Source organism: Carassius gibelio, chromosome A21 (assembly GCF_023724105.1).
Source record: "Carassius gibelio isolate Cgi1373 ecotype wild population from Czech Republic chromosome A21, carGib1.2-hapl.c, whole genome shotgun sequence".
Lineage (NCBI taxonomy): Eukaryota > Metazoa > Chordata > Actinopteri > Cypriniformes > Cyprinidae > Carassius > Carassius gibelio.
In genome coordinates, this window is record NC_068391.1 from 13,156,629 (window position 1) to 13,264,095 (window position 107,467).

At 36.6% G+C, this 107,467-nt stretch overlaps 7 protein-coding genes and 1 non-coding gene across 14 annotated transcripts; 4 read left to right on the top strand and 4 right to left on the bottom strand.

The window, feature by feature from the left end:
- The first annotated feature begins 19,830 nt into the window (after positions 1–19,830).
- caln2 (calneuron 2) lies at positions 19,831–56,381 on the top strand. Of its 2 annotated transcripts, none has more exons than XM_052537050.1 (6): positions 19,831–20,454; positions 30,321–30,442; positions 35,000–35,143; positions 36,586–36,698; positions 53,152–53,308; positions 54,288–56,381. In XM_052537050.1, the coding sequence occupies exons 2-6, from the start codon at positions 30,328–30,330 to the stop codon at positions 54,413–54,415; spliced, it is 657 nt and encodes a 218-aa protein (XP_052393010.1). In that variant the 5' UTR covers positions 19,831–20,454; positions 30,321–30,327; the 3' UTR covers positions 54,416–56,381. The 2 variants fall into 2 exon arrangements, with proteins under 2 accessions (XP_052393010.1, XP_052393009.1); XM_052537049.1 differs by lacking the exon at positions 19,831–20,454 and adding an exon at positions 21,240–21,493.
- A 1,946-nt stretch (positions 56,382–58,327) lies between these two features.
- Positions 58,328–60,576, bottom strand: LOC127941704 (stromal cell-derived factor 2). The gene is made up of 3 exons (XM_052537059.1): positions 60,349–60,576; positions 59,480–59,676; positions 58,328–59,384 (listed from the first exon to the last, which is right to left on the bottom strand). Exons 1-3 carry the CDS (start codon positions 60,521–60,523, stop codon positions 59,094–59,096), a joined length of 663 nt encoding a protein of 220 aa, XP_052393019.1. The 5' UTR covers positions 60,524–60,576; the 3' UTR covers positions 58,328–59,093.
- A 3-nt stretch (positions 60,577–60,579) lies between these two features.
- On the top strand, positions 60,580–74,135 carry LOC127941680 (transcription elongation factor SPT6). Of its 4 annotated transcripts, none has more exons than XM_052537023.1 (29): positions 60,580–60,643; positions 61,697–61,786; positions 61,907–62,154; positions 62,258–62,342; positions 62,483–62,738; positions 62,884–62,985; positions 63,081–63,194; positions 63,280–63,369; positions 63,472–63,614; positions 63,694–63,842; positions 63,925–64,035; positions 64,370–64,499; positions 64,615–64,765; positions 65,116–65,270; positions 65,376–65,571; positions 65,689–65,828; positions 66,621–66,738; positions 66,825–66,901; positions 67,003–67,138; positions 67,248–67,385; positions 67,760–67,927; positions 68,120–68,247; positions 69,309–69,516; positions 69,639–69,786; positions 69,958–70,100; positions 70,196–70,336; positions 70,420–70,615; positions 70,707–70,932; positions 71,034–74,135. In XM_052537023.1, exons 3-27 carry the CDS (start codon positions 62,001–62,003, stop codon positions 70,606–70,608), a joined length of 3,570 nt encoding a protein of 1,189 aa, XP_052392983.1. In that variant the 5' UTR covers positions 60,580–60,643; positions 61,697–61,786; positions 61,907–62,000; the 3' UTR covers positions 70,609–70,615; positions 70,707–70,932; positions 71,034–74,135. The 4 variants fall into 4 exon arrangements, with proteins under 4 accessions (XP_052392983.1, XP_052392982.1, XP_052392984.1 ...); XM_052537022.1 differs by lacking the exon at positions 60,580–60,643 and adding an exon at positions 60,897–61,047; XM_052537024.1 differs by lacking the exons at positions 60,580–60,643; positions 70,707–70,932; positions 71,034–74,135 and adding an exon at positions 60,897–61,047 and having other exon boundaries at positions 69,958–70,095; positions 70,420–70,569.
- Positions 74,136–74,406: 271 nt separating this feature from the next.
- Positions 74,407–78,317, bottom strand: rab34b (RAB34, member RAS oncogene family b). Of its 2 annotated transcripts, none has more exons than XM_052537053.1 (11): positions 77,557–78,317; positions 77,262–77,364; positions 76,964–77,046; positions 76,718–76,783; positions 76,521–76,622; positions 76,370–76,434; positions 76,237–76,288; positions 76,066–76,147; positions 75,812–75,902; positions 75,426–75,529; positions 74,407–75,321 (listed from the first exon to the last, which is right to left on the bottom strand). In XM_052537053.1, exons 2-11 carry the CDS (start codon positions 77,316–77,318, stop codon positions 75,259–75,261), a joined length of 765 nt encoding a protein of 254 aa, XP_052393013.1. In that variant the 5' UTR covers positions 77,319–77,364; positions 77,557–78,317; the 3' UTR covers positions 74,407–75,258. The 2 variants fall into 2 exon arrangements, with proteins under 2 accessions (XP_052393013.1, XP_052393011.1); XM_052537051.1 differs by having other exon boundaries at positions 75,422–75,529.
- Positions 77,808–79,917, top strand: rpl23a (ribosomal protein L23a). The gene is made up of 5 exons (XM_052537063.1): positions 77,808–77,948; positions 78,626–78,806; positions 79,052–79,228; positions 79,615–79,684; positions 79,857–79,917. Exons 1-5 carry the CDS (start codon positions 77,924–77,926, stop codon positions 79,869–79,871), a joined length of 468 nt encoding a protein of 155 aa, XP_052393023.1. The 5' UTR covers positions 77,808–77,923; the 3' UTR covers positions 79,872–79,917.
- LOC127942383 (small nucleolar RNA Z17) lies at positions 78,893–78,962 on the top strand. Its single transcript, XR_008149306.1, has one exon. It is a non-coding gene; the product is annotated as a small nucleolar RNA Z17 (small nucleolar RNA).
- A 4,079-nt stretch (positions 79,918–83,996) lies between the features above and the next one.
- On the bottom strand, positions 83,997–92,643 carry LOC127941699 (TLC domain-containing protein 1). The gene is made up of 4 exons (XM_052537054.1): positions 92,038–92,643; positions 88,382–88,464; positions 87,382–87,464; positions 83,997–84,561 (listed from the first exon to the last, which is right to left on the bottom strand). Exons 1-4 carry the CDS (start codon positions 92,241–92,243, stop codon positions 84,178–84,180), a joined length of 756 nt encoding a protein of 251 aa, XP_052393014.1. The 5' UTR covers positions 92,244–92,643; the 3' UTR covers positions 83,997–84,177.
- Positions 92,644–99,278: 6,635 nt separating this feature from the next.
- On the bottom strand, positions 99,279–102,790 carry LOC127941689 (magnesium transporter NIPA4-like). 2 transcript variants are annotated; one of them, XM_052537040.1, is made up of 6 exons: positions 102,513–102,790; positions 101,709–101,966; positions 101,360–101,416; positions 101,186–101,276; positions 100,410–100,570; positions 99,279–100,328 (listed from the first exon to the last, which is right to left on the bottom strand). In XM_052537040.1, exons 1-6 carry the CDS (start codon positions 102,550–102,552, stop codon positions 99,727–99,729), a joined length of 1,209 nt encoding a protein of 402 aa, XP_052393000.1. In that variant the 5' UTR covers positions 102,553–102,790; the 3' UTR covers positions 99,279–99,726. The 2 variants fall into 2 exon arrangements, with proteins under 2 accessions (XP_052393000.1, XP_052393002.1); XM_052537042.1 differs by having other exon boundaries at positions 102,591–102,789.
- Positions 102,791–107,467: the final 4,677 nt, after the last annotated feature.

A 107,467-nucleotide genomic window follows, 5' to 3' on the forward strand; every position in this document is an offset into this window, starting at 1 on the left:
CTTGTGCAGCCCCAGAGCTTTTGGCTGACTGCCTTTAGTCTGTGTTTCAGACTCTTGATTAAACAAAGGGCTTCTCGGTTTCATTATATTGGAAGAACATGACAGGTTTTAGAGCAGATTGTTGTGCAACCCCAAAGCACTGCTCTCAGGAGCTTCCAAACAACATAATTACACTCTTTACAGATGAAATGCTTTGCCAAACATTTTCCAAAAATGTAATGAGGAAAAAAGGCAGTCAGCATCATGGACCCGAATCAGAAAGATCTTTATTGCCAGGTTTTGTTACACATACAAGGATTTGTTTTGGTGACGAAAGCTTCTACAGCACAGACAGAATGACAGTGACAAGACAAGACAGATAATAAAAAGAATACAAAAATTAGAAATATTGTGGTGTATTATTACACATTTATTGCCAAGTAAACTGTTTATGAGATTGATTGGCTGAGGGAAGAAACTGTTCTTATGCCTGGCTGTTGTCCTGCTCAGTACTCTGTGGCGCCGACCAGATGGCAACAGTTCAAAGAGGAACTGGGCTGGGTGTGAGGGGTCCAGAATGATTTTGCCAAGTCTTTTACTCCCTCTGGATGAGTGCAGAGGGCTGTACCAGTGATTTGATCAGCAGTCCCGACTATCTGCTGCAACTTTGGTGCCCAGGAATCTGAATGACACCACTGTTGTTACAGTACTGTCCATGATGGTGAGTGGTGGGATGGTAGAGGGGTTTCTCCTGAAGTCCACTATCATCTCCTCTGTTTTGAGCTTGTTCAGTTCCAAGAATAACTGCACCAGACAGTCTGCTCTTTAATGGCCTCTATGGAAGCAGACTCTTCTGTGTCCTGTATGAGGTCAATAAGTGTGGTGTCAACTGTGAACATTAGGAACTTGATAGAGGTGTCTTTAGAGGTTCACAGGTTTCCCAGCCTTAGTAGCTGATGTCTGTCTGTCTGTCAGGAAGATGCTGATCTACTGGCAGATGAAGGGGGGCATAGAGAGCTGAGTTAATTTGGACAGGAAGAGGATTGAGATGATATTGAAGGCCGAGCTGAAGTTCACAAACAGGATCTCACATAAGTCCTGTTTATATGGCCTGTTTATACTAGACTCCCCATTTCTGTAGGCATCTTCTTTGGCCTGAAAGAGCTGTCTGAGTTTCGCAGTGGACCGTTTTTAGAAGCACTATTGCATTAACAGTAAAGGCATGTTATTTAATAATAAAATAAAATGTTTTGAGAAAAGGTGGTCTTTTCTTAAACTATAAATGTTTGGAGGGAAAATCCATTGTTTTGACCTTGCAAAAACTATCACGAGCAAGTAAAAAGAAAAAAAGGAGGAAACAGGAAAGAAGTTTTGAGCTACATATTAAAAGCTAATAGTTGTTTCCGGCAAGGTTTCATTGACATTGCTTTGTATTGTATCCGTTTAGAAGGAAAAAGACCTATTGAAAAGCCAATACATCTCTCTGTAAGGCTCTCTGGGATGCAGCTGAGGATTTCAAGACTTAGATAATTCATCATGGCAAATTCAGGGATCTCATGAAGCCTGTGTCAATGTATAGGATTCTCACCTAGCTGACTGCAAACTAATCTCCATTTCAGGATCTGGTTGGAGGAACTGTGGCATAAAAAAAGCCATCCAACAGTTACAACTCCCAGATGGAACACCCCATGAAGCAGTAATAACACTGAATGATCTTCATGCTCGGGTTTATTATATGTTTCCAGCACATTATTATTATCTTTGTGCACTATATTGTGATATGAACTGCCATACTATCTGCAAGTTGAAGGTTAAGTCTCAGGGGGTTTTGTTTTTAAAATTGCTGGCTTTTTTTACACTTTGCACTATTTTTGGGGTTGAGCCAGGCCAAGCCCTAGCCCTATCTGATGTTAAAGTGCCCTTTCGGTCTGATTTAGGTGCCCCCGGACTGTGATTGGTTGTCCAACATCTTCAATAAACAAGCTACAGGTAGACCAAAATGTCACAAAATGTTGGACCTTTGGTAGTTCCTAGGATAGCAAAGATGATACTAACCCTAAAACAACATTCAAAACTAACAAATATTGCTACTTACTATGCAATCACATAATAACTGCTGTTGACTGTGTCTTGTATTATTTTTTCTGAAAATTCCTGTCATATGCACATAAACTGACAGACACCACTTATAAGCTACGACTCAATATTGTAGAAACGTAATTTTCTGTAAAGTTGCTTTGCAATGATTTGTATCGTAAAACGCACTATACAAATAAACTTGAATTGAATTGAATTGAATTGATTTTTACCCCTGGACTGCAATTGTGTCTTCATAACGCCACTACTCCCCGCCCCTCCGGAGGTCTGTACACACGACTGGTTGTGAATATGGATGCACCAATATTACAAGTCTGGCAGATAAATGAACAGATAACAATAAATAAATTTGCTAAAAAATAACCAGTGTTAATAAATAATTTAACTGAGCAATGGATGATGGCAAAGGTAATCTAATCATGAAAATAGGGCAAATGGGCAGCCACAATTAAATCCAATATTGACCACTACCAGTTAAAAATAACTAAATCTCAAATGCAAAAAAAAAAAAAAAAAAAGAAAGAAAAAAGAGCCATTTTACTACCTCGTTAAAATTTCTTTATGTTTTGTTCTATTTTTAAATATATAAAAATATTGATTATATATATTTGTGAGCATTTTCTGAGATGGGTAGATTTTGTAATGGGTAGATTTTTGTCAGTTCTGGTGAACAGATCATAGAAAGCTGTGCAGAATGTGGCAATAAAGGAGCAGAGATCCATCAAGCAATTGGAAGAGCGGATGCTCTTTAATGAGACTGTGAGAGTAAGCATGGCTGCTGAATCACTCTAACAAACACCCACACAGCTGATCCCGTCACTGACTCATTCACAAAACAAGCTTTCCCATTAGCAATTAATCCCACCTGATCCCATGATATACTTAGCAGTTGCTAAATAATAAGAACTGAAGAAGATCTCCACAAAGGATAATCAGTTCACAAGCTCATAAGAAGCAAATGCACCATTATGGATTATGCAACACTAAAGTTATAGTGGAGCAAGGACTCTGGTGTTATGTTTATGAGATTTTGTGTCAAAGAATGGAAACCCATTCCTGACACATAAAAGAAAATGCCTTGATTAACCATACTTTATGACATATGAAGTCCTTATTATGACACGGAAAGTTAAAATATGAGCTATTTAGTCTTAATAATGAGATACAATCATTAAAAAATATGAGATATGATAAAATGACATGATGAGATAATTATTAGATGAACAATTGAATTGAAATCATCTCTTTAATGGTGCATCGAGGTGGAAGAATTTCTATCATGGACAGATATGATGTAGTGGGCATTAGGGAAATAAGCACACACAAAGCATCATGTAACTATGAACATCACCCTTTCCAGAGCATGATGAAATCTCCCAATGTCATCTCAGTGTTGTGAGAACGGAGCCAGTGGATGTGCTCGCGGAGCTGAAAGAACAGTATTACCCCACTGTTGTGAGCTGATAAGTCCTGCTGAACTTCCAGAGGCCCCTCTGGCTGTTTGCTGGAAACTCTATCAGCATGCAGCAGTGACTTTGTCTAGAGCCAATGAGATTAGACCATTTTGTTTTTCTACCGTCATGCCTTTTATTTAGAGGGAAAGCACATTGTGACTTTGCTTGATTTTTTAAACAACACCCATATTATTTGGTGTCGTATGTACATTTGCCACACGATTGTGCCAAGCAAAGGAACTGATCTGTCAATACCAAGGACGCATTTGCTCTGGATAGTACAGTAAATGCTTGACAAATGCTGAGATGTTCCCGTAAGGCATTATAAACAAGAGGCAGTTTGGCAGCAACTTATCTGCCATTGTAATGCAAATTGAGATCTCTCTCAAAAGGGCTGACTTGGAAAATCACTGTAAGAAGTTACAGTTTTCATCCAAAAGGATTTTTGATTCAGTCGCACATTAATTTCCAAATGTCATGACTGAAATTTCTTTGCATTTCGGTAGAAATTTTCTTTTTGCAATCATTGTGTAAACATGCATTTATATGTGCATTTTAACTCCTCTGAAATAATGCATTAGGAGAGCGATAACTGAAAAAAAAAAAGCATTACCTTGCAATCCATTATTATGAACAGTACAAGTATTATTTCAGGTTAAATTAGACTGGCTGGCACTTGACCCAAGAAGCTCATTCTGGGTCCTAACAATTTAAGCGTGAATAATACATGCTTTTTATATTAGTCTGATAGATACATATCAATGATTAATGGATCTTTAATATATTAGAGTTAATATATTCGAGTTGCAGAGATTTCAAATAGTCTTCTGGGCTATAATTAGGACTTGAATGGCATTTAATTGAATACAATTGTCAAAAAATGAGTTATGATATTTATTTTTTGGTACCATTTAGCCTAACATATCCTAATATTCCACTCCATTATTTTTAAAGCAAGTTCCAATCTAATTTTTTACAGTGATCCTTGCCAATTCGAACTTCTACTGCGAGCAGTAATAATTTTATTGGCACACTCTGTGATTGAAAAAGGCCAGGGAAGTCTAGGTCAATCTGGCCAGACAAGTTCAATTAAGGTCTTCCTAAAAAATCTCTCTCTGCATTTAAGATTGTGTTTTTGAATTATTCATGCTTTTTATCTTTTATTTCATCAGACAGCTGCATGCAGTCTAAAATGAGTCACGAATCCCACTTTAGAAACACACTTCCTCTGCATGACCTCACTTCAAACTTTGTTGTTCAGTCACAAGACAACATTACAATGGCATGTCCTTCACGAAAAGAAGTCAGAATGTTTTCTGGCACATGCCAATAGCTAAATCAATAAACTTTTGTGTCTTTCCTTGCAGAATGCTGTCCTTTCCTTTATGTTTTACAGTACATTTCATGACTGGGTATGAAAAAACTGATGTGTACAAATGTTTCAAACATGCAATAGCTATCCTCAGTTGTTTTTCATTGTCTAATGGCCTTCAAGTTTGTGCTTCCAGCTTTTATTTCAGATCCTAAACCCTCTAAATAAGGGCATTCATTCTTATCATTAACTTCCAGGAAAATGCATTCTGTGATACTGTCAGCTTTGTCAGATTTGCAGTCTATGCTTGTGTGACTGTGGGCAGTTATTGACCTTATAAAGATGATAAAACACTTTGTTATCTTGCGTGCAAGGACATGCGACCCTGTTTTTACTTAGCTGCTGCTGTCAGTTGTGTTTTTCACTTGCTAGATGTGCATTATGTCAAAACAAACAATTGTTGGAAACATTTTCTTTAGTTGCAGAGAGCCAAAAGGTTTATGCTGTCAGAAGTTTACATGTGTAAAACGTTCAAATAACAGCATCAAATGTTCATTTCCCTAATTGATCCTTGTTAAATACTTGTGTACAACTTGGAAATCCAGATTTAGAGTGCAACTGACATCCTGGGGCCAGTAGGTCCCTCCCTGCTCCTGATAGATATTAGCCTCCATCAGCAAGAGGACATCCATCATGCACAGGCCTCCTGACACAAGAGATTCACCCCAGGAACCTCTAGTGTCAGTCAGACTGAGCAGTGCTGAGGCTTCTGCTGGGAGAGTCTACAGATACCGTGGTATATATCTTGGTATAGGAGCAGGGGTCTGTCAGTGATGAATGTAACCTGCAAGAGTAACAGTATGCAGGGGTTTTGATGGTTTTTGGATTGTCAGGAGATGGAGATTCTCCATCACAGAAATAAAGTCACCTGAAAGTGTGAAAAATATCAGGAACTAGAGATATGTTGTTGTTGTTCTTGTTGGAGGTATAGTTTATGCAAAAATGACAATTTTATCATCATTTACTCACCACGTGAGTCGTTCCAAACCTCTATGACTTTCTTTCTTTTGTGTATCCTTTTATAGCTTTATGAGCTACTTTATATTGCTTTTTTATTGCGCTTTTTACTGTTTTTTTATTTATATGCACATATCTTAACAGTATCATAAAAGAGTATCAAAATATAGCTACTTATGAAAGGCTAGCTCAAAAGAATAATAAAAGTAACCTATATGACTCTATATTACAAGTCTTAAATTAAAACAAATGTGGACCTGTTCTATAAGCAAAAGTATTGTATGGCTTATAACAAATACAGTATAGCCTAGTGCAAGTTATAGGCTTTAGTTACTTAAAAAAATAAGTGGTTTAAGTATTCTTCAACATTTCTCCTCATTGTCCACTGAAGAAATAATATCGTTTGGGATTCGAAGCAAAGTTTTGTTTGACCTTTGTGTCTGCCTGAGAGAAAAAAGGACTGAATTAAGTGAGAGGATGCCATTGTGGTGCCTCAGCACGGATTGTGACAGGAGTAATGTATTGTTGTAAGTGGTGGGTCAAATGAGAAGTGTCTGGGTTTGCCCTTGGTTCCAAGCACATCCCAATGGGTCCTCAGCTCAGAATACAGTTCAGTCTCCCTAAACTACATGTATATGTATCTTTGCACATCTGTTAGACCTTGAATCTGATTGGTCGAGCAGCGTTCAAATGGTCCTGATATACGCTCACTGTGACTTCACTGTTTGTATCACTCCGATTATCTCTGTTTATGCGTTCCAGACAGACTGCAAGTTTGTGCATATTTTACAGTAACTCCCTTTGCAGGTTACATCAGTATGCCAAAATATGGCAACGAGTGACTGTTTCCATGATTAAGTCACAGAGTCATTCGACCAATTAATTCAAAAACACTGAGTCATTCAGGAAAGGATGTTTGGAATGATCCTGTTGGAGGAACAAATGATCACTAGCCTATCCTCTCTCCTGTCTGGAGCTTCAGGGACACTTATAATGACTCCTCATTAGTTGCTCTATACCTGGAAGAGTCCTGCTAAAGTCTTTTTCTTGATGATTTCCAAATTTAAGCCAAGAAGAAAGTGTAGTGTATGTTCAGTAGAATAGTTACTCAGCCAGAAATATTGACTTTATTTTGAAATAAACTATTCAGTCACTGCTATTTTGATTATAAAACATGCAAAACATTAAGAATATACAAAATATAATGGGCAATTCAGCCCTCGGATAAAACTTTCTTATGTAAAATGCATGCAGATTACAAACCTGGAGGAACCTAGATCATAAATGAGAGATATGCATAAATTTCCAGTCAGGTTGGATTTATGAATGATTTTATGATGTAAATGACATAAGTTCAGCCAAAGGTTAAATCCAATGACTTAAAGTTTAAAAAAATTAAGTTTCTCTTAATGTGAAAACATTTTTAACATTCACTCGAAATTGCAAACTGTTCAACAAAATTAGTGTTAAAAGTGACTCCAACTGAGCTGAAAAATAGGATTTAAATTTCCATATTCAAAGCATTGGGACTTTTACTTTGTTCAAATTTATGAAACCTTGTGTGTATCCATATTGTAGATGAATGTTTATTTCTCAGTCTAATTTACTCACAACATATTCCAGTGCCTCAAACATGTTTTATTATTTCAACCTTGAAATGTGAAACATTCCACTGAAAGACATTCATTGACATGTGCCCTTTCAATTTCCCTCCCAAAGCTTGTTGCATGTGACAACCTTGATGAAGAGGCCGTTTATTGAATTAAATATTGATCTTAATTGCCAGGTCATGGCCTTGTCACTGCAGGGCTGTAGACCTCAGGTCTCTAATGACCAATTATCTTGAAGTTTTGTCAGTTTTCATGCAGTTATGAATCCTTTAGGGACCAAAAAAGACTGTATACTGGGGGTGTATAATTCAAGCTTGGAAAGCAGTGAATTTAAAAATTAATAAATAAATAAATAAATAAAAAATTTCTGAAATACTATATTATTACACAACTCTGTTGAAAAGGGATTTAACCCGAAAATATGATGATGATGGCACGAAGGTTCTTGTTCTTAAAAATATAAAGACAGCAATATCATTTTAAGTTATAGAAATCCAATTATATCATGCATGAAAAATATTAAATTAACTATACAGATGATATCATAAATCTTTACCTTGGCCTCCTTCATATTGCTCCTCCGATTCCACACTTCAGTGTTTTACGTGTCGTTCCATGTCATACTGTCCTATGTAACCTCTGTGGGAAACCACTTCATGTTCATTGAAACTGTAAAACAACCTGTAAAGAACAAAATCAATCAGAATTCAGCTTGCACTGTCCACAAGACCAGAGTGGTAGAGAGCCAGAAACTTTCCACACATGCACCAGAAACAAATGAACTCACAAAACAAATGTTATAAAAGGCCACCCATTATAATTTGTGGGCCCACCCCTTTATGATCATAGTCTCACAATTTTTCACTCAGTTGCTGTATTTCGAGCTGAACCCTGAGGTGCCCTTTTCTACCCGTGGCCTATTTCCAAATGGACCACGTGGGCAGCGAACGGCAGCATTGTGATTAAATCTGGAGACCCACAGGTTTCTCAAAGCCCAGAGGCATCTCTGTTTTCCTCTTCGTATTGGGTCTCAGTTCTCTTTAATTAGTGAACATAGCTGGGGGTAGTACGTAGGTGTGCATGTGCAGGTCTAGTGCACAAAGGGGACAGAATGGGAAAGGTTTTGATGATCTCCATATTACAAACATCAGCATTTACTTCAGGAATCCAAGATAAACAACTGAAAAGGTAGCCAAGACTGAGAAATATCAATCCATCATCCAGATGTAGCTTGTGTACTGTAGTGTAGGTGTTTAAGTATATTAATTAACACTTGCTGCTACTGTAGTGAATGAACTTTCTATTCTTCTGTTTAGAGTCATGTAAAAGGGAGTCTCTCCTCCATATTAAGCACATCCTTGGTTTCACTCCTCCACTAATGCTGTAATGAATCAAATTCTGCCCTTAGCAACAATATTAGTCTCTCTCTCTCTCTCTCTCTCTCTCTAATTCTCACTTTGTCTGTCTTTAACTCCCCTTTTATACTCCATCATGCAGTTTACCGGTCTTGCATCGCTCTTTTCTAATGTACAGATACATTATCTAGCCATCATGTTTTTCATCTGTTCCCTCCCATGTTGTGTTTTCTTGAGTGTCTTCTTCTTATTATATTAATAATGACATGAAGTGTCTTTATTTTAAACTTTCTCTTACACAACTAAGTGAGCCAATAAGATGACAATCTTTCTCCTCTTCATTCAGAAGTATTTGTATATGCTGATGATTTCCCTCTATTTGATTATTATTGTATTATTATATTATAGATTTTTGTTATTATTTTTTGGCTCTATAAACTGACCTTGAGTTTTAAAGGTCACTATGTATTTAAATAATATTAATTAATATTACATTTTTTTCTCATTATCCTAGATTTAGATTAGTAATCATACAACATTACAGATATTTAGGGGATTGGCTCAGATTTAGATGTTTAGGGTGGGGCTGTTTTCTCAGCCAATGGTAGATGAAGGTAGAGATCAGGAAACCTGTTTGAAAACAGTCATTATTTTTGCAATTCTGTGACACTAAGTCACTGATCCTCTCATATATCATCATATATACCATATCCTCTCCTCTCTTGCAGTACACAGGTTTTGATCACCCAGTCTTCGTCTGCAGCTCTGAATCAAAGCCACCACCCTGCTCTCTTTTCCTTCAATGAACAGCATGAAAGGAATAATGGACAGATGAAGAGGTGAAGCATGCACACTAACTACCTACATTAACGAGAGATTAATTTCAGTATCGGCATGGGCTCTACACAGATTCACCACTCACTTCGTCAATACCGTCCTCGGCCTGATTTATGCAATCTATATTAGATGTTCAACAGAGAAGCTGCCATGATTCAAACTGATTGCAGATGGCTCTCTGTCCTTGTAATTAAGGTGATGGTAAATTGAGGAGCCATGTTTTTTTTAGGCACTTATTGAATTATGTGTAAGGAGCAGTCTAGGGTGAAGACTCTAGATACTAAATATTCCAGTTCTATTATAGTTTGTCCATTAATTGACCATTCAGTGTTACTAATGGAGTGTTAAATATTGATGCCTAAACAAACAACTTGGAATAGATAACCATGTAATCCGATATGACATTTACAGATCACAATTGTGAATATATCTAAAATAAATGTGACTTTACATCTAACAATTACAAATTATTTTTCACAATTACAACTTTGTCATAATTGTGACTTTACATCTCACAATTCATTTCTTCCCTTAAGACATGTCATTTCGGCCCTAAAGACAGAACCGGCTGTGTCCTTTCTCGCCCTCTCCTTGACCTGCATGCTGAAATTCTGGGGGGAAGAGGGCTTTTCAAATTTGTCCGATCAGTACTTCAGTTAATGGATGTGTTGTGTGCTCTGTTGCGGGGCTCACATCAATGATTCATAACAGGTGTTCTACCTCAACAGACAGCAGATGCAGAATTGCGTTAGGATGGTTTGTGGTCGGTAATATGTATTTAAGTGGATGTGTGTGTGTGTGCATGAAGTGTTATCCATCTTGTTCCCATATGTGTGTTTGGTTGAGGCCCTGCTGTGTATTGCTCTGAATACTCTCTCTCATGAGACTGGTGCTGCACAGTGTCGCAGTGATATAACATGCTTATGTATGATTGATTTAGGCGGGTGGAGGTTCAGAAGGATTGTATTTGTTTTTGGATTTCATGAAAACTCTGTGAGAAGAGAATGCCAGTATAATCTAACCAACTGCAGAGCTATATTGCATATATGGCAGTTTGTCAGATCAATCTCCCAGCAGCCCACCTCCAATCTAACTGCTTATTTCTCTCAACAATATATCCTGTATGTGTTGGGGTCAGGATTGAGTGTTTCTGTGGACATGTAGCACACTGGCCACTTCACAGCCCGTATCTTAAAGCATAATAATACTTCTTTTCCTATCAGGATTCCAATAGAATAAAACATACCCTAGAGAGTTTTCATAGAAAATGCTCAGTAGTGTAACAGATTGTTTTTACTAACGCCACACACACAGCAAGATCTCCCAAATGTATTATTTCTACTCTATACTGTAATTCCGCTATATTTGTCATTCACCGTGGCAGGAGATTTATTTTTGATTTACAATCGACCAAGCAATGCATTTATCTGCATCTGCTCTGATATGGCGTGTGGAGCATATGTTCATCACAGCATCCACCATCAATTAAACACAGACCGAGAGTACCATAAGGACGGAAAGAGACATGGAGCCATCACTCCATGACTGAGATATTGTAAGACAGGGGTTTTTGAACTTTTTAATGTCATGGACAATTCAAAATGATAATGTTTTAGAAATGATCCCTTAATGGTGCAAATTCTCATCTATATATAAATTTATATAGTTTGTACTGAGTATATAAACAGGGTTTTTGTTGGTCTTAATTCACCCTTCTACAAAACGAGGCCTAAAAGGTCTTAGATCAGAGCAGAAGGTCTTAAATTCATAGAGGCATGGCATTAAAGGTTGCATGTACTGAAACAAAAGAATATCTTCCTTAATATTTTGATTTTCCATTTCAGTATGTCCATTTCCAATTTTGCAGTGCGATCTGTAGGTACAGTAAAATTTATTTCCACATTTGTAGTGGTTTGGAGGAGACAGCTATTAAAGACTTAAGGACTATTAAAGACTTTTTTTGTTTTGTAATTTTTTTTTTTAAATGAATGGAGGTCTGTTGAAGCATATCTAAAAACAAATAGTATATTAGTATATTAGCAAAAAAAAAAAAAAAATAGAACTATTAGAAAATTTTTTTATGATTGTATATGCATTTCATGGACTGAAAGAAAACACTGGTTAAATTGATTGAATGTTGTACCATGACTTTATCAAACCATGTTTAATGTATATAGATAGTAAGTTCATGTTCCCTTTTTGTGACACTTCTGTTAGCTTTTCCTTTTTAATTCTCATGTTTTTCTGTTTGTTTCCTACTCCATATTTGACCTGTGCCTCCATTCTCTTTCTCAAACTCAAAGAGGAGAACACTGGTAGAGTGCCTCAATTGGAAAGATGAGCTGGTACGCAGGATGCATCATATTTTTGACTCCTCATACCATGTGCACACAATCAGAGAGCTCTGCCTCTGCCTAGTCAACACTGATTTATCAGGGAACCTTTGAGGGTGATCATTATTCTGCAGGGTTCCTCCGGCTGCTGATAAGGACCATCAGGACCATCAATCCCAAAGGCTCATATGCTTGTAGATTAGAGAACAATCATGAAGACAGGTTTGGCCCCATTTTTGCTGCTCCGGATGTGCAAGTGGAGTCTCGTTCCTCATGGGACCACAGACATCTACCACCGTGACCTTACATCCCTACAGCAGAAGCTATTGTTTAAACCTGCCAGATCGGGTGCAGGAAAAGCTCTTGGTGGTCACTGGTGGATACTGTACACAAAGATTGTGGTTGTTTAAAGTAATATTCTGGGTGCTGTATAAATTAATTCAATCTTCTGGCATAATGTTGATTCACTATAAAAAGAATATCAACATTTCTCCCCTTTTATGGTTTACAGTGAGGTACTTACAATTAAAGTGAATCTGTGGATGTTAAATGTTAATGTTAATTGACAAAATGAAATGCAGCACTGTCGGCTCAATCTCAGCATTTCTAAAAAAGATAATAGTTCTACAAAACACTTCTTTGAGATTTTTCTTTTATAATTTTTTTTATTAAAAAAATGATTAGCTGCATCCAGTGCACTGTAATGTGAGCGAATTATCAGTTGATTCGTCTTTTTCAACAAGTGATTGCTATTCAATCATAGGATTCGAACTGCTCTGGTGGCTCTGTCTTTGATTTGCTTAACCTTTCAAATTAGTCATTTGTTTGTGAATCAAACTACACTGAGCAGGCTGTTGTTGCATTAGACCTCCAAAGACAAAGTAATATGTGCAATCCGAATGAAAAAATATTATTTATTTTGTTGTTACACTGCCGTGGGGAGCTCTGAAAACACTGTACATAAGAGAAAGCCGTAAAATGTATGCTTACATTAATATCGTAGTGCTTAGTCTGACTTCAAAAGTTTCTTAAACAAATATTCTGAACAAGCCTACTGCATGAACTCTACAATATCATGTATGTGTTGATTCTAGGTCTGGACCATAAAGAGCTCCAAGAGCTCTTCCCATAATTGTGAATTGTTAAATTTTTTTTTTTTTTTATCTTTGGGGAATAGGCGTTACACATCACACTGTTCCTTTAACAATGCAATGGCGCAAAAACACACACCTTTTAGACCAGTTGCGCATCATGATTTCTCAACTGCCACGAAAGCCTCCTTAATAAAATATTGATTTTGTGCAATTTTTTACTTGTACTAATATTTTACATCAAGCCTTTGACCTTAGCTCTATTACATAGCAATAAATAAATAAATAAATAAAAAATACAAATAAAAGTAGTTGTCTTAGAATTGGCCTTAACTTTTTTCTTTTTCTTTTTTATCCTTTTCTTTTTCTTTTTCTTTTTCTTTTTTCAAGTGACAGGCTGAAATTTTTTTTTTGTGGTAATCCACATTGTGCCACATGTCCTGCTGACTTGAACTGAACCCAGAATATTCCTTTAAGACCTTAAGATGGACAACTGAGCCTCTGTAGTCTTACCACTATATTACCACTGACTTTTGAAGAAGAAAAAAGAAGAAAACAAAAAGCATGATAGAATATTACCGAACATATTTTCTCATGATCAGATGGTCAGTCCCAAGATGATCCCTTGCAATTATAACCTCTACGAGGCCACATGTCTTGTATTCAGTGCACTAATTTGTCATCTTCCTCATTTCTGTATAGGAGGCTTGACACAGGACAGTTCAATGGGATTTAAAAATGTTTGCCTGACAAACAAAGCCATTTTTTTAATCAACATTTGCCTTCATTTGCCACCTCAAAGTGAACAAATAGTGAGAGAGGGCCATTATTTATTCTGAAGGCTTGAGGTGTAAAACTAGCTTGAGCTGTTTTATATTTAAAGACATGCTGCTTTGATTTCTTAAAGCTGGAAATCTTGTGTCTGCCACGACTGATGGCTCAGTGCAGGATTATACAACAAATTTTACAACCTTACAAAAGTAATTTTACAACAAGATTTTTCCTGAGAGTATTTCATGTTTTCTTGCACTAAACAGCGTTGAATCATTTTCATCCCCATCACTTTGTGGTCACAGACAGTTCATTTAATTTGGACAAATACAGATATTTATTACCCAAAGTTATGCAATCATAACATTTATATTGTAGAAAGAATCATGAAACTGTATTTGTGTGGGATCTCTTTTTCAATTGTGTAGCCCTCAGCTTCTGTCTATCATTTAGCTTTTTGAATTCTTTATCTTATGTGTTTAAACTTCCATAATAATTCATTGCACACATAATCAAATACATATTGGTGAGAAAGTGTGATGACGAGACATGTTTTGTGAGCAATGAAAAATGTTTTGAGGTATGGGCTATGAGTATAAATGTGCATTAGATAATTAGTTCAGTTTTCCAATTAAAGTCCTCTGTGGGAGTTTTTCCCCTCAGGGATTTACAAGCTTTAAATGAAGCAGGTAGTCAAGTGTAACTACATCTGATGGAAAGGATGAAGTATTTTACAAGTGAGAGCGCTGACAAATATCTGATTACATTTTATTAGCAATGCCACAAAACCTTAAGTAAATTGCTTAAAGACAAAAAAAACATTTAGTTAAGATTGAGGAAATGTAAACATTTTTAAAGGCTGTTCTTACTGCATTTGCATTTGAAATAATGGAAATGATGATTATGATGCTGGTGATGAATTCTTTGATTGTTTTTTCGGTATTTCCAGTTTAAGTCATTTTAAACGCTTCCTTTTTCACTTCACTTGCAATGCATATCCCTTTCTCTTCAGTCCCTAAAATGCATCGCATTTACATTCTGGAGGCCTAGAAAGAGTGCCCCACTTTTCTAGGTCATGCAGCATCTTAATACTGACTCTCATGTGGTGTCTGTAATACTGTGTCACTTGAAGTTCGCAGCATTATGACCTGAAATGTTTCGGATGTGAATTGTGAGGCTGATTCATTCTTTTAAACCCAGTGGGGCCTATTTTGAATTTAATGAAGCAGACCATAACATGGTCTTTTATATTCACTTTAATGTTTAATGCTTTAGGGGGGACATCCGTGGCTAGATTTTATATTTGATTAGCCAAAAAAAAAAAAAAAAATATGACTTGAGATTTTAAAGTAAGGTAAAAGGTAAAATAAGAGTTCATATTTTCATAATCATTGAGTGAGATAGAGGTAAACATTTTTGTCCTGCTGTCCATGATGGACAGCCCTAAAAGTCTGCCTTGATTTATGAAGATAATACAGTTAAGCAAAGCAGTGTGCTTTTATTCAACAGTTCAATAAACAATATTAACATGAATATTTACACATAATATTAACAGTTACTTTATCTATTTTTGCCTCTGTGCAACACACAGTATTGGTGTTTAATTCCTGAATGAATCAGTTTTTGAACATATCAACAAATGGTTGAGTAAATTATCCACTGACTCACTCTTTAAGTGAGTCACACATTTTTCTGATTGAAATAGTGTTTCGAACAAATTGGATGAGTTCTGGGCCAGATCCATGATTTAATGACTCACTCATAAAGACTGTTGCTGTGCAACAGCTGAACGCATGAAATGAAGAACACTGAAAAGGAGAACGTTAGCTCACCAAGCTACCGGTAAAGTAGAGACTCACCCGCTGACTCTCTGTTCCTCTGCACCCTATTCCTGTTGCTAATAAACCTCGTTTTCACTTATACCAGTTATTCCATTTGTGGTCTCCTTCTGTTCGGTGACAATGACGTAACCAGTGTTGCCACCCACTCATACAACCATTTAACCTCTAAATTTCCTCACCGCTAATGCACAGACTAGTCTGTTTGGAAGTTTATTTCAGATATGTTATAAAAATAATTATTGTCTTGCAATTCTGAGGAATAAATAAATAATAAATGATTTGTAAAATGTTTTATATTCCATGTTTTTTTTTTCAAGCTTTTCTTAATTGTGAGTTTACATCGAGTGATACAATCAATGACAAGTCCCAGTGGTATTGTTATTTAAGCCCTTTTGGGAGAAATTAGAAAAAAATGTGGTGGTGGTGGATTACAGTATACTGTCACGGGATTGAAGTAAGCAGTTGTTTATATTCTCTTTCGTTGTGATTGACATGATCAGATGGACAAACATGATCCTCCCAAATGTTTTCTTAGAGCTACATTATGTTACCTATGGTTTTATTTCATCTTTATCCCTAGAAAGTTGCTTGTGTCAGGATAAATGTTTCGTTAGATAACTTTCATCTTAGAATTATTCATTTCCCTTATGATTTAGCTATTTGTTGGTTTGTTTGTTGTTGTTTTTTTTACCCTCAATCAATAATGCTGCACTTTGTTAGTCATTTGATACATAATTCATGTATGCAACGTATATGTGTTGAAGCAAGTCAATTGAATTTTCTGGCTCAAGGGCAAAGGCAGACTTTCTTCTGTGTTGAATCCAGGCGAATTAATTTCAGCGATGGCAGAAAAAGTAAATAAACAGATGGATGCTGGTGGTGATCGTGATTGGAGTTGTAACAAGGGGAGAGGGGCCTTTAGCAAGTGAAGAGAATTTGTCAAGAGTGTTGTAGGGCTCTCATGTGCAATGACTTTCTGTATATTTGACCAAAAATTTAAGCCAACGTTAATGCCCCCAAGAGGAAATTTTTGGACCCTGTCCAAGTTTCAAAAATACAAACAAAGTAAAAATAAATAAATAGGGTTGCATGTAGTTCAAGTATGCTGGAATGCTGTGCAGTCAGGATTACATGCACTTGAGAATTGTATTCATTTTTGTGACTGCTGTGTAAAAAGCATCTTACCCCGACCGCAATTTGCATTCAAATAAGTGCTCAGCTCCTCAGTGTATGAAATTCACAATCAACATCATGCTTCATTCACTCTCCCGTCAGGGGGATTGTATGGGGAATGAAAGCTGTGCAAGGTATGGAATGAACATGTCTGTATCCATGCTGTCAGCTTATAAACTCTGCTAGGCCTCCTATCGAGAGGTTCATAGGTCATGTAACATTTCTCTTTTTACTTTTACAACACTGGACATGTTACATCATGTTTATTTGGTTTAGTGTAGTGGTCAGGCAATCCTAGAAGTGGCAGTTCATGAAATGTAGAGATGCTGACCTCTCATAATAGCCTTATGCAAGTAACAATGAAATGCTTTAGATCTGCTAAATTACAAATATCTTATTACAGTAATCAATACAAAGTGAAGAGGTATTCAAAAATGTTGTTGATATTATTATTAATTAAAAAAATATTTAATTATCAATTTATTATAATGAATTAAAAGTATTGCCTTTGAATACATACTTATAATACTTAATTGTAATCAAATAGGCATGTATTTTTGAATAATAATTTGACTCTTTGTTTTAATCATGTAATATGAAATGGCAATAGAAACAGAAAACAGTTTGATATTAGTCAACAAATACAAAATGATGATCTCAGGATTTGTTGGAGGAAAAATAGTTTCACTTCCTTTTGTTATTCCTCCACATTTCCCATGAAAATCTCTGGAAATCTCTTAAATGTTGTCAGTTTATCTTTTGCAGTGAGCTTGTCTCATTTTTATCAGGCGACAGTAACAAGAACCACTTTCACAAGATTAAAAGGGCTCCATAGCAAATATTGTTTTTATGCACTGTATAATTTTTGGTGTTTGACTTGCAAATATGGATAAAGAAAGATAAATAGTACATTTGTTAAGATAATTGTCTTCGTGTTTTAAAATGATCTTATCTTTTCATTTTAAAACAGACTTTATGATTAACATTTCTGTTGCATTCATTTGTAATATCTGGCTTCATGTGAAATCTTCCATTCATCTGTTTTTACTGATAGGATCTCATCCTAAACTAATTAAACAGAAATACACATTAGACACTGTGACATTTGTATAATTTGTACTATATTGCTCCTCAGAAATAGAAGACTGAGTGTATATGTTAATAGAAATAATGCAAAAATAAGAACTGAATATATGACTTGACGATTTAGCACATTTTTGGGATGGGGTGATTTCCATCCCAAAGGCCTTGAAGCATTTTAATAAATTCAGTATGAATTGAATTAAACCCTATGACCCTATGATTTATGATGTATGACAGCATCCATATGATACTTCTTGTTTTGTTATGAAACGGGACGGAATTGCCTAGGTCAAACCAACCATGACTTTTCATTCACATGGAGTTGTTCAATATAAAAATCTTAAAATGATCTCATGAAATATGCACTATAGATTCTCTATTGAAATTTGAAACTCCAGGATGGTGGCTTGACCTATGTTATAAATAATACATGTGGTGAATCAATAAATATGTGGTCAATTTATGAAACATATATTGTTTCATTTATCTTAATATAGTCAATATTATTATTTTATATATATATATATATATATATATATATATATATATATATATATATATATATAGTGAGGAGCATTCTAATAATCTAAAGAAACTTTTTCCTCTCTAAAGAAACTTTAGTGCAATTTAAAAGTTCCATGAACGATCAATGCTAATGCCAATAAAAGGCCTTTAATTTTAAGAGGGTTTGTTTTAAGAGTCTGTGTGAAGACTGCGGCATAGGATGATCATTTCCCATCTGCAGAGGAAGAAACAATCCAATGCCATCTCAAGGTCATTTGTGAAACTGCTGTTGAACTGATTTGTTCATGCCAACACAGCTTCAGTTGTTAATTAATCAGATAAAAGCTATTTAATGCATTTGTGTTGCTTCCTTCATAGGTTCTCAGAGGACCAAATACATTTCAAATAAACTTCAAATGCAAAAACAACTAAAGTAATTATCATTGACATTCATTCACACTTCTGTTATCTTTTATTTTTTGTCACAAACTATTAGGCAGTGCATATTTACCCTTTGAGACTGTTAATGATCTTATTTTTAATTAGTAACAATACAACATAATTGAAAATTCATGAACATTACATCTCTGGGCAATGCAACCACAGCAACACTGAGAATAAAAGAGGGCTCATGATGTAATTCTGCTACGTTTGAAAGAAAGAAAATGCAGTATAAAATTCTGAAATACTGAATCAATCATTCAGTATGAAAAATTAGGTGGTTTGTGTCTGACAGGCACCCATGTCATCTGGACCTTGCAATGTTCAACACGTAAACACAAGTTTCCCAGAGTCCCAGCATACCTTAATGAAATGCACAATGGTTAACATCATCCTTTTGACATTTTTGCCTCTGTACTTCTGCCATTTAGCAGAAGCACTGCCATTTTTTCAACCAAAGCAGCTTATTACACGTAATTGTAGGGAGTTGGCTGCCCTGTCCTTTTCATTTCAAACAGTTATGCACCCCGTGTTCTGAACTCTGAATAATTATTGTGAAAACTGGATGCTATGAGTAGAGAATAGTCCAACTGTCCATGTTATTTAAGCATACCAGGTGCCAGAACATGTTGAACAATTCCCTCCATCGTCCACATGGTAGTCTATAGATTTAGGAGGAAAGTAACATGAGTTATAACTTTGAAGTAAAAATTAATATCTGGCATATCATATTTTGATGGATGTGCAATGACAGAACTGGTAACAAAATGCTATCAGCATGTCAATTGCTGAGACTTATATCCAATAAATATTGGAATAGTAGTAGGTAATAAACCTTAGTAGATATGAACCTCAGAAATGTCTTCATTTTGTCTCTGTCTGCTAATAGTGATGCATTACTGATCTATTTTTAACTCCACCCTACAGCACTCTCTCTGACACACCTGCTAGATCTCTGAAGGAGGGAAACGTTCAGGAGCAGATCGGCTGAACCACTCCAGCCGTTCAGTGGCTGCAGGGCAGCGCGCCCATCTCAGACGTTATCAACGCAACAGATTTATTGCGACAGAAAAGATATTTGTTTCCCCCCCTGTGTGTTTCGGCAAGAGACACGGGTGAAGGGGGACTCCTTATTTAAGACGCTATAAATCTGTCCGGGTGCGTTCGGCAAGGAATTTAAATGCAACACACCCTTGGGCGCGCGGCGGAGAACGCCTGTTACGCACGAGGCGAGCGCGAGACGGGGGCATTTCCGAACAAATCTGTTAAATGTTTGAACTTTAAAAAATACGACAGTGGCTTTTGGAACGAGCATTTCACCTGATGGATCTTCAGAAACTCTTCTGCGGCGGGAATGGGGCTGTCACATGCCAACGGGACCGAGAGGGGAAAACTGGGGCAACTGAAAATGTCGTTGTTTTTCTTCTGAATTAGTCTGTTCAGCATACTACATATGAGACCAGCGACAACGACTACTCCAAAAGAGAAGATTTCACAACATTGGCATTATAAACGCCCTGAGACTTTGCGAAATTGAGAACAGTGTATTTGAGGAGGTGAGTGGATTTCATATGCCTTTGCCTATAGATTCAGGTATGGGGTCTTCAGAAGACGAATTGGGTTATGGCACCTGTTGTGAAGGGAATAGGGTGCAATAATCAGATGGATATTGACGACACTTTACCGAATGGCATTTTTCCAGGGAACTTTACATAAAAACAAAAGTTAGGTTGGTAGTAATGAGTCTAATGTTTGGACGATTGACTTCCATCTTAATTGGCCTTTCTGGCCATAATTCTAAAACTTTACACGTCTTTGCGGAATACGTGTTTTATATTGGTCAATCACAGCATAAAACGATACAATATTTACTAATGAAGCCGGAATAACTGAACGCTCGATCAGAAAACTGTTTGTTTTCGGTCACTTTGTATTCGGTCACTTCAGGTTAACAAATAAAAGCTCAACACAAATCCATTTTAAGTAGGCTAGTCATATAATAACCAGGATGTTCAGTATAAGATTCATCTTGATAAATAAAGTCGTTCAGGAGTTAGGGTCGATTTTGCGATAACAATGATAACAATACATTATACAAATGCTTGTAGATTAAACCTAATTTAATTAAACTGCCATTTTACGCTACATTAAAATTTTGACCAAATGTTTACAGCGATGCTCAATGTGTTTAAATAGTATTGGTGGCTCGGGGTGTTCATTCACAGTAAGAGCAAGGTGATATTTGAAGGACTAGTGGTGTATGGCCCGTGTGAGTTATGGCTTGTCACTCCAGTCTCCAGAGGAGAGGGGACGGAGGGCTACAAGCCCACACTCCGAGCTGTTCGTCGGGGCTGTCCGTGGAAACGCAAGCGGCAGGGATTTCGCTCGAATTTTGCTGGGACGTCAGCGTAAAATGCCTTTAGATATTTTATTCTAAATGGGTCTCGAAAAAGTATGGTTTAGAATTGCCTTTGCGCACTGTGGAATGGATGTGTCCGGTCCGTGTCCAGCTAACGGAGAGGAAGGAAAGGAGCTGTGCGTACAGAGTCCCTCAGAAGACTCGCTTGTGATGCCCGCTGAGCGCGATCCGTGGAGGTAACAGCGAGGCGTCTAGGGTTCACTGCATGATGTTCATCCGAGGCACTTTTGGTATTGAGTTGAGTCAAGTTTTCTAGGCAGATGGGGAAGTGGCACTGTGATGAAAGCTCGTTCATCATGGTGTATTTGAATCATAATCGAGTCTCAGGACCGAAGCTTGTTTTTTGTTTTGCTTTTTGTTTTTTAGATTTCACATCTATTGAAGGATTTTGATTGAGTGGATAATGTTTTTTTTTTTTTTTTTTTTTTTTTTTTTTTGAGTTGGACACTGAATCAACTCAGTTTATTTATTGATTGATTTATTGTTCTCATATAAAAAAAAAGTTTTAAGTAACATTGGTAGCAATTTATTTAGTGAATTTATTCAGAGCAAACATATATTATACGACTGAATCAACCGGACTACATCCGGTTTCATTAATGGATGATATTTTTAATGCGCTGACCATACAGAAAGATTTAACATTTAACGGTAACAATTGCACATTTTCACTTTTTAACAGTGCCATAATCGGGAACTTGTATCATGCAATTGTCATTCTAAAGATATTTCACAAGTGTCATGGTTTGCTTTAGTCTATCTTCATTATCTCTCGAAGCTGATATTTCAGCCTTTAATTTCCCATGCATGTTTTATGTTGAGGAAAGGTGATATTTAAACCATGGCAGAAGGGTTTTACTGTATTTTTTATCTGACTCTTATGAACACTCAGTGTTAAGTGCTTCACAGCATGCAAAGGGTCTCTGGAGCAGCTTTGACATTTCTCTCATGCAACTTCATTCACAATGACAGATCTTTTGCTTCTGTGTCTCTTTCCTCATCTTTTTAAAGACCATGGATTAACATTTTAAGTCTGTAATTTTTCTGTGGACTAAACATTTCATTTTTGCATTTCAGCTTTGGCCTGCTTTCTCAGTCACCTTGTGAAGGTCATATAATTGTGTTTTAGATGCCGTTTGACTCCCTGAACAGAGATGTCCTATTTTGTACCCTTTGTTAGTCTGAATCTTTTTGCTTTGAGGGCGAGTACAACATTTGACCTTGTGAATGTGCATTCATGTTATTGTGGCTCATTATCAGCATTGTCCCATGTGTTTCTGTTTTGTGGTCATTTAATGAACTGGCTAACATGTAGGTGCAGTGTCTGTAAGGTGTCCTGGATCAGAGCCAGGAGCAGATGTGCAAAACCAAAAAGCCAAGATAGCAGCTGCTACTCACAACATCCGAAAACCTCACACCTTTTCCGGTACTGGCCGATGTGTTGGTCCCATGAGATCCCATGAATCAGACCGGCTAAAAGATGTCTTGGAAAAATCCATTAATATAGCATCATATGTTATTTATCTTGCCAACAGTGAATGCCACTTCCTTTCAATCCCTCGCTCTTTCTCTATCTCATTTCTATTTTTAACTATTAAATAAATGTTCCCTGCTGCACTAAGGGTTTAATGTGGCAATTTTGCTCAATATCTATTCACAACAGCTTTCACGCACTGCCTGTGAATTAGATATGGGCCAGATTAGGATGTACAGGCTTTGGAACAGAATGTTTGTCAAGGTTACTCTGGCAACCTCAGTATTATGTACTTCAGAATCCGTTACCAAAGCAACAACATACAGTACAATTTGGCCTTGGTTATTTGTCATTTGCATGTCTTTTAGCATGTGAATGCCAAGAAATGTAACTGTTTGAAATGTTCCAAATGACCCTGTGTTGGCTTTTTTAAAACGCATTGTGTAAATTATAACATTTTCTTCCACTGTGCATTTAATAAGCTTCATGTACCATTCAAAATATTTTTGAAAACTGTTTCTGCTCTTATGCTCAAAAAGCACAAATGGATCTATTTATATATCAAATAACTTTTAAAATGGAATTAATTCCTGTGGTGGCAAAGCTACATTTACAAAATATTCAAAAGTTAATATATTTTAAAATATTTTATATATATATTGCAACAATGCTAATGCTGTTACTGTCAGCATTACTGATCCCAAACTTTTGAATTTTATAGTGTATGTACATCCGGCACACAGGTCAAGTTTCAAAAGTGAACCAATCGACTCATCAATGGTTCTTTAAAATATTCATGTGTAGCATCCCTAGCAGCTTAGCTGGTATCAATCGAACTCCACCCGAAGATGCCTTCAGCTAAAGCCTGTTAATATCTATGGTAATTACAGTAGCACAGAGCCCTATTGAACAGCTAGGGTTCATCCTTAGTGAGCATTCCCACAAATTAGCTGCTTTGCTCCCTCTGTCCCCTCTTTACTAAACTTGTAATGTTTCCCATCAATATATTAGCAAAGTATGTTCTTCTATGTAGCTTACCCTTTAAAATATCTTGATTTAGTTTGACATATTTTGGTATTCATGTTACACATAAATATGCAGATCTGTTTAAAGCAAATTGGACTCCTTTGTTGTTCCGAACTAGGGAGGATTATGAACGAGGGTCACTTCTGAATCTCTTCAGCTCTTTAGCTGCTCTTATTAATGCTGCGAAGATGTTTGTTGTCCCATGATTTTTATATTTGTTTCAATGCATTCCCATCTTTCGCCCCAATAATTTATTCATTTATTTTTAGTCTCCAAGATTCTGGACTTTATCTAGGATAAAAAGGTCCCCAGGTTACATAAAGTATATAACAGAGACCCAAGTCATTGGGGGTTTGCCATTACCTAACCAGAGGTTCTATCATTGGGCCACCAATATTAGAATTTAAAAAAAAATGGCTCCAAAATAAAAATGTAGAGTTTCTTCCCTCTTGGCTTATGATGGAAGCTAATTCTACTAAGCCCAGCTCACTGAATGCTTTTCTCCCATTCCATCTTTCTCACCTTTTACTAAGAATTTGATAGTTGAGATCACTCTTAATATTTGGGCCCAATTTACGTGCTTTTTAGGATTACAGTCATACTCAATCCATGCTCCGATAGCCACTATCCATATTTTTTTTCTCACTGTCTGTTGTACAGACTGTCTGTTTTTTATTTTGGTCTAGTTGTGGCATTAATACATTTCATGATTTATATATTGATGTCACGTTTGCTTCTTTTCAACACATTAGGGACACATTTTCACAAAGCATAATTTTTTCAGATGCTTACAAGTTTGTCGTTTCGCTCAGGCTGCATTTCCAGATTTTCCTGTCCTGCCAAATGATACTCTTTTGAATAGGTTTTTTTTTCACTCCAGTTTGCACAATAAATCCACAACCTTTATCCTGCATCAATATGTATCAGACACTCACTAATTCTGTGCAAAGTTGATTTCTGTGTCAATTTTACAAAAGCTACATTGGCAAAAGTTTCTCCAGTATGTGACAGATGCTGTCAAAATCCAGCAAACCTGATTCAGTTGTTTTGGATTTCCCCTTCACTATATAATATTTGGACAAATATATATATTTTTTTATTACAGGGGATTAAGAACTGAAATGAATGCTCTCACTGCTTTGTTTGGAATTTGCCATTCACATTGGGGCCCATAGATCTAAGACCATAAAATTACATTTGGTACAAATGTTTTCATAAAAAATCATTAACATAATATTTGAAGTGTAAAAAATAATATTTATATAAATATTGATGTAAATCAGGGCTCAACATTTTTTATAATCAAAATATACACTCTCAGAAAAGAAGGTACATAATTGTACCCTTAGGGGTACAATGGCTTGTCACTGGGGCTGTACCCTCAAGGGTACAGTTTTTGTACCCTTGTGATTTGTACCTTAAGAGACCATTTTTGTACCTGTGGTGGCAATTTTGTACCTTTATTTAACGGTACAAAAATGGACCCTTCAAAAAGGGTACAAAATTGGCTTCGACGGGGTACAATCCTTGATATGACATACACACACATATATATATATATATATAATTTACACACACACGCTGAATTTATTCAATCCTTTTCATTCTCACATTTCATTTTAAACGATGTCTAACTGTGACATATAAACGATCATCTACTGAGTAAGTGTATTTAACACCCCTGAGGTTGTTTTAAGTGTAATTAATCCTTTTTTTTTTTTAGTGCAAACTAAAAAAAGTTAATTTTTATGTTAAAAATAAAGTTAATGTACTAGATTAGACATAAAATCAAGAGTCTTCAGACAGATGTATAAATTTCAACATTTATTGAACAAATGGGCAAAGTGGCAACTTTAAAGCATATATCAGATGTGTAGAGGTTAATTAGTTACATTCATTAAGTGTGGTACAGAAACATAAAATAGTTAATAAAACACAACATCATCAAAGTTACCTAGACATGAACAAATATGACGTGTAGATCTGAGTTGTGTAGCATCCATGAATGATGTTGCTCGTTGTCCCATCAGCGAGCAGGTATGTCTGTGTGGTCTCTTCTCTGCAATCAAGCTGTTCTTGTTAGTGCCTGCAGATAAAAGAGAAAAGTAACAGTCAAGGTCAGCTCTCCAACTGATTTTATTTATATTAATTGTATTTTTCATATACCACCCATATGGCAATATTTTGAGGCAGACAATAGGTAGTGACAGAAATGTCCAAATGTACCTTTTTGAAGATGTTTTTTCAGCTTGACAGGATGACATTCCAGGTCCCTTGCAGCCTTGTGATGATGTGGGAATCAAATGAAGTAGGAGACCAATGGATGCAATATCGCTGTCCATTCTAGATAACAGATATGACAAAATCAACAAAAAAATAAAATAAATGCAAGAACACAGACTTCAGTTACAGCAAAATACAGCAAAACTATAGATATTCTTATTCTGAAATATAGTCTCACCTTAGACAATCGGTTTCTTCCTCCTTTACAGCTGACTCAGGGGTCAATTTGGTCCTTGAAGGTCTTGGGAGAAGCTTCTTGAAAAGAAAGAAAAAAAAAAAACAACAACAAAACAACAATTAATGACTACATCTCTCTCAGGAACCATTCAGCTTAGTTGATTGTGTAGACACACTATCGCTCTGTTCACAACCTGACTTTAGCACACATCTTGAGTGACACATATGGCCATATACTTTTATTACAGGGTTCGTTAAAAATGAACATTTCATCAGTTTACTCAGCCTTTTGTTATCTTTGTAACACAACTGAAAATAGTTTAATAGAATATAAGATTGCTGTCCCTTAACTACCACTTTAATACTTAATAAAGAGATCTAATCCATAAAGAGAAGTAATTTATATGTATCATGTGGTTTAGTCCAAATTTTCTGTTAATGTTCCCTGATCAATGTTTAAAAAAAAAAAAAAAAAGTAATTCTGTTCATTGTAAAGTGACCAAATCTCTTCAGAAAATTTGGTCTAAACTGCTCAATTCATTTGGACTTGTTTTATGATCTCTTTATGAACTTCTTGAAGTATTAAAGTGGTAGTTGTGTAGACTGTCGATGGAGAAAGTATCTCATTCAAAATATATTCATTTGTGTTTGGAAAATGAATGCAAGTCTTGCAGGTTTGGAATCACAGAGAGTGAGAAATAAAAAATTAAAAAAATCAATTTTTGGGTCAATTTACCATTTATCTTTTTGCAGTTTGATATCTTAAATTAGTAATTAGTAAATTCCAGGTGTGAACAAACTAAAATTGTGTGCCTGCCTAGTTAAACTTTAATTTTTCATATTCATTTATGCATTTTAAATTTGTACTGCACACAGAATAACATATAAATGAGACAAACTCACACTTCTGGCGTCATCTTCAGCATTCTGCTCCGTTCTTGAAGGGTCACCATCACTCACACTCAGAGTCATCAGACTCACAGGAGCTTCCTTCACTTGACACTGCAGAAGTCTGGACCAATTCTATTGAAAAAGGATAAAAATAAAAATAAATCACTTATTTCAGTTATTTAAATAAGTAAATGTGGTGAAACAATTGGGATTACCCCTAATTAGTATGAATGAGAATGAGTATGATGAGAACTGTCTATAAAACGGGTGTCAAATCATAAACTTTATTTTTTTTATATAGCCTTCATTCTAGGGTCAATTAAATGAAACATGCAATATTCACATGGAGGCCTAAAACAATTTAAGTATTTATTTAATCTGATTATTAAATACATTTGTATTTTTACAACTTTTATTCAAGTATTACATTTGTACATCATTTTAATGAGTAACATGAGTAATAAGACATCTTAAAATGAACAGTATACTACATAACTTAAGAATTTATCTATTTATTATTTATATTGTGAAAAGAAACTATAGACAGATTCAGACATGTTGCTCCATTACACACGTAATCTTGTCTATCTGGAAGCATTTGGGACATTATTTAACCCAAAATAGGATGCCATATGACTTGATAAAGTACATGAATGAACACCGAAGTAAACTGAAAGACTGACAGATTTACAGTTTCACGTACGTTACCTTTAACTCACTTTCATGCGCAGCTCGGCACGTCACCCGTAGGAGAAAATCATACAATCCGTGGCGACGGTTTTGCAATCCGTCCCATCGGTTTGCAAACCGTACTCACGAATTCTGAAACTGTTCCCTCGGTTTAACAAACCGTGCCGGTTATGAACTGACAGGATGGATTGCAAACCGTCGCCACGGACTGTATTTTCTTCTCCTACAGATGCCGTGCCGGGCTGCGCGTACTTTCACGATACTTGCATAAACGTAATGTTAACTGTCTTAAGAAAAACTTGATGACAGCGCGTTTGTGTCTTGACACAAATATGAAATGACAGACATGACATTCAGCGCTGAGAACAAGCAACGCAAGACAGTGGCGAATATAAGTTTTAACACGTGCTCTAGTCTCAGAGTTTTGCAATAGATAACGTCCATCAAATGACTGGTAAATGTTCCGCGTTCTGGCAGCTCTGGCTGCAGAAAGACTGCATATCTGCAGCGGCGAGACAGACACTTCAACACGGTGTTATGAGTCAGAAAAACGAGTTTGTTATTAGCGCGTAATGAAATGCCGCACTCAATGCTTTCAAAAAACAAATATATTCATCATTTGATGAATTCTCTCATTTGAGTAGAAAACCTACCGAATGTAAAGTAAGCTGCTTCAGTCTTCGACGCCACACTCCAGTAAATCCAGGCCTCGGCGGGAACAGAGGCGAGAGGACGTGTCAACGAACAAAAATGAAAGAAACGTAAAGCATAAATGACTTACATTGTAAGCACATTCCAAAAAGTTATTTTACACGTAACGTTAATCACCTTTTTTGAGGAAAACGCCTCTGTAACTTACATCTCTGCACCTCACGATCATCATTAAACCTGACAAAAACACTTGCATTTAGTAATTTCTAAATGTGTTCACCACCAATCATATTTTGAGTAAAATTATCAACAAAAATGTTTTTCCAGTGTACTTTTATCAAGGGAAAAGCAATCCAACTTACCGTCTCGGTGGCTTGAGGAAAGAATGTCATCCTTGCCTTGCAAGGCAGCCGTTACTGAGGGGCTGAGTCCAGACAATTCGGCGGGTTTTTTTATTCCGCACTTTTAGTGTAAAAGTGAACTTACACCATATAACAACACTGAACATGATTACTATTTAACACTGTAGATATTTAATTAAACTATTTGGAAATTAATGACTTTTAACACTGCAAATATTACACTGCTGATTTTACTCAAAGCCCTGTAAGAACCATGCTATGACTTCGTCTCTGCTAAAAGAAAGACCGCGAACTGGACGTTCTTTTCAAATGGAAATCAAGCAGCCAATCAGGGCTGGCTCTTGATATTGTACCTTAACCTTTCAAAGAAATGGTACATATATGTACCTTTTAATGCTTGGGAACATATATGTACCTTTTTGACCCTCAAAAAGGTACATATATGTACCTTGAGGTCCAATAATAAGCCTTATGGGGTACATCAGTGTAGATTGTACCTTGGGGGACAGAAATGGACCCCTACTGTACCCCTATTTCTGACAGTGTATACAGAACTTGTCAAAAGTTTGGAAACGTTATGATTTTTAAATGCATTTAATTAAGTCTCTTATGCTCACTAAGGCTGCATTTATGTGCTCAAGATACAGTAAAACACTAATATTGTAAAATAGTATTACAATTTAAAATAACTGTTTTCTATTGTAATATATTTTGAAATGTAATTTATTCCTGTGATGACAAAGCTGAATTTTAAGCATTATTACTCCAGTCTTCAGTGTCACATGGTGCTAATTATTCTAATATGCTGATTTAAAATTGTAGTAATATTTCACAATAGTATTGTTTTACTGTATTTTTGATCAAACAGATGCAGACTTGGTGAGCATAAGTGACAATGTATAAATAATGTTAAATAATAATAATATAACAAAATACTGTGTGTTTTTGTGTGTATGTGTGGATGCAATTTTAAAATCATGCAAATTTGTATTTATTTATGGGGTTAAAGTTTTCGTTAAATCCATACTGAATCTGAAAATTTTTTTCCATGTAGCATTCTGGACACATGAGCTGTATATGTATTTGCAATTTATTCCAACCCTGACAGTCTCTTAAGATCCCATATGATCAACGTCATGTATGTCCTGCTATGGATTTGCAATCTGTGTGTGTATATGTGGGCATTTATGCACGTATTTGAATGAAATCCTTACCAAATATACTTGATTAAACCCATTCACAGTTGTAAAGTTATGCATCTTTCACACAGCGGTGTATAGTACACTGAAAACCTGTTTGCTTATGATCCATTCTTCTTTTTAGGTCTAGTCTCTTTCTTTCAGCAACAGACATGAGATCATTACTCACTTTTGGAGTCTTCTGTGAGGCTGCAGGCGCAGTGGTTATGTGTTCATCTATTCATCTTAGCTGTTTGTTGTTCCTTTGAAGGGCGAAGATGCCTTTTCACCATGTGAGAGCAGGGCTGCTCTACACAGACAACTACCTGAGCACCTCTCTGTCTGAAACCAGTGAAGAACAGCTCGCCAACATCTCCACAGAAGAGCTTGGCGGTGAGTGAGAATGTCTGTGTCTGTATGTGTTTTGTTTGGATGGCTGCTATTTGTCTTAGTGCACTTTAATGCCTATTTAAAAAATGGGGGGGGGGGGGGGTGACAGTTGACATACATTTACACTATCTAAACTAAAATTGCTGTAATTTACTAACACTTTGGAATATAAACATAAGGTTGGTATCTTTTTAAAGAAGAAAATTAGCAGATTTTGGCAAAAGTGGAATTAAAAAAAAAATGTAAGTATGAAAAAGTTATAGAAGTTTAAATGTACTGTAAATAATATGCGCTATATTAATTTTATTTTATTTTATTTATTATAAATATTTTACATAACAGGTTTTACTCTAAAATTGGTATAAAATTAAAGCCTTGTGTCTAAATAAGTTATGTTATAAATTTGAAGTTGATATGAAAAAAATTGAGGTTCCTGTGAGATTTTATTTAGGGCGTCATACCACACACAGCCACTGGGAGTCATCAAAACTATTTTGAATTTTGCTTAGTGAATTTTTCTCTAGATTTCTCTGTGAATTTTACTCCTATCTCAAAATAACCACCAAATATGAAATCCTGAGACTCAGACCTTTCCAATGATATGTTTGTTGCCAAGATGATAAAAAGTTTTGGTTCTAGAAGACCGTAATGCATTATGTTTTATGACACTTGGCCCTGCCCACTAAGGGGGAGGTGACCGCCATTAGAATTTAAAGTACCATTTCCATGGTAAAGCAATGTCCGATTTCAAAATGGTTTTCACAGGATGAATCTTGGGCTTCTAAACTTTCAAATGATATATGATTTATGATGATTACTAAAAGATTTTATAGAGAAAAAGACAACAACAAAAAAGAGTGCCAAGTGTCCCACAGGTGGGACGGTGACAGTTATGGGGTTAAAGAACGTGTGCTTATATTTAAAACATTGCCCCAGAAATGGAAATGCAGGTTAATAAAATTTTATTTGAATTTAATTTAATTTAAAAAGGGTTCATATGATGCGATTTAAATTTTCTTTTCTCTTTGGAGTGTTACAAGCGCATGAAGAAGATCTGTAAAGTTGCAAAGACTAAAGTCTCAAATCCAAAGAGATATTCGTAAATAAAAGTTAAGAGTCAACCACGCCCTTCTAAAATGCCTTGTTTAAAAACGCCCCCTGTCTACGACACTGTGTGGGAAGATTTGCATAACACTGGCCAAATGTACTTGCAGAGAAAGGTGTGCTGTGTGTTTTATTGAAAAGCGAAACTACTTTGTTTGGCCTTCCGAAAGAAGATGATATCTGCTTCGTCATGCCTAGGGTCTTTTCCACATTAGTACGGTTTCATTTGAAAACACATCTTTTTCTCTCCATTTTGGCCTTCCATCCACACTGAGATGGCATTTTTAATCAAGATAACTGTAGCTTTTTGAAAACACTCTCCAATGTAGATAAATTAAAAAGAATAAAAATAAAGTATGGACTGTGAAAACAGAGGCTTTTAAAAAATGATGATGCGCAGAAAGCAAATTTAACATTTTCTGATGTTTCAATGTGAATAAGACCCTTTTGGAAAATGCTTGAAAATGCTAGTGTGAATGGAGAGTGTTTTAAAATCGCCGGATTGGCTTTAACCGTGGACGAAGCAGATTGTCACGTGGTTGTTTGTCGTTTCTCTGATCACAAATGCAGACAGGTTTTAATGTTTATGCTGTGTGATATGCAATGCCACGCGTACAAGCACATTATAAGTCATTATAATCATTAATTATGTTCCCAGTGGATGCAAAAATTCTCTCATTTGTAATGGGTTTTATTGGTTTTGTCTGGTCACGACAGGGCATGGCTTGACAGTATTGTAAAGGGCTTAACATTTTCGTCACAGACTTGAGGTATTCAGCCAATCACAATGTACTGGATAGATGGCCAATCACCTTACACCTTACACCTCGCTTTTCATACCGATGAGCTTTGTAAAAATCGACGCGTTTCAGAAAGGTGGGGCATAGAGGAGCAATAATGAAAGGAGAAATGGAAAATAATGTGGTTTTTTTACATTAAATCACATAAACACATTGTATTACACCAAATACACAACATAAATGTACTTACATCTAACATCATATGACCACTTTAACAAATTCAAAACCTGCTTTTATTTGCTTTTAAACATATAACTTTTCTTTTTGAAGATTCTTCATATAAATCCGTCCATATTGACCACGTTTGTCAAGTTTCCTAAAATAAACAAAAACATATAAAACCATAAATGTTGTTTATATGATTTAAGTCCTCTGTGTAAAAACGTAATTCTCTCTCAAATCCCATTTTCCATTCTGCATATTTAAGAATGAATTTTGATTAGGACACATCCAAGAACCCAAGGTGGTACTGGAAACAGTGATGTCATATCTGTCACAAGGCATTATGCATGTTTTGAATCTGAATGTCAGTGGTCATAAATTTTGTTTGTTCTATGAACTATGCTATGACTGCTGTTTTTATAGGAAATAATTGAACATTTCTTCACCTGCATTGCACAGAAAAATAACCGCAATATTGTTTGTAGCAAGAAGTTGACTACTAAAGCTTCTTCCTCCTCACCGTTTATAACATGGTCATTCAGTAGAAATTAATAATAGCAACCAAAAGAACATCAGGGCTCATTCACATATGCCGTCAGTGTGATAAACATTATAAACCCATTACAGTTACTGCCCCACTACAGTCCACTGGAACTGGAAATCTCACTTTCATCATCTTGAATGTCTTGCTGGTCATGTGTAAAGGCAGTGCCTTAGGGCACACAAGAAGAAAATCGATGGTCTGACTGGTGGATTAGAGGGTGTTGTGAATACAGTGTGAAACTCTCAGATGGAAATAACGTTTTGCAGCACCTCCTTTTAAAATGATTGTATAGACAGACCAGGAGCCGAGGGCTGGCCACAGTGGGAGGTTCTGTGGTTTGCATATTCATGAAATGAGGGACACAAAGTAAGAGCAGCAGTTCAGATGAGGTCTGTCTTTGCAGAAAGAAAAACTCTTGAGGGAGACACAGAGGGCCGTGTTACATAATGAGCCACTGGCTGAATCACTTTTTAATTTGATTTACTCATATTGAATAAAATCTAGATGCCTTGTAATAAGCCTTTGGGTTATTGTCTAAATCTGGTAAAAAGTCACATTTAAGGAATGAAAAGAAGCTAATATATCATTAAGTCAGGATAAAGAGGCTTCTAGGAAACAGGGTGTGTGGAGAGTGTTGGGTTTTGCTAATGGCAGAGGAATCAAACCACGTTCTAATGAGACTGACGTTTTGTTCTTTTATGTTTGGGGTCCCAGAGCAATGCATAAGTGCTTTATTTTGAAAATACCAATAGTAAAATAATCATTTTTAAAATTAATGAACATATTATTTCTTTCTTTTTTTAAATCCTATTTTTTTGTTATGTACTTTCAGATGGGTAATTGTTATTTAGGGTGTGTTAACATTTGGTTCAATTGAAATGAACTCTGGTGCGATTGCTCTATTAGTGCAGTTCAACTGAATAAGTGTGAACACTGCCTTCTGAACCTTGGTGTGCACCAAACAAGTGGACCAAGACCTTTGTCAAGCGGGATTGGTCAACATCCAAAACCAACTCTGGTGTGGATCAACTGAAATATGAATGCTGTGCATTGTATGCGCAGCTTTTACACATTTTATAAGTGCTTCATCATGAATTCTCATCCAGTAAAAATACCACCATATGCACATACAATAAGTGCATTTAGCCTCACACACAGCATTGTTTTTGATGTTAGGTATGTTCCATTGCAAAACGTACGTCATAAAAGCGGTCAAATTAGGTTTTGGCCTTATCCTTATGCCTTTTGTTTGTATCTTTAGGTTCTGTGCTATAAATTACCATTTAAATATTTTCAGGGTGTCCATTTGAAGTATATTATCACATTTGGTTTATAATCAGTTTTCAGAAGATTAAGAAAAGTCTTGAAATATCTAAAGTATCAACCTGACACTTCAAGGTTAAGTATGTTATGGGCTATTAATAAAAGACAATTGAGGTCTTTTTGATGCCAAAGTGAAATTAAAAAAAAAAAAAAAAACATCCAGGCTTTGTGAAATGCAGGAAGTGCTCAGTTCAGCTCTTTATCTCATAATAACACCAAGGTGGGTCTTTAAGACAGCAAAAAAAGTGTAATACACCTCAGAAAAGATACAAGATACAAGTGTTATATTTGTCATTGATGCTTGCGACTTGGTCTTGGATGTTTAACCCGAGTTGAACTAAAAAACTGGCACTGATGCCCTTTTAAACCATGGACAAACGTTCAGTAACAGCACACTAAATACACAGCTGTGAAAACAGAATGAGCTGCATTTGAGCTGTATTTCTGCTGTTTGTGTGATAGCACACTGTGTAGCTGGTGAGAAAAGCAAGCATTATAATACATACCGTCTAATGCTCACCAATGACATGCACATTCCACTTGAATTATGAATGTCAACTGAGTTATTTGTGTTAGTTGACCGTTCTGCATTTCTATTTTGTCTCATTTCTCTATTTCTCTCTGCAGAGATCCGCGAGGCATTCCGAGTTCTAGATAGGGATGGGAACGGATTCATCTCGAAGCAGGAGCTGGGTATGGCCATGCGCTCTCTGGGGTACATGCCCAGTGAGGTGGAGCTGGCTATTATCATGCAAAGATTGGACATGGACGGTGAGTCAGTCTCTTTCCACATCTCCCTTATTCTCAGGATTATTCTGAGATGGCACCTTTCACACAAACTAAAAGAAATGTCTGTCTTCTAATCATCTGTGAAAACAGCCTTACAATCTGTCACAGACCCCATTCCAATCCTTGCACTGGACAGATATATGATATTCTGAACAGTTCATGCTACAGCGATCATAGATTTGAACATCAATTTATCCAGCTCAGAGGGGCTGCAAATACACCAGCAAGCGAGGTGAATTCTGAGAAACCTGCATCTTACTCTCTCTCTCTCTCTGTGTGTGTGTGTGTGTGTGCTTGTGTGTGTCCAGCTCCAAGGGTCCTTCACAGTCGGGTCACTGTTGACTGAATAGTTTGAGTACATGCATTGATTTAGTTCATCAATCTGTCTGGAAGGTTATAGCTCTTCTTGATCAGGACATTTTGTGCAAGTAGAACAGTTACAGATGTTGAATGAAACTCACACTGTGGGTCTAGGAAGATCTTTTTCACCTCATAATATGAATTTTGTTATTTGGGCTACATTTTAAGATCTTAGCTCTTAATCATAAAGATCTTCTTTAGTGCTGCCCATAACCTTGGTACAGAATGCAGATACAAATGCACCTCTTTACTGTATTTCATTAATAAATATTAATGAGATTCAATGGTAGAGTAAAGACAAGGTTTTGCAGCACAGTGGAAACATTAGCGTGATAACAGCTCTTTCTGACTTAACACTTTAAGTTCCACTGTCGCTCTCAGCTGGTGTTGTCTTTCATACATCTCAGACCAGTCATTTTGTAATAAATTTTATACAAAAAAAAGGTTGATAGCTGTTATTACTTCCAAGACCCTGAACAGTTTCATTTAGCTGAGCCGCACCAGTAAAAAACTGCATAATAAAGCAATCAGCAAAACTGTGCAGAAATTACAATAGTTTCTGAGACTTCGGTGGATGTAGATTACTGATCCATGAAGGGCAACTAATAATTCTGTTCTATTCTGTTCTATTATTTAACTGATGATAAGAATTTTAATCGGCTGTTTTCATGAGGTGCAAGGTAAAAAAAGTTTCAGCGACAAGCAATGAAAGCTGCTGTGCAACGTGACAAATTTTCAACCAGTCAGAATATATTTCATTGTTATATTTATTTTATTAAAATTGTTGCTTTTTAAAGATTCAGTTAAAAGAATAGTTCACCCAAAATGAAAATTTGCTGACCTTCAGGCCATCTAAGATCAAGATCAGATGAGAATGCACAATTAAATATCTTATATCTGAAGATATTTATTCAATATGGACGGATGGATAAATTAATAAAAAATCTCTAATTTCAGCTGATAACCAATATGGAACCAACATACAGTATTTCTTGAACTAATTGAAGCTCTTTGTTATTATTATTCTTTCTGATTCTAATCCAGATGTTTTCTTCCTGATGCAGGTGATGGACAGGTGGACTTTGATGAATTTATGACAATATTGGGGCCTAAACTTGTTTCTTCTGAAACCAGAGAGGGCTTTCTAGGAAGTACTATAGACAGCATATTCTGGCAGGTATGGAAAGCTTCCATCTAATTTCTATATGTCAATGTTCTCTTCTCTTTCTCATTGTATGAGTGTGCATTTGTATTCTGGGTAAGATTACGGGTCACACTTTGCCCTCTCCACCAGCTTCCTCCTTCCCATGACAAATGTCAAATGTGATTCTTCTCAGACTGTGGACTTCAAAGAGAGCAGGCAGATCTGCCCATTTCAAAGTGAACATTTGTTCATATAGTGAGGAAAACCCAGTTTCACTTCCAAGAGATTTCTTTGAGCGTCGAGGAAGGCATATTAATATAAAGATTTGCCACTATAAAAGGAAGTATAGATCTGAATTAGTCATCACAGGCATTTGGGCAGAGTTTTCACTCTCTCTTTCTTGTTAGGTCTTCATCTCTGCTTTTATTTAATATAGCTGACTTCCTGTCTAGAGTTTATATTTGCATGTTTATGTGTAGCATCTTTTGCTCAGAGAGGCAGCTGAGCGGTGTGTGTAGGAGTGAGGAACAGCAAGGTCACAGACACTGCTTGTCTGGGAGGTGATTTAAAAGCTCGTCTCAACACACCTTTAGTGGGCCACAGTGACTCATAACTGCAACAGTAATCCAAGTAACAACATCACACCAGCATACCAAACACCCTCTGCCTCTCTGATGTTATTATGAGGCCAGTACAGGTCTAATAATGGCACAATGACAAAACCTCCTGGGAAAATTTGTGTATTGACAGAGCAGCTGTTATTTGGATCTTTTCATATTTTTTCTACTAGAAATCCTATCATTTTTTGTTTTTTGAATATGTGGTTTAACATACGCTATTGTTCAAATGCTTGGGGTAAGAATTTTTTAAAGAAATTAATACTTTTATTCAGCAACTATGCATTAAATTGATAAAAAGTGACAAATAAATTATGTTCTTTTGAACTGTTCTATTTTTAAAGAACCCTGACAAAAATGTTTTCAACATTGATAGTAGCAATAAATGTTTTTTGAGCACCAAATCAGCATATTAAAATGAATTCTTAAGGATCACGTGGCACTGAAGACTGGAGTAATGATGCTGAAAATTCAGCTGCGCCATCACAGGAATAAATTACATTTAAAAATGTATTAAAATAGAAAACAAAAATGAATCTGTAAAAATATTTCACAATATTATTGTTTTGAATTGAATTGAAATTGAATTTTAACTGTATCTTTAATTAAATAAATTCATCCTTAGTGCAAATAAGAGACTTCTTATAAAAACATTTTTTTAATCTTACTTGAAATGTTTCATTACAAATATTGATAAAAAATGAAATTAATAAAAAAAATATATAAAGAAATGAATTGCTACAAAAATAATTATTATTTATATTAATTGTATTCTACTACAACAATTGATAATAATTTATACAAATTGTATTTAATTCTAATAATATTAATAATGAACCATTATAAATAATACCTGAATAATATAAATAGAATATAATAAATTATTTAAATTAGGTTTTTACAATACAGTACAACAATTCTACTCTTTTTGTTTGTTTGTTTTGTAAAGATTAAGCAGATCTTTGCAGGCATTATCTGTAAGGCTCCTGTCAAATACATTACATGCTGTTTGTGTCATAAAACGATTCTTATAATATGAACACACCATATCTTTGACATTGAGGTCTGGTAGTGATCGTCTGTATGTAAAGCATCACATATAGTGCATTGGAACCAGATCAAGCCCAAAAAGCTGTTGATTTTTAAGTATGTGCAGATATGAAGTCATGAACCATTCAGAAGAAAGTTAGCTCTTATCTGTCAGCACAAAGAAGTTGTGTGTGTGTCCTCATAAGGGTGTCATCTCAGTTTGGATTTGCATGCTGACTAGGACATTTTTCATCCCAAGAACCTCGAGGCCGTTTGTGTAACATGAAAGACTGAGCATGTATTAGTGGGGGCGTTTAAAAATGTTCTTAACAAGATTGTCAATGGGGACGTCAGAGTGGAGCCAAGAGCTACAGGCAGTCATGGATTATTAGGAACGCATAGGCATAAACAAGCTTGTTTTCCCCCCCCTGAGGAACACAAACCTGGGGAGTGTGTGTAGTGTTGCTGCCAACAGCCCTGTTTTGACAGCGGAAATGATTTGAGACAAACACAGTCAGCATTAACCAGTATCACTAACAGCATATTCTAGCTCTATGTGATGTATAATTCATGTGTATATTTCGCTATTGTTTCAATAATGTTTCAAAACATCTCCACTGCAGCGACACCAGAGATGGAGATGCATTACATTATGAAGCTGATACATTGAATTATGTAGTCTACCTATGTTCTATTGCATTACTGTGGATTCTGTGATTCTATAGAAATGTAACATGTATAGATGTATTTTCTATACACAAAAGTTTGGGGTTGGTAATTTATTTATTTATTTTTATATTTTTTGTTCACCAATGCTGTATAATTAATATTTAATCAAAAGTACAGTAAAACAGTAATATTGAGAAATATTATTATGATTTTAAATGTATATTTTAATATATTCTAAAATGTAATTTATTATTTTGATGGAAGGAAGACATTTATTGGCAGGAATATGTTTAAGTTAAGAAGCCATTACTCCAGTATTCAGTGTCATATGACCAATCAGAAATCATTCTAATATGCTGAATTGGTTCTTAGGAAAGATTTCTTATTATTAATTTTGAAAACAGTTGTACTGCTTAATATCTTTGTAGAAACAGGATTGTTTGATAAATAGAAAGTTCAAAAGTACATAGTTTATACTTTTGTAACATTATAAAAGTTTTACTATCACTTTGATCAATTTATATATATGTATTTTTTTTCCTTCCTGACCAAAAATGTTTATACACCAGTGGTGTCAAAAGTACTGGCATTCATTACTCAAGTAGAAGTATAGATACTAGGGTTTAAAAAGACTTTTGTAGAAGTTGAAGTATCAACTCAAGCTTTTTACTCAAGTAAAAGTGTAAAAGTACTGGTTTAAAAAACTACTTAAAGTATAAAAGTAAAAGTAATGTAAGGGGAAAAAAATGCCATTAAGAACAAAAGCTTAGGCCGCACCACAGGGGCCTATTGTGCACTACCCCTCCTCAAAAAAACATTTTTCTAAAGGCCATAGGCCATAATGACTATAATGTTATATTAAAATGTTCATGTTGAAAAATTTGGGATGCACTAGGCTTCCTGTTTCAGCCGCATATATGAAAATACAAAAATGGTGTGCACATCCCAAACATCCAATTAGGACGCAGGTGCAAGACAACTAAATGATATAGACAAATAAAGAAGTGAAGTCTGAACACTGAAAACTACTGCTCCAGAGGAATTTAATCAAGCAACGTTTCGACCTTCAGGTCTTCATCAGCCGCATATATGCCCATTTAAAATGAACGCACTTTAGTACAATGCAAATACATTAAAGGACTAGAGATATGATGACTAGTTGCCAATAAGTATTGTTATGGTGCAAAAAGTCAAACTTCAGAGGCTTGTCATCAATAACTTTTAATGGAATGTAAATGTACATCCAAGATTAGCTGCAGGAATCTGCGAGGGCGATGGACAAGAACATTGGTGCAGGCTTAGTAACAATTACACTTATATGGTTGTCTATTTACAGTAAACATTATAGTGCTGTCAAAATGAATGATTAATCCAAGTGATTAATCAAAAACTAAAATAGAAAAAGAAATCATAATCCTGATACTTTCTTGATTGATAGCTTCTTGTATTTGGTCCATACGTCTGCTATGTCCAGTGTTCGGGGGGGAACGAGTTACAAAGTTGGTATAGCCTACTTATCACAACATTGTCAATCGCATCGTCAATCGAAAACGCTAATTTATTAAAACGTCTCGCCACCGAACTACCTACAGTAGTTTAATTTGTGGAGGACGAAGAAAAAGCACTCATTTGGTAAATGAGCCAGTGAGAAATAATAACTTTTAAGTAGGGTCCAGTGCCTTTTCAATACTTTTAAAATGGTACCGGCTCCTAAACGGTGCCTGAACCGATACTTTAAAAAAAAGAACCACAAAAAAAACTATGGATAACTTTAAAGAACATTACAAATATTTAAAATAAATCCATAGCTTGTTGTGCAAGTTGTGCTTCCCTTAATCTAAGCCTAATAAATGTATTTCACAATCTGGGTCATTATTTAATACAAAACCACACATAATGTTTCTACTGTATCTCTGTCACTCACTCTGATATTTAGTTAAGATGAGTGCTGTCTGTCACTGTCTTAAATCAGTTCTGTGAATTACTGTATGGTCATTCTTTATAAAGTAGCAACAATGTCGTTTTTAAAATACAGTACTGTGCAAAAGTCTTATGGACAAATTAGTATTTTCTCCCCAAAAAGGGTTTTAAGCCAGTTATTTATATCTTTTGCTGTAGTGTGTCAGTAGGAAATATCAGTTTGCCATTAATTTTAATAATAATCTAGTGCGATTTTGAATGCACAAGCAGTCTGACAACGGCAAAATGAATGTTTGGAAATGTAAACTGATATTTTATACTGACACACTACAGCAAAATATATAAATAACTGTCCGAACACCATTCTTTTAAGTGAAAATACTAACGTGTCTAAGACTTTTGCACAGTAGTGTATGTATAAAGTACGTATGATTAAATTAAGTATATTTAAATAAGTGTAATTAAAGTATGTGTTCGTTCATATGTGTTAAGGGCTAGATTTTCGCTGGAGGAAACGGCTGTGGTGTGATGAGCGAAAACTTTACAGATGAGAAACCGACTGCTACCTCGTGACCTTTTGTAAACTGTATTTATGACAAAGAACTGCACAGATATGGATATTCTAACAATCTATCGATAAACACATACCTTGTGTCCTCTGTTTGTTTAAGTGCGCATGCGCTGCTCCGTTCGCGGTTTGCGCCTCTGCGGATTGAAGAGCGCGCTGAAAGACGGGAGGAGACCGGTCTGACGCTGGTTTCATGTGAAATTTAAGCGGACTGACTCTGAGGCGATCGGATACCGCTTCCATACCCAACCCTACTTTTAAGAAATATATTTTTTGATAAACGAACCCAAAACTGTCTGTCCTGGCTGGACTGTGATGTGATTTGTGTCACGTGCAGGTGCGATGGATCGCGTACAAACCAATAGGGTGTCGGAATGGTATATGTTAATACTTCTCATCCAACCACAATCAAATTCACTCCATCCGGATGGCGCGATTTATCTGGATAGGTTTTTTTTTTTTTTTTTTTTTTTTGAATGATGACAAGCCGGAATGAAAACAAGCCGAAATGAAATAGCAGTAACGAAGCTATTTTTAAAATGTAAGGAGTAGAAAAGTACAGATACTTGCCTGAAAATGTAAGGAGTAGAAGTAAAAAGTCGGCTGAAAAATAATCACTCAAGTAAAGTATAGATACCCCAAATTTCTACTTAAGTACAGTAACGAAGTATTTGTACTTCGTTACTTGACACCTCTGTTATACACTAGTGTGAATATATAAATATAATTAAATAAGATTTCTGTTTGTACCCTTTTATATTTCAGTTCAGACATCTCAATAAATATCGGATACTAAAAATATTTGGGCAGAAGATATTAAATAGCTGAAAAGAAAAACGTAAAACTGTCTTGATATTGTATGTCAATGCCAAAAAAAAAATAAAAAATTATATGGCTCATGAATATGAATTAGTTGTAATATCAGTAATATTAAATATGTAATATCATTATCATATCATTAATAATCGGCTGTGTCTTTTCTGCAAATAGTGACATCACAATCAACAAACTTTGCAAAGTCTGTTGGAGACTTGAGCTGGCCAGTAAATATGTTAACAAATGTTTAGTGCACAATATTCAGCCTACAAGTGGATTGTGCCATAACATTCTCATGAATTTATGTTTGTTTAAAATTGGCCCTCTGTTTAGTATTCATGTGTGCGAAGGGCAATACTCCTGACTCTGTTGTGTTCTGAAATGAAGATTAACATATTTTAGACAGTTGAAGGAATGGGTGAATAAACAGAAGAGGAAGAAACTGAGTGAAATATGAAAAAGGCAATGTACTGAAATTATAGGAGGATTCAGGAGTATCCCCAAAAGTCACCACAGCATGGAGTGTCTTTTGTCAACTTGCCACAGCTGACAACTCAATTAAGCCATAAATCAACCCAGCGCTGTCCTCCTCAATGTCCAGCCCAGATGAATGACACCAGCATCTCTCTAACAACTTTTGCTTGTATAGCCAGCGGCTTCGATGCTGTGCTAGAGCCATAACTGTCTGATAGTAAACTAAAAACCTCTGTGGATGCATTTAGAGCAGCATGACAAACAAACTCAGCAGGACTGGATGCACAAATATTCACTTTTCAGAGCAGTTTGTGCTGACGAGTGCACAACGGAGATTACCACTAGGCTGCGAATTTAAAACACTGCAAGCTTTTAACGACACAAGAAGACGGCCACATTAGCGCAAACCACAAGGCTTTTACTTCAGTTAGAGTTTAGATTTTTGTACATGTTTTAAATGAAACATCAAAAGGGTAAACTATTTAAATATATAATTTGAAGCATTGAAAATTCTCGTTTCTACCATTGGGGCAATAATTAAGATGTTCCAATCATCTGGAGATGTTACAAATCTGCCTGGAAGAGGTCTTGTTTGGATACATGGTATCGTGGGTTCTATCAAATGCCAACAGACAGAAAAAAGCAGACCTTTACTGCCTCTGCTAGAAATCTTATAATGGGCCTTGTTTGGACCTTCCATCAGGACAATGATCCATCAAAATCATGAAATATCAAAACATCAAAATCAACATGACAATTGGTCACTGAGCACAAATTTAAGGTTCTGTCATTGGCCAGCCCATCCCTGAACTGAACCCTATAGAAAACAAGAGGGTGAACTGAAGAGGAGAATCACCAGCATGGACTTTGGCATCTGAATGAGATGGAGAGGATCTGTATGAAAAGATGATCTTTGATCAGGAACTTTGACCAGGCATTCTCAAACCTCATCAGGTATTATAAGAGAAGAGTCAGAGCTGTATGTCTTGTCAAATGAAGGTTGCAAAAAGTATTGCATAAAACGGGGCCAATAATTGCTTTAGAGAATTTTTTTTTTTTTATTAAAGATCAAAAGTATCCTTCCTTTTGATTGCTTTATTTGCTTATGTTTGCCAAGGGGGATTGGTCATCAAACTTTTTAAAATCTTTTTTTTTTTTTCTGGGAAAATATAAGATCAGTGGCAAAACAGTGAATCTTTGTTTGTTGTTGTTGGGGCTTTTTCATTGTTTCCCAAAACTGAACATTTTAGAGAGGAAAGCATTTGAATATAAATTGCAGCAGGGCATAATATTTTATATGATGAACAAGATGAATGATTGTGAAAGTGCGACTCCGATTGCAGACAATTTCTGACATGGTTTTCCAAACATCATTTGTCTATTATATAGCTGCATGTGGGCAGAAATCTCTCCTAGTAGTGTTACCTTCTCCATCATGCCTTCATTCGACAACATGTGGCAGTCTCAGCTCATTTGGATAAAGTGAAACTTTTCTCAACTTTTTCACACTGCTGGACACGCCCACGGTTGCTCTGTGTCGCCCGGAAATCACAAACTTCTGGTCATTTTATCACTGCAATGGCTTCATGTTAAGACGCTGCTCTTTGTGAAGATAAACGTGTATGTAATAGGTTAATGACACCTGTTTTCTGCTTGTAATTCTCTCATGGCTGCTGGTCTGCAATTATCCTGTTGATTGCCTTCTATCCTCCAGGACACTTCAGCTAATGGAAAGGGGATGGAAGGAGGACAGATGCATTGCTTCTTTCACACTGGCGGTCATTAACATGATGAGATAACAATCAGGCCCACAAGCAGATGGGTCCTAACTGTGTCAAATGTCACATGTGGAGACTGTGACAGAGACACTGCATTGGTTATGTCTTAAACCTCGTAATTGGCTCATCACCCTTGTCTGTAATGTATGTGCGATTGTTTTCGGCTTGATTGTGCTATGAATGCTGAGTACTGCATGCATAGATGTACATGCAAAATTGGACGTGTGTGGCCATGATCACAATAGACTGAGCAATTTAAACCAGTATTTAGCCAAGTCACAGTGCAAGTGTTTGATCTGCTATAGCTGCTGTTAGAGTAAGTAGAGGTAATACTGGCCCAGGATGCATGGAGCTGAATAAAAATGAGTTCATTCGATGTAATGGATGGCTGAGAAACCCCAGACCCTCCTGTTACAATCGCCCTGCTCCCAAACACACCATTCACGCCCAAATGCCATCTGTTCAGTTCACACTTCGCTAAGTGACAGTTGCAGAACTGGCAGCTGAATTACAGGCTGTTAGTGCCTTGGAAATGATTTCACAGAAGACTTGAAGTTGAATGTGTGTGTGTGTATGTGTGTTTGTGTACTTCCAGGGTATAGATCAAGTTAGTAGGGGCATATCAGTGCACTTCCTCACATGATTTTTCAGAGCTTTTTTGGCACGCATTAATAACATGTTGGAGTCTCTGATAAGACACCACAGACGGTCCCCCCGATGTCTTAACGGAGTGATATAGTATCGCTTGGCAGACTGTTTGAGATATTCTGAATCATCTTGTCTTGATTAAGGATTGGTTTACTTAGATTAAGCTGTGACTTTGAGGGGCCACTGAAAAAACAGCAGATAAAAATAGGTCTGTCAAATTAACATTTTAATTTAATACAGTTAGATATTGTTAAATTAACACACTTAATCATGTCTGACTGACAATGGAATGTCAATGGAAACCATTTGAGCTGAAGTACAGGCAGAAATACCTCCTAAATGTATGTTGTCCAGAAATTATTATTATTTATAGTAATAATAGTTGTATATAAAGCAGTATTTTGTTTTTTGTTTACTCCTCTGCCATAATAATGTCTTCATCCACTTTACCTTCATCCACAGTCAGACCAAAGTCAGACATATATATTAATAATAATAGTAGTTATTAATAATTTAATAATAAGTAGAGTAATAATAATAATAATAATAATAATAATAATGAATAAAACAACAATATTTGACTTATAAAAGGCCACAGCATTTTTTTGAATTATCTTCAGTATATTGTCTTTTGAGCCCACAGTCAGTTCAAAGAAATAAATCTTTAATAATAATTATTATTATTATTGTTGTTGTTGTTATTGTTAATAAAACTGATGATTTGACTTCTTAAGAGCCTTTTCCTCATTGCATTACTGCTACAATATTGTCTTCAAATGGTTCATCCTCATTAATAAAAAGCATGTTTTTTGGATCCAGTTGGTCCAAAGAGAGATGTAAATGAATTTATCATTATTATTATTACAATTATTTTTATTCATTTTAAAGAATACAATATTTTGACTTTTAAATAGCCTTTTTTTTTACCTTAATTGGGTGCCACAGTAATGCATTTAAAATATCCTAACATAATAATTTTGACAGGCTATTATTTGCATTGAATTTGATACAAAAGGTGTTGCAGGAAATGTATTTGATTAAGTTTTAATAGACTAAGAGCACTAATAAAAGTATTTGAAATTTTTTATTTGACCATCACAAATAACTAATGCATGCTATTTAGTAAATCAAATGATGTTGTTCTATTCTGCGTCCCGTAGAGTCAGCTGATTTGGCCGTTGCTTTTCTCTCCTCACATCAGTGTAGCTTATCACTCCATATCAGCATTAACGTGGCTATGAGTTATAGAGGGGGCGCAGGCAGGCAAGGAATAGGAAGGAAAAAGAGCCGAGCTCCTATTTCATTGTGACAAATGTGTCTGGACACCTTCAACACGACACTTACTGCCCTCGTCCCGTGCTCAGTGGGTCAACCAAAGACATCAGCCTCTGACAGATTTGTTCACGGCCCATCTCCCCCAGCGCGCAGATCCACTTAGCCGTGTGACATGAGAGCTGGCCACAAACCAGACACACTTTTAGCACCAGGTCTAGGTTTTGGGGGGAACTTGAACTTGCTCTGCTCCAAAACCTACTGAGCTGCCTATATGATGACATTTTAAATCATCATATATAAATCATCACCATATGAATTATATGGCAGCATTGCATAGATCCTACCCAGAGTGCAGAACCATTAATTGTGAATGAAGCAAATGAAACATTAATTATACATGAACTGAAATGTTTGAATAAAAACAGTTCAGACTAATGAAAAATTTATCATTTTAATCAATATTTGTGTGTGTTGTGTATTTTTATGCTTGAGTTTCAGGTTATTAGTTTAGCATCATGCTTACATTAAACTCATAGTGGTCCCCAGCAATTGTTCGTACCTGATTAAATCATAAAAATGTTTTTTTTGGTGTAAATTAATGCATTTATGTTCGTTCAGTGATGTTAAATATTGCTTTTGAGTTGAATAATTCGATGCTATTTCGGTTTATTTCATAGGGAATGCTATGACATGCAAAGTTGCTCTTTATGTAGATTGCAGCGGTTATAGAAAAGATTTAGAATATTATATTTATGAAAGGCATCCATTGTATACAAACATTGTAAGTTGGTCGAGCAATGTGCAAATGATCACAATAATTGTGGAGGTAGAACAGGCATTTTAACTCTCTGAATTAGTTTATTATTATGAATTAGTTTGTTCTGTCCTTCTTTATGAGAGCGCTCCCAAATCATTTCACATAGGTATTTACTTTCTCACATTTATCATGTACCTTCCATTAAAATGAAGTGTTTGAGTAATTGAAATGTTAATCACCTGCTACACTGAGCGATACTTCGGGATTGATGGTCAAAGATGTGAATCAATAAAGCCTTTCAGTGCCATCACTGAAAAATAATGCTGCACAGTAAGTGTAAATCTGTGATAATCAGAGGCCTCTCCAATGCCTGTCAGATCAAACAGACTGTGTGGATTACAGCCAGCGCACACACACACACACACACACACACACACGCGCACACACACACACACACACACATACATTAGCATTTACTCACACAAGGCAGACCTCCTACAAGAGCATTCCTTTATTGATGTCATAAATAAAGTCAAACTGAATGTGAAAGAAAAGGAATGTATCATGTGACAATATTGTTTTTGGTACAAAAAAGAGAGAACCCTATGTATATATATAGGGTTAATAGTATTTAACTATTATTATTATTATTATTGAGTCTTCCCCAAAGCTCATGGATTTTTCTGTGTGGTGGATGGTAATGGATTCCTACTATTTTCTTTTCAAATAATCTCATTAAAGGCTGTTATATTACTTTAATTCAGAGAGCAGACTTTTTGTTTTCAAGCACACTCTAAGTGCAGTTATCCTGATAGAGTGCTTCAGCACCTTTGAAACAACTTGCGGTAAATTGCCTCACTTTTAACGCCATGCAGGCATTGGTCATATGAAGAACTAGAACATTAGAACTGATGCCTGGAGGTACTAAATCAACATCACTTGTTAACACAACAGGGATTCAATCCCTACTTGTTTTATTGCACCATCATTTTTGGCCTTTTGGCCATTTTTATAGATCAAATGGAGAGTGTTTGATGTTGCTGATGAGTTTCCATGAGCAGATTCTTATTTAGGCAGTAGAGAGCAGGTCGTTTACTCTGAGCTAATGAGAGAAAAACACAGTTTGATATAAGAAATGCTATGATATTACAGTTCATAACCAAGACATCGAAAGGTCTCTTTCATATAGTTTTCTTTCAGAGAGATAGAATAGTCAGTGCTGGAAAAAGAAGAGAATTTGGAGTTGAAGTGATCCTAATGAGAGTATGTGTCTGGATGGGTGTGAATAGCTGAATGACAGAGATACATGCTCAGTGCTGTCATCTCGCTTCTCACAAGAGACAATCCTAGCTGATAATGTCTCATTGAGACTTTATGCATGGCATTGTCTGACAGGCTTCTGTGATAACATGAGAGAACCGTTGCTTCTGCATCTTTGCTGAATCTCCAGGAGCTTCTAAATGGCACAAGGACTGTGTGTTTGCTAAGGGGTTAAGGTTTGGCTGTTAGCATGGTCCAGTTAACTACTGCCAGTAGATACCGTAACCGTACATTCTGAGTGTGAAACGCTTTTTGAATGTCCTTTCAAAGGTTGCTATGCATTATGATAATAGAAACATAACACCATTATATTGTAGTATAATACGATAACATTATAGTATAGACTTTCCAATTTAATTTAAAGAGGTCATTGGATGCCCATTTTCCAGAAGTTGATATGATTTTTTAGGGCAGGGATAGGCAACTCTGGTCCTGGAGGGCCACTATCCTGCAGAGTTTAGCTTCAGCCCTCATAAAAACTCCCCTGCCTGTATCTATCTAGTAATCCTGAAAACACTGATTGCCTTGTTCAGGTGTTTAATTAGGGCTGGAGCTAAACTCTGCAGGATAGTGGCCCTCCAGGACTGGAGTTGTCTATCCCTGCTTTAGGGCATTGGTCTCAAACTCAGTTGCTGGAAGGCCACCGCTCTGTACAGTTTTGCTCCAACCCTAATCAAACACACCTGATCCAGGTAATCAAGGTCTTCAGAATTTCTAGAAACTTCCAAGAAGGTGTGATTTGGAGCTGGTTGGAGCTAAACTCTGCAGAGCTGTGGCCCTCCAGGAATTGAGTTTGATACCACTGCTTTAGGGTCTTAAAGGGGGGGTGAAATGCTATTTCATGCATACTGAGTTTTTACACTGTTAAAGAGTTGGATTCCCATGCTAAACATGTACAAAGTTTCAAAAATTAAGTTGTAGGTTTGAAGGAGTATTTTTGTTCCAAAAATACTCCTTCCAGTTTGTCACAAGTTTTGGAAAGTTTTTTTCGAGTATGGCTCTGTGTGACGTTAGATGGAGCGGAATTAGCTTATATGGGTCCTGAGGACACTTCTGCTGGAAGAGCGCGCACTCCCGTGTAGCAGAGCAATGAGAGCAGATACATTCACTGATCAGAGTGATTCACTGATCAGAGCGAGAGCGTCGCGAAATGTCACAAAAGGAGTTTGTTTTTGGTTGCCAGGGCAAGACAACCCTGCACAGATTAACAAAAGAGAAACAGCATTAAGGGACCAGTGGATGGAGTTTATTTTTACAGAGCATCAACAGAGTTGTGCAAGTGTTTGTTCCCTGCATTTCGAAGATGCTTGTTTTACAAACAAGGCCTAGTTTGACGACGGATTTGCGTATCGTTTATTTCTTAAGGATGATGCAATCCCAACGAAAAAGGGTCACGATCGTGTGTTGGAACCGCAGGCGGTGAGTAAAACTGCTTCAAATATCTCTGCCTCCTTGTTAATGCGTCCCCCTCCCATGCCGAAGACCCGGGTTCGAGCCCTGCTTGGAGCGAGTCGTTGCTGCTGCTGCAATCGTTCAGTTTCAGCCTCTGGATCTGATTCTGGATCATAAATAAACGGCTGAATCTGACTGTTAGCGATGGTTTGTTTTGGATGTTTTTTTCCTCACGGTAATGTCACAGCTTTCAAACGCTCTCAACGCAAAAGCTCGTGATTCTTTAGCTCCGCCCACACATCACGCCTCCAGCCGGTCGAGTTTTTCTGGGAAAAATCGGTACAGACTATCTTTCTCTTATGAATATAATAAAACTAAAAACTTTTTGTAGTTATGAAGGGTGCAGTACTACTCTTTAGGTACTCAAGATTAACAGGATATTGAGTGAAAACGAGCATTTTACCCCCCCCCCCCCCCCCCCCTTAAAGAAAATGTAACATAGTTTGATGAAAAATTCTCAATTGTAATGTAAAAACACTTTTTTTTTACTCTGTCAAAAACTGATATTTTCAGAGCAAGCCTTTTTGTAGCATTTTCCTTTAAATGTTAATGAGCTCTGCTGACCCCTGCTGAGACTGTTTACTTTAGCCACATATATCGTGAAACTTGCTAATAAGCACATTATTAGTAAAGGCGATTTGCAGAGATTCATTAAAAGACATTCATTAAAAATACTCCCTTCACTTGGTGAAGCTGGACCACGAATGATTCATGTAAAGATAGACACATTTTGGTAGATCAGGGGCACATTTCCTTAAGAAACAAATGTAATCCACTGCGTCTGCTGCGGCTCAGATGTCGGGAGTAAATCACGACTGCTATGTTCATTATTTCATCCAACAACAAAACAGCTCAATCGCTTAGGAGCCATTCTTGTCTACATCTGCTCCGGCAGTGAAACAACAGTGGACTGATGACAGCTCAGTCAGGGCAGGTCTAAGATGAGACACCAACCCAGTCTGTGCTGAATCGAGCTGTCAATCAGACTATCGGGGGAGGGGCCTGTCTTTGTGACATCACAAATACAGGCATCTGAGATAGGCTTGATTTGAGAAAGGGGTAAAGATTTTAATAGATTAAAAAAAAAAAAAAACACTGGGTGGATTTTGATCATTATAGGGTGGTTGTGTACACACACTGCCAACACACATCTCAGTTCAAATAACTTGTAAAAATGCACATAGCATCCGATGACCCCTTTAAAGGGTGCACTAAGCAAAAAACGCTTTTGACCACCAATCAGCGGTAAGGGGCGTGTCTAGTAATGATAGGGAGGAGAGAGTGCTCAGTGAGTGCACAGGACGGATAATGGCAGATCTACTAGACATAAAGAAATAAAAAGAAAAAAGAGGAAAATTTTGGAGGAACAAAACATTGAAAAGAAGGGTTATAATAAGGCAAGAGGCTGCACCCGTGTAAATATTGGAGCAGCTTTCCAGCACTGGTGAGAACTCATCGAGCAGAAGGGAATCAGATGCCTAGGTTGCTTTGTTTCTTCTTGATAGATGAGTTAAGTTGAATATGCTGCGGCTGGCAGTCATGGCAGATCCATGAGGGGCATACATGTGGGGCGGAGTTATCAAAATAGGGGCGAGGTCCTGTTGAGGTATGGGCATGTTTGTTTGGGTGCTTTCAGAAATCAACAACGTTTGTCAAAAATCGCTTTGTGCACCTTTAAGCAAGAATGGTAAATTGCTTTAGTAATTTATTTAGGCATTTGATTACAACTGCTATTCTATAGGAAATATTATAATATTTTTTTATATTTATTTTTATGTATGTATTTGTAGGATATATATTTCCAATTGAATTTAAGCAAAAAGGGTATAATAATTCATTAAACTGTAAATGAAACATCAAAATGTATGTAAATTTAAGTAGTAATTTGACTGATTTGCATTCTTATAGGAAATATTGAATTTATATGTAATATTTTTATTCAATTTTTTATTCAAATTTGAAATTCATTGATTATATATATTTCCGTCTTTTAGAAATTCAAAAAATTGTAAATTAATGTAACTGTGTCTATGTAATAATTTGATTGCAACCGCATTCTTATAGGAAATGCTGAATTTATTTTTAATTGTAATATTTATTTTCTTATTTATACTGGTATTAGCACTTATTTATTCAATATATATTTCCAATTTAATTTCAGAAAGAATAGATATTTAGATATTCAGTAAACTCTAAACTAAACAATTTAAGTGTGTACATTTATGAAGTAATTTTTGTTAACAACTGAATTGTTAAAGAAAATATTTAATTTATTTGTAATATGTAATTTTATCAAAGAAAATATCTTTAATATGTCTATTTTATATATAAGTGAATATGTAATGAAATCAGTGCATTTACATGATGCACATTACATATGCTTGAACAGCATAAATGAAAACACTTTCAAACATCTTGCAAAGATTTTAAGAGTCTGGAAAAAATGTGTTTGCGTGAATGAAATGAAGCAGAAGGACACACTCAGCAATGTAATACATATTTTCTCATACAGTTCAATAATTTATTGACTCTGCCAAGACAGGATAAATCCCCACCACCAAAGCTCATTCAAGGTGTCTGAGAAGACCCTTGACACAGAGTTTGCCGGGAAATTGGAAAAGTTCAAGTCTGTCTCTCTCAGTGATTCTGAATTATTGAACCAGCCCAAATTTGCCTCCTCTTTTTCGTCTTCTCCTTTATGCAGCTTTCACCCAGCTTCAGGTCGCAGTGCTGTCACCACAGACATTGCAGTTCAATGAGCACAGAGATGCAACTGCTAATTGGACATCTGAAATGAAGTCTCTTAGATGAAGTGTGTTTGTGTTACGGATATCTTTTGGTTGCAGAACAGTAAAGATGTGAGCAATTATTGTCTGATATTGTCAACATCTCATTTTGTGTCAGAAAGTTTGTCCAGTGCGATGATCAATCTGTGTGCTGTGCTTCTTTTCATTGTTCACCACTGACTGAGCGAGAATGAGTGTGATTGACTTGATTAACATAGTAAGTGTCTAGTGAACCTCTCTTCCTACTAGCCTGACTTATCTAAGAAATTCTCCCATAATAAATGACTGTAGGATCTGAGCACCTCCCCACGGAGAAGCACTGACAGCCCAGCCGTGCTGAGATTTGACAACAGGCCTCTTGTGTTTCTACTCCACAGTTTGACATGCAACAGATGTCCCTGGAGGAGCTCAAACACGTCCTGTTCCACGCCTTCAGAGACCATCTCACCATGAAGGACATCGAGAATATTATCGTCACGGAGGAAGAGAGCTTGAAGGAGAACTCAGGAAACTGCCAGACCGAATTTCAGGGAGGTAAATAGCAAAGCGAACAATTTCTTGTTAATTGACGGATCCTGCGACAGTTTGTTGAACTTGTGCTGATTCAGTGAGAGGGTGAGAGCGTTCTCATTTCCATTGTAACATCTAATCCTCATTTTAAAAAGTTAGCTTTTTTAAATGAAGCTGAAATCACATCGACTTTTGGCTTCTATAGAGGTATATATCAGAGTATATATCATTGCTTAACAATATAAGAGCTAGGTCTTGAAAGGTTTTATATGTTATCATTAAAAATCCATTTCTTTATGGATTTTTACTTCTGGTGGGCTCTAGAGCCTGATGTGTTTGCCCAGAAACTGGCCATCTAATAAGACGAGAGCTCTGTGCTCTCAGTGCATTATAGGTTTTTTGGAATGAAAAGCATCTGATAAATGTAATATTTTCCTTACTTCCAGCATTGGCTATTTTTGAATTTCACCCGCTTTTGAAGAATTATTGAACCAGATGTTTTCATCAGCCAACAGAACTAAAAGGAATTAATGGAATTCTGAAACGGGGCAAATATCGTAAATACTTTTATCCAATTACGTTTCAGCAGTTCAATATTTAATCTCAATATGCAGCACAGAATAACAACACAAACTGAATTGATGTAGGTCTGATAAAAAAAGAACAATTTCATGCCTCAAAATCTAATTAGTCTGTCACAATTTTTTTTAAATGTATGCTTTATTGACCCACACTGTGCCCTTAAACAGTTTCCCCTGAACAATTATTTCTATGTGTGTGTGTGTGTGTGTGTGTGTGTGTGTGTGTGTGTGTGTGTGTGCAATCATGCATGTGTCTAGTCCGGTGAAGCAGCTCATCAGAGCCACACGTTTTGTTTCATTATTGTCATTATGCACAGAGATCAGCAGCACTGCTGGATCATTGTTGGGATGGCCTATGCTCAGTGTGCTGTCATCTCTTCTCATTAATGCTCTTTCACATATGCTCTGTTCTACTCCATCAGTGCATTCGAAAAAGAAGAATCGTCAGACGTGTGTCCGCAAGAGCCTCATCTGTGCTTTTGCAATGGCCTTCATCATCAGCGTCATGCTTATCGCAGCCAATCAGATGTTACGGAATGGCATGGAGTAGCCCCGCCCACTGTGAACCCTGCTTGGTCTGACCTCTCTTAAGAAACATGCATCAAAAACTCCACTTTCTTGTAGTTTGAAGAGCGTGGGGAGCAGAGGATGTGAAGCAAGTTTTGTTTTTTATATTTATTATAGCGATTGTAATTGTGACAGACTCTGAAACGGCAGTGAGAGAGGTCCTTCATCATCATCTTGACAGGGACATGCAAGGGCTCCACACTGAATACCATTTAATGCAATAACATCCTGTGTCCCTCTGCACTGTGTGTTTTTCTCATTCCCTGTCTTTGAAATGCGACGACTTTGTACTTTATCTCACTCCAAGTCATGTCAGAAGGGAACAATGAGGCGTGATTGGCAGCCTGTCCAATGGAGCCACTGCAGGATGTCTGGTATCAAGAGCGTGTGCATGCTCATCTCAAATACACTGTATGTTTTCTTCACAGCATTGCATTGTTGAAGCTTATTTATGGAATTTATTGAAGTTATTGTTTAATGTTGAAGGGACTGGGTATTTTTGGAATAGATAGGGAAATTTCAAATTAACCAAATACACAGGCTACATCAGGATCTGCATGGAGTACTGTATCCCACAGTGCATTTTGACCTTTTGAGTGAAATACTTTTGAGTATTTCAGCAGATTTTTTTTCTCCTCCTTTTATTGAACCAGCAATACTAAAGGAATTTTTACATTGAATTCAAAAAATGCAAAATAACCGTAATTTTGGGCAAATTTATTTATATTGCATATATGCTTTACTTTAGCATAATTGAGAGAGAGAAAAAAATATATATATTTATTTGATCAATAGTGAAAATTCTGACATTTATAATGTTAAGAATTATATACTGATATATAAAGAGTCCTGCCTGACACGTGGGAATATATATATATTATATATATATATATATATGACCATGAATTAAGAATTTGTTCAATGACCTAAAATTTGTTCCCTCATTTTAGTTAAATTTGTTTTGTTTTAGTAATTTGTGGCCACGTTGTACTAATCTCTTTGGTTTGATAATCAAAATATGGAAATTAATAAATACAACATGGCAATTATGAACTAAAGTGAGGGAACAAAATAATAAGGCCATGTGGCCATGATTTAACTAAAATGAGAGAATGAAGGAAATACATTTTAATCAGTTTCATGTGCGGAGCTACATAAATCCATTTCAAATCAAATCTGTTTTTTTTATTTTTTTTTTTTATTTCTAGTCATCAATTTGTAGAATCCTGAATAAAAAGCATCCCTCTTTCAACAAAAATATGAAACAGCCCAACTGTTTTCTGATTGATAATATAATAAGAAATGTTTCTTGAGCAGCAAATCAGCATATTAGAATGGTTTCTGAAGAATCGTGTCTCACTGAAGACTGGCTGCTGAATGGCTGCTGAAAATTCATGAATAAATGGCATGGTAAAAAAATAATTTTAAATTGTATAATTTGAGTTACAAATGCATTGTGGCTTTCCAAATTCTGCAAAGAAAGTGGGATTAAATTAAATTCCACACATCTCATTATGCAAATTTTCTTTAATATTTTGCGATACACCTTGTGCATTATGGGTAAACAGGATCATTTTTTGTAATGAAAATTAGAAGTCTGTTTCAGTCGTGCCATTACACAAATCTCTCATTTTGTGTATCTAAACAAAAGAAGTGAGTATAATACTCTTTTTGATTTCAAATATACTATCTAGGTCTTCTAAATGTCTGCACATATTGTCTGGTTAAAATATATGACACTGAACTTCTGCGGAAGTGTCTATGCTACATAGTTGGACTTTTTGGTCCACTTTGAGTTTTTATTCACTCTCAGGCTCAGAGAGTCGGTGAATGCAACTCAAATTGCTCTGAATCAACCAGAAGTAAACTGGTCAGTCTCTAAAATAGCACTTTTTCTTTTACAGTTACAGTCTGTGTGTAATATAAAGATTTGTTTACCTGTTTGTCTATATATTTATAATGTTTGTGCACATCAATCCCCTTCCCTGTGTTTCCTACTATTGTGTATACAGACGTTTGTCACGGATCCCTTGTATATTGCATGTGTATTTATAGTGCCACGCAAAAGTTGTCTTTGGATTGTCTGTCTGTCTGTGTCATGTTTGCCTGTTCAGAGCACTAATGCAGTGCTTTTCCAAGGTCTGTACTGCTTGCAGGCATTTGCTGAGAGCATCAGTCTGAATGGCTGAACTCTCATTGTTTTCTTCCTGTGAGCAAATCTTATATGAAACAGTACCAGCATTCTGTGCCAAAATACACCACAAAGCAAAAGCGGATAATGGGGAAGCGTTTACTGGACAAAGTTCCTGTCAGTTTTTCAGAATGTGACAGAATGGTTTGAATGAGGACTGGTCTTTAGTTTTATTCCATCAGTCTGTGCTTTGAATCGAGGATCCTTCCAAATCAATGGCTCCATCTAGTGGATATTTGAAAATATGACATGACCGAGGTAAACAAGTGACACTAGTAATAAAGAAAAAGAAACAAATGAACCTTTACCAAAAACAAGCTGTAAGCGTGGAATACAGTGTAAATTCCATATATATCAATTTAAAGTGTATCATTATTTTTACTAGCCATTATTCTATGTATCCCCCTGCTTGTTGCCATCTTATTAGAATCTACATTCTCCAAAAATTACCCTTTAGTTTATGGGCATTTTGGATATATAATTTGGTAATATTTTATTTGCTACTGTATTTTATATTTCGTTGATTAATACTATTTGTTTTCAATTTTACTTTTTTTAATCTTGCAAAGGTTGATGGAATTTTTTTATTTAATTTACTCTCAATCCAGATCCTAACTTCACCTGAATTTGAAAAGCATGCCAAATAACATTTTATATGAATGTCTTTTTATGGAGTATATCAAGAGAAGGGTTATTAATATGCAAAACCGTATTCATATTGCATGCAGGATGTGGATTGACAGATTAAAGCAATATGGTTTCTAAACAAAAATGCATCGTTACTGTTTTTATACAGTCTATGATCATTACACGTAAAGTTTATGAAAAAATAAAAAGAAAGTTATTATTGAACATGACAGTATGTCTTTGCACCCAATTACTGATGATGATAATTTATAGAATATTTCTTGTTATTGTTGCCTAGGCCAGTAGGGGGAAGCATTGGATTTTCCACAAATAATAACTAAAACCGTCAGTTTTTGAGCCACTTCATAAGCATGTCAGCACCAGTGAACCCAGTGTTACCTGTACAAATGACAAATAAATGACTTTATCCCTTTTTCCTGACAAAAGATAAAAAGGCAGCACCATTTCTTAATAAACCAGTCTTGATATCTTTAATTTAAAGCATCTACAAAATAGCATGTTTACACAAACCACCTGTCTGAGGTAATAAACTCTAAAGGCTGTTTAATACTTCATAGTCGGTACTAATGATTCTCAGCTGGTACGGTGTAAGTACTGTAGTACAGCTGTGACCTCAACCACGTAAACAGAAAAGAAGTTTACAGGTCACTTCAAATATTACAGCATCTACAGTAGATGTAATCATGGTAAATGTGTAAAAAGGCACTTAATTTATTTTACATTTAGAGACAACAATGGATGATTTGTGTAACACTAAAAAAATATGTTAGGTGTAATACTCAGGTGTGCAAGTATGATACTGAAAGGAGTAAAGGAGATTTTGTTATAAGAAACTCACAGCTTCCTTTAGAAAAATAGCCTAAATCATCATTACATAGCACCACATTACTGCAAATCCCTCAATGAGATTAATGTTAATACTGCTGCTACATCAAGTGGCAGTGCTGCTGTAGTATTTCTACTCTGAGGTCAGCTTCAAGCAATTCAAGTGAATTCCAGCTAGTTCTGGTGTGCAATTCATTTAGATTCGCCAGGATTTAGATTTAAAAAAAAAAATTTTCTAGAACAGCTGTGGCCCAATTTTATGACTTAAAGATTTGATGTTCTTTTTTAATTAAATATCACTTGAGCTAGATGCAAATAGATGGTAATGATATTTCTGTATTAATGGCCATTAGATATTCTCAAAGGTGAGCACAAAATGTCCATGCTGCAAGCTTAAACACTGAACTTTGCGTTATAATTATGAAATCTGTAAGATTGTGGAATCAACTTTAAAAAATTGCTTTAAATGCTAAGTGTCTTTTTTTCTGAATTTCAAAAATCAAAAAATCAAAAAATTGTCTTATTATACACTACCTTTTAAAGTTTGGGGTCAGTAGAAAAAAAAAAAGTTATTGAAAGAATTATCTCATGCTCACCAAGGCTGCATTTTATCTTATATTTTTAATCTTATGAGCAAACATTCCTCAAGTCTTCAGTGTCACATGATCTTTCAGAAATCATTCCAATGTGCTGATCTGGTGCTCAAAATACATTTCTTAATTATGATCAATGTTGAAAACAGTTGTAATGCTTAATATTTTTGACAAAACCTTAATAATCCTTATTGACCCCAAACTTCTGAACAGTAGTGTATGCTGTGCAAAATAAAACGATATGCTTAAAGCTTTCAAAAATGACCATGAGGCACAGTTTGATTATGAAACTGTTTTTCATAACAGCTCAAGGCTCTTCTTCTGGACCAGCAATAAAGAAAAACAAACAACAGGACCCTATAAAATGAAGAGTCCAGCAGATTCAGCTTGTATGAAGCGTTTCTCTAAAACTCAGTATGTATGCTGAAATCCCTGGATCCAGTCTGACTGGGTTTCATGAAGACGCCCTCCATTGTTTTCCAGTAGCTGTGTGAGCTGCTGACCATCATGCCGTGCACTTCTCTCTGGCCGTGGATGGGTCTGCCGTACTGTTCCCCCGTCACAGACAGCAGAGCCTCAGTGGACGTGTGGCGGAACCGAACGGACTCCTCCCGCTGCCACACAGAGCCTGCACACAGAACCGTCCACTCGTCCAGATAGTCACCCTCGCCGTTCTCACCAAAGGCACTGACCTCCTAAATGGGATGAGTTTTTGAGTAAAATTTAACATCAAAACTCTGCATACAGTACCTTTACATTAAAGCGTGTATAAAAGCTGAAATATTAAAACCTGATTTGAAGAAAGAGGTGAAGTAAAGTAGTGGCTGTGTAGATTGCGGCCCGTGTTCACATGGGTCAATCGGATGTTCTGTCCACACTGCACGGGAGTCCCTCGATGACATGCGGCATCACTTGTGCCCCGCACACTCCAGTAACTGTTACTGTCCTCCGCTGTGGTCACACCAGTCACCGACTGCTGACCACTACCTGGAATCAACATTCACAGGTCATGCTGCTGCTGCATCTTCTATTCAGCAAGCAAGCATGCATTAATTTGATCAAAAGTAAAAATAAAGACATTATATCAAAAAACAATATATTACAAATAAATGCTGTTATTTCAAACTTTAGATTCATCAAAGAATCCTGAAAAAAAAGGTTTCCACAAAATATTAAGCTGTTTTGAACTTGATAAGAAATGTTTCTTAACACATTCGAATGATTTCTGAGCGATCATGTGACACTGAATCCTGGAGTAATGATGCTAAAATTACAGCTTTGCCATCAATGCAATACATTAAATTTCTCTCTCTCTCTCTCTCTCTCTCTCTCTCTCTCTCTCTCTCTATATATATATATATATATATTTAAAAACTAGAAAACAGCGATTTTAAGTTGTACAAGTATTTCACAACACTGTTTATACTGTATTTTTTCGATCAAAGAAATGCTGCCTTTTCAAAAAAAAAAAAAAAAAATCTTACCGATCCCAAACAGTGTATGCTTTTAACCCTACAGTATATATTTTTTTTACAAACTAATTATATAATGTTAATTCAATGATTTTTCAAATGAAATATTTTATAACACATCGAATGTTTATATTACTGCTGTATAGAATAGATGTGACGAGGAGCCTTGTTAATGAAAGTCACTCACCAGAACCATAGCGCACATCGTGAGAGTGTAACCTGACGTTGTGTTTCACATTGAGCAGCTTCACCACCGACCCGCACGTTACAAAACTCATTTCACTGCCGGAGGACAATGTAAACATACATGACAATAATACTGTTATAGGGAACTGGACCCGCAATAATCCTGAACTGCCCATGGCTTGCTGAGCCCAAAGGAAAAACTAAGCGTTAAAAAACCCTGCATGACGTCACATTGAACGCATGACACACTCAAATACAGAGCGCCGTCTTCAGGCTCGGAGAGACATCATTGTCGGGTATGGTTGTAAAATCATATTTTAAAATGGTTGAAGTGCTAGTTTAATTAAGTTAATGTTAGTTAGTTTACTTATTTTGCACCAGGAAGCTATGTATCGGTAACATTTTACAATAAGGTTCAAATTAACATTAGTTAACTACATAAGCTAACCTGTACTAACAATGACAAATAATTCAAAAATATTTATTCATCTTAGTTACTGTTTATTTTAACATTTAAGAATGAATAATTGATTATTCATCCTGAGCGGAAGTTAAATAATTGTAAACTGGAAACAGAATCCCGTCAGTAGCTCTTAGCCATTTTTTTGTTGTCACTCTCCAGCTTTTTCAAAAGTGATGCTTTGTTCTGCATCTCAGCGCATATTTTCAAGTGTTTAGTTTAGCTTCCTCGCGAGGAAAAGTAAGTGCGCTTTCGTGTTCGGTGTTTAATGTCAGTCAAGAACCAGTCTAGCTTTTAGCATTAGGGCTTTGAGTTCTCACAGCGCCACGGACAGAGTCGTTACGTAATTATTTAAAAATAAAACAGTTTTGTTACCGTTTACGTTTTATCCATCTCTAGCTTTCTGTGTGTTTCTTAGTACCTTCGTATTCATGCGTCCTAAATTCTTTGTCGCAGATGAAATCTGGCTAAGCACATGGATCTCAAGTTCATCTTGATGTGTGCTTTGGTATCTAAAAAGATCTGGACTCGCACAATTAGGATTCTGATGTTGTATCATAACATGTAAACATCAAACGTGTAAACATATCAAATAAGACAGACAAAGTGCTGTTTTGTATATCTAGTTCAATAACAATCAAGTTAAGCCACCAGTGAAGCTGATCTCTGTCAGTATTTTGTTTACTTCAAGAGATGTGTCAGATGCATGACTTGTTATTGTTATAATTACTGAACTGAATTTTACTGATTATGACAAGGGAATTGTAATCTTGCCAATACAACATTTGACTCTTTGTTACAGTAATTACTGCTACCCCTTTGAATGTCATCCTAAAGTCACAGCCATATTTTAAAAAACAAATGAAAAACTGTTTGAATTTTCACACAGGCCTTGCAAACATGTCTGACTTCATCGAGAGCGAGGCTGAGGAGAAAGACCTGAAGCCCAAGAAGACACAGAAGTTTATGGAAGAAGATGGTAAGAAATCATGTGTTGGTGCACTACTGTTTAACTTAATTAATTCTTATAACAGGTTCTGTTCTGTTGTTATTGGCACATTGTGTCATTGCTTGTGTTCTGTGTTGTGGATGTCTCCAGAAGAAGAAGAGGAAGAAGAGAATATTGAAGATCAGATTGAACTAATGAAGTAAAAAAAAATGTTCAGAAAAAGAAGTACTCGCGTGTGCAAACCATGGATGATGAAGGGGAAGATGATGAGAAAGACATGATCGCTGATGAGATCTTCACTGGGGATGGTGATGGAGATGGAGAGGTGGAGGATGGAGAGACTGTGGACACACTTCACCCTAGAGATGACGAAGAGGAGGAAGATGATGAGGAATCTGGTAGGAAAGACATTTACCCTATTCATCATCGATTTGAATTTGGATACTAGAATTCTATGGAATTTTGTCGCTTTTTCTTTTTTTTTTTCTTTAATCTTTGCAGATATTGATGATTTCATTGTGGATGATGATGATGGACAGCCCATCAAGAAAAAGAAAGGAAAGAAATTCCCTGGCTACACTAATGCGTAAGTGGTGTAAACTGTAAACAGTGTTTGAATTATGTAAATATGGACTTCTCTCTGAAGTATAATGGACTAGAGCCCTGATTAAATTGTCCTTCAACCCAGTGACTTTGTCTAATGTTGCTTCTTTCTTAACATTCTAGTGCTTTGCAAGAAGCTCAAGAGATATTCGGCGGTGATTTTGACTTTGCCGAGTTTGACACTGAGGCGTATGATAATGCAGAAGAGGAAGAAGAGGAGCAGGATGAAGAGTCATGGGATCAGCCAAAGAAGCAGACCAAGAGAAGAGTTGGCCGTCGTAGCATATTTGAGATCTATGAGCCCAGCGAGCTGGAGAGCAGCCACATGACCGATCAAGACAATGAGATCCGCTCCACAGACATGCCAGAAAGATTCCAGGTATAAATCAGTGTTAGCCTGCGTATATACCTTTCATTTGCAGTATCCCGTCCCATGTGAAGGAGATCAGAAACTTCTACAGTCCCCCTGCACCAGTGTGTTTCCTTTCATGGGTGGATATTTCATAACCTCTTGTCATTTGCAGTTGAGGGCCATCCCTGTAAAGCCTGCTGAGGATGATGAGCTGGAGGAAGAAGCTGAATGGATTTACAGGAATGCCTTCTCCACACCGACCATCTCCATGCAGGTCAGAACTGATTATTTGTATAACCTGACTTTTTAAGCATGTTGTCGTAGCACTAAGCTAATTTGGATGCTTATTTTGTTTGATTTGCATTGCAGGAGAGCACAGACTACCTGGATCATGGGACAACCACCAATTTCAGCAGAAAGGGTCCCAATACCATTGCTAAAATCAAAGAAGCACTGAACTTCATGCAGAACCAACACTTTGAGGTATGGTCCTAGAGGAGAAAAACAGGGTGCAATAAACGTGGCTAACTGATCACCTGTTTTATCTCTTGTCTCTTCCATCTTCCAGGTTCCCTTCATTGCATTCTACAGAAAGGAGTACGTGGAACCAGAGCTGAACATTTATGACCTGTGGAAGGTGTGGCAGTGGGATGAGAAGGTAATGGCTAGTCAAAATTTTCTCTAAATGCATTGTGGTTGCTGTTGCTGCTGCTTTTTTAATATGAAAATGAATTATGGCTGTTTATGTTGTCCTCCTCAGTGGACTCAGCTGAAGACCAGAAAGCAGAACCTGACACGTCTTTTCCAGAGGATGCAGTCTTATCAGTTCGAGCAGATCTCAGCTGACCCTGACAAGCCACTGGCAGACTCGACTCGTCCCTTAGACACTGCTGATATGGAGAGGTAGGACTACAAACCTAACAAGCTTTCTAACATTTTATGCTGTGTCAACAGTATTCACTTACGCTTCCTGCTTTGACAGGCTGAAAGACGTCCAGTCTCTTGATGAGCTGGGAGACGTCTACCACCACTTCCTGCTCTACTATGGCCGAGACATTCCCAAGATGCAGAATGCAGTCAAGGCCAGCAAAAAGAAACTGAAAAAGATCAAGGAAGTGTCAGAGGAAGATGGTACAGCTGTGTTTTCTTTGAACAAGTTGCTAAAATAATGGTCAAGCCATGCATTAGACTAAAACAGTTTCTATTCTGCTAGGAGAAGAGGCAGAAGTGGAGGAAGAAGAGGAAGAAGATGAGCATAAGGGTCCAGATCTAAAACAAGCTTCCCGTAGAGATATGTACAGCATCTGTCAGAGCGCAGGCCTTGGTGTGTACATCTTTGATATATATATATATATATATATATATATATATATATATATATATATATATATATATATATATATATAAATAAGCATAACCATATATATTTTCCTTTTATTTCTGCTGGCTGAGTCATACATGCTGAACATATTCCCTTTTGCATTCTGCAAAAAAAATGTATTTTAAGAATATAAACATAAAGGAGCATATTTATTGTATTTATAGTAACATATTTTGTGTGAGAGATATTCTTTTAACAGATAACTAATATTGTGGATAACTGCAGTGTATTTCAATTAGGAATTCACACATGCATACATCTGATGACGTGGTTTTAGATGGTCTTGCCAAGAAGTTTGGTCTGACACCAGAGCAGTTTGGAGAAAACTTGCGAGACAGTTATCAGAGGCACGAAACGGAGCAGTTTCCTGCCGAGCCTTTGGAACTGTCCAAGGACTACGTGTGCAGGTAATGGATCGATGCAAACTTGAGGTTTTTACCTCTCAAAAGTCTTTAACCCACTGCTTATTAAATAAAAAGATAGCATTTTGCATGGTTATTCATAAATCAAATGTTGTCATAGTCAATTTAACAGCCCGGAGGCTGTTCTGGAAGGTGCTCGCTACATGGTGGCCATGCAGATTGCCCGTGAACCGCTCGTCAGGCATGTGCTCAGACAGACCTTCCAGGAGAGGGCCAAGATTAACATCAAGCCAACTAAGAAGGGCAAGAAGGTTGGTACTTAGCATTTGATTAGGAATTACAGACTTGCCTTATAATGTGTTTTACCATTATTTCATTAACTGTTGTGTTTTTGTTTATCTTCTACTCTTTTCACTTAACAATGTACATCAAGGAAAGGGTATTAGCAGAATAGCAACCTTCACAGCTGCTCCCAGTGTTAGAGCTTTAGCTAGAATGTTCAGTTGTGGTATTTAGGTGTGTATTGTAGGCAGCTTTTTTGCTGTGCTATTGTAGTAAACTTGGCCTTCTATTCAAACCCAGCCTGAAGTGATATGCCAAATGCATCGCTTGCTCGTTCGTCAGGAATCCCCCTTCAGTTAATGTCTGTCATGTTTCCTAGGATGTGGATGAAGCGCACTATGCCTATTCCTTCAAGTATCTCAAGAACAAGCCTGTGAAAGAGCTCAGTGGAGATCAGTTCTTGAAGATGTGCCTGGCTGAGGAGGAAGGCCTGCTCGCCATAGACATCTGCATTGACCTTGTGGGAGTCAAAGGGTATAGTTATGTCCTGAAAATATTAGCTTGAGGTCAAAACTTGAATTCAGCATCAAGGATCATTAGACAAGAGATACAGAGCGGTTCTGTTTGCCATCTCCACAGGTACGCAGGAGATCAGACCTACTTTGATGAGATTAAGCAGTTCTACTACAGGGATGAGTTCAGTCACCAGGTGCAGGAGTGGAACAAGCAGAGAACTCTTGCCATTGAACGGTCCTTGCAGCAGTTCCTGTATCCTCAGATAGCCAAGGAACTGAAAAACAAGCTCGTCACTGAAGCCAAAGACAATATTATTAAGGTGCCACGTTGACGCCATGTTGCATGCAATACATTACCTTCGAAAGCTAACAAAGCCATTTCTATACCAAACGGTAGGCTATAACAAATTGATTTGTGTTTGTTGTGTCTGTGGTAGTCTTGCTGCAAGAAGCTGTATAACTGGTTGAAGGTGGCTCCTTATCGGCCTGATCAGCAGGTAGAGGAGGACGATGACCTTATGGATGAGTCGCAAGGAAAGGGTATCCGTGTACTCGGGGTGGCATTTGCTTCCGGCAGGTACTTGAGTGTTCAGAGTGAGAGAATATTTTACATTATTTTAAAAAGAGACGCACTATATCAAGGGTGGCAAACTCAGTTCCTGGATGGCCACAGGCCTGCAGAGTTTAGATTTAACCCAAAATAAACCTGATATAGCTACCATATTTTCCGGACTATAAGTCATACTTTTTTTCATAGTTTGGCTGGTCCTGCGACTTATAGTCAGGTGCGACTTATTTATCAAAATTAATTTGACGTGAACCAAGAGAAATGAACCAAGAGAAAACATTACCGTCTACAGCCACGAGAGGGCGCTATATGCTGCTAAGTGCTCCTGTAGTCTACACTGAAAACATAGAGCGCCCTCTCGCGGCTGTAGACGGTGATGTTTTCTCTTGGTTCTTGGTTCTAAATAAATGCGACTTATAGTCCAGTGCGACTATTATATTTTTTTTCTCATCATGACGTATTTTTTGACTGATGCGACTTATAGTCCGAAAAATACGGTAATCAAGTCCTTCAGGTTTATTTGGAAACTACATGGTATGTAGGAATTGAGTTTGACACCCCTGCACTATATAAACATCATAATATTGAATATATAATTTATATTTAGGTAATTTAATGTTCACTTAAATTGAATCTCAATTTCATATAAAAAAATATGTAAAATTATATGTTATTGGCCATAACATCATTATATATTTATCAACTTTTATATTTATGAGTGTCAACCAGGATATATATATTTTCAGTCCATTCATACTTTTGAATGGTATCTGCTAGTGTTTGCTTGTTCTGTTTTTATAGAGATACACCAGTGTTCTGCTCCCTCGTTAATGGTGAAGGAGAGGTTGTGGACTTCCTCAGGCTTCCTTACTTCCTGAAGAGGAGGAATGCATGGAGAGAGGATGAAAGAGAGAAGAAGGTGAAGAAACCGAAGGCCTGCGAATCATTTACTGTTCAGCTGTTTCATTCCAATTGACATCTGTATTGTGTTTGTTGTTTCCATAGCTTCAAGATATTGAAAACCTCAAGAAATTCCTCCTTAGTAAGAAGCCACATGTTGTCGCTGTTGCTGGGGAGAATCGGTGTGTTCATTATTGTGCTTTTTGATTTAAAAAATGCTGTATGCAAGTTTTAAACTTTATTTGGACGCCAGGATGCTTATGTTTTATTTGGATGTTTGTAGTGATGCTCATATGGTGATGGAGGACATCAAGCGCACCATCAGTGAGCTGGAGCAGGACTCCTCTCTGCCTGCGGTGGGGGTGGAGCTGGTGGACAACGAACTGGCTATGCTTTATATGAATGGCAAGAAGTCTGAGGTCCATGCAATGAGATAAAAACATCAAATGTACCCATAAACCCATGCTGAAGGCTCTGTACTTTTAATACCTTTTCTAATGTTTCTCAAACATACTGCTCTTCTTATAGGCGGACTTCAGGGACTATCCACCTCTGCTTCGGCAGGCTGTGTCTGTGGCTCGTAAGATTCAGGACCCCCTAGTGGAGTTTGCCCAAGTTTGTAGCAGCGATGAGGACATCCTGTGTTTGAAACTGCATCCCCTGCAGGTACAAGCAAATTCCTGCATCTCCTGACCTTTTTTTTGCCATTTACTTTTAAATACATTTTGGTTTGCTCCATGTATTTGTGGAAATCAGCCTCGCAATGTCTGTCAGTGTTATTTTATTATAATTTTTCATTGCCTTTATTGTATCTGTTCATAATTTAAAATAAATATTTTTTACTTTTGACTATATTTTCATGTTTTAAATTGACTTATTTTGTGACTTATTTCTTTTAGTTGTCTTTAATTTACGTAACCTAATTTTTCATGTATGTGGGTGATAATAATTTTTTTTTTTTTTTTTTTTTCAAACAGGCTTGACATTAAGGTCAACTTGTCAATACTTTATCATGTTTTATCTTATTAAATGTTCCTCAGGAGCATGTAGTGAAAGAGGAGCTGCTGGGCGCTCTTTACTGCGAGTTCATAAACCGGGTGAATGAGGTTGGTGTGGATGTGAACCGGGCCATAGCTCACCCTTACACCCAGAGCCTGGTCCAGTACATCTGTGGCCTTGGACTTAGAAAGGGCTCACACCTGCTCAAGGTTAGACCTTTTTCTCTAAAAATGTATCCTCGTATTTGATATTCATGCTGTTTTTCAAAGATCCCACCTTTTTCGGTTTACAAAGTCACGATGTTAGTCTAGCTAAGGGTTGAGAAGTTTCTATGATGTTTATCTAAAACTCAATCATGAAATGTTGAAATCATCTTCTGCATCTTTCCCGATGTTCTTAAGATTCTTAAACAGAACAACACTAGGTTGGAGAACAGGACCCAGTTGGTCACCATGTGTCACATGGGACCCAAAGTCTTTATTAACTGTGCTGGTTTCATCAAGATTGACACTGCCTCTCTTGGAGACAGGTAAGATACTAAACGTAATGTTTGTAAATGAACGGTAGCTGACTCTGAATTAGGGCTGTGCGATATGAAAACAAAAAAAATTATCGCAATTTCTTTGATCAATTTTGTGATTTCGATTTTAATCATGATTTTAACTCACCCAGGTATGCTTTACAGTCATAAATGCATTAAGTATAAATTTGAAATATATTTCCAAAAGAAAACCAATTAGAGCTTATTAAAAAGTTGTAACATGTCTGTAGAACAGACATAAGTCAAAATAATCATTAAGTGAAGGTGAGACAAAATGTCTAGAGACATATGACGAATAAATATAAATAAATAAATCCCGTGTCCAGGGACTTTTTTTTTCCCTTTTTGCCATGCATTGGTCGTAGAGCTCATTATAGCGTGCCTCAAGTGCTGAAATATATTTTTGTTATACATTATACAGGTTCACACGTACTCCGTCTACAGTGCGTATTCAGTATGTGTATGCAATGCCGAAGCAGCAGCGAGAGGGCGTTATTGTAACGCGAAAGCACAATAAAATAATGCGCGAGCGTGAATCTCTCTGCTCGCACGCAGATTTCATTTGCTTTGTAACAAAACCAGACCCGCGTGCTCTGATACACGCTGCTCTCGCTCGGAGAGAGTGCACGCACTTAAAACGTGTAACCTCTCACTTAAACTGCGTCCTGTGCACTCACAACTCTCTCTATGCTCATGTGCTAGATATTAAATATTTTTGCACGTTTCTATTTCTAGCTTTTTACCGCGTGCATTGGGAATGGTCTGATCCGTTAACATGGGCTCAGAAATAAAACGTATCAAAGACAGTGTGTTGACCTGGAGTTAGGCATATATATGCCCAGTCTGTTCAGTTCTCGTGCTAGGCGCACTGCATTCTGATTGGATCAGATAGCATACTGCGGGAGGTCAGGACCGTGGAAAATCGTGCTATAAAGCGATTTAGGAATCGTGATTTTATGACTATTTGGATCAATCGCACAGCCCTACTCTGAATTATACTGCATACAGCCAGAAGATGTGATGAAATAACACCGTCTTTCATTCTGCAGCACTGACTCCTACATCGAGGTCCTGGACGGTTCTCGGGTGCACCCTGAAACATACGAATGGGCACGTAAAATGGCAGTGGATGCTCTAGAGTACGACGAGTCAGCAGAAGATGCCAACCCAGCCGGAGCACTAGAGGAGATTCTTGAGAACCCAGAGAGGCTGAAGGACCTGGATCTGGATGCCTTCGCTGAGGAGCTGGAGAGACAGGTGAGCTTTGTCATAACGTTGAATAATTAACTTCCACATATTTTGTTAGCAGAGCGGCATATGAGGACATAAATGGCACTTGACTTAACTTAATGGTTATTTATTGTTATTTATTGTTTCAGGGTTATGGTAATAAGGGAATTACACTGTATGATATTCGAGCAGAGCTTAGCTGTAGATATAAAGATTTGAGAGCGCCATACAGGTCTTCAAACACAGAGGAGGTCTTTAACCTGCTCACCAAAGAGACACCTGGGACCTTCTATATTGGTAAATAATACCTGAGCATTTTTAGATATTTTAAAAACGTCCCTGAGTAATCTATAGTTGTACACCTACAGATTTGTATACTTAGTATTTAGTGGTATTTTTGGTGCTCCTTCATATGTTTCAGTCTTGACACTGTTGGTAATAATTTCCTAAATCTCTGTGCACATCTAGGTAAACTGATCACCTGTGTGGTGACTGGCATAGCTCACAGAATGCCACAAGGTGAGAGTTACGACCAGGCCATCCGTAATGATGAGACGGGACTCTGGCAGTGTCCATTTTGCCAGCAGGACAACTTCCCTGAGCTCGGTGAGGTGGGAATTGGTTCTGTTACCTTTCCAAAGAATTACATTTTAGCTTAGGCACACAAGTGAAGTTCATATCTCATCTCATATTGTGTTTTTCTTAGGTGTGGAATCACTTTGACAGCGGCTCCTGCCCTGGGCAAGCCATCGGAGTGAGAACTAGGTTAGATAACGCTGTCACAGGCTTCATCCCGACAAAGTTTCTTAGTGACAAGGTGGTGAAGCACCCTGAAGAGAGAGTCAAGGTGAGCAAATCTCATATTTGCTTTTTATAATTTATCTGGTGTATATTTATAAACAATACACACCATATATTCTCTGCTGTTAGGTTGGCATGACCGTGCACTGCCGTATCATGAAAATTGACATCGAGAAGTTCAACGTGGATCTCACTTGTAGAACGTCTGACCTGAGTGACAAAAACAATGAATGGAAGCTTCCCAAAGATACCTACTATGATTTTGACGCTGAGGCAGATGATGCGAAACAGGAAGAGGAGCAAAAGAAGAAACAGTAGAGAACCAGTCAGTGTTTCTCTTTGAGAGATTACAAAATACATTTTCAAGTGGTGCCTTTTTCTCTGAAGTATTATGATTTTTGCTTTTCTGTCTTTAGCTTACATTAAGCGAGTGATCGCTCACCCGTCCCCTCGCTCTCAGACTTGACTCGAGCCGTCAACGCTCTCCCACGAAACATGACATCCCAGATGTTCAACGCCATAGCGGCGGTTACAGGCCAGGGCCAGAATCCCAACACGACGCCGGCCCAGTGGGCCTCCAGTCAGTATGGTTACAGTGGCGGCAGCAGTGCAGGAGGTGGCGGCAGCAGCAGCGCTTATCATGTAAGAAACCTGCACATTTGCACTCGGTCACCTATTCAACGAATTGATTTAAAACCGGGTCTGCTAAAATTTCATATTCCTTCTTTTCCTGTTTTTTCAAGGTGTTTGCAACGCACCAGCAGCCAATGGCCACACCCATGATGACGCCCAGCTACTCTTACACCACACCTGGCCAGCAGCAGGCCATGACCACGCCCCAGTATCCCAGCAGCACCCCGCAGTCCTCACACGGACACCACCAGCGTTCAGCCTCCACCCCATCATCCTCGTCATCGAGAATGCGGAGTGCTACTACTGCTTTCTTGAAAATGCAAAACCATGTTTACTGTCGCACCAAAAATAATCAGTGCGATAAGCATTTGAATCTGAATGAACGGTTGTTGATGCATCTGTTCAGACCTGTGCTTTGTACATTATCCACACCGCCGGCGCCAGGGGGGGTCTTGGGGGGTCTCAAGACCCTGCCAAAAAATGCCTTGACCCCCCATTTGACCCCCCAGCCTCTTCCTGATTAAAAAAAATATATATATATTCGGGATAAAGATCCAAAAATGTTTCTCTTCAAACTACGCAGAACAATAATAAATAATAATTATTCCGACATTTATTCATACACTGAACCGAGAACCGTTTCTGTCGGACGTGTCCGATTCGAGAACCGATGAGCTGATGATAACTGCGCATGCGTGATTCAGTTTGAAGCAGTCTGACACAGAGCGCATCTGAACCGAACTGATTCTTTTGGTGATTGATTCTGAACTGATTCTGTGCTAATGTTATAAGCGTGGGTAAACCAAAGGCTTGAATGAAGGGCAATCATCGCCAATGACGGCATTACATCGAGCGCAAAAGAACCGGTGAACCATTTTTTTTCTCAACTGGTTTATTTGATCGAATTGTCCAAAAGAACCGGTTCACTTGAGCACCTGCTCCTTTGCCCCTTAAGTGCCCTTTTGTCAAAGCAAAATTTCCTCGAATTATTTTTGTAATTACATAAACTTTTGTGAATGCCTGCCCATGCCCAATCATAATATTAGTACAATTTATTAATAATAATTTAGCCGTAAATAAAATGACCAACATGATGACCGTTCACCTGACTACGACCTAATCCAACCGGGAAGATTCCTCATGCTGCACGCGCATTTTTTAATTGCTAGAGGATATTTTCATCATCGTGGCAGCTCGTAAGTGGTGTTTCATTCTCAGCGAAGTGATTTTGATGTTTATTTACTTATTATTATTTTACAAGAACGATGTGATGTGAGAACATGCAGATACGTTTTTTATATTGCTGTGTGTAGCCTGTAATAATAATTATCACAACACTGGTAAGGCTTATTCAGATTTTCTCATTCTCTGAATTATCATTATAAAAATAAAAACAATTCAGAAATGAATTAAAATATAATTATAATTTAAATGTGATGCAAATATTTTTTCTACAATAGCAACAGTGTTTACAACAGCAAGACCACTTTAGCCTGTAAACTCAATAATATCTATCTGGAAATAAATGTTAAAATATCAATGTCAATAAAAATCTATAATATACCTGACATGAAAGTGAAGTGTGAAGGATATGAATAACAAATGTAGCCTGTCATTTGTTTACATTGCAAATGTGTTTTTGTTGTTGAGTAGCAGTAATAAGCAGTTATTAGCCATGTCCACTGTATTTTTTGTTGGTTTTCATGAGACCCCCCTTGAAAAGACCAGGACCCCCCATTGCCCCCCCAATCAAAATTGTCTGGAGCCGCCACTGATTATCCATGACAGAGTAAAGTACTAAAAGTGTTGTCTGTGATCCCTGCAGGACAAGTTCCCACACTGCTGTGGATTGGGGTAAAATGGCTGAACAGTGGCTGCAGGAGAAAGAAGCCGAGCGGCGCAAGCAAAAGACGCCCCGCATGACGCCCCGACCTTCACCCAGCCCCATGATCGAGAGCACACCCATGTCCATCGCCGGAGACGCCACTCCCCTCATGGACGAGATGGACCGATAGGAGTAGGGAAGAGGGGTGTTCAGACATTTCATATATAACCAAATTCATCAACATCCCATCTCTCACCCTCCGACTTTTGCTCTTTCGTTGCTAGAAGTATCTCTTTGAGTCATTCAGAGCTACTGATACAGATACAGACACTTGAAATGTGCTGATGACAAACAGATTAGGAAATGGACCTACAATAAACGTTTGTCACAAGGGTTTTCCTTTTTCTTTTTTTTTAAGTATGTGCGTGATGCACCCCATTTTTCATTTCAGTTTTTTAACTAAATTTAAAAGGGAAGGCTTCTAGCATGAGACGTTGCATGATTTTTGCCCATGCGAGCTGGTATACAATCAGCATAAGATCATTAGTTCAGTCCCACTCAGAGAGCTTTTCTTTCCTGTATCTGGTTTAAACATTTAAATAAAACCCCGTTTCAGTATGAACCAGAGCACTGTAATGATTCATAATCTGTGTTCTGTTGAGCTGCTGCTACGCAAAGAATTAAGCACTGGGGAGATCTGTAAAGCTATTTAGCAATTCATTTATCAGCTAAAACAAAAATGAAGTATGTGACTTTGAAAGAGATCCTGTAAATATTGTTTTTTGGGGCAGTTACGGTGATCAGAACATATGCATTTCAAATTCAGAACTTTGAAAAATTCTTTTTTCAAGGTCATCTTTGAGTTTTTCCAAGTTCAGAATCATACATTATTTCTCATAATGTGCTTCTACAAGAAAACTGAACTACTGTGCTAGATACTGACGACTCTCTGATCAGTTTTTTTTTTTTTTTTTTTTGCTTTTTCAGTTTGGGGGCTGTTTGTGTTTGTGAATGTGTCTTTGCTGGGCCAGACCTCCTTCCACACATGCTGTTTTGAACAGTGTCTTTCCTTCATGTACAGTCCCTTGTATCACTATAGACAGAAATTGACATTCAAGCGAAATGCACTTTATGAACAGGCTCCTTATACTGTAACAAAATTTTCACACACCAAACATAGTTCTGATTTCCCCACCACCTCCAGTATAGAGAATCTTCTAATTTCTGGGAAGTGTTTCTGACCTGATCATGTGTTCTTATAGTACTGAGGCTAAACGATGCCTTCAGGTCAGGAAGTGAGCTCGGTGTCTAAATCGTTCTGTTCAGTGCACTTCACGGATGACATCCATTTAGTTTCTTGCCTTTGATAAAGTTTGTCAAAATGAAACCCGTCTGATTCAAGTGTTTTTATTCACTTTAAGCATGTTTCTTAACAGTCCATGCTGATTTCAGTTAGTAAAGCGCGATCGTCTTCGAGCTTCAGTTACTAAATTTCATACAGCTGTGATTTTAAGATGCAACTAAAGAGACTGTTATGAAGCTTTCCTTGTGACTTTTGTTGGAATTGCAATGCCTTAAGAGACACAAGTCGCTTCCACAAACTGTCAAATGTAAGACACAGCTACTAGTGGACAAAAAAAACCAACAATACCTTTCTGGAATTTTTAACCTTTATTCTCTCATGTAGACTTGAGGGGACATTTCATTACAGAATATAACCGTTCAAGTGGGATGTTTGGTGAGCTGCTCATGTTTGCTTCACAGTGACACTTCTCCATTTACGTCTAAACAAACCTTCCATTTAGCTCGCAATGGGAATCTTGTGTCGTGTAGACGGCAGCAGAGCCGGTGGTCATGAGTGCTGGCATATGTATCATATTAGCCAGAGAAACTCATGATGCAATGAAAAAACAAGGGCTACATTTACAAAATATCCATTCAGAACCGCCAGGAGGGCATTTCATGTGACCTCTTAAGTATCCTGCACATAAACACTGCTGTTTGCTAGGAAAAAGCAAATGTGAAGGCACAACTCATTACCATCAAATTGCAGGGATTTGCATCGCTTCATGTAATAGACTTGAAATTATTTATAGGTAGATTTACATATTTAAATCATTATATGACACTGCTTGGAACAAAAAATTAACACGTTTTTGGACAAAAACCACTGACTTGATCCTGGTTATTTGATAGTCTACTCTATGACGAACTAAATTAATGTGTATCCAGATAATAATCATATAATACAGTTATGATATTGAAAAATGCATTCATATTCATAACTTAAAAAACACATGGAATATATCATGGATTCCTTAGTACACTTCTGATTACATTTCAAACTTCACTTTCAGATGAATTCTTGTAGAGGTCCCCTCATCTCACTGGCCAAGTCCTCTGTGTGTATCATTTTTATCTTCAAAGATGTTCATCTGGGCATTATGGGACATCATCCCGAAGTCTGTACTCAAGGATCACTTCTATGGCCATTTGAACGTTACATACTTTTAGTCAACGACAGCAGCTGGATTGTCTCTTTTTAAAATTTTCATCACAATTGTTCGAGATTTCTGTGAAGAAAAGATGCAAATATTCTTTTCTGTATGGCAATGGTGAAATCAGGGTTAAACATAGATATAAACTGTATATATTGAATGAAAGAGAACTTACTGACAATATCACTCGCTTGTCTAGAGTTGTTCCTCTCCAGCTCAGATAACACAGTCGCCTCAAATGTAAGCGATGCAACCCTGAGGAAAAAATCTCTCACACTTTCCCCTGTAAAGGACAACAGAAATAATACATGTCATTTCATGTCATATGTCATTTCAGAGTCATTCAGATTTTTCAATGTTTCTGAAAGAAGTATCTTGCAACTTTTGAATAGTAGTTTATCAATATTTCACAATAATGCTGTTTTTACTGTATATTTATTTGCCTTTACAATACCTTTTATGTTTAAAACTACCTTTAGATATTATTTTGAACTCAAGTATTTCTGACATCAGCTCAGACAAAACTAGTTTAATTGCAAAGAAAACACCTGTGGTTAAAGTCTACCTGACAGCGCAGACACGGCCCAATACTCGGCTCTGATTTCCTCTGAGATCCGAACGGCTTCTTGCTCCATTACAGCCAACTGCTCTGGGTGCTATGGGAGGGAACGATTCATCTTAGTTACCTCCATCTTGGGATTGGCAATGTCATTTCATGCATCCTTTCTTCTTTATGAAAAAGTTAATGCGACCCTTCTGTGCCAACATCATGTGAAAGTCACAGTGTGGCTTCGAAGAGTCAAACTGAAAATGACTCACACTAAGATCCTTTTTGGTTCCCACGAGGAAGAGGAGAACACTAGATGGGTCATTGTCTCTCATGGCATCTTCAAGCCACTCTCTGAATAAACAGAGACAAGTTGGAGAAAGCAGACAGGATGCATGACTATTCAGGCAGTCTTTCAAACCAAATTAGTGGTCATACTGTACCTTGCATGATCCAAAGAGCTATAATTGCTCAGGTCAAAGACAACAATGATGGCTGGAAAATAAAAATGGATTTTCTTTACAGAATGTCACAAATAAACAGTAAGAGTATGCTTAATATGGTCTGTTTTATTACCTTGAGCTCCTCTGTAGTATGTGGATGCAATGCATCTGAATCTTTCCTGACCTGCTGTGTCCCACCTGCAGTGAGAAAGAGACTTGTGATCAAAGGATGCAACCATATGACGACTGTTTAATAAAAAAAAAAAAAAAAACACCAAACTCACAACTGCAAACTGAAGGGCACCCCGAGGACCTCAAATCTCTCCATCTCAAAATCCACTCCAATAGTTGCTTTGTATGTCTTGTCAAATGAGTCTTTGCAGAATCTTGACAACATAAATAACAAATGTAGTCACCCAAGCATTTTTACACATATTATTATTATTATTATTATTATTAAATTAACATTAGTGACTTTTACCTGTTTATTAAACAGGTCTTTCCAACTCCTACATCACCAACAACAATGACCTTGGCTACATTCAATCTGGAAATTAACGTTAACAATAAAATAATGTTCATATAGTACATTACACATCTGTATCTGTAACCACTCTGGATGCGTTTAGGAAGTTTTGTCTGCATTGTGTGGGCCAGCAACCCCCCTCTATAACAGCAAAACAAATGTTTCTATATTTGTGTGAAAGAGAGAAAAAGAGTGTCTCACCCTGTTTTCTGTCCTTGACATGCATCTTTAACGGTAATATTGAAGCCATCTTTGGTGTGCACTGCAGCATCCCTTGTAAAGTACTGAATAATAGACCAATAGAGATATGTTAGGTTAAACTTAAAAAAAATTACAACAAGACAAAACAAAGAAAAGAACACCTTTCACATAATAATCCTGTCCATCTGAGTCCAGTTTATAACACTCACTAGGTGAGTAAAAACAGTAATCTTCTAAAATGAATGTGTTTCGACAGCTAGGGAGAAGACAAAATGAATATCTAATATAAAAGTGTTACCAAAGGGAGTTCACAGATGATCCTGTTTCCTTTCACAGGGGGTAGAGAGTTCATCATGTGAGAGCTTTAACAAGAGCAAACGCTCAACCATTCTGTCCGGTGACTAGTGGGATCAATAAACATAATAATAACAACAACGATAATATATTAAAATAAAAACAGTAAATAACACCAACAATTAATGACAAATTAACATGCTGCAGTATAATACACAATAAACTTTTATGTCAAAATGCCGATATTTAAAAGGCAATACCAATGAATATTTATGGAATAATAAATAAATACAACTTACCTTAAAAGGAAGAATGCTTTTTGTAAAATTATTCTACAAGTAGCCTATTTTAGACTTGACTAACTTTATTTAGTCGAAACAATTTTGTTGTAGAGGCAAATATTATTTAGTAGGCTATAAGGTTATTTTGTGACAAATGCATTAAACAATACAAAAAAAGTAATCGTTTAAAAGTAACTTTTGGCTATCACTGCGTGACTGTGCTCCTCATAAGCCCCGCTCTGCTGTGGCTGCGCTCGATATTTACAGCGCGCACGTGGACTACAGAACCCATAATGCCTTGTGATGTTCTCGCGATGACTACGCATGTTAACGTGAACCCCTGCGATATACTGAAGGAAACCCCTCTCGTTCTTCCTTTCCCAACATGGCACCGAAGGCGAAGAAGGAAGGTGCGTTAGGTTTATAGAGTTAATTGTATGAAAATTACGTTTATTATGATTATATACAGCTGCGTTTTCACTTAAGTGTAGCTGATGTATGTATGTTTGTGTCTAGCTGTTAAATTAGGCGTCTGGAGTGAGATAACATTGTTTTGATGCCAGAAGTGCCGGAGTGAGACGTGCTTAGTAATAACCGCGGCTAACAAGCTAGCTGCACGCTCACGCAGCCTCGTTATATCAGACTGTCCCGAGTGTTAACCCCATTAGCCAGTTATCATAAATTGGTTGTTTACGTTCTACTTGGATTGTACACAGTAAAATATAAGTAAATGACAGCTTGTCATCGTTAGCAAGTCCCACACACGTGGCTACCCACATCTGTCCATTTAGCATTCATTACCAATCAATTTACGTGAGTCTTTAAATCAGCCCCGAGAGCAATATTGTTTTAAAATTTAAATCACATTTGTGTGAAATTCTTGTGCGTTTTATAGCTGCTGTCTGAATGTAAACACGGTGATAACCATTACATATGACGTGCCTTTTGAAAGTCTTAACAATTTTTTATTGTAACGCAATTAAATGCTTGAAAATGCAGTTTGGACAACTTAATACTCATTCATTGTATGCCATATAGACTGATTTGTTAATATGGCATGGTCATAATTGTTAAAATGTTTCTACAGCTGTCCCGGCCAAGACTGAGGCCAAGTCCAAGGCCCTTAAAGCCAAGAAGGCTGTGCTGAAGGGTGTCCACAGCCAGAGGAAGAAGAAGATCAGGACCACCCCGACCTTCCACCGGCCCAAGACCCTGCGTCTGAGGAGGCAGCCTAAGTACCCTAGGAAGAGTGCTCCCCGCAGAAACAAGTGAGTCTCTTTTTCTCTAAAATTCCGATTGTGATGTATTATGCTTTACAAATGTCCAATAGTCTTGAAATTGGGCTTCCTTTTAGGATGCAAATGATGGGAATTGCGATCAAAGCATGAATTTATATGATTACAATTTTTAAACACTGATGCATCCTCATTTCAGCATTGAGATGTATTTGAAACTAAAGCATACATACAATGTTTAGAACTTGCATGAGTTTAAAATGGATATGTTCTGGCAGGTTGGACCATTATGCCATCATCAAGTTCCCCCTGACAACCGAGTCAGCCATGAAGAAGATTGAGGACAACAACACTCTGGTGTTCATTGTTGACGTCAAGGCTAACAAGCATCAGATTAAACACGCTGTCAAGAAACTGTACGACATCGATGTGGCTAAAGTCAACACACTGATCAGGTAGAACCTGGTTTATTCAAGTCTTTTAAAGTAGTGGTTCTCTAAAAAAAATTGTTAATTGTTAATATATTAAAAACTAAATCAAATGAAACAATGAGTGTATCTCTTATAATATTATAAATGATTAAGTAAATTATTATGAAAAAATATCCTTAATATTTTTTAATTTAATTTTAAAACACACATTCTTCCAGTTTGGGTTAAGTTTGAAAAGTAGCTTTATCAATTTCATCAGAAATATCCAGGGAGCTTTCATATATTGAGTAATTATGCAAAAATGATCATTATTCTGACGTGTAATGTTCTCAAAGGATCCACTGATACAGAGGAAAGGCATTGTCAGATTTGTGATGCATTCTGAATGCTTTATTTATCGTTTCCTGCAGGCCTGATGGTGAAAAGAAGGCATACGTTCGTCTTGCACCAGATTACGATGCCTTGGATGTTGCAAACAAGGTAAATTAGTGAATATAAATGTTTGAAGATAGGAAATCTTCAGCCTCTGCAAATGTAAACTGAGTTTCTGCCTGAATGTTTGATGCATTTAGAAGAACCACTGATGCGTTATTTGTTCTTTTGCAAAACATTTGTTCTCCGACCTGTGCTGATTGTCATCTTTTTCTTGCAGATTGGCATCATCTAAAGTGCTCTTGGTCAGATGTACAGAAGAATAAATGTTTGTAAAACAATTTTTGTGTTTTGTGCCTTTATTTGTTTTACATTTCTGGAATTTAAAGGTTTGAAAATTGAGTTTGTTTACACTTTTAACCAAAAAAAGTGTTCATTTGTGGTCATAGAATTATTATACCGTAGATAACCAGAGCATCAGCAAGTGAATATTTGACATTTAAATTACAACAGTTGTATTAAACCGATGTATTAAATGTATAAATTATTGTAATTAATCCATATAATTTAATTTTGCTCACTAAAATTATTGGATTTGTGGATTGATTTCATTAATTCAGTTTTGAGATGTTCAATTCCGTAGATGTTTTTTAGTACACGGAGAGCAGTGCAGGGGTTTATTTTTTTAATTATTTTTTTTAATCTCAGACTGTAAAACATGCTAAATGAAATGCAGTGTTAAGTTAATGAAAGTAAAAGTTAGTTGCTTAATGTTAAATTTTATAAGTCCCTGTATGAAAACTAATTATAGGGTCAAATAAATATACATTTTAGGTTGGCCTTAAAACACTTTCTTCTACAGGGAGTACCGGAGTCTCTCCACCACGGGATTCTCAGCCTTAAAAAGGTTAAGACTCCCGAATTAAATAAGATGCAAACTAAATTCACTGTCTCTATTACAAAGTCTTGTGTTGTTGGGCATTATTTGCATTTTCCTAAAGATATCCATAACAGGCCAGAAAAAATAATTAATATTCTGTTTTATGTATAAAGAAAAATTCCCAGGGAATTCACTGATGTTATGAAGTGTTTTTCCTTTCTGCAGTGCTGAGGTAGCTGTGTTTGCGGACGCATCGTGTCTAAATAACATATGTCAACCAGTAGTCCTTCAGAAGAAATATATGAGGCTGATGTAATTTCTGCATTTGGATGCAAAGCTCATTGTAGGATTTGAGTATTAGCATGATCTGACACACTTTACCACATAGTCAGCATTTTGTAAAAATGCTTTAAATAATGTATTTTATAATAAAATGCAATCATTGATATAGTTTTGCATCACAAATGGTGCAGTTTCTCAGATTAAGATGACAGTTTACTCCACTGCCCCCTATAGGTTCAACATTGCTTCAGAGATGGACATAAATACATCAAAAAGTATTTTTTTACAAATACTTGCTCATCTAAAAATACTGGTGTGATAAATGTGTTTAATTAAAATGAGTACGTGTAAATAAAAAAAGTAATTGGAAAATACAAACAATATTTTAAAGCAATCATTCGTAGTGCAAGAGGCAGTGCCATTACATTTAGTAATACTGGAGTTAGATACATAAAACTAAGAAACACTTTTCCCTAATTGAACAACTTAAACGTTTTTTTTTTTTTTTAGCCCTATTACGAGACAATATATTGATCCATATTTCTTCTCATTTCTTGTTCAATTAATGGCATGTAAAAACTCTTCGGGTTTCATTTATTGAGCCATTTTCTCTTTCTATGATGAATGAATGAATTTGGAATAGGTCTGAATGACATGATTAAATAATTTAAAAATGATCTTGTATTAAATAAATATTCATTTAAAAAGGTCTGATATGAATGATACTTTTTCATATAATATGTTTAAAAAAACTGTCTGATAATATAAAAATGAATTTGTTGAGTAATATTACATGTAGAATTTCCAAGTAAGATGAAAACAGCTGTCTGATGAGAAATAAAATAAAACCTTTAAAAAAATTGCAAAAAAAAGAATTATCTTTAAATTCACTTAGTTATAAAAAGAAAACTCCCCGATTCCACAAAAAAAGTTTCACTTTAGATAAACAGTACAAAATACATTTTTGAGGGCTTTTATTTTATAATGCAACATCAGATCGTCCTTAAACTGGCTGAGTGACACCCTGGGGCAGTTGACTGTTAATCTAAATGTAATTTTTTCTGTGGAAACAAGGAGTTTCCTTTTTAGAGCTATTCAAAATCACAGGCAGAACAGGTAGAATATGAGTTTTTGGATGGCTTTTAGTTTGTAATGCAACATTAGACAGTTCTGAAACTGGTTGTGTGACACCCTGGGGTAGTGAACTGTCAATCTAAATTGAAACCGGTTAGTGGAATGGGAGTTTTCTTTATAAAGCTATCTGAATTTAGACAAAACTGGTCATATATGAGTTTTTGTTGGGCTTTTATTATGTAATGCAACATCAGACAGTGCTGAAACTGGCTGAGCGACACCCTGGGGTAGTGAACTGTCAATCTAAATTGAAACCGGCTAATTTATCAGGTCATATATGTTTTATATAACATTTTATTATGGATGCGCGCACTTTATTTGACAACTTGTGCACAGTTCAACTGAAACACCCACTTTCTGCAATGATCAAGCTTGGAATGACCTGGACAATTTTTTTATTTAACCCCGACTGGATTCTTTTGAAAGAAGAAAGCCAAAAACACCTAGGATGCTTCGAGGTTCTAATTTTCATTTTTGGGTGAACTAACCCTTTAAGTGAGCTGTAGCCAGCAACTTTTTGCTCACTCTCTTGCATACACTCCATAGTAGCAGAATTGGTTCAAAGTCAGAGTTGGAAACATGTATCTTTCCACAAATTTTGTATGTATGCAAATTGTATAATATTCAAGGTACAGATTTCTAGTAATTGTGCAGTTAATTCTCGTATTTTCAGAAAGTTTTGGAATATTAGTATTAATATCTTGTTTTGCTGCTTGATAATACAAACTGGTGCGTCTTACCATTTTATGTAATGTATTATCTTAATTATGAAAACACTGGTTTGTAGTGCAGTTTTACCGTTTCTGGATTTTGTTATTCTTCTCGTTATACAGTTGCTAATGAATCAGAAGTATCAAATATTCACAGAAAATATCTTACTTCCACATTGAAAAATAAAGTGGATAAATTGAACCAAATGCTATCATAATGTTAATAATTCAATATATTTTATTTTTGACAAATCCCATGTTTTGTACTGTCAATCCCTGCATTGCCTTTTCTTTGAATGTTTTTGTCTCAATATTAATTGTTGTTTTCTAGTAAAAAAAAAGGCTAAGAATTATTAAATTAAGCTTGTGTGAAAAGCAAAATTTCTTAAATCACATATTAAGTATTGTTATCTAAAAAAGTATCTGCCAATTGTATATGAAACTCAAAGGGAAATCAAGTTTATTATTGTTATCCCACTGGCAGATGTTTTTTTTTATTTTTATTATTGTTTTTTTTTTTCAGATTTTACACTTAAATAGTTAATTTTGCAAAAACAACAACAACAAAAAAAAAAAAAACAACATTTACCATCTAACAGAATACTTAAAGGGATAGTTCATGCAAAAATGGAAATTAAGACAAATTTTTTTGCCTTTGGGCCAGTTTGAATTTGTATCATCATTGGAACAGAATTGGAAAAAAATGTGTTCATTATCAACAAATCCATCAAGACATTTGTAGCTTCAAACTTTCTTTTCACGAATATACATTGCATTTATGCATAATATTGCTTTCTCCAGTGAAAAAGTCATTTAGTGTGAATCAGAACAGAAATAAGCAGAGATTAAACGCCATTTACAAGCCAACACAGCAGAAACTGTCAGTGGATTTTGATGTGTCAGGACGAACCGTGGATGGACTTTTTTTTTTTTTTTTTTTTTACTGGAGAAAGCAATATTATCTATAGAGGATTCTATTTTGACCAGAAGCAACAGTTTAAAGTTAAATGCATTAAAGATGGATTTGTTTCTTACAAACACATAGCTTTTTGCTCCACAATTACTCTCTTAGAAAAAAATTTATTTGAAAAGGTACCGCCCCAGTGACAACTTTTGTACCTTTTTTTTCCGAGAGTGCAGTTAACTGATGGATCTCGAGTCATATAGATTATTGTGATGTTTTTATCTTCTGTTAACTCCTTCTGACCCATACATATCTATGATTCTGACGGCACCCATTCACTGTAGAGGATCTATTAGTTAGCAAGTGATGTAATGCTAAATTTCTCCAAATCTATTCCAATGAAGAAACAAACTCATATACTTCTTAGATAACTAGAAATTGAGTAAATCTTCAGCACATATTTTCCTATTTTGATACTGTAAAGCTCTATATAAATAAAGGTGACTTGACTTGACTTTAAAGTTGTTTATTGAGTTTAAGTTTTATTCTAACATATGAAAACCTTTTAAATGTCTCTGGTTCACATCAGACTCTCTCTGGTGAGGTTTGCTCATTCAGTACAGGCATCGATGGATGAACTTTGTGTTAACATTCACTTGAATCCAGTCTTAGGACATCAACCTTCGTTGGTTTAGTCCTCAGCAAATTTACGACCACTGTTGTGAGGATGCCTCTTGCTGAAGAAGTCGGTTCGGAGGAGGCGGTAGAAGTAGATGAGAATCATGATGTTCATGAGCATCATGGTTATCAGGAAGTAGAGGGCATGATCCAACGTTGAGTAGTGGTGTATTAGATACCAGGTGAGGTAAAACTGTGCTCCGAGCCGGAAGGTCGTGTAGGTCACCACATTTAACAGTTTGTTAACGGTGTAGATGAAAGAGTTGTGGGCCACCTTAGCCAGTTTGAGCAATAAACGTGTGTGTAGGAACACACTGTTCACCTCCACAAATAAAGCCACCACTGCGCCTGCCACATACTGATGAGTGAACACAGCGTACAGGAAACACCAGATCACCTACAGGAGAACAGAACAGATTTACAGTTTACACAAAACATGAATAGATATGATTGAGTACATAAAGAATGGATCCTTGTGAGGATGCAGTTATAAACATTGTAAATCTAGCAACAGTATACTTTGTGCTTTCTTCACTGGATAAATGACAGAAAACTGGTCAACACTGCTGTGTGTTTCTAATATACAATGACCGACAGAGTGACAGAAAATTTGACAAATTTCTTCTGACCGACATAATGTCACAACAACAACAAAATCTTCTGTCTCAAGTTATACAAATTGTATCATGGAATTTATTTTTCTATTTTTATTTTTTGGCTATTGGAGCAAATGAAAAAGCAAATAAGAACATTTCTTGTAGTTTCCATTCACCACTATAAAAGTTCGACAATCTATGATGACTTTCACTTCGGAGATCCCTGGAAATGTGATTACAAGTCAACTACCAATAGTTCTTGTATTGCATATTTTCGGACATATTTATCTAATTAAATATGCGCTAATTAGCATACATCTCCAGAAGAGAAATCTAAACATTGAATCAGAATTAGAAAGAGCTTTATTGCCAGGTATGTTTAGACATACATTTATTTGGTGACAGAAGCTTCCACATCACAAACAGAATGACAGTGACAAGACAGATAATAAATAGCATAAAATTAGGATAAGTAAATAGGAATTAACAATGTATATATACAGTACAGACCAAAAGTTTGGACACACCTTCTCATTCAAAGTGTTTTCTTTATTTTCATGACTATGAAAATTGTAGATTCACACTGAAGACATCAAAACTATGAATTAACACATGTGGAATTATATACATAACAAAAAAGTGTGACATTATGTCATATTCTAGGTTCTTCAAAGTAGCCACCTTTTGCTTTGATTACTGCTTTGCACACTCTTGGCATTCTCTTGATGAGCTTCAAGAGGTCGTCACCTGAAATGGTCTTCCAACAGTCTTGAAGGAGTTCCCCGAGAGATGCTTAGCACTTGTTGGCCCTTTTGCCTTCTGTCTACGGTCCAGCTCACCCCTAAACCATCTGGATTGGGTTCAGGTCCGGTGACTGTGGAGGCCAGGTCATGTGGAGCAGCACCCCAATACTCTCCTTCTTGGTCAAATAGCTCTTGATGCCTTCAGTGTGACTCTACTCATAGTCATGAAAATAAAGAAAACTCTTTGAATGAGAAGGTGTGTCCAAACTTTTGGTCTGTACTGTATATATAAATATATATATAAGAATACACAGTACAAAGTAGACAATAGATGGCATTTGAATGTAAATGTCAAACCATCTCACGAACAGTTAATTTGGCACCACCTCTTGATCAGTGAGAAGGTCCCACACTACCCTGTTTGCATTTGTGTAGTTCACAGCATAGATATTTACATACGAAAGCTTCACTTAGGGAAGCAAGTTTTGAATTTTTTTTTTTCAAATATTGACAGTTATCAACAATTATCTGTGCTGGCTGCACATTCCTGTGAACAGTAATTTACCAGAAAATTCCACAGCAATATACAGTGCCATTAACTAACCAAAATCACACTTTCCATGCAGTGTGAGGAAAGAAACTGTTTTTATGCCTGGCTGTTCTGCTGCTCACTTCTCTGTAGCGCCAACCAGATGCCAACAGCTCAAAGAAGAACTGGGCTGGGTGTGAGGGGTCCAGAATGATTTTGCCAGCTCTTTTACTCACTCTGGATGAGTGCAGAGGGTTGTATCGGCAATTCACTCAGCAGTCCAGACTATCTGCTGTGATCTACTAAACTCTGATTTGGTAGCTGAGCTTAACCGGACACAGAAAGTGCAGAGAGTAGAACTATATCAGCAGCTCCTTCTTCCTCATCTGGTGAAGCAAGTGCAGCTTCTGCTGGGTCATCTTGACAATGAAGTCTATGTGGAACTCCCACTTCAGGTCCTGAGAGATGGTGGTGCCCGGGAACATGAATGACTCTTCTGTTGTCACAGTGCTGTCCATGACGGTGAGTGGAGGGAGTGCAGAGGGTTCAAAGGGTTTTGAATCTTCAAAAGGCAGTTTCAAAAATCTAGTTTCATTTCGTTACATAATATTACAGTCAGTGTTTTTTTGTTTTTGTTTTTTGGATCACTCCATAAATCTGAAAATACTGTTAAAAGCCAATCAATACATCAATAAATGTTTTTAGGAAGAAAAAATAAATAAAGTTATCTATGAATAAACCTCTGTGTCAACTCATTCAGAAGATAGATAGAAATAAAAGTGTGAGGTTTTCGTGTAAGTGCTACTGAAGTGGAGATTTCTGGTTAAGTGCATGAGAAAAGCTCTTTCAAGATAAATATTTTAATTGAAATCCACAGACACAAATAGAAACTAAACAAGTGTTTTTTGTAAGTGTTTTTTGGATGTTCTACTCATTTTCTGTTGTAAATATCATGTATGTATCTGAATGATAACCGAGTAACACTTATTTTCTCTGATTTTGTTGCTGGAGTGTGTAATGTCTTTTTTCAGGTTTGGGCCTTGCCAAACAAGCAATGAGAAAAAAGGACAAAGTTCCAAAGGTAAATTTCCCTTAAGTAAAAGCGAGAATGATGAGCAAGCAATCATCGTGGCAGTCCATACACCCCTCAGCTGAGCCCACTCTACCTGTTCAAAATGAATATATTTATTGCTCAAGAACTTGGTCCTGAATCTCCAGTTTTTCCATCGGAAACAAGCTGTGACAATGCCCAAGTTTTTATGGTTTTTAGGTTAGAATTTTTAAGACTTCACATAGCATTTTTTAAACATTTTTCATTGTCTTATGTCATAACCCGTGCATTGACTTACCATAACATGGTGAAGTAAAAACTCCCAAGATGCTTTTGCGTAGCCACTAAAAATAATGTCACCAGCATCCTGAATGAAGTAGCCTGTTGAAGGAGATCAATGCTGAATTTACTGACCAAACAAAACCTTTAAAAATAAATTGTTTTGTTACAAGAGAGATTTCATTTTATATCGTTCCATTTCCAGTCCCTGTATGTGGAACAGGTTTACAGTAGGGTCAGTCAATCAGTGTTAAAGGTGTCAGCTTGAAACAGTTTTTATAGATAAGACTCACAGATGAATCTGGGGATAAATCTTTTTAGTATTATGTACTACCATTGGGATCAAATAATTTTTTTCAGTAAGAAAATATTACTTTAATTCATCAAAGATGCATTACATTGGTCAAAAGTGACAGAAATCCATTTCTTTCAGAAACAAATATCTTCACTTTTTCAAATAAATACTGTCATTTTGAACTTTCTATTTCTTAAAGAATCCTAAAATATATATCACCGCTTTTATAATAAGAAATGTTTCTTAAGCACTAAATGAGCATATTAGAATGATTTCTGAAGGATCATGTGACACTGGAGTAATAACTGCTGAAAATTCACCTTTTAAAAAATATTAACAGAGAGCAGTTATTTTAAACTGTTTAATATTTAAACAATTTTAATATGTCACAACATTTTATTTTATTTTTCAATAAAAATGCAGGTATGATAGCTTATAACAGACAACTCCAGCTTTTTCTACAATATCATTCCAAAAACCTGAGTCACAGAGCAACTTAAACTCTTATCAGGAGATCAGGGTGACACAGAGGCAGGACAGGGATTTTTACATGGTTGAACTTGCAGGAGAACGTGAGAATCAGATAAATTATATGTGAGCTACATACTTACTTGTGTGGTCTGGGTTAACTGTGTTGCATGTGTGCAGTACTGTATGACAGTAATTGCATCAGTGATAGTAATAGTGCAGTGTGTTTTTGATGTCTGCTGATGTGTTTACTGACCAGAGGAGACGACGACTAGCATGTATGCTGATGGGGTGTAGGTGGAGTGGATTTCATGCACCATCACAGGATGCTGTATGACACTGTCGGGACACAGATTCATGCAAACTGTTGATCATATCAACCAGAAGATCAAAATATAACAGGCATGTGCTCAGTTACTGACAATAAACAACACAAAAGAGTGTAAAAAAAGTCCATTGCTGATAAAAGTCGAAAACACCCACATTGGTGAAACTCTTGCTTGGTTTGAGGGATGATTCATTCTATGACAATAAGAATGGTGAAATTTCTCATTCTCATGTAACTCTCATTCATGCCTGTCCAGCAGGTTTTTCCTGTTTCCAAACTGAGAGATCAGTAACTGAAAGTTAAGTGCTGTTCATGAACATTCAATAACTTTTGTTTATTCTTAGACATGGCTTTTAGTACAAACTATATAACAACATCTAACAATAACCACAAGCTATTAAGATATTAACAAAGAATTATAATGTGCTTTGACTCTATATGTACAGAAAAACTGCAGTAGAGCTGTAGTCAAGTCCGGCTTTGTCGAGTCCAAGTCAAGTCCAAGTCCAGGACTAGTCGAGACCGAGTCAAGACCGAGTCCAAAGAGGTTCGAGTCCAAGTCAAGTCCAAGTCCAAAAGTTTCGAGTCCAAGTCCAAGACCGAGTCCAAATGAGTGAAAAAAGGGTCCTATTCAAGACCACATACTTAACTACTGATAATGTTTGTGATGCGAGAGAAAGCATATCTCCTATTCTAAGAAAATCATTTTACATTATTATTTGTAATGATCAAAAAGCATGTGCAAAGTAACAACTCTGTAGGACAGGGGTCTCCAAACTACATCCTGGATGGCCAATGTCCTGAAAAGTTTAGCTCCAACTGGCCTTAAAACACCTGGAAGATTAGTGTGTCTAGTAAGAGCTTGATTAGGTTCAAGTGTGTATAATTAGGGTTAAAGCTAACAGGGGCGTTAAACAAGATCCTGGGCCCTATGCATAGGCAGTCCTGATGGGCCCCCATGCCCCCCACCCATGAAAATATCCAGGTAAAATAAAATATATTTCAGATTCATACTTTTCAAGGGCCCTCTCTTCCTTTGGGGCCTTGCTAATGAGTACTGGTTTTACCCCCAGTCCGACCCTGGGAGCTAAACTTGGATAAACAAACAAAGTTTGGAACTGTAAGGTCAAATAATTTTTATGTACTTTATTTTTTGTTGACATTATATCTGTGGTCAAAAATGTATATGACTATGCCTAATTGGCACAGTGCACAGACACACGCAAAGCTCGGGATATGACAAATGCACGCAGCAAGGCTAGAATGGATACGTTTGGCTCTACTGGGCATGCGCACATAAATACAGCAATTTTTGTCATACTGTGCTAGTGTTTGCATAGACTAGTCGAGCTCTGTCGGAAACAATCGACTACTCCAGCATGCATTAACCATAATGCATACAAAGTGTTTGCAAGTACGACGTGAATTTTAGAATTACAATATTGTGTGGAGCTGTTACTATATGACCTTATCTATGTTGCATGTAAAAATAAAATAGGCCTATGTAATGGTATAATTAGGATTGTGCCTGAAGCCGAATACCTTATTCGGAATGGCACGGATAATGGCTTAAAAAACGAATAACGGACAAGGAATAATTCTGCCTGAATACTCGGCTGAAGCTGACAGTCTGGTGTTTGCTAGATAACAGGTGAGCCAGGGGATCAGCGCCAGAAGTGAATGAATGTAAACTTTATGAGTGAAAAGCGCGCAAATCAAACACCGCATTGTTGTCGCCTCTCTGTGCATCTCTCAGAAATCAGAGCGTTGCAAGAGTAATTTTACCTATAATAATATACATCATAGCTACACGTTATATTATTTGTATATATTTAAAAGGCAAATATTGAAAGCTTAGGCTACCATGATACGAATGAATGGAATAAGCACAGCGCGCTCACCAATCAAACAGCCGCGCTGCGCGTCTCAGTCTCTCAAAAACCAAATCAGTTCTCTCTCAAAAGTAGGCTAATAATCAACATAGATATGGATACATTGTCTACTTGTCCTACATGTTTGCATCTTTATGTTTTGCTGGTTTGCGCGGCACACACACATCTGTTTAGTGAAGTCGACTATACATTATAGACTCGCTCAAAGTGTTCTGCGTAATGAGAATGTGTGCATTGAATGGATTCAGTCGTGTTCAAATGATCACTATGACACGTTTGTCATGACATCTCTCTGCTTGCATGATAAATATTATTTTAGAAATTAATAATTAATTCAGTTTAACACGACATACTTGTTCAGTGATAACTACGAAAAAATATATAAAAAGTCATAACAGTCTTATCAAGTAACTGTAGGCTACGATGTTGTATCCGAATGCAGATAGGAAAAATTTTGTGATTGTTACAGATACAAATACTGGCTGTTACATGAAAATGTAAATATGTAATGTCATATATAAAGTTTTTAAAATTTACATATTTAATTGTTGCATAAGGCTATACATTAATACGCGTTTATTGATAAAAAAAAAAAAAAGGCTATCTAGGTGTAGACGTAAATAAAACACAATCTAACAGGTAGAAAATTAAATTAGAAACATCTAAACTTTTCAGGTCGCAGTAAGTGCACCACTGGTCATGCACATCCTTTCCCGGAACAATACTGAAAGCTAAGGCAAGATGGAGAAACAGATGATCATAGTTGTACAAGGATAGCCATTTTTTAAATGAATCTATTAGCAGAGCTACTGCAAGTGATTTTAAGTGTTGGAATTCCATTTATTCTTTGCTGAAACTTCTGCGTCATCATGGAGAGCGGGTCATGGTTGCCCAGCAACAGCAGACGCCACTGGAGCGCGAGCGCAGGCTACAGAGTGCTTTGGAAAAAAGGAGAGCGGCGCGCCTAGCGTTTTCCACACAGTTTCAGTCGCGACATCATGCAAATGTGGTTTTGTTTTGAAGGAGACATTTTTTTTTTTTTTTTTTTTGCTGGACTCGGTCGAGACCAACTAGAAGACTTGGCGAGTCCAATGGCCAAGTCCGAGACAAGTCCGAGTGCAAATTCAACGAGTCCGAGACAAGTCCAAGACGACAGAAAAATGTCTCGAGTCCGGACTCGAGTCCAAGACCGGACTCGAGTACTACAGCCCTAAACTGCAGTGTCTCACTCAGTATTTTGAGTTGTAAAAAAATGTTTAAACATCCTTAAAATACGATAAATATTCTATAGCAATTTATTAGACTTTTTTTTTTAGATGTAAACAATTAAATGAATTTCAGAGTTAAATAAAACTCTTAATAAAAATATTAAAACTTATGTCATAGAAAATAATTTTCAGATTTTTATGGTTCACGCAAAAGCATTCCTTTCATGCCTACAAAAAGAAAAATAACTAATAGCTAAATAACAACAACAACAAACAAAAAAATAAAAATTTAAACGTGAGCTCCAAAACAAGTTATTTTTATTATTATTATTTTGCCTCTCAGGTAAAATTATAATTTACAAATGAATAAAAATGAGATGATTTAATGACATTTTAATGATGTATAGATATTTTCACTGGAAGATAAAGCCGAAATATTTATCATATATATAAAAAAATGAATGAATAAACAAAAACCGCTCACCAGGTGACGGCCCAGATGCCAGTCAGCAGTGAGTGGACGAGTGACACTGAGAGGTTCCTCCATTTCCACGTCCTCCAGGGGTCTGTGTCCACTGTCCCGGGACTGGGCACAGTCTGCAGGAACCTGTGAAGGATCCTGAAGGTTACAGAACAGCACAAGACATACAGGGCTGGATGCTTCTGGACTTCATTCAGCCATGTGGCCATCCTCCACACTCTTTATTCTGCGTCTCTCCTCTTCTCAGACAGTGAGTCCTTGTTATATTGTTTCTTTGCTGATCTAAACTTTCAGTGCCCTTTCCAAAGTAATCCACAGGAATTGCATTCAGATTCTTGAACCAGTCCCAGTCTTTTTTTCTCCTTGTAATTGACGACAGTCTTCCTTACACCACTACAGAGTCTTTGTTTCTAATCTCCAGCGTCTCGCTCTTTCTTCCACGTGCTGGTGCCTGTCATAGGTGTGGTATCTGTCACAGTACCTGTTTGCTGAACACTGATTGGCTGATGATGAATGGATGTGTGGGCGTGTTACAACAAGGAGTGACAGCTGTATCTCTTTAACTTGAACTTTTTGAGTCAATTTCCCTGTATTCAACAATCCAGCCGAACGCTCCGTACATGTAGTGATATAGCCGCGTCAGCTGTGTGTGTGTGTGTGTGTGTGTGTGTGTGTGTGTGTGTGGGGAGCACAACAGAACAATAGAAGCCATTTAAACTCACAGTCATACTGCTGTCCCTAATAAATGAAACGGCTTGTGTCCTGCAGCTGGATCAAATGACTTCACTCATACTGTCACAGCAGAGGAATGGTTTACAGAAAAAAAGCTTGTTGTGTTTGGTCAGCTTTCAGATGTGATATGAGCAGGGCTGGAAATGGGGCCCTTGGCAAAATTAAAATTAGTAAAAGTCTAGTAACCACGTTTTAGGCAAATTGACAGTTTTACTACAAATAACCATGGTTAAACTATAGTTAGTGTAATAAAACCATGGTTAATTTGTGGTTACCATAGTTTTACTATGGTAATCATTGTTTTTTGCTTTTATTTGTAGTTTTTGGGGGGCTAGACGGAGCAGTTCCAACTGCTTAAGTATCATAACTGTTTAGGCTAATGTTAGCTAGCTAGCGATGCTATCCTCCATAAACATCATCATTATGGTATTCTTCATAGTCATTAACACAGTTTACTGTGCAGTAAAATTTCTATTACATTATATCCAGTAGATGACAGCAGAGGACCACTCATTAGCAGTTGCCGTTTACAATATTTATTTTATTTTTTATTTTTTTCAAGACTTGCTTTTAGATTTATTTTAAAATTGCTATTCTAACTAATGTTAGTACGCTTATTATACTGAAATATAAAGAATAGCAAGTGCAGAAAGTGAATAAATAAGCCCAGACACATGCAGACAAGCTAGAAGGGTAAATTATGTAAATACAACTAGTTAACTGAAATAAATTAATTAATTCAATAACAATGCATCAAATATTTTGAAATATTTTTAGATTTAATTTAATTTGTTAAGAAGTTTTCCCAACCTTGAAACTTTGGTGCTATTTAATTGTCCAACAGTAATAAATGAAATACAATACAGTATGCATACCAGTCGTTGAGTCCGTTTGTACAGGTTTATTATTCCAGTAGATAGAAGTTTTGATTACAGATCGTTCACATCTATTTGTCTCAACGGCTCGGGCTCAGGCTGCTGAAACTGGGAACCTGATTAAATAATCAATTCACTTATTATAATACAGGTCTGAAGTAGAAGCCACAATCAAAACAAATGTAGGCTGGTAAGTTAACAGTAGTGTACGATTCGGTTAAATAAAGACATTCTCACCAGACTGGAAAGATATTTGGTTTGGTGGCATAAAGGGTTGAGGTCCCATCATCTAACAATTCACAAGACAAAAACGAAACTTTATTTTTCCAAGTTTAACAAAAAGAAAACTCTTTAACATTAACAAACATAAAGGACTCCATGAGTAAGGAACACGTACAGGCTGAGGAACATTTCCAACACCCGGACCAGAGAAAGGAGCAGGTCTAAATGAACCCTGGAAATCCGATGACATAGGGACTGTCACACTGAAGTTAGATGCTTGAGAAACATTTTGCTGCATGGGAAACTGTTGGGCCGGGCCACCAAACGTGTTCATGGGTTGAATGTTGAAATTAGGTAGTGGTACAGCAGAGTTTATCACAGGGGCCTGACCTTGAGTTTGATCATATATTGTTGGCTCCTGTGGTCTGAGCTGGTTTGAAATATTTGGACCGCAGTATCTTGGATGACCTTGTGGGTCATATCTTGGCATGACAGGCTGTGCATCAAATCTTACGGGTTCTCAAAACGCATCGCACCTGATGGACAATCAAATCTAGCTGCACCCTGCTGTTCATCATAATTCATTAGTCTAGCTGGGAACCGTGGTTCCTCATATCTTGGTGGACCATGTTGCATGTGAGGATTATCAAACCTTGGTGGATTAGCAAATCTGTTTTGGTGGATTGGGTGGTCATAATGAACTGGGGTTTGAGGGTCAAATCTCACGTTACGAGGCTCTGTGTACCTCATTGGCCTGTGTGATACTACTGGGTTGTTAAATCTCACAGGTCTTTCATGGGCTTTGGGAAATCTTTCAAACCGTTGAGGGGCATCAAAGACCACCAGACCCATCAAATCCCCCCTTATTGCCTTCATACCGAGGAGGAGAAGCATAAGGTCTTGTAGGACCATCTAACATGGGCTCTCTCATCCGGCTAGGTGGCTCATCAAAGGGAGCTTGAGAATATTTGGTGCATCCTGCCGTGGCGTGTTCACCAATGCCATAGATCCTTCTGAGGAGTGACTCAGTGTATTTCCAGGAGATTCACCATGGTTTCATCCACTTGTTGCCTGTTCCAAGAAATGATTATACCCTGGAAGAACCTCTACACTTATAAGACCTGTTCGACTGGTTCGGGAGGGATGCCCTGACAAAACATGTATATCTTGCACTATATTGCACTCTGTTTTGCACTTAATGCATTTTAAATTAATTTTATTTGTTAACGGTTGGCGAATAAAAATAGTTAAAAACAGACAAATGAGGTTTCTGTCTTTATTTATTTATATTTACCTGGGCTCGGGGCCTGTGCCGGGCCTGCTGTTTGCTTGTGCATGCAAGGGCAGCTGGAACATTTTTGGTTCCATTTGTTCTAAAATGTGCCCAAATGTTCACGCAAAGATAGAAGGCATGGTTTCAGTAACCACAGTTAACCACACTGAAGCAGCCATGTCAGGGAGATGCTGTGTGTATCCGGGCGAAAGCAAAAGCACTTTATTTGGCATTTCTAAAGTAGGTGCATTTAGGTATCTTTAAGATTACTTACAACAGAACAGCAACGCATTTTACGGATGACCGTTTCGTGAACCTAGGAGACAAGGTCATTCTCACTTTGTTATGATAATCTGGTGCTTCTGAATCAGCTACTCTAAGTATGTTTTGTTGTTAGTTTAACTATTTGCTGTTGACTGTTCAAAGGTAGAGTTTGGCAAAGGCAAAGCTATGTGTGTGTGTGAGAGAGAGAGACAGGGTCACAGGGTCTTAACCGTCCATGGCTTGTGTGTTGAAAACACATGCAAGTTTGGTCACTGTGCCTGTCACACCACTCTGTTCCCCTTTCGGGCTTGAGCTAATGTTAAAACTAAGGACATTATTAATTGTCTTTACATTTATTTTGATAGATGAAGCTCATTATGGAAAGGGGCATTACATTTTCTGAAAAATGCTTGCAGTGTTAGGCCAATCACATGCACTGGGTCAGTTGGCCAATCAGAGCAGACTGCTCTTGTCAGAAGGAGGGACTTTGTAGAAAACCATGTGTTTGAGAGAGGCGGGGCATAGAGGACCTACAATAATGTACAGTATTTGAAAAAATTATGTGTTTTTTAACATTAAAGCATGTCAACATATTCTGTTACACCAAATACACAAAATAATGATCTTTAAAAAAGCATCAGTATTGGCTAAATCTGGACAACGGTGAGAAGATAACGGGCCAGAACCGCGCCAGCGCTACAAAACACTTCTGGCTGAAAGAAATGCTTTTTCTTCATGGGCCAATCTCGGCTGAAAGCTGGTTGCCATGATTTTGCCAAGTTAGACATGTTTCTGGATCAACATATTTTGTTGATGCTGGATCAACATTACTGTCCAAAAATATAGACTAAACCCATAGACTTATCCTACAACTGATCTGATATTTCCTGAAAAGATATCCCTCAGTTCTGATAAAAAAAAGTTTATAAATATAATTTGTTTGACAAAAGATGATATACATTTCATAAAGTTATAAGAATGGCATTACAAAGGTAACAATAAAAGCCCCTGCAAATCACTTTAAAAAGTTACATTATAACACCCACAACATATCTTAAATTTTATATTATAAAGGGTTTTATAAAATTAATCTAAAAGGTAAACAAAAAGTACCAGTATTATACTCCCAACCCCCCCACACACTTTTGCTCACCAAAGATGCATTTATTTAATCAGAAATAGATTAAATACAGTATTACTGTCAAATATTATTACAATTTAAAATAACTGTTTTTTATTTTAATATTTTATAAAATAAAATATATTATTGTGCTGGCAAAGCTGAATTTTCAGCAGCCATTCTTTCTAATAAGTCTAATTCAAGTCATTAATATTCTTTATATATATATATATATATATATATATATATATATATATATATATATATATATATATATATATATATATACATACATACATACATACATACATATATTAATATATATATATATATATATATATATATATATATATATATATATATATATATATATATATATTAAATGTGGCTTAATAGGCTATATAACAAGTTTTTTTTTACTACATTTAAAAGTTGTTTCAAGCATTTAATGTATGTGTGAATTGATTCAAAAGTTGAATTCTAAGCATTCAGTTTTTAACCCCTTTGCATTACAACACTGTTTCACTGTATCTTAGCAACAGTGAGAAGCATGAGCATTCTGATTGGTCAATAGTGTCATATGTTCAGGCACACCTATGCAAAGCTCTGTGAGATTCTATGAAGTTGTTTTGAGTCCTGTTGCCTGGGAATGTGAGATTGACTGGAGTGTAGAGTATGCCATCTGCTGGTGCAACTAGAGAAAGACCATTTGGCCCTGTTGCTGTTTTTCTTGCAATTGGAAGATTTAAGGCAGGACACCTGAATGAATATTGGAGCACACCGCGAAAAATCATGTATAGAACAAAAAAAAAAAAAAAAAAAACACTATTAATAAACTCTTTAAATTCTATCACGGAAATATGCTTTTATGCATTTGACTCGGTTGTCTCAAATAAATGCTGGTGCAATGTTAAAGGGACAATAAGTAACTTTTTATGTATTTTATTATCTAAAATCAATATTTTTATTCATAAATATGCCCTCAATGGTGTACAAATACCTATGCCAATGTTTAAACTAATCCTTGTAAATGAAGAATTTATTATCTTTATATACATGGGACGGGTAGGTTGACGGAGGCTTCCATGTAGTTCCGCCATCTTGCAAAACTATAATAGCAGAGAGGGACAAAAAGTACTAAGCCAACGCGTTTCCACAGCGCGTTTTCGGTCAGAGCCAGAAACGCAGGTGCAGAGCAGTGAGAGGCGCTTGAAACTGCACCGGCAAGTTTAAAAGTCTGGATTGCATTCTTATTATGGACCATACATATGCCGCGCCACAGTAGAAGAAAACATCGTCGCCAAAACAGTCAAAAATAGAACGTAAAAGGAAACGTGACCGTAGATTACAGAAAACAAGAGTTAATGTCGGGGAAGCTTTTTCTAGGTGGAAAGAGCTAATGCTTGATAAAGATTTCAAAAGAGACGCTGAAGTGGCCAGTTTTCTTCTCAACAGGTAAGTCAGTGTTACAGTCTATATTATAATATTTTTTTTATATCTAACAATGCACATAATTCAGAAAATATAACGAATAAATTAGACATAACTACTAATTACAATATTTCATGTTTTCCACAGTCAGTAATTCATACTGTAACATTCGTTTGTTAGTTGTCATGTTGTAGTTTGTTTGAAATAACACACCTGTTCACCTGAAGGAAAACTCGACGAAGTGCTATTAGAATACATCCTGTCAAAGCTTTTTGGTACATATCGCCTACCGTAGATGCAACGCGCATTTGAAAAAGCGAGGCGCTGGAGAGCAAAATTAGTTTGAATGCAAAATACAATTTCACCACTTGATGGGAGTAATTCCTACTCAGTGTCCCTTTAAAAAGAAACATTGTATAGTTAACACTGGGCGGAGAGGTGATTTTAAATAAATAAATTAAAAAAATTAAATGTAAAAATCGCTGTCCTAAAGACTTTTATATTTTTTTGATCAAAGCAGCTTGATAGAAACAAATGCCATCATACAGGAGACAAGTTCTGTGGGCAGAGTCATTTGACCCAGTGCTTTAAAAGTTAAATACAGTCTTGTCTCCCCTGTCGTTTGGAGCTATTCGTTTACAGGAACATGCCTCTGGCAAGACAGAATCAAATAACCCACACATTATTCATCAATTGTTTTGTTTTGTTTTGTTCAAATCTGTGTAAATGTACTATGGAAAGTTAGTCGCTGAATGTGATACTGCTTTTAGATGCAACTGAAAGCATAAGCAAATTAGACAAAACAATACATAAACCAACACACGAGGATTGGGGCTGTGTAGTAGGCCACTGGGCCAAGGAAGATCTGCTGAATCTTCTGTGGAATCCTGACAGCACAGATTCAGGCCTAATCATGAATCTTGTTTGGTCCAGAAACATTACGTATGAATCAGCATCATAGTCAATTCAGACCTCCTTCGACTCTCACATATGGATAGCACGTTCCTGACGCCTGTTAATGATTCAGCCTGTATTGGTCAGCCAATACACCTTACCAGTGCTCATATGTGTTTCATATGACCACTTGTCTTCTGATGTCCCACACACCTGTTGTTACACACCATACACAAATGAATATAATATAATATAATATAATATAATATAATATAATATAATATAATATAATATAATATAATATAATATAATATAATATAATGAGCATTATATAGTCTCATAATGGGGGGAGGCATGTTTGTAAACTGTCTAATAGTATGTGAAAAACAAATGTTTTGAACTTTTCAAGAGAAACAATATATTTCCTGTGAAATATGAAATATATATATTTTTTATTTTCCATTCAAAATGTATGCAAATATTTTCAATTCACCGGTCTATTTTTAAGATAATTCTCTGGAAATATAACCCATCCGTTCAAGAGAGGAAAAATAAATATTTTGTATATTAGGTGCTTCACTGGCAGTTTTCAGCAGCAAGATTGAAAAGTTCTGCTGCGTCATGCTCTGTTTCACACTGTTTCAGTCTTTAAACATTCCCAACGTTGCTAAAAGTTGAATTCAAGACACAAATTTGACTAACAGCAAAATAATATTTAAAAAAATTTAAAAATCTGCTTCATCAATGTACTCAGCAGCAGCCAATCCAAATCAGTGCGTCATAGTACTACAGCTTTCAGCAGAGGAAATCACCAATTAACATCAATTAAATGAGAATATTACTAAACTGTATATTCAAACTAGCTGAGATCTGATCCAGTCTCAGCTGATGATGAAGACTCTGGGCCCTTCCTCTCTCATAGGCGGCAGGCTGTCTATGTTCTCTATGAGCATGTGCTTGTCCTCCATCTTTGACGGGCTCTGTGGCTGATAAAGATTGCTTCTTAGATCTTCAAAACACATGTTCATGTCTTTGAAGAGGTGTAACATGCTCACCCCGATCACGATCACCAGGAAGCCCCCGATGGTGCCCACCACATCCACTCCTGACATGGCTCCCCATTCTTTAAAGAGAATCACAGAGGTGCTCAGGACTACGGTGGTGAAGAAGACATAGTAGATGGGATATACCAAGAGCGTATTGAAGGTGTCCAGCGACTTATTCAGATAGTTGACCTGGATGATGATGGATCCGATTAAGGTCAGCAAAAGAATCCAGGTGAGAGGGTGACGGACCACTGAGAGGTCAGAGAACATGGTGCGTATCGCGATGCCGAGGCCTTTGACCGAGGACACAGTGAACGCTCCGAGCAGAGAGCAGATGCTAATGTAGACTAATATGTTAGTTTGACCGAAGCGAGGGGAGACGTAGAAGATCAGGAGCATACAAGCAACCAGCAGAGTACTGGCAAACACTAAAAAACCTTTAGGAGAAGCAGAAAAACAGCTGTTATCCATTATAACATGTTTTTTAGTTCTATAAATAAAGGTATTGAAACACTAACCAGGATCCAACAGTTTCTCTGTCATTTCTGTAAGCGTCGTCACTTCTTCCTCTTCAGGTGCATGTATAACCATTATAGTGCTTCCCAGTATGCTGAGCATGCAGCCAAGTTTTCCAAGCAGATTCATTGTTTCTCCGAAGAAGTGGGAGGACAGAACTGCACTGAAGAGAGTAAATAAACATTACCATTAATACCTTTCCATTTAGTTCTAGTGAAAACACTAGGAAACACAAAAGGCCATAGACAGAATCAGTGCACTCATAATGAGAAAGGTCTATACAACCGTTATCTCATGAGTTCAGAAGATCAAGGTGGAGATCAGTGCATGATTTATTCTTGGTATATGTTTATAATCATCATATCATGATGAAATGGCTGTTTGTTATTGAAATGGTCAATTGGCATACTCTTTGAACATCAAGAATGTGTCAAAATCACATTTGCCAAAGATATGACATAATTTCAGCCTATGTTGAGACTATTAATAATTTTTTTTTTTTTTTTTGAATGTTGGGGGAGACATTTGATTTTTTTTTTTTTATCAAATAAATGCATGAGTACAACATACTGTAGCATTACTTTGGGTCTTACCTGGGCCCTATAGCTCACTCAAATGTACTTTAATTGTGTGAAACATATTGCAATTCAGGATTTTTAACATTATAGTCATATATATTTCAAAATATATTAGTCCTCTGACTCACATGCTTATAAAGGTTACACAGCATTATGTGGAGCAAACCATTGGCGAGGGTGAATAAGGGTGGTGCTGTTACCTGATAAGAACACTGAGAGCTCCTAAAGGGGTCACCACTGTGGCTGGAGCAAACATGTACGCTGTGAAGTTTGCCGCTTCACCTCCACCCACTGCGAAAAAATGCAGGATGTTATCTAAGTTTGTTGGAGTCATCAGAGGAAGATGATCGACAGATGCTTTGAACTGCACTCACTTGTCAAAAGGCCTCCCCACCACAACCAGTCCTTCAGGTACCCATGACCTCCCTCAGCTAAACAGACAAGCATTTTCACATATTCAGTTCGATTAATAACACAAAACAGAGCCTGCTGCTGATTCGGTCATTATTAGGTAAGCACAAACAAAGAAGGAACCAGTTTCAACCAATTTCACAACTATTTCCAGTCAAGTAAAATAATTAGCATTAAATCGAAATACCCTCAAAAACAAAACCAGTAACTCAACATTCTGAATATTAAAGGATAAACTCCATGCAAGGTTTACTGCATCAGAATTTGATGGCACTTTTGACGTTATGTAAATTCTGATGTAAATTGCCTTACCTGCTCTCGTTTCCCCAATACTGGCCAAATGCAGCAACGCCTTCTTCTTCAGTATAATGCTTCCTCCTATGAGGAAAGCTGAGAGCACGGCCAGCGACAAGCCCATCCAGAAATTGTAGTTGCTCCATTTGTTGATGGCGAGAGCTGCTGTGGTGACTGTAGAGTTTATATTAGAGCTGTCTACACTAAAAGATGTGTTGCAAACCCCCGTGTCAAACACACAAACAGAGGCGGGACAGAAGATCCTTATTACTGAACCTGATCACAAGAAAAAAAGAGGAACTACGTTACAACAATAATAGGTTTAATTGCCAAAACAGTTTTTGCTGAGAGTAAAATGTCCAACAAAATTGTTCAAAACAATTTTTTTTTAAAGCAGCTTATTCACATAAAATGCTTTTTTATAAAAACATAAAAAATCACTCATCACTATAGCCTGCCATTTTGTTACTCTTTCTTCAACATTTTAATATTATTTATATTTTAAAGTTTACATAGTGTTTTTATAGGGAACAACCAAAGCCAGCGGCCAGTCATTGACTGAAAGGCTGGTCATACAATAAAGAATGTTAGTCCTTTAAACAAATATGTCATCATATGTTAATAAACATGTCAGACTTTCCAAAGGACAACACAATGATGAAACTTATAACTACTAAAATGTGCAACTAGTACAAAAACAAAAAAACATACGTCATTTAAATCTCAAGTTTTCACATTACATGCAAAAAAAAAAAAAAACAATAAAATTACACTGCAATTTATATTGGGCTCTTACATAAGTAAGACAACAAACTCTCTTACCATTGCTACATAAATCGGATGACAGGTGTACGTCTTTCATTGTTTCCCCCACACTATAAACGACGGGTTAAATCTTACCGAAATGAAGCCATTTAAAAACGAATTATTTTGTATCAGAATAAACTACGAGATAAACATTTCTCTCGGACTTCGCCTCGGTTAATTTGAATATGCCAGAATACACGTTTTGCATCGGTTCCTCCCGAGCGCGTAACTTCATAGCACTAAAGAACCACAGATACCTGAGATGCGCGCGCACGTAAACACGGCCACGAGCAAAGCAGGCAGGTATCGACTGCCACGCCCGAGCAGCGTAGTTACGAGCCAGCAGTTGTCAAAACGGATACACAGTAATGACCTTCCTCGTAATACAATATGCAGAACGCAAACACACGTGAAACTTCCTATTCAGACTTGACATTTGTATTGAGTGGGGCAGGACGTGGTTACTGCAGTTAAAAAATACATTTTACTAACTGTTATTGTAGCATTATTTTATTATTATTATTATTATTATTATTATTATTATTTTTCCAGTTTTAAATTTTCATTTTTCTTAAACTTTCATCTCAATGTTGTTGTGTATATAATTCATATATTTACTTATACCTTAAAGACTTGTTATTTGCTTGTTTGTACTGAAATCTCAGAGCAGCAGAAACATGATACTGCTTTGGTGATGCTATTGGCTGACATTAATTTCTCCAGAAAGCTGAAGAACGGGTTTGAGCAGAGATAAAAAAGAAAGACATACTTGTATTGACTGTATGTGTTATTTAAAGAGACAGTTTAGCAGGCTTACTGTATTTTGATCACTGCTTGGGCTTGAGTGCATTAAAATTTAATCTCTTCTCTAGTGAGTGCTATTTGATATGTTGCTGTTTGTTGTTTTGCAGCTAGGTTCTCCATTCCATTTGGAGAAGGATCATGATGTGATCTTATGAGAATTGAGAACTTTGAGACACATCAGTTGTTAAATCAATCTGATTATCCATTGTCACCTCAACATTTAAATACCATGACCTGTTAGAACAAGATTTGTAAGCAGTTATTCTGTTGTGCTCTGGTGTGTCAAAATCAGTTTTTAAATAGAGCAACATGGGGCCATTGCAGACAGCCTGGAGACTGGTAACCTAGAGCAAGTGTGCTCACACAAAACTCCCTCGACACCTGCTGCATAACCACAAGTTCCACTGCATTTCATACAGTGATTATTGAGTGTGCAAATGCAGGATTAAACATGAGTTTATATGAATCTTGCGGTGAATTTAAAAAAATAAATAAAAATCAATAAAATAAAAATCAATAAAATAAAATAGTTGCCCAGTTGCAAAATGCAAATACATATGCATACACACATACAAATGAAAAGTATTTATTTATTTGAAATGACGAAAAGGAATGCATAGAAGTGACAAGTAGCTGTTTTAAAAAATATATATATATAAAAAAAAATAAAAATAAAACATTTTCATGATCGCTTCATTATTTTACTTTTTTAAACAATTATTCACTCTTCAACAATTATTCAAACATGAAGTTAAATTAATCTTGCATGAATAAAATAAAAAGATGTTCAGTTGCAAAATGCAATAAATAAATAAATGTTACAAAATGTATCAAACACCCCAAAAAGAGGACTAAATATTACGGGACAATTCTATAAATGGCCAGTTGATGTCACTGCAGACTAATAAACAAAAAACACAGTTTTAACCTGACTATTTTACTGCTGTTCAAGAGAAAATCATCTGAAGTCGAAAGGGGTGATAAAGTTGGCTTATTGTTCAGAGATTTATTTTACACAAACCATTTTAAAAGTCACACAGGGACTCTGCCAGTCTAGCCTATCTAAACACAATCTCTGATGTGATTATATGGATAAAAGAAGGTAGCCTACTAAATACGTTATAAATCATTTTAATCAAGACAGGGGCTAAAGAGGGTTAAATAAACCATATTCATGTTGTTAGCATTTAAAGGGTCAACACAGTTCAGTTTAATTCTTCACAGATTCCAACAAATCAATACTCCAAAAGATAGATAAAACCTGACATTTTATTTATCCATTCTGTCTTCAACAAACAATGAAACCATGTGACATATAGAGTCATCTCTGTTGTCTCAACATACCGTTCCCATCCTGCCCATGCTCAAGCTCATGCAAATGTCAGATTGGCCACCTGAAAGAGAGATGAGAATGGGAGAAAAACGTCATTCATAGCAATAGACTGCTTTAATTTGTATGCATGTTCTAGTTTCAAGATGGCTTTTGTTCAGTGTGTGCGTTGCACTAATTACCATGATCATTCAAAACGGAGCACAACTCCTGCTTGCAGCCTCCCACACAAGCTCTGAAAAACAATTCATACAGCCACAACGAAAGATGATGTCGTTCCCCAGCACAGCTACACTTTCATAGGACAGATAGGTAGCAAACATCATTTCAATAACAGAACAGCACTGGATGAGGTTATTATTAGCAGGTCAGATGGCAATGTCAATCAGCACAAATTAACATCATTAATGACAAAGGCACTAGCCAAATTATGCTCATTATGATTGGCAGAGATATCAGACCTCAGTGTGCATGTCATCCATTGAAGGACTGATGTCTGTAGGTGACTTAGGTGAGTTTTTTGCTTACAGAATGATGAAGTTCTGGGTGAGGTGAGCCTGGCTTGGTGTTGTGACCAAATGTTTTTTAAACCATGAAATATTGCTATATGTGTTCCGTTCATTACCTGCATTTCAGATAATAATAAATCAATGGCTTTTTTCATAAAAAATCTAATAAAATTAATCTTATAAAACCATACAATGACAATATTGCATTTGGCAATCAAGTAATAAACATTGTCAATAGTTTTAATGTATATCTGGGGTTTATCTAAGCCTAAGTTACTTCCTCTTGCCATCTCTGTAGAATTGTAATTTAAATAATATTTAATTATTTATTCATTATAAATATATTTGTATTTTATTAAATATATTTAAAATAAATGTATTTATTTACATACAAAATAGGTGACAGATCATAAAAAACTGAAGCAGCAAATCAGAAGTAGTTGTTTTTACAATTATTTGAAAAGAAATCAAACATTTTTGCTTATCTCTCAGGATCTCTTCTTTTTTTAGCAAACAGTGATTCACTCTGCTGCAGAATGTGCTCGGTATAAATTAAGCATTGTATCTGGCATGTCATGTAACTCTCAGCATTCACAAGCTTTTTGTCTTACTTTTTGACAAACATTGGTAAAGCCTTTGACTTCAGTATTTTTCCATACTATGGGAGTCAATGGCTATCAGCAACTGTTACCAACATACTTTAAAATATCATCTTTTGTGTTCAACAGAAGAAAGAAATGTTAATTTTCAATGCTATGAGAATGCTTTTTGTGTGCAAAGAAAATAAAAATAACGACTTTATTGAACAATTTGTCTCCTGCGAGCTACTGACATTATTGAGATTAGCACGATGCATGCGCGCGATATGCTAAAGCTCTCAGATCTCATAAAAAAATATCTTAATTTGTGTACTGAAGATGAATGAAAGTCTTACGGGTTTGGAACAACATGAGAGTGAGAAATTAATGACAGAATTAACATTTTTATGTGAACTACAGTATATCTTTAAATGTAGGCACCTAAACATAACCCTAAACACAGAACTTTTTAGCTTCAGCTCTCAGAGATGAATGAATACCTGTAGGCACACAATTAGCCGAGTTCAGATAGTGCTGAATTTCTGAACACTTTGCAAATGCACGAAAGCCTCTGGCACTTTCCATGTCTTGAGCATTCTCTGCTGGAAGTGAGCGACTGAGTGAAAGGCCAGGCCTATGGGGGAAACAGAAGGAAGCGAACAAATGTGCCATTTATCGAGATCAATACAGCACTCTCAGAGCCAACAGAGCTCAAACAAGATGTTCTGTATCAGTGCAGCTCAATCGTGGACATGCATTCATCTGATGACGTTGAAAAGAAACATAGATGACTTAACTGTGTATTTTCTGGCATCAATCATTCTTAAAACAAATGCAAATATCAACTAGTTAAGAACAGAAAGCAAAAAAAGGAAGATAGGCACATATGTCAAAAAGAAATTTTGATAGGAAACAAAAAGCGTTCAGTAAGAAAAAGTTTATTTCTGAATACTCGTTGTCAACACGTTGATGTCTTGCTGTTACATCTTGCTGCAGTTTTTAAAAGGTATTTTGTGAGTTGAATATGAAAAAAATATATTTTTCATGAGTAGGGCTGTCAATGTAATAAGGTATTTTACTGATTAAATAAAATAAGCAATAATAATATGAACACCATTCTGAATAACAGTAACAGAAAACCTCATAGAGATTTACAAATCAAATGTAAAAGTCAAAAAAACAAACAAACAAAAAAAAACTTGCTGACAATATATAAATCACATCTTGTAATGTACATTAAAAGCTGTCATGCCACAATAACATTGTATTTTCAAATCATTAATTAATTGAAAATGTCTTTCTTTCTCTGCAAACATGGATATAAGATTAATTTTTCTAATTGATCAGTTTGTCAATCATGTTTAATTGATTGACAGCACTATTTAAGACTAATAATCAAAGAAACATCCAAAATACAGAATTTCACTTTAAATACAATACCAAAAATAATTAAAAAAAAAATCTAAATGAAACAAATAACCGATCAAATGGAAAATAAAAGCCACAAAACGCTGTTTTGTCAAAACATGTTCCACGTCATGTTATGGTTGATTCTATTTTGTATAAATGGAACCGGATGTTTGAATCACTGAAGGTACACAAAAAGCTCACCACAGAACCTGACTGGTGAGAGAAGGTTCTCTTGAATGGCTGAATGAAGATCTCATGCTTAAGAGTTTTGACATTCAGTTTTACCTCTGTGCTCGTGTATAGTCGTTTTAATCTGGTGATCCAGTCCATTAGAGTTCG

Coding starts and splice junctions, on each gene's coding strand:
- caln2 (XM_052537049.1), top strand. CDS start 21,336: ATGGGTCTCGAAAAAGTATGGTTTAGAATTGCCTTTGCGCACTGTGGA. Junction 35,144..36,585: donor GCAAAGATTGGACATGGACG/GTGAGTCAGTCT, acceptor TTCCTGATGCAG/GTGATGGACAGGTGGACTTT. Junction 36,699..53,151: donor TAGACAGCATATTCTGGCAG/GTATGGAAAGCT, acceptor TCTACTCCACAG/TTTGACATGCAACAGATGTC.
- LOC127941704 (XM_052537059.1), bottom strand. CDS start 60,523: ATGGGCAGTTCAGGATTATTGCGGGTCCAGTTCCCTATAACAGTATTA. Junction 59,677..60,348: donor CGATGTGCGCTATGGTTCTG/GTGAGTGACTTT, acceptor TGTTGATTCCAG/GTAGTGGTCAGCAGTCGGTG. Junction 59,385..59,479: donor CACCTCTTTCTTCAAATCAG/GTTTTAATATTT, acceptor CATCCCATTTAG/GAGGTCAGTGCCTTTGGTGA.
- LOC127941680 (XM_052537023.1), top strand. CDS start 62,001: ATGGATGATGAAGGGGAAGATGATGAGAAAGACATGATCGCTGATGAG. Junction 63,615..63,693: donor GACACTGCTGATATGGAGAG/GTAGGACTACAA, acceptor CTGCTTTGACAG/GCTGAAAGACGTCCAGTCTC. Junction 64,036..64,369: donor CTGTCAGAGCGCAGGCCTTG/GTGTGTACATCT, acceptor ACGTGGTTTTAG/ATGGTCTTGCCAAGAAGTTT.
- rab34b (XM_052537053.1), bottom strand. CDS start 77,318: ATGATGAACTCTCTACCCCCTGTGAAAGGAAACAGGATCATCTGTGAA. Junction 76,435..76,520: donor GTGCCCTTCAGTTTGCAGTT/GTGAGTTTGGTG, acceptor TTCTCACTGCAG/GTGGGACACAGCAGGTCAGG. Junction 76,289..76,369: donor ATACTACAGAGGAGCTCAAG/GTAATAAAACAG, acceptor TTTATTTTCCAG/CCATCATTGTTGTCTTTGAC.
- rpl23a (XM_052537063.1), top strand. CDS start 77,924: ATGGCACCGAAGGCGAAGAAGGAAG. Junction 77,949..78,625: donor ACCGAAGGCGAAGAAGGAAG/GTGCGTTAGGTT, acceptor ATGTTTCTACAG/CTGTCCCGGCCAAGACTGAG. Junction 78,807..79,051: donor AGTGCTCCCCGCAGAAACAA/GTGAGTCTCTTT, acceptor ATGTTCTGGCAG/GTTGGACCATTATGCCATCA.
- LOC127941699 (XM_052537054.1), bottom strand. CDS start 92,243: ATGGCCACATGGCTGAATGAAGTCCAGAAGCATCCAGCCCTGTATGTC. Junction 87,465..88,381: donor GCTAGTCGTCGTCTCCTCTG/GTCAGTAAACAC, acceptor CTCCTTCAACAG/GCTACTTCATTCAGGATGCT. Junction 84,562..87,381: donor TTTTACTTCACCATGTTATG/GTAAGTCAATGC, acceptor GTTCTCCTGTAG/GTGATCTGGTGTTTCCTGTA.
- LOC127941689 (XM_052537040.1), bottom strand. CDS start 102,552: ATGAAAGACGTACACCTGTCATCCGATTTATGTAGCAATG. Junction 101,967..102,512: donor ATCCGATTTATGTAGCAATG/GTAAGAGAGTTT, acceptor TCTTGTGATCAG/GTTCAGTAATAAGGATCTTC. Junction 100,571..101,185: donor GCTCTCAGTGTTCTTATCAG/GTAACAGCACCA, acceptor TACTCTCTTCAG/TGCAGTTCTGTCCTCCCACT.